At 39.0% G+C, this 142899-nt stretch overlaps 11 protein-coding genes, 1 long non-coding RNA gene and 4 pseudogenes across 17 annotated transcripts in view; 14 read left to right on the forward strand and 2 right to left on the reverse strand.

Moving 5' to 3' along the window:
- Nucleotides 1–23647: 23647 nt before the first annotated feature.
- Nucleotides 23648–29995, forward strand: trib3 (tribbles pseudokinase 3). The gene is made up of 4 exons (XM_004547425.4): nt 23648–24208; nt 26769–27047; nt 27243–27535; nt 27985–29995. The coding sequence occupies exons 2-4, from the start codon at nt 26769–26771 to the stop codon at nt 28472–28474; spliced, it is 1062 nt and encodes a 353-aa protein (XP_004547482.1). The 5' UTR covers nt 23648–24208; the 3' UTR covers nt 28475–29995.
- Nucleotides 29996–30078: 83 nt separating this feature from the next.
- Nucleotides 30079–48957, reverse strand: atrip (ATR interacting protein). 2 transcript variants are annotated; one of them, XM_012918193.4, is made up of 18 exons: nt 48640–48957; nt 47926–48266; nt 43865–43947; nt 43313–43483; nt 43112–43224; nt 42027–42151; nt 41808–41894; nt 40911–41016; nt 40271–40432; nt 38638–38905; nt 37794–37847; nt 37502–37668; nt 36188–36324; nt 35805–35896; nt 34689–34775; nt 34527–34605; nt 33599–33820; nt 30079–30984 (listed from the first exon to the last, which is right to left on the reverse strand). In XM_012918193.4, the coding sequence occupies exons 2-18, from the start codon at nt 48263–48265 to the stop codon at nt 30911–30913; spliced, it is 2367 nt and encodes a 788-aa protein (XP_012773647.1). In that variant the 5' UTR covers nt 48266; nt 48640–48957; the 3' UTR covers nt 30079–30910. The 2 variants fall into 2 exon arrangements, with proteins under 2 accessions (XP_012773647.1, XP_012773646.1); XM_012918192.4 differs by having other exon boundaries at nt 41808–41897.
- On the forward strand, nt 36710–37621 carry LOC143418657 (uncharacterized). Its single transcript, XR_013098681.1, has 3 exons — nt 36710–36895; nt 37266–37320; nt 37538–37621. It is a non-coding gene; the product is annotated as an uncharacterized LOC143418657 (long non-coding RNA).
- Nucleotides 48958–55626: 6669 nt separating the features above from the next.
- On the forward strand, nt 55627–68219 carry LOC101479795 (uncharacterized). Its single transcript, XM_004547426.3, has 6 exons — nt 55627–55982; nt 57944–58167; nt 59802–59904; nt 60428–60523; nt 61283–61797; nt 62177–68219. The coding sequence occupies exons 1-6, from the start codon at nt 55941–55943 to the stop codon at nt 63630–63632; spliced, it is 2436 nt and encodes an 811-aa protein (XP_004547483.1). The 5' UTR covers nt 55627–55940; the 3' UTR covers nt 63633–68219.
- A 4658-nt stretch (nt 68220–72877) lies between these two features.
- On the forward strand, nt 72878–73431 carry LOC101487732 (transcription factor HES-5-like; annotated as a pseudogene).
- A 3254-nt stretch (nt 73432–76685) lies between these two features.
- Nucleotides 76686–78314, forward strand: LOC143418658 (uncharacterized). The gene is given in 5 exon segments (XM_076884228.1): nt 76686–76737; nt 76740–76750; nt 76853–77002; nt 77004–77222; nt 77224–78314. Coding segments are annotated over 5 exon segments (489 nt in total). The 3' UTR covers nt 77281–78314.
- Nucleotides 78315–80725: 2411 nt separating this feature from the next.
- On the forward strand, nt 80726–82063 carry LOC105940441 (transcription factor HES-5-like; annotated as a pseudogene). Its single transcript, XR_013098682.1, has 2 exons — nt 80726–80795; nt 80909–82063. The product of XR_013098682.1 is annotated as a transcription factor HES-5-like (transcript).
- A 3489-nt stretch (nt 82064–85552) lies between these two features.
- On the forward strand, nt 85553–87088 carry LOC101480359 (transcription factor HES-5-like; annotated as a pseudogene). The gene is made up of 2 exons (XR_013098780.1): nt 85553–85622; nt 85736–87088. The product of XR_013098780.1 is annotated as a transcription factor HES-5-like (transcript).
- Nucleotides 87089–95989: 8901 nt separating this feature from the next.
- On the forward strand, nt 95990–97453 carry LOC106676497 (protein hairy-like). Its single transcript, XM_014413230.3, has 2 exons — nt 95990–96082; nt 96194–97453. Exons 1-2 carry the CDS (start codon nt 96020–96022, stop codon nt 96515–96517), a joined length of 387 nt encoding a protein of 128 aa, XP_014268716.1. The 5' UTR covers nt 95990–96019; the 3' UTR covers nt 96518–97453.
- Nucleotides 97454–100430: 2977 nt separating this feature from the next.
- Nucleotides 100431–102113, forward strand: LOC101480649 (transcription factor HES-5-like). The gene is made up of 2 exons (XM_004547427.5): nt 100431–100528; nt 100644–102113. The coding sequence occupies exons 1-2, from the start codon at nt 100466–100468 to the stop codon at nt 100968–100970; spliced, it is 390 nt and encodes a 129-aa protein (XP_004547484.3). The 5' UTR covers nt 100431–100465; the 3' UTR covers nt 100971–102113.
- Nucleotides 102114–104949: 2836 nt separating this feature from the next.
- Nucleotides 104950–106193, forward strand: LOC101481130 (enhancer of split m3 protein-like). Its single transcript, XM_004547429.4, has 2 exons — nt 104950–105019; nt 105135–106193. The coding sequence occupies exons 1-2, from the start codon at nt 104984–104986 to the stop codon at nt 105459–105461; spliced, it is 363 nt and encodes a 120-aa protein (XP_004547486.3). The 5' UTR covers nt 104950–104983; the 3' UTR covers nt 105462–106193.
- Nucleotides 106194–115681: 9488 nt separating this feature from the next.
- Nucleotides 115682–116997, forward strand: LOC101481725 (transcription factor HES-5-like). The gene is made up of 2 exons (XM_004547430.5): nt 115682–116039; nt 116166–116997. Exons 1-2 carry the CDS (start codon nt 115977–115979, stop codon nt 116484–116486), a joined length of 384 nt encoding a protein of 127 aa, XP_004547487.3. The 5' UTR covers nt 115682–115976; the 3' UTR covers nt 116487–116997.
- Nucleotides 116998–120083: 3086 nt separating this feature from the next.
- Nucleotides 120084–121192, forward strand: LOC143418763 (uncharacterized). Its single transcript, XM_076884469.1, has 2 exons — nt 120084–120193; nt 120300–121192. The coding sequence occupies exons 1-2, from the start codon at nt 120138–120140 to the stop codon at nt 120532–120534; spliced, it is 291 nt and encodes a 96-aa protein (XP_076740584.1). The 5' UTR covers nt 120084–120137; the 3' UTR covers nt 120535–121192.
- A 1326-nt stretch (nt 121193–122518) lies between these two features.
- On the reverse strand, nt 122519–123737 carry LOC101482299 (transcription factor HES-5-like). Its single transcript, XM_004547431.4, has 2 exons — nt 123615–123737; nt 122519–123500 (listed from the first exon to the last, which is right to left on the reverse strand). Exons 1-2 carry the CDS (start codon nt 123720–123722, stop codon nt 123084–123086), a joined length of 525 nt encoding a protein of 174 aa, XP_004547488.4. The 5' UTR covers nt 123723–123737; the 3' UTR covers nt 122519–123083.
- Nucleotides 123738–127748: 4011 nt separating this feature from the next.
- LOC101482590 (transcription factor HES-5-like) lies at nt 127749–129311 on the forward strand (annotated as a pseudogene). The gene is made up of 2 exons (XR_013098683.1): nt 127749–127927; nt 128036–129311. The product of XR_013098683.1 is annotated as a transcription factor HES-5-like (transcript).
- A 2431-nt stretch (nt 129312–131742) lies between these two features.
- Nucleotides 131743–142899, forward strand: part of pank4 (pantothenate kinase 4 (inactive)) — a 17262-nt gene continuing 6105 nt past the window's right edge. The window contains exons 1-10 of one of the 2 annotated variants that reach the window (XM_004547433.4): nt 131743–131895; nt 132343–132425; nt 133133–133341; nt 133951–134134; nt 134528–134620; nt 134731–134884; nt 137771–137952; nt 138087–138168; nt 141426–141526; nt 142587–142742. In XM_004547433.4, the coding sequence (XP_004547490.3) occupies nt 131775–131895; nt 132343–132425; nt 133133–133341; nt 133951–134134; nt 134528–134620; nt 134731–134884; nt 137771–137952; nt 138087–138168; nt 141426–141526; nt 142587–142742 (1365 nt within the window). In that variant the 5' untranslated portion in view covers nt 131743–131774. The remainder of the gene's footprint in view (nt 131896–132342; nt 132426–133132; nt 133342–133950; nt 134135–134527; nt 134621–134730; nt 134885–137770; nt 137953–138086; nt 138169–141425; nt 141527–142586; nt 142743–142899) is intronic. The other variant, XM_076884229.1, reaches the window with a different exon arrangement.

Here is a 142899-nt window from a genome sequence, read left to right on the forward strand (position 1 = left end):
CCTTTCTATGGTAATTGGATGAATTTTAACTGCATTTGTATGTATATAGAGATATACTTGAGTTTTTCTTAGATCTTGTTTTATTTTTGTAAATCCCTTTTTGCAAACAGGGTTTCTTTATCAATTATATGTGGATAAGGTTTTTTTTTCCTGACTTTGGTATGTAGTTTTTTAAACGTCTTACTGATCCCCCTCCCAATGTCTCTAAAAAAAGTCCTGGCCTGATGTGAAGGTCTTGCATATCATCTCGGCCTTCCAAGGTGCAAAAGTTGGTCGAGCAGTACTGCTCAGCCTCGTTCTTTGACTTCACCTGGCATCAGCGTGCTTCAGTGTTTCAGCTTTGTTAGTTTATGTTTACATAATTATCTTGTACTTAAGTGAACCTCTTGCATGGACTCGCTCCTTGTTACATAGCTAGAGGCAGTTGGTGGCACACCACCTCTTAGCTTAATGTGTTTGAGTGTGTCTGTACGTTCTATTTTTTAATGACTGTCTCCGTCAATGGGTGTGAGGATCATTAATGTTAAAGAGACAAATATGTTTTATAGAGAGATAATTTTGTATAATATTTTCAAACTATCAGTATTATTGAATTCATACCTGAACAAGGCTTTACATATGTATTAATAAAAAAAAGTGTAGAATGCACAAGTGTACACTATAACATAAGAAATAACCACATATGCCTACTGGTTGAATATTTTTCTTATTACAGCACTTAGGTGTCATTGGCTAATGAGCTTCCAACATCTTGTGTATAAATTAACATGTAACAGATTTTTTTGTTATATGCTTTCACATTGCAGCACGATTAGAAACACGTTTAAACTGTTTAAGTTAAATCTTGTCCACCTGAAGTCCATCAAGTCAAGACTCAAGAGATGTGGGAGTTTAACGAGCAGCAGCTCGTCAGTCACTTCCCTTTTAATTGAAGCTCCACGTCCAGTCTCATGACTGCTAACATACCTCACATGCTCCCTCGCTGCTGCCCTGATCAGCTAATGCTAATGAGGCTCATGTGGGTTTGATGAAGGGGTACCAGAGCTGGACTGCAACCGGAGGAACCAAGCCTGCGGTCAGATCTGATACCACCTATTAACTGCTTTGTTAAAGAAAAACGCTTATGGCAGCTGATTTATGTGTGCACTACAATTCATAAACATGCCTCTGATGATTGGATTATTGAATAAAATTATTCCCATCTGTTTTCTTCTGCTTTACCACTTCAGGGTCACAGAAACTGGAGCCTATAATCATTAATACATAAAAACATATTTTGTATATATATATTTACTCCTTGCAATCCTAGCTTGAAATGTGTGCATTGTCATTATCCTGCCCTGGATACTGAGAAAATACAATCATTTAAACTTTCTAAATCCACCATAAATCAATTAATACAAGACAGTTGTTGTTATCATTGTTGTTTTATTAAGAGTAGGTCAAAATAAAATCATGCATTGTTTAAATGCTGCCGTTAGCTCTGGGGCAAACCACAGCCTGTTACTATTTCTGCATGGAGTAAGTGGGTCGCATTCATGAATGACCTTCAAATATGTTGCCTTTTAGCAAAAGCCTGAGGCACATGTGTATCTGTAAGGTCTTTATTACGGTGGTGGGTAATTCACAATCACATATACAAGTAAAATTCTGGATTTAGGTAAGAAATCAAGTTCAACACAACAAATGAATGCTTTTGTTTCTGTTAAGGTCTCCAGAAATAAAGGCATTCGTTTTAGCATCCTGTGACTTTAAATGCAACTTTCACATTGAATTCACTCCTGTGTTTTTGTTTTCCTACGCTGCTCTCTGTTCTGACTCTGCTGCATCTGTACGTTTAATGCTCAGCTGAACGTTCAGCATTACTGCATTCCTTCACAACCGGCAAAATGTGAAAAATGTGACAGCGTCCATTTAAATGTCAGATATCTGGGATTCTTCTACGTACAAGCAGCCGAACCTGCTCATTTCATTCCTGCTGCTTCAGCCCTGAGGCCTGGAAATGTCTAAAAGGTTAATTGTGTTCATGTGCACAGACGAGACAAAAACGTGACAATTGTGAAACCACACACAGGAAATAAATTCCTTTTTCGTGACCGGACTGGATGAGAACAGGACACAATGTCTCTAAGCACTAACAACCTCTAATGTCTTTAGATTTCTTCAACATCTCATGTAAGATCAAAATGCATCAGCTCAAAACTGACTTTTCACACACGCTGAAGCAGAGTAGAGGCTTCCCACAGTACATGCAGTAAAACAGGAAGTCTGAACAAGTCACAATTTTAGTAACACTTAAGCAGTGTTGGGAAGGTTACTTTTAAAATGTATTCCATTACAGAGTACAGAATACATGCCCCAAAATGTATTGTGTAACGTATTCCGTTACGTTACTCAATGACAGTAACGTATTCTGAATACTTTAGATTACTTAATATATTATCATGCTTTTTACAACAACGTGAATGTACTATTGCTGTGTGATTTATTACTATTACTGAAGGTCCGCGACTCCGAACTGTAGTAAAGGGACCTCTGACTAATACGGCGGGGTCCCTGTCGGCTCGTAGCCGAAAAATAGCTTTACTTTGTTGTGTGGGTCAACTTTTCTTGCTAGAGACAGAGAGAGGCGTTGAAAGGCTGCTCCAACGGAACTTATTGTTTTCGGAGGAAAACACGAACACGGTGTACAGTCGAGTCTTAATAGCTTACTTACAACTGGGCTCGTCAGGCACTCTTCTTGGCTGCAGTGGTTATTATTATATTTACATGCTTCCAGCTCCCGTTTTTCCTCGATGGCAACTCGTACCTTTCCACTCCCCTTTTTCTCCCTCCTCGCGCTCACAGACACATAACGTGTATGGCAGTCCATTCTCCCTGCAACACGGACTACACTGCCCATGATGCTACATTCTTTAGAGCTATGCTTGTAGCATTCTGTCTGTTAGCTTAGCACAACAACAACAACAACGAAAAGGCGCTCTCTCACCCAGGAAACACACAGTCGCAGAGAGAGAGAGAGCGTCGCCCTGTAACCATGGCAACCGTAACGCTGCCGCCTGGAACGACAGAACGTAGCTGTCAAACAAAACCCAAACAGTCCTGACCCGCGACAAAATGAAACAGGAAAGTACCGCAGTGTAATCCATTTATTTCAACAAAGTAACTGTATTCTGAATACCACCTTTTTAAACGGTAACTGTAACGGAATACAGTTACTCATATTTTGTATTTTAAATACGTAACGGCGGTACATGTATTCCGTTACTCCCCAACACTGCACTTAAGGTATAGAGAACAATGTTATCGTTAGCCCAATGTGCAGCCATTATCTGGGTCATCCTGCTGTTAAACAAGTTGCATCATTAATATACCAGCGTCCTGAAGTTATTTAACAGTTTTACTACAATGCAATTTTCTCATTTTAGCTTGTTAATAGACAACATTTAATCTGGAGAAATGTCAAGCTTAGATCCTAAAACCTGAAATCATTTCTTTGTCTCATGTAATGCCGTAAAAACCAGCATCTGGTTTATAGCTGAGGAGGGTGATTTCAAGTGACCTCTGTCGACGGCTACTGGTTGATTACCATGAAATTTGTAAACAGATAGTTATGATTAATATTTAGTACCATTGTCACCATCATTAGGTGAAATTTCAACATTGTGTTAAATATTATGTTGTACAACAGCGTGGCAAATTTGTTTTAGTTCATAGGTCACATAACACTTGCCTTAGCAACCCTGTGTGTTTATACAAGGACATAATCAGTAATACTTCATACAGCAATTGATTAAAAAAAATGTGTTTGTCTCCAAAATCTGTTCTCAGTCCCTTATGCATGCTAATATCAGGGTTATGGTTATAATGGATGAGTCTAATATATTCATGCAATTCTTATGCATCAGTTTCAATTAGTTTTTTCTAGCCGTGGCCCTGTCTGATGTCTTAGAGAGAGAATATCCTCGATATGATCTTCCCACACACCTGCTGTTCAAACCTTCTGTTTGCAAGGGGTATCCACTCGGAGGAAAGTTCGGTTAATAGGAAAAGGCACTAAATTGGCTTGATTCAGACAGATGAAAAACTGAAGGGCTGCACCAAGGCTAAATATAAGATCAATCAAGATCATTGTTAGAGGTATCATGGTGAAGTGCAAGAATAAAAATACTGTGATGAAAGTGTCCATGATATGCCCACTTCAAGTACAGTGTACTTATTATTATCATGCTAACACATAACACTGAGGTGGTAACTGTTTTAAAAATTTTGAGTGATCTGGAGACTGTTTCATAATAGAAAGCCTCATAAATAAAATCTCTTGGGCCACTTCTGCTCCCCAACATGGATCTCACAATCTCAACAGTAAAATAAAGGATTTTACTTTCAAACCTGCATTTTTATCCAGGCCAGACTTTCTGCAGTAAGGCCATATCTAGATTTCCCTTTAGACAAATATATAAATCACTTCAGCATGAACAATAGCTCATTCATTCAAACCTGATTCATTCATAAGTGATATAGGGCTTTTTTTAGACTTCATATTTTATCCTGGTTTAAACTGTGTTAGTAATTTAATTTATTTGACCCATTTAAAGCTGTATGTTATTGTTTTCTGTCTCTTGGTAAGTAGGACAAACTGTCGAATTCCTCGCAGACTGACGGGTTTCTCTAAAAACAAACGTGTGTGTGTAAAATCCTGAAAACGTCAGAGAATATCTCGGATTCTCCAGGAGCTGACTCAGATCATCTCCTGATGGAAGAACGTCTTATTTTGTTTCCGACTCTCAGTGAAAATGAAATTTGCTCGTGTCGTATGCTAAGTGCTTTTTCTGTCAGTGTGACGTCTGAGTGAAGCAGGAGGAACTGAGAGAGTTGAGATCAAAATGCCCGAAATAAGAGGGCCTTATTATCCTATTGTTAAAAACTTATTTTTTCTTTCATTGCAGAGATTAATCCTTCAGCAGGAGCAAAGGCACATGCCCTGTGTTAAGTATTTGGTTTCTCTTTATGATTGTTTTCATTCCTCACATGACTTTTCTCAATGCAACTGCATAGCCTGTGATTTGATTTTGAAGATCTCAGAAATTAACAGAAAAAATGTTCTGCTCATGACATAAAAAATTAATTCAAATTACACAACTGGGATCATGTGTGTGTCCGTGCAGGGGTGAAAGATGTAGGCTGAGCTTGATAAAATGGATGGATCAGAGTGTGATGTGTCATGTGGACAGTCACGATAATCAGAGGGATGGTGCTGTGGAGGAGGTCAGGCTGCTATCACTGGGTATTTTATAAGTGTACTGCCATTATTGTGTATGAATTATGTCAGTTATGTTTTGTGTAAACACTATGTCAAAGCAATTAGGTGGCAGTTTACTGCTTTTATAAACATATACCATGTGACTACAGTCATGCTAAGAAAGAATATTCCCTCTTTATCAACTCCGTATCTGGTTTTATATAGTAAGGTTATATTAAGGTCTCGTAATTAGCTAAATATCACCTGAGCTCAAGAACAACACATGACCTAATGACAGAATGCAGAAGCAGTATGTGAAAAAGTCAGAATTCATCAGTCTCTCATATGTTATGGAGGAATTTTTGGCCCATTCTTCACACTGCTGCCTCGGTTTGTTGAGGTCTCACTACTTAATTTGGTTAAGGTCTGGACAGACATTATTATCCTGTTGCATGATCCAATTTTGGCCAAGCTTTAGCTCTCTCACATTTGACTCTATAAATTTAATTTTTTTGGCCATTTTACAGCTTTATTTGAAAGGGTACAATGAAGAGTGACAGGAAAGCAGAGGGAGCAAGAGAGGTGAAGACATGCGTCTCCATTTTCCCAAAAGGTTGATTCTGTTCATTTGGACATAGTGTTTTCAGAACATCACATCAAGAAGGCTCTGAGTAAATGTGATTATCCCAGCTGGACATTTGTCAAAGCTGGGAAGGCACCTAAAGACTGCTCCAGCCGGACAGAAGGATAACTGCTGCCTAAGCAAAAACCCGTAGTGATCCCGTATATGTCAGGAGTATCGGAAGAGTCTCCGTGGCTTTTAAACCTCAAAAACACACTGCGCCAAAAACTGGTCCACCCCAAGGATCGGGTCCCCCGACACAAACAGAGTAACATAGTGTACGCTGTCAAGTGCCAGGATTTATACATCGAGGAAACCAAACAACCTCCGGCGAAGCGGATGACACAACACAGAAGAGCTACCTCGTCAGGCCAGGACTCTGCAGTCTATTTACACCTACAGGCCAGTGGACACTCTTTCAATGATGAGGATGTACACATCCTGGACAGGGAGGAATGTTGGTTTGAGCGCGGAGTCAAGGAGGCCTTTTATGTGAAAAGGGAAAGACCATCTCTGAATCAAGGAGGGGGTCTAAGGGTACATCTTTCGCCATCTTACAATGCTGTGATTGCAGCCATTCCCCAACTCTCTGTGAATGGTACTCATGGCCATTGATCAATGTTCATGAGAATTTGTATATTAATGATCAAGGAACTGACCTCCCAGCCCATTGTTCATTCAGTAGTGCTAGTTTCAGTTATTATGGGGAAACCTGCAGTCAGCTGAGACTGAAGAAGTCACCTGAATGAGTGATGAAATGTTTCTCCCACTGAAAACGCTACGGAACAGGATCAACTTTTTGGGATTTGCTTACCTGGATGATTGAGCATGCATCAAGACATCTCCATTTTGTTTTTATCTGTCCAAAGGACATTGGTCCAGAATACTTGTGATTCTTCCAGATGCAGCTTTGCAAACTTAAGCTGTGCCACTAATATGTTTTCATTTGAAATCTTTTTCTCTCCATTTCGGCCCTCCGTCCACACTTAGGGCAAGGAAAAGCTTAGTTTCCCTTGCCCTTTTTGGGCACAATCAAGGTTCAAGGTTCAAGGTTCTTTATTTGTCACATGCATAGTTATACAAGTATAACACACAGTGAAATGTAGCCTGACACGCTCCTCGACATGTGCAAAAAAAAAATGTGTATGAATGTAGTTAGGAAGCACTCAGTTTAGAGCAAGTGTGTGAATTTGGCATGTTGTATAGAGCATTTTGAGTAATCTGGGAGAGTGAAAAAAAAAAAAAGTCCAATCACTCTCTGAACAGAGTTTCGTCATGTTACTTTTGCACTAATATGCTTCGGCACATGTTGTTATTACATGGCTTGATCAAGGCACACATTAGGCTGACATCTGGGGCCAGAGCTGAAACTGTTTTGGGCCAGCAAAGGACCACCAGTGTGTCTGCAACTGGCCTTGTGCTGGCCCATGTGTGGGCCACCTCTGGCAAATCAGATCTGGGCCACCATCACTCTTTGCGGTATGTGGGCCATGTGTAATCACATTGTGTGGGCCAGATCCGGGCCATACCAATGTTGCTATGTGGGTATTGGTAGCTGGCTTAAATGTTTTCTATTTGTTAATAATCATTCTCAATGTAGAATGATGAGCTTTTGATTGTTTTTAAATGCCCTAATAACCCTTCCCAGATTGATGTGTTTCTAAGATTATTGCTCATTTCCTGATTGGCATTGTGTTAGCATACACCTGAATGTTCTAAACCAGCAAACTGTCCAGCAAATGTCTGCTCCCACGGATCAAGTGCATTTGATTAAAGGCATCTCTTGCTACTCACCTGTTATTCCCTAATTCCTGTACGCACTACTTTAGCATCTTGATTTAGGTTTTTGATCAATTCTGTATCAGTTGCATGAAGCTTTTTCATTTTTGACTGCACCCCCCCCCCCCCCCCAAGAAAAACCCCACCTCTCGTGCTCACTAAAATTAAACCCCCTGCACTCCTCATGCTTGCAGATGCCTGCAGCTTCTTACTAAACTCACATAGAGAATTGTAGCTGCAGATGACTTGTGACCATCAGTTCCAAGTCACAAGTTTGGATGCCAGCTTGTGTGTGACTTCACTAACGTAAAAAGCACAAGATTTTTAGTTTGTATTTGATTTGAGATTTTTCTTTTTTACAGTCATTGAATCCAACAACGCAAGTGCTTGAAAATGAGTTTATTTGACGAGTCAAAGAGGAAGAGTGGGCATTCTTTTACAATGAAAACATTTTCTAAAATTCTTTTCTTGATAAAATGTTATGAATATGGATATATCAGAGAGTAAAAAATATTGCTTTTTTTAACCATAGGCATTCTTTTAAAGTAAAAACACTTTTGTTAAGTACAGAATTCTTCCAAAGCGAGAATGCTTGTATGCATAAAGGTTTACAAAAGCAACATTTGAAGAGAGTAGCAAACATTTATTTCATGTAGTTAATCGAGAAATTGCTTTCAGGTTTTTATTATTACATTGTTGAATTTTGCTATGATCCTATTCATCTATTAACTCTGATGTTGGTCACTTAACACCGAAATACAACCTGAGGACTCCTGTTACATTAAATCAAACTTCTACGTGTGTAAAATAGTTTATTACGAGTGTTTGTAAAATTTGAGTGGGAGCCATGAAATTATATTTGCTGTTATCAACAAACATACTAAGCAATCAAGGAGAAAAAGAGAGAAGGCTTTTCTCACTTCTCTGTTGTGAACCTCGTCGGCTCTTTCCTCCTTCCTGTGAGCCTGAAATTTACCTTAAGGTGACATGTTGATAGATGTCTCGGTTCCTAAAACGAAGAAGAGCAATGAGAAAAGAGGAGGCTCGCTGGAAGAGCTCTTCACTCGTGACGTATCAAAGAGGCATGACACACAGCTGGAAAACACATGCTAGGAGAAGACCGCATAAATAAGTGATGCTTTTGTATTCATGACCTTTACCATTTGTGTGATAAAAAAAAATTATAATAGAGAAAAATGGATCATATTCAAATCCTTCCTTCCTTTAAAATGAAACCTGTGAGCAAGGATGTCTCATTTCGTTAATTTCCTAGTACCTCATGTTCTCTGTTTGAATGAAGGTATGAGATATGAGGGCAGAAGTGAGTAAATGAGGATGTAAACTTACACATGAAGCAAAGGTGGAGAGAATAAGAGTAAACTAACAGAGTAGGGGTTTGTCTCCCTCTGGTGACTGGAAGGCACACTTCTCTGCATCTAGTGACAGAAACAAATCCTGACTGTGAACACTAATCAAACAGCTGCCTCCTTATTATCAGAGTTGATGAAAAATAGACCAGCTTGGTTTTTACATCACAGTGGAAGCTGAGAAACAGAGTTTTGAGTGAGTTAACAGTCTCTGAGATCCCACTGAAGTTCACTGTCTGAGTGTCAGAATCAGGAATTCTCCACTGATCCATCACCGCTTTGGTGATTGTGTGTGTGTTGCATCATGCCTACGTTCTTTGCAGATCCCAGTGGTGCAAACGCACACATGTTCACGCACACACGATCAAGCAGGTGTGAGAAAACTGGGCTGCTTTTATTGTTGTTCAAAGTGTTTGCATCAATGATCAGACGATCCATATTTATTGCAACAGCCAATCAAACCACTGCTTTTGTTTGTGCTTTTGCTCATGCCTTTTATTGTTCACTGTGATCAGTAGTTTGTAGACTAGACTAGAGCAGTGCCCACTTGGAGAAAGTGTACCCCATGCTTTTTTTCAGATTTCCCTTAAATGCTTTACAATCATAAGGTGACTGTTTTAACTCTTTCCCCCATAAAGATGACATTTGAAGACCTCCCTGTACCATTAATGATGAGTTTTCATACCTCAGTTTATATAGATAAAGATGCGGTTTGACAGCCATTTGAGAAGTTTCCAGGTTTTTCCAAGGGTGGCTGCATAGGCAGAGCTCCCCCTCACTAACTTCTGATGCAAACCAAGTGATTTTGTTTTGTAAGCAAGCCTAAACTACAATACAAACCATTCAGTTCAAAAAGGAACTTGTAGGGTTACTCCTAGGCTTTCCAGAGGAAAAGAGTTAACAGAAACAACACAGCTGCAAGGATACACTCGCTGAAAAAAGTGTGTGACCGTGTTTCTACAAAACAGGCAGATCATAATAAATTAAATAAAACATTAAAAAATGCGTTGTGTACCTGTCCAGTTACCTTTGAAACCAGTGAGTAACGACATTTTTTGAAAAGAAATGTTAAGTACTTTTTGTTCAGCTCTCATATGTTTTCACATCCCTTTAAAAGCCTGTTTCAAGGTAAAGACTGTTTGAGAGTTAAAGCTAGAAATAGCTTTTGGTTAGGGTTAGGTATGCTCGAGCCCTCTCTGGAACCATAAATCAGTTCCAGAGAGGGCTGGAATCTTTTTTTTTTTTTTTTTTTTGGTTGGTTTTTTTGGTTCCTTATTCACAACTCTGTGAATCTGCATCACTCAGTGTTTATTGGCCTTTTTTTTTTTTGCATAAATGTTAAAAGCTCTAAAGTGTTTGGAAGTGAGGACTGCTGCCACTGTTGTTAGTGCAACTGTTATAGATGTGACATCATGGCAGTATGAGGTCAACACACATACAGGAACAAGTCAACACTCTGTAACTCTTCTGCAATCAGAGGCTGACTTCATCCTTCAACCAGCCTCTGTGTGTGTGTGTGTGTGTGTGTGTGTGTGTGTGTGTGTGTGTGTGTGTGTGTGTGTGTGTGTGTGTGTGCGTGCGTGCGTTGGTCAGCGTTGCGTGTTGATTGCACCTCGTTACGGCAGAAAGCAGCTGGATGGTGATGGTGGGAGTGTGTGTGTGTTTGTTTGTTTTGTTTGTTTCAGTCGGAGGCGGATGGGTGAGTGAGTGTGTGTGTGTGTTTATAGGGTATTGCCTCAAGTTGCATTTGATGGTTGCACTGGAGAGCAATGAAACCACAGAGACACACACACACACACACAACACACACACACACACGCACACACACACACTTGAGATATAACATAGGCGTTAATGTAAATACAGAAGAAACATAAATATTGTTTAGGTTTATATAAACTGATGTCAAAAACTTTTCTCTTTGACTCTGAAAATTCAAACATTCTTTCTTTTTGTCTTTTTTTTTATACATTTAAGAAGCTTTCATTTATTTTCTTAATTAAAATGAAACATCAGGAAGTCAGAGTATCTGTTCAGCTGCATGCAGCTTTAATACGAGTCAGTGAGGACAAACTGCTCGTCAGTCTAACTGAGCAGTCACAGCTTCTCCGGTGAATCATTTGTGTCATGTTGCAGTTTTGTTTTTGTTTTTTTTCACAGAGCATTTGGTGTTTTGAATTATTTTGTGGTACAGTTTCTCGGGTATCCTGTCAGCCAAACTTTTGCACTTACATTTACACCATTGGACTGTCCAGAATCACCATCAGGCTGATTCTAAACTGTCCAATGATGCAAATACAGAGGCAAGCTTTAGATGGTCTGGACATGTGCAGAGGAATGCAGTTTCCAGGTAGAAGGAAAAGAAGAAGACCACAGAGACATGGTAACCCCTAAAGGGAGCAGCCGAAACAACATTCACACAGAATGTTGGAAGACGGGATAAGAAAAAGATCCGTTATTGTGATTGAGGAGTAATCACTGAGCATTTATGCCTTTTTCTTATTGGGATAGTTGCCCAAAGTTCTGAACCTCATTTTTAAATAGAACACTGCAAGCTAAATGGACTGTATTCCTCTTTTTTTTTCACCATATGAGGGAAACTGTCACTGTTAAATATTCAATCTCCAAGACTGAGCATGAAAGGAGGAACTGGGGTGGTTGCCAAGTGGCTTGCAGATGTAGATTATATGATATTTGCCAGTAGGGTGTGTAGAAAGGCCGCAGCTGATTTGGGCTAGCACAGAAATCAGCAGATTTCACTTTCTGGCTTCTGTGAACTAATGTGACCGCACAATTACATCAGATTGCAGACAGTTAACATTTAGATGGCTTTTTAATGGTGCTTTCAATTCATAAATTTCATGACAAAAACACCTAGTGACTGTCATATACAATCCTAGATCCCAGCAGCGGTCATAGAGCAAGACACAAAGTACAGACGGAACAGGTTGCCATTCTTACCCACAGTCATTTTAGAGTCACCAGTTAACCAAAGCCCATGCATGTCTTTGGTACCTGGAGAGAATCCAGGGAGAACATGCAAACTCCACAAAAACCCCAGACTGGATCTGAACCCAGGACCTTCTTGCTGTGAGGTCACAGTGCTAACATGTGCTACACTGTTCAAGGACACACGGTTGCTTCTGAAATGTAAATCACTGTTTTTAATGCCCACAAATTCTCTCTATGTAAAACGATTCATAATTAATAAATAATAAATCCTTTTATTTATTTAAAAAAATCTGACTTTCACCAAACAAACTCTCTAAAGAAGCAACAAATAAAACAGCCGAGCTCCGTCAGCTTTCAGCTAAAAACATCAGAACCTGAATCATTAAAATAACCCTCACGTCTGCTTCTCTGCTGCTATTTATACTGTAACAGGGTTATGTTTGGGTAAATGAGGGGAAGATCTGAGGGTCCCATGAGAGGAAGAGTCTGACTGTTAATTAGCTGCTGATGTAACACACCTGGGGAGGCGCGTGCTGAGAGGAGCTGAGTTTTATGATTGGACTGGATGAATGGCCGAGTTGGTTTCACTTTGAGTCCCGCTTAGGTTGATGTTAGGTGGAGCTTTTCTGACTTCATGCAACAATAACGTAAATCATAAAGGTGCAACCACATCCGAGAGAGATCATCTTCTAGGAAGAAAAAAAACTGCCACATTTCTTAAGTTTAAATTGTCCTCTGTATATTTCAAAAGGAATATTGTACTTTTTCTTTTTTATGACTATATCTTTGTACAAAAATGACAGGTAAACCCCTGATTTCAATTTTTTGGCCAACATTCCTGATTAAAAATTATAATAATAAAACAAAATTGTGTTTGGTTAAAGTTTTTTGTCACATTTCAGTTTCTATGGAATTCAGCAAGGTGAAAATTGATGTTGTGTTATCTTAACTAACAGATAAGGTAACGACTGAATGGTTCACAGAGCGACAGCAGAATTAGAGAAAAGCCCAAAAATGAAATCAGCTTTTAAGGTAAAAAGCACAAACCCAACTTCAAGCAGCACAAATCAAATTGTTCAGCTAAGCTGTCGATTTGCATTTCATAGGTCTTCCTGAAAAGTACTGAGAGAGTTTGTTAATACGTTAGTTACAGGCAGGAGTGGACAGCCTGTAACTTTATGGCTAAAGTGCACGGTGACCTGCAAATATAAAGAAAAGAAAACAAACAAATGAATAATAACAAAAAGACATGGCAACATCTGTCGTACAGATGTCCAACACACCTTATAACATTTTAAACTAGAACATTATAAGACTCTCAATCTTGAAGCACAATGTGAACAAGAACTGAGTCCCTGCATCCAGAAGCATATATCGATCACATTATTTTGGACAATGGAAAGACAATTTCTCCTGATATTTTTTCCTGTGTCGATGTAATATATATTTGTTGACAATGTGATGCTAAATTTCCATTTTTACTCTGTGTCATATTGGTAAAAAAACCCAAACAAACAAAAAACCCCAATACCATAAAAGATCCTTGAAGTTGGATTCTGACTTCTAATTCAAAAGTTAATCAAGTCTACAAGTCTCAGCTCTTTGAAATGTTTTCAGTGCAAATTGTCCATAATTTTTAAGATAGCAAGCAAACAAACAGCGACAGACAACCCACGCCATTCAAAATAATTTCACGATGAGTTAAAAAAAAGGTTTAACTTGTCCAGCCAAAAGTAAATCCACTGAACACTGATTACCTGTTGTAGTCAAACGGCTACATACAGTGAAGATTGCTTCAGTCAAACACACACATGCATATAAAGTGTTACTGAATCAGAAATGGAAGATAGAAACCATCATGTAAAAATGTTATTGTTATAACAGCTAAAATCATTTGATATCTTAGTTCTTTAGTGAGATCTACTCCCTTTCTACACACAGCGTGGAGGTCAAAGTTCAGATACCTTCTTAAAACACAACTTCACATGTGCATACACAGTCATGTCACAGAGGATGGAGTCGTCATGCCAACAGCAGACATTACCGCTGGTTTCATCACAGAGACAATCCCAGGCTGGCCTCTGTGTGTGTGTGTGTGTGTGAGAGACTGTTTATACAGAACTACACCCCCAACACACACACACATGCATCCATACAGTATTTAAGTGTCTTCTTATCTCAGTTTTGCATCATCCCTGGTGACCTCTGTGTGTGTATGTGTGTGTGGGGATTACAAAGGAGGCTGAGACAAGATCAGGTTTCACTCTACAAAAAGAATCAAAGGAAAAGCACAACAATTATAACTGATAGGAATAATATGTACTGTAATGAGGCTATGGTGATTTTAATAATCTGAGGGATCATACTTTGAAGGCTTTAGTTGCTTTTCATTGCGAAGAGTACTTTGAAGTGATCGTCCCTTCTTGTGCAGCAACAATGGTTGTCTTTCATTTAGAGGTGCCAAAATCAGTTTCTAAATAACAGAAGAAGCACAGGGGTCTTGTGCTTGGATATGAACTCTTAAAGAAGTAACATATTTTAACGAGGGCTTATCAATGGCATATGATAGCATAAGAAAAATCTAAAATCCTGCTGTAAGTAATTTTCAATATGTGGAAATGTCTTTAATATTTATTCACTGTGTTCACTATTGAATAAATACGTAGGCTTTCATGGGTTTTGTAAACTTGTCCAGAATTGCTGATTTGCTATCAGATCAGCATTTCATAATGAAAGTTCAGCTCATGCCTATTAAATCTTTCATTTATTTTTATTTTTTCATTTTTAACTTTTTTTTTTCTGCTGCCATCCATGCAAATTCCATTCATTTAAAAAAAAATCCTGTTAATGTATTCTAATATGAAATCACACACGGATTAATTTTAGAAACAAGTCTATTAAAGTTTATGTAGCCTATTAGCACCTAAACAATATTTCATAAAGCAGGAAAACCCAAAACAGATCAGTCTGCAAATGTAATTCAGCTGTTTATAGGAACTTTTGTAATTGTTTCTCAATCATCAAGAAATCCATGAAACTGAATTTTTTATGCTCATCTGCTCATTAAAATACTTCTTCAGTCCTTTAAATAGACAAAGTTGATCGTGCCATACTGTTGTTTACAGTACATTTTATAGTGAAGTGCCCGGACTTCACAGCTCTGAGTCACGGTCACAGTGCTGTTCATTTCTGGATGAATCATTTTCTTTATTGCAAAGTCTAAAAATTACTTATTGCGTTCATGGAGTGCTAACTTTGCACTCTCCAGCTGTGGTATAGAGTCAGGGGAGTCCAGAAACTAGCTCCCTGCAGCTTTTTAATAAATGTTTACAGTCTGATCAAATGGCCATTTCTATAACATAACACAGAAGAAAAAAGGCAGGACCATCCTGTGGTGAACAGTGTAAGAGAAAAGTTTTGCTAAAAAGAATGGGACTTGTAAGACCTGTGCTTAGATGAAAGTAGCAACTATGTAACCACAACTATGAACTATGAACTCTGCAAACTTAACTGGAAGAAAAAGCATCGCTTGGGTGACCAAAGGCTCAACTTTCCACAAAGCCAGTAAAAATTGTTAAAAAAGGACGAAAAAGCTTTCATGTGCTTGAAAATCTGATTTGCTGCCACCTCTCCAGCACCAGCATGCACTAAATGGAAAACCATCTACTATCTGTACTAAATGGAGAACGCATTTAAAATCACTCTGTACAGAAGGACATCCTAGACCTCCACTCACTAAAATGGATTCTGCTTTTACTTTGAGACAGATTCACAGTCAAAATTATTTATACAGAAATCCATTTTTATTTGTTTGTTTATTTGTGAACTGCAGGGGATTGCAGTTTTGTCTTCCATAGACTGTATATAAATGATGGCCATGGCAAGGGACTCCTCTGGTTGCAAAAAAACAAACTTGTGAGCTTGCTAAACACTTTTTTGTTTCAGATAGTAGTTTCAATTCAAACCTTGAATGTAGGATGAGGTTAATTTGCTGGTAACTTGATGCTTTTAGAGTCAAAAAAAGTGCATAAAGCAGCGTATGCTTTATGTTTTAATAAGTTGTTACTTTATGGTCATCAGTTGTCAAGAGCAACATTCAAAGCACTCAACTGGAGGCATTACAAAGCCTGATGATGTCATGGTGGCTACATCCATCTTTCAAATACAGTCTATAGATCTCATAGACATTTGCCTAAATGTAGGTGGAGAGTATAATACAGACACAATAGCAACATTAATTGGAAAAAACAAAACAAAACATCAGGCCTACAGTGATATACAGTCCCTAAAAAGAAAGGTTATATACTGTTTATTGCTGTGAGTTTTAAAAGTGAGAGACCATAAATGCATGTAAACAGTTGATTATGTAATGAACAAAACCTGTTATATTGCACTTAGATGTGGTGGCACCAAGTGGCCTAGTTGTAATACATGAAAGTACACCTATAATATTCATGTAGCTCTTAAATATAGCCAATAGGAAACACTACTGTGGAAAAAAAATCAGCTATCAATTGATTTATGCAGCACTTAGCACAGACCACAGAGCGAACAGGTCCCAGGCGAAGAATACGCTCAAGGGTGTTTTATTGTCTAACCACCTCAGGGCTTTAACGGTCTTTAAAAGCTCCCACTGTTAGCCAAATTTTAAACTCAGTGTGTTTCCCTGAGGCTCAACAGATCAGGATGCCCTGAAGCGAAACACAGAGAGGGAGAGACAGACACAGAGAGAGAGAGAGAGACCACCAGAACAGAGCAGAGACCAGCAGCGGGTCCAAATACAGGAAGTCGATTGAAAGCTATAATACACAGACAGCTTGACTGCAGCTTTAGTCAGCTGGAGATCAAAATATCAGTGTCACAGCAGCACAGGTGTTAGACAGGTGGTAATCCAGAGACTAAGGACGGTGTGTGTCAGAAAAGAGAACAAATGTGTGTGTTTTAAATGAGTGTGTGTCTCTGCGTGTGCGAGTTTGTGCATGCTGTGGAGTGTTGTTCTCGGTCTGTGTGTGTTCTTGTGGCAGGCCGTAGTTGAGTCAGACACTTGGCCTCTGATTTCATCACGTCGGTTATGAAAGAGACAGTAAAGTTTAACACACACACATCAGACACACACATTCCTCTGTTTCTTCAATATTTCATCATGTGGCATAAAAACACGCTAACCATGTGGAGATAACCTGCTATGTGTGTGTGTGTGTGTGTGTGTGTGTGTGTGTGTGTGTGTGTGTGTGTGCGCATGTGTATATAACCAGGTCACTCATTCTCTTTACCTGTCACTTGAAATCTGTCCAATCAGAGCAGAGCTGCATATACTCAGAGGTGACAGGTCACCACACATGGGAAATCTACTTAACAAGGATGGGACCTCATTTCCTGTGGAGCAGCTGGTGTCTGTTTGTGATTACTGTGAGGATTAAAGGACAAGTTTGCCCACAGGTCCATACACACATGCTGCTCCTTCTGTTCTTCCTATCTGAGATGCTGTATAATACCCACAGCCCTCATTATGTGTAAAAATGACTCCTAAAGTTCAACTGAACATAATATAAAGCTCAGGCACTCTAAGTCAAACAAATCAGGAGCAGAGTTTCCGCATTTCTATTCTGTGCTGAGATACATATTACCTGTGCTGAGTAACGACATTCATTCGAGTAGACGCTGTTTTATTTTTCTCCTAAAGTGAAATAAAAATGTATATATTTGTAAACAAAAAAGAAAAGATTTTACACATAAATATGATTTTTTTTTTAAATAAAATTATTTTAAATCATAAACTTCTTTTTGACTTTTTCCATTTAACTTTAATTTTGTTTGCTGGAGTGATAGTTTGTTTGTCCACGCTTACTTTTGTCCCTTTATTAGGTACACCCGTTCAGCTGCTTATTTAGGCATGTGGACATGGTCAATACAACCAAGCATGTGAATTAGGAAGAAAGGTGATTTTTAGTCACACTGAACGTTGCATGGTTGATGATGCCAATGTTTTAGAAACTGCTGATCTTCTAAAGCAGATGAGCTTCAGCAGCGTGTGACAAATGCCACAGATGCAACTCCTGTCTGCTAAGAATGGGAAACTGAAACTATAATTTGTATAGGCTCACTAAAATTGGACAACTGAAGGTTGGAAAAATGTTGTGCAGTGTGAGAAATCTGGATTTCTGCTGCAGCATTTGCATGGCAGAGTCAAAATTTGGCGTAAACATGATGAAACACCACTGCCTCCGTGTGTTGTGAATCGGAGATTTAGGTCATGGCTGGGGCTGACAAATCTGCAGTAACTGAAGAAAAAAAAGAATACAAAGAAAATATGAGCTTGAGTACATTCATGTATAGGGTGCAATCATTGTTTAATGTGTAAAAGTGAAGGGATTCACATTACATTTTTGTAATTCAATGGATTCTGTTACTAATAAAGAAAAATGTCATTTACTGCATATACTGCATTAACCTGTGTGCAGATCTGGGCGAGGCGGGGAGGGGCTGAGGCATGTCAGCTGAAATCAAACAGGAGAACGTCACTGGAAACAAAACAAAAATTTAATTAAAGCCAAACGATACGTAAACAAAGCTGAATTCACGTGTTTAAACTGTGTTGGATTGTTAGAACACTGAATGATAATTTGTCATCTCAGACAGGTTGTTTATGGATCTAAATATACCCGAAAATGTCAGAGAGCTGCAATAATACACACATGTGCAGTGCAGTGCTGGTGAGAGGTGTGTTTCATAGGTTTTAATGCCTGAAAAAACAATCAGACTCAGACAAACCGACACAAACAAGTGCAACTGCTGAGTGTCTGATTGCTCCAGGCTGAAAGGAGATTAAGGTGAGGGGTCAACAGGTGTCTGAAGCTGTGCAGGTCAGCAGTCTGTCTGAATGACTCCAGATTACAGACAATATTGCGATTAGTCTGTGAGTGCCAGAGGAAAACCTCCTAGCTAGTTGATGGTGTTAATCAGAATCAGAATGAATTGTTTTCATATGTAAACAATGGGATTGTGTTTGTAACAATCTAAACATTGTACATGAATGTTGGATTGTCTATAATTTAGCAGCAATATAGAAAGTTTAATAACTTTCTTCAAGCAGCAAATGATGAGTTTTCCATCCTGACAAATTTACTGATTCTTTTTTTTTACTGTTAAGACTTAGCGTAAATTTTCAAAATATTTCCAAAGACATAAAACTTACGTGAATAGGTTATCAAAACAGCTGGATTCTTCTCATTCTTTTAGCTTTGCGGAACCAGGAGGGGGTGGGGAGTCTTCAGGTTCCCTTTTCTGTGAAACTGTGTTCAGCGCAGCTGCCATTAACTTGGGATAAACTGGTGCATTTTTATAGACAAAGGAGGCCTGTCAAAACCCTGGAAATCATTAATAACCTTCCTTTCTGTGGTCTTCATCAGAAGTTTACATACACTTATGGGCATAAATCTCATGGAAATGTTTTTTAGCTGTTCTGTTGGTTCCGGACAGGATTTAAATTGGTTAATATTTGACCGCTCTTCCTTTGTAAACAACAAGCTGGGAATTTCTCCTTGGCGGATCTTCACTGAGTTCTTTGAATTTTCCCATTGCTCTGAGTATTGGCCGATTTCACGAGTGCTATCAAACAAGAACTTTTTATGCTGGCAAAGAGAAACTACCAGTTCTCATCACTCATGTCATATTTGAACCAACATGTTTTTAACCATGTGTAGACTAGAGAAAATACAAAATAAACTAACTTATACATGGAATTCTTATCTTTAAGGTTCTACAGTGATTCTACTCTGGAAAAAGAACATTTCAACCATTAAAAGCCCCAAATTACTATGATATTCAAGCCTATGATGATTGTGTGTAAACTTCTGATCACAACTGTACATCACTAGTGAAAAGACTGTGTTCACTCAGTCTGACACACATGTTGCATTTCTGCTTTCCTAAAAAATGTTCATTTTATTCACGTTTTTTGTCCTCTTTTTGTCTCAGTTTTAGTAACTGCTTCTCGCCTGTGGAAGAAACTTCCAGGTGACTTAAGAACAGACACAAACTTAAAGAGTTCCTACAAAACCTTTCACTGTTTTTGTGATGAGTCATATTTTGCACCTAACGATAATACTCTGTTTGGATTAAATGTGAAAAAAAGACATTAAGCCACAGATTTCACAAGCAGTGAAATTTTTTTATAGTCTTACATGATAAGAGTAGCCACTTCCTGTTAATTCATAGACAATGAGCATTTATTTAAGGAAACACAAAATAATGAAATATGAAGTAGCTGCTCTTTTATTGGTAAACAGTCATAATATAAAGCAGCTTCACTCCCCCGTTTAATAAAAGTTTAAATCATTTTTACTTTTTATCAGGAGTTTCTGTATGAAATTGCATTCTTTCCTTTCGTAACTAGCTTTGTGCAACTTATTCAACAACGTGATACATTTTTTGTTGAATCATACATTTCACAAGTTATCTTCAGTGTTTATGACACAAGCGGCTCTTTTGTGAAATCTGACTATTGCAGCTTCTGACGTCACATCAGTGCTGTTACAATATTTTCAAAATAGTTTGTTAACACCTGCTTTTTCAGAGAGCTGCCTCCCTTTCACATTAGTTGGAAAATGTCTTGTTCTCTTCAGGATAAGACCAAAGAGGTTTGACACAAAATGATCTGCAAATATCACGCCCCCAGATACTTTCTACTTTGGCATAAAAAGGAGCTTTTGGTAAAAGGCATTTAGAAACTGTGACTCAAACTATGAAAGTAGACACTAATGATGTAACTTGCGTTATAAAAAAGAAAGCTCTGAAATGACTGACTATGTTGCTATTTTCTTTTTCATTAAAGCCATTCAAGGACATCTTGTGATCCTTCCTGCTGGAAGAAGTCACTTTCATTAGGACTGAAATGTCTCAGGATTAAAAGTTATAATCAGAATAACTTTGTTTTGATTAGCAGAGACCAATATAGCAATACAGAAGTTGGCCAGGTGGGTGTCACAAATAATAAACAACCCACAGCACAACAAAATAGTTTAGGAACAATAAAGGTAACATGTAATATACTCCCCTTTGACTTTTTAGCTACACCTGTTCGAGTACCTGTTAACACAAATCAGACACAAGGCAGCAGCTCAATGAATTAAGGCACGTAGACGTGATCCAGAGGACCTGATGAAGTTCAAACTGAGCAAAAGAATTGGGACGAAATGTGATTTTAGTGACTTTGAACAAGGCGTGTTTGGTGGTGGTGCCAGATGAGCTGGTCTGGGATTCCCCTACACGGCCATTTCTAGGGCTTCAGGGGTGAATGACCAGACTGCTTTGAACTGACAGGAAGATAAGAGTAAATTAAAAAACACAACAAAAAACACACACAGAAGTAGAATAAGTAAAAGATTAAAAAAATGTTTTCTGGCCTGATGAGTCTTTTTGCTGCAACATACAGATAGTAGGCTCAAATATTTGGCAATAATACGAAAGCACGGATCTGCTGGTGGTGGTGTAAAGGACATTTTCTTGGAGCCCCTTATTATGACCCGAGCATCATTTAACACCATGGCCTACCTGAGTACTGTTGCTGAACATGTCCATCCTTTAATGCCTATAGGGTCTGATGGCTGCATCCAGCAGGATGACGCGTCATGTCACAAATCTCAAAACTTGTCAGACTGATTTCTTGAACATGATAATGTGTTCATTGTACACATGGAAATACACCTGACTAATGTTTGCAACTGTGTGATGCTATGAATACGGACATACCTAAATGTCGAAGGAATGGTTCCAGCACCTTGTTGAATCTTTGCCATGAAGAATTAAGACAGTTCTGAGAGCACAAGGGGGTTCAAAGCTGTACTGGCAAGATGTACCTAATTTTCCAGTGAGTGTATTAATGGAAAACTGATACTTAATTAAATTCTGGTTATTAATAATTTAATGTTAACAAACAATTAACTGATAACAATGTTTAGTGATTGGTTTACATCTGTTTGCAGGGGTCACTGTAAAGTTGTAAATTATATTTACCTCTGTAAATGGTTAACACTGTGTAGCTCATTTATAAGCATTGCTTGAATGGAAACTGATATTTATAGTACTTGATTGAAAGAACGGATATTTAGGGAAGTGCAATGATAGCGTCGCAAAACAAGCTTGTGAGCTTGGAGTCCTCTTTTATTCACTCTTTAGTTTTGGTTTCACTTTTTTGGTGACCTCGAGTTACTCTCCCTGTCTGAATAGGTTTAGGGAAAGACTATGGCGTGGGTTAAAACCTGATGAGTTAGTAGTGAAACCTGTATCACTATTGCCACCACAAATGAGTCACAGGAAAAATGCTAAAGGAAACCCCGTGGGTGTCTCTGAAATGACAGCAGGGTTCAGTAAATGGCAGTATCTGATGCCCTTGGGATAAGAACAGGTTCACTGATCACCAATAACCCTCACTATAGTACGCTTTATCTGCTGTAAAATACTACACACTAATATCTTACTCATAAAGTAATTATTTGATGTGTATGAAGATTTTTAAACATTGTTTTATGTAAACTAATAAAGTTTTAATGATTGATCAGTTGGCCATTTACAAGCAATAGTTATCCAACTTAAGGGTTTCCAGGGAGTGCTAGAGCCTATCCCAGCTGCTATAGGGTGTGAAGCAGAGTAGCAGTTCATCACAGGACAAACACACAGAGAGACAATTGTTCAGACAGTGGGAGAAAGCTGAATCATTCTGAAGAAACCCACACAGGGAGAACATACATCCTCACAATGAGTGGTGTGACAGAAGTGTTAACCACCTTACCCCAAAAAGTCAAACAAATACAACAATTGGTTGAAAATGAAGATTTGTTAGAAGCATTTGGGGGATTTTTTGGACTCTTTAAGCTGAAAACTCCTCTTTACTTTCAGATTTTTAGAATTTTAGCAGTTTAAATCAGGGGTGTCAAACTCAAATACACAGTGGGCCAAAATTCAAAACTGGAACAAAGTCGCGGGCTAACGTTAATATTTATTGAAATATATTTATTCCTCCAGATATAAGAATGAATCTTTTCTTATGGACTCAAACACGTTTTGCTGAAAAACTGAATATGGAACAAGCAAAACTTAATACTAAACAATATATATATTAGCTGTATAATACCAGTAGGCCAGCTCTAATAGTAATTTGGTATGGCTCCGCGGGCCAAAGTTTGACACCTATGGTTTAGATTATCTCACTGCGTTTGTCCTGCTCCATATAATCTCATATGGAGACGGTGCCCCACATGTTGACTTACTTTAGTGAAGTCATGTGAGCCTCACAGGAATGTGTGGTTCATAAAGAGGCATCACTGAACCCCAAAATGCTTACCAGCTGCTGATATGAAGCAGATTAAACATTTCATGCAACAGAAGAACTGAATGCACGAGTGCACATTTATTATAAATAAAATAAACTATTTGTTCTTCATATGATCCATTTCAAACCGGTTTATTAAAGTTAAGTATACCCAAATTTCACTCTGCGCCTTCCATATTGTACTACTCAAAAACATTTCCCCACCTCTAGTTTGTTGGGATCTCATTTAGCTGCTCTAATGGGTCAAACTTTGTCGAGGTCTTTCCTTTAATCAGTCACCGCTCTGCCATGCCAACCGTCTATTTTCTGACGACTGCTCGATACAGGATTGCAACATCGAAACCCCGCCCCCGCTAGATGACGACACCGGGGGAAGAAATATCGAAACCAAACAGAGCCGAAGTCCCTCTGAGTCCGCTCAGCAGTCCGGCTGAAAGTTCTGAACTGCAGCAGGATCCGTGGAGACCGGAGGGGATCTTATCCGGACCGGGGTCGTTTTAATGAGACCCGCCGATAGACGGATAAACGGACAGACAGGAGGACCCGAGGACTCGCTTTGTTCACTTTATCTCCGGATATTCACACAGAGAAGGACTCAAAACTTTCTCTTCTCTATTTCTTTTTCACACATAAGTTTTGCCGATTTGCTTTCTTTCTGCTGCTTTTTCATTGAAACCAAAGAAGTCGCTCAGAAACCGCCAGCTGACTGACGACAGGTTGCGCAACCTAGACAATAAGAAGCAAACAAAGACGTCACCACCAGTTCTCCCAGTTGCTGGTCCCAGTTGTTTTTATGTCTACACCGATTTCTGCTGCAAAGACAGACAGAAGCCAGCACCTAAACGCCGACTCTACTGGATTTCTACTAAATCTACTGGCTTCCTGTTGACCTGCAGTCCGGACCAGTCTGCCTCAAGGTAAAAAAAACCCCAACCTGGCTACTTAACAAAACTAACCAAACCATAAACGAATGCGCCTGTACAGACACATGTAAATAACATTCAAACTGTTACTTATAAAATGCAAAAGTATTATCTGTGAAGTGCATTTGAAGTATTACGTCATATTTACGTGTATTTCACTAAGCTTCGTGCATTGTCAGTTTATAAAACGATAATGCAGGTGTATGAGGCAGAGAAAAAGCGCTGTCCTATCAAATATGAACAATAAGAACAGCAAAGATCATTCCTAAACTTTAAAGTAGTTGCTTGGGAAAATCGAGCTGGAGTTTCGCTTTGTTTCCAGGTATGACGTGCTCATCATCATTTGGGTTTTGCGCTCTCGTTTCCGGTAGTAAAACCTGAAACTGAACTTTTAGACAGCTTCACCCTTATTTTCAGGCCTGCAGATCTGAGCTGATGAAAACTGAAGCTGTAAGTTTTATGACAATTTAGGACCTTGAATGATTTACGTTTAAATGCATGTTACAAACTGACTGGATTGTAGCAGTCTGAGTGTGCAGTGTGAACACTAATCATAAACAGACAGATGCATTAAAAACCTCCCAGAATGACACAGTAGACTCAACAGCAAAATACGGCATCAAATAAATTATGAAAACAGGAAGAAGAGAATAGCTGAAAAGCTCTGTAAAAAGTAAAAGTAAATTCTACAAATCAGATTTTCATTTAAGTTATTTAAGCAAAAATGCCAAAAGAAATTGGGATTTTATTGGAGTGACTGTTGAGTATATCTGCTGCATATCTGAGTTTCTGACCAAGTTAAAAAACAAAACAAAACACTACAGTGCCACACTGTTCCCGTGCGGTTCAAAAGGTTCGGTGGTGAAAACTGCTTCATCTCCTTTTACCTTTAAAGTACATTTGTGGACGGTCAAAACAGCGGTTCTGACTTATCATTCATATGGAGATAAAAGTAAAAATCACAAGTGAGGCTACGTTAAAGACTTAAGCAAACTCAGAAACAGGAATACACACAAAAAACCGAGATTAAACTACAGAATGAAGAAACCTTGTAACAAATACCAGTGGGATTTTTGATAACTGCATTTACTTAAACGCAGCCTTGTCACAGATCTGCTTTACCTTTTTAGATGATAAAGTTGGATTGTAATTAAGATTAAAAATAAATAAATAAATGTTAACAGTTGTGTAAACTCCCATTTCCCATGAGCTCTAGCCCCTCTCAGTTTGAAAAGTCAAAAGTTTATTCTGTTAGTCTATTTAATAACTGTTGTAATTTTACTGAGCTATCTAAACTATTCCAGCAAATGTTCACTTGTTTTTGAATATGAAGAATAAACAAAAGAAACGGGCATCATTAACAAAATGCTGAGTGCCACTACATTTCAGCACACACTGTTACACACCCCACGAACGTTTTCTTTTAGATTATTTTTAAGAACCGGATTTCTGATTATGAGCTGAACAGAACGTCATGGAGAAATCATTCATCTTAGATTCAGTGTTTGTGTATTTGGGGGTGGATGACGTTGCTGCTGTGACTCAGGGTGTTTCAGCAGAGTGAAAGCAGCATTGCCCCACAGCAGGCAACATAGCGTTACCACAGCGACCACAGGCTCTAAAAAAACTTTACATAAGTCTCACTCACTCACACACACACTCTCTCTCTCTTGCATGTGTGTGTGTGTGTGTGTGTGTGTAATTGTTGACTGTATTTAAAGCCTGTTTAAACTATAAACTGTTGTGCTCTGATGCAACTATCTGAAAGCTGAAGCACCCATCAGCTTACAGGAAGTTGCATCATGAAGCCTATAGACACACCGACTGTGTAACATGTGAGCAGCGGAGACGCAGAACACGGAGAGATATGATACAAATATAACTTCTCTTACTGTATGTGAAAGTGTTACTGACAAGTGTTCAGCGGACAGAAGGGGCCAAGTCAGAGTGTCACCTGCAGAGGGCGCTGCAGTGCGGTCACGGCCTCTAAAATTAAACAGCCAAATTACCAAACACTGAATGAAACATTACTTAATCATTAACAATAGTGCGCTCCTCTTCATAGTAACTGTTTAGGATTAAGGATTTCTGCAATTTTTAAGAGCTTTTTAATGCTGCATAAATTGAGACTCTTCACCCTTTTATCATACTGACCATATAATGACAAAATGCATTTATAAAGGTGCAATGCACAGATACACACGCCTGTTATTAGTGCTAAGTAAGATACTAATAAATTACCAGAATCTCAGAAAATCACGTTTAAAATGCTCCAGAAGTAACCAACAAGAAAAGCAAAGTAAAGAGGACAAGTTCAGTGATTGAATTAGTGGAGATGAGGCCACCCAGAGGTCAGATTGGGGAAAAAGTGTCTGAAAGTGAGGGTTTGGAGCACTCTGAATCCTGGCCTTTTGGCTCACAGGTATTACTTCTAGATATGGTGGCTTTATTCATTGAAATATTGGCTGTGTTTAATTGGGATAGTTTGGGACTGTACTTGCTGCAGCATATTACTTGGAAGTGTACATTAACCTGATGATGTCCCCAATCACAGATGAGCGCCAGCGTGTCTACAACCAGATCTCAGCTGTGTCTTAAGAGGCTTCTGGACCAGCCTCAAGTCGATTCACTGAAATGTAAACGAGCCCGTCTGGCTCCACCCCCTACCTCTACTGGGATATCACCCTGCCTGAGACCCACAAGCCCCGCCCCCACATCCAACTCGAGCCAGTCTTCATCAAGAGTTGGGTCATATTTCCTCTTTGAACGGTGTGAGAGGGAAGAGACCTACAGGGCTGTGCATGTGCACACACAGCAGCAGTACACCTGTCAGGTAACACTCAGAAAAACGTCACTGTTACTTTTAATAAGAATTGAATACATGTTAAAAACTGTACTGTCGATACTACAGAAGTAGTGTTAATGATAATATTAGGAAGAGATTACTGTAAAACACTTGTGAAAGTAGTGACTGTATTGTACATCATACTACGTTACCCATGACAGTCACTCCTTTTTTTCCCCACAGGTGCTCCCACTGCGTGGATACCAGGAGCGGTTGGCGGCCTATGACCGGATTGGTAAACATGAAAACATCTGCGCTCTGCAGGACGTTGTAATTGGCCAAAACAAGGTGTATGTCTTCCTGCCTGGTCACCACGGTGACATGCATGCGTATGTGCGCAACAGGAAACGCCTGAACGAGGAGGAGGCGGGGCTTTTGTTCGCCCAGATGCTGAATGCTGTCATGCACTGTCATGACCACGGAGTCGTTCTGAGAGACCTGAAGCTCCGCAGATTCGTCTTCATCGACAAATACAGGTGAGACTCCGAGACTGGTGCTTTGGTAATAGCACTATTACAGCAGTAATACCTGGGACTGTAAAAGACAGATGTAGGGCCCAGGTGGAAGTGCTGTGAAATATTAACTTTAATGGCCTGCAGGGGGAGACTCTTGTGGTTACAAAATACATTCACGAGGCATATCATAAATGGATACAGTCCATTCACGCTTACATTTGTAGTCACAAAGGTCCATTTTGAGGGAGTCTAAAAGAATGCATACTACTCCCAACAAATGGACAAGTATAAATATCGCTAGATTGATCTTACTAGCATGAAGGAGGCATATGGGGGGAAAAAAAAGTACCTCTATTAGTACTTTTACTGTATCTTACAGTCTTGGCTACTTAGCCAAGACTGTACAAATACTACAAATACTGCTGCTGATAAACTTCTGTCTGACTAGTGTTTTCTTTTTCTTTTCCCAGGACTCGTCTGGCACTACTCGGACTCGATGACTGCGTGCTCCTGCATGGTAACAACGACGATGACTCTCTAACAGACAGACATGGCTGTCCTGCCTACGTTGGCCCTGAGCTCCTGACCAATGGGAATGGGTCGTACTCAGGCCGTGCCGCAGACATCTGGAGCCTGGGCGTGTCTCTGTACACAATGCTGATTGGCCGATACCCTTTTCAGGACACGCAGCCTGCTGCGCTGTTTGCTAAGATACGCCGTGGAGCATTTAGCCTGCCCGATTGGATGTCGCCAGAGGCCAAGTGTCTGATTGGCTGCATGCTAAGGAAATCTCCCACTGAGAGACTGACGGCATCTGAGCTGCCGATGCACCCGTGGCTTACCAAACCTCGCATGCCACACAGCAACATGCACAAGATACATCACAGCTCCCACACAACACTACAGAATAAACAAGAGGACAATGACCAAGTGGTGCCAATATGGACTGAGACAAATTAAAAGACATCTCTATTTCCTTGTGAGGACCTGAACTGCTATACTGAATCCCTGCAGCCTAAACCTGATTCACACTTCAGGTGTAAAACCTAATCTGGACTATAAAAACAGCGTCTTCGGGATGTGTGGCTCCGTCCTCACACTCAAAACTCCAAAGAGGTCTTCACAGATATAGACACATTAAAAGCACAGCCGCACTACAGAGACAGTCTAATCCTGGATTACTTGACCCTTATGTGCCTTCTTTCTCTACCTGTGTCTCAGTTCAAGCCCGGCCTCTTTTAGGTGGCAGGGCCTCCAAAGGTGGTTTTCTTTCTCAAATTTTCCTTACAGTGGACTCCCAGCAGTCACTTGTTCCAGCAGTAACAGACACAAATGAGAACTAATGGTGTGTTCAGGTGCACATCCTCAACAAGTGCAGTGGAGAATATCCTACATCCCAATCTGCCCAACTAACATGTACTTGAGCAATATGATTAAGCAACTGTCATCTACTAGACTGCCCCTCATTAACTGAAGGTTTGAACAGCAGATGGGTGTGGCTTCTGTGCTCAGTGCTATCAAAGCTGTATATTAGGCATACCTCACTGACATCACATAGAGCCAAGTACTGCAATAAATTGCTAAAATAGTGTTTAAAGGAAGGTTATGTATACATATGTTGACCTTGTTATTTGAAAATGTTAAAGGTTTAGCATTATATTTTTATATATAACAATAAGGCATAATAGGTCCCCTTTAAGGGCAAAAAAATGTACTTGAGTGTGTTGAGAATTGCCCTGAACGCACCTTTATATTTAAAACTGTGGACTCAAAAGGAGGTGGAGCTTAAAATGGGACATAGCTTTTTTGTTTCAGTGTTTACAATGCTGATTTCCTTCTGTGATTGTGAGAAAGATCAAACACATCTTTCTGAAAAACATTAGGAACCAGATTATACGGTAATTGTTTTTAATATAAAAAATGGCATTGAAAAGGAATACAGCTTCAGCTATCAGTGTTCTCATCCATTTTTACACAAGCAGAGAGCAGCCATGGTTGATAAAATATTTTTCAGATCTTAGCAGACCTTAAAATCAAAATTTCATTGGGTAATTTAATATAATTGTTTTTTGTGGACTTATAAAAAAAATCCTGTATCTCATAATAATCTCCACAAATTATTTATATTTTGATACAAACTTATAAACTGTTTTCTCATGTTTGACATTTATTTGTGAATGAATAACAACTGTTTATTCTGGGACACATCTTATTCTCTCACAATGTCACTGAGCAATTTAATTTGGGAATAACAGGATAAAGGAGAAGCAACATTTGTTGACTCATTAAGAAAATAATGAAGTGATGATCTTGAGATAATGGAATACGATTAATCATCACTTACTGGTCTTGTGTGTCTATTGAGGATGATAATAATTAGAAACAAACCTCAACTCAGACAATAAGCTGCTTCCTGGTATGCTGTATGATTCTGGTCCAACTTACAGATGACGAGAAAAAAAATAAAGGTTTTGAAAAATGTTTTGGTGTCAAAGTTTTTTTTTGTTGAATTTTAATTAAATAAACTTGACGTGTTCTGAGCCTGCATATGGTCTCTTTTACATGTACACACACAATCCCCGTATTATCTTAAGACAACATTTTTTCAAGTCTGAAGTGTACCTGTACCAGCATTTTGGTATCATTGGCTTGCAATTTTACACCCTTAATTTTTAAACATAATAATAAAAATAATACATGTTTGTATATAACTGCAAACAAGTGAATGACCCTTAGAGGTGCTAGAAAGAGAGACTGCTGACCTGTCTGTGCAAGTGCAAAGTTTAGGGTAGCTCCATATTCAGAGAGGGTTTTGGGAAAAACTGATGAAATTTCCAAAAGTGGTGCAGAGTATCATCTGCTAATCATCCAGTAATAAAGAACTGGAGAGTTGCAGTAAGAGTAGTCTGAGTATAACTGGAACTGTTTCATAGTATTATAAATTATACAGCAGTTAAGAAATTCCACCCTTTTTTTTTTAAAATATCAGTAGTTGTACTGATATTTGATAGTTGTGGGGTGATACCCAGCTACATATTAGTTGAAAGCACAGAGAAATAAAAGAGTAGCCTTGACTTTAACAAAGAAAGTAGGAGAAGAGAAAGAAAAGAAAGATTACAAGTAAACATAAATACTGACAGGAGATTTTCCCCCCCTCACCTTCATGTTTTATTATGAAATCCCACCTGAAAGCAGAGTAAACACTCTGTGTTCATTACTTCAGTCAGACCTCTGACTCACCTCTATTCCATTTCTGTGAAACCTTCACTTCACTTAGAAGTCTGATAAGAACCACAGGCTGCTCTGTCCTTGTTCCAGTCTAAAACACATTGCATCAGCAGTCAGTAAACTGTCCCGCATGCGTCACTAAATCAAGAGGTCAGTGGGAGCAGCCATTTAGGAGCCGGCGTCAGTGTCCATGTCATCAGCTTCATCCCCCTCTGAGCGGCAGATCTCGTCCAATGCCAACTCTACAAGATGTGAAAGATGGCAAAAAAAAATGTGACAGTTTTAACGTATGAGAACACAAGAGCAATCGGGTAAGGTGTAGAGATGGCACGATACCACTTTTTTATGTCCGATACCGATATCATAAATTTGGCTATCGGCCGATACCGATATGAATCCGATATAGGGTGTTTTTTAATCAATAAAACTGTTTTTTTAATATCTTGCTGCTTTTTGTATAAGTTCATACTCAAGTTAAAAAACCCCAAAAAAATCCACTAAAGCTATTCCTGTTATACCTGTATGCCAAAAATGCACTGCACCCAAAATATTTCATAGTTCAGCAAAACCCATCAATCTAATAAACTTAAACCTACTCCATCCTCCCTATTCTGGTATTTTAAAGAGTAAGCAACCTAACTAATAGGGCTCTAAAACTCCCAGCAAAAAAATAAATAAATAAATAAATAAATAAATAAATAAATAAATAAAAAATAGGGAACCACCCCTCACGCTCCACCTCATGATGCTTAGTCGACGTAATCAACTTTAATTTGATGCAGTGTGGAAAAAAATGCCCAGAAATCAATTATTTTTCAAGAATAATTAAATAGATTCAACATCTTTCTTCAACAGAATTGCAGACTGCACAGATGGTATCTTCCCAAAGGAAAAAGTACTATAGCTTACTAGGGTATATTAGACTTAATAGTTACTATATACAGTAATGGACTTCTATTCATTTTACATCAGATTAAAACTTTGGGTGTAAGATTCAGATAATAATTTAATAAAAGCTAGACATTTTAAATGAGAATAAGAAAGAAAAGTATGTCTTTGTGCCCCCTTCTCCCTGTTCATGCCCTATCGGCCCCCCTGGCTAAACTTTGCTAGATCCACCCCTGCACAGTTACCAGCCATCAGCTGCGTAGAAAAGGATCCTGGTCTAGAAAGTAATATTAAATAAATTCTAACAACAGATTATCAAGCTTAAACGTGCTGCTGTTATTCAGCCGCTGGTTTCCTCTTTCTGGTGCAAAGTGGGAGATAAACAAGCAAGAGAGACGGACTCGCGACAGAAAAGCCGATCAGCTGATCACTGATCAGTTTCATGATTGAAGTAGCAGCAGGAGACGGAGAGAAGAGGCAGTCGCTCCATATATCGGTTGTTAAGCTTAACGCTGGAATGCTTTACAAACATTCAGAGATGAACTTACACACTTTCTTTACTTCTCTCGGGGATAACTTCCTCGGAGATGAAATGCTGGTTTGGTAGTGAGGCTACAAATACACACAGCCGCTCTATCACGTGAGCACACTGCGCTACTGTTATGAGGAGAGTTACGCCGTGTCGCAAGTTTTGTGAGGTGCTTTTTTTGATATTTAATGGATCGGATTACATTTTTTATTTCTCTCCGATATCCGATCCAGTAATCTACATCAGTATCGGACCGATACGTAATATTGGATCGGTCCATCTCTAGTAAGGTGTAAATACTGGATGATGTAGCTAGCAGTCATACTAAAATGGTCAAATTGATAATATCAATGACATTCAGACATGATTATGTTTTATTATGAGCAATGCACACTAAGTAGCTCTGACGTGGAAGACAGACAACAAAGAGAATTAGTTTAGATCACTCAAAGAGAAGCAGACCTATAAAGCTGCATCATGCATTAAATATGGAGAAAAAAAAAACAGAAAGCCATCCTGTCATGTTGGGCTGATGAGTATTTGTTTTCTTTTCTTTCTTTTCGTTTTGCACTACAGCAATACTAAAGTTACATTTAAACATCCAGTGATCCTGGTACATACAGCTAGATTTAAATACTGATGAACAAATAAAAAGCTGTTTAGGTTCGGAGATCTCATCAGGATGCCCCCCCAGAAACTGCCTTTGGATGTTATCTGGGCACGTTTAGCTTTGAGGAGACCCCAGGGAAGACCCACAACTTACGGGAGGTTATAAATATATGATGTGACCTGTGAGCACCCAGCAGCTGCAGCAATGGGAGGTGGAAAATGTTGCTGGACAGAAGGTGCTGTTTCTTTCCTTAAGTTTTATTTCTGGCTTTTCTGATATAATACAGGAATAACGGAAGGTGGGAGAGAGAGGCGGAATGACATGCAGTGAATAGTGCGGGGGCAGTTGAATATAGGAGTGCTGCACTAAGGATTTTAGAGTTAAATTTATGGAGCACATGCTCTACCAGGTGAAATCCAGAAGCACCCCAAACCTCAAGTTTAATACCAGCATAATCACAGAACATCAGGTGGAATTCTAGTATAAAAATGGTTTGACAACACGTACTACCAGAGATGCCTCATCACACAACTGAAGACAGACATGTTGTTATCTAACAGCTAAAATTATCTGCGTGATACATGTAAGATTCGAGGTGGTAATTAGTCATATCCAGGAGGGGGTGTGTGAGGAAAAACTCATCATGCTCTTAGCGGTTAAGAGAAAGGAAAGCCAAAGCGCTTCATACAAAATTCAGCTATGTTTGAGTTGGTGTATTCCGGTGTAAACAGTTATAGTGGAACTTAAACATCACATTAAATCTTCCTAAATAGTTTAAAAGATTAATTCAAGGCTTAGATTCAGCGTGCATGTTTCTGTGCGTCCATACCCTCGCTCTCGGTCAGATCCGGGATCTTCCTCAGCGTGTCTCGTACAGCAGGGATCACCTGGTCGTACATGTGCAGCAGCGGCCTGCAGCTCTCGGAGAAGCTGCCATGATGCAGAAGCAACCAATGCAACAGCAGCACAAACTCTCTGAGCAGAGATGCCGCTGAGTTGTGCCACCATGGCAAAGAGGAGCTACAGCATGGCTGCAGAGGTGAGGCAAACCCTGGAACAAGAAGCAATGCAAAGAAACCGTGTTTTTAGAGACAGACTGTCAGAATTATTATAGTTTTGTATTTATTATTGGGTTTGTATTGTTATTGTCATTTTGATTTTCAGTAGATTCAGTTTAGTTTTAAATTCAAATTCAAATTTTATTTGTCACACACACACAACCATACACAGTATGACATGGGGGTGAAATGCTTGTAGCTGTACAATGCCCGACCATTAAGTGACAGTTCATTTAAAGAGTGTATTTTCTTATTTCAGTTTTATTTTTATTGTTTGAAATGTTTAGTTTTAGTTTTTTATTAGTTTCAGTGTTTGTTTTAGTCTTTTTTATTATTATGGTAAGTAGATCAGAGGCAAGATTTCAAAATAAATGCAAGTATTACGATAAAAACCTTTCCAAAGCAAGTTGACTCAGATTGTTATAGACATCCAGAACTTCATCCATCAATGGCTCATCAGCCAAGTTGTAACAACATTTTATCAAAAACTAAGGATAATTCCGTTATATTTTTATTTTATTTATTTTTCCAAGTTCCAAACCTGCTATCCTTAGTTTTAAAAATTTCCAAGGTCTAGTTTACTTCTGTTAATTTAGTTAATTATTAAGTTAATTATTTTATAATAGTTTTTAACTATAGTAATCTTTCAGACCATTGTGTTACTGACATTTCATGCTTTCAACCTGAAATATGACCAACCTGTTGGGTCTGTTTGCTCCTGAGAACCACGCAGATCTAACCACTGACGATGGAAAACAATCACTGCTGTCTGAACCAGCTGTGAAGGAATCAAACACAAATGCATAAAGATGCAACACTCGTCACTCTTCACAGGGACACAACATTGTTTCACACAGTTACCTCAGTATAACACTGACAGCTGCTCCGCTGGTTGGTAGCCCAGCTCTCTGATCTCTGAGTCATCAGTCTGCTCAACAAACGAACCACCTGACACACACAAAAAACCCCACTGATTATTAACGCAGACATATCGTAAATTCTCAAATAAAAGCAGTTCATGTGTTCACAATAACAGCATTCCCAGAACGATTAAGCAGTGTATTAAATGCATTGCTTAAAGTTAACAACTAGAAGAGGGAAAAGATTGTTTAAATCAATGCAATTGATAATTAGTAATATTAATTAAATCAAACATTAATAAAATCAACAAAGCACTTTGGGAGAAATGTATTGTGCAAATGTAAAGTGCAAAAGAAAGAAACACGATGCAAAGAGGATAAACAGTCATAGAGAACAAAGAGGATGAGCACATTGGTGGGTTTTTTTTTTTTTTTTTAAATAAATGCATCCTTAGGGTTTAAACACTAAATTTCAAATAAACCATGAAATAATTAGTGACCGATATTTTTTCATATACATTTTGATGGCCTTTTTTAAGATTAAGAAGTATGACTCAGGGTGTATTTTAAACTTCAGGGCTTCGCGTGGCCTGTATATTCTCATCCTCCCATTCTAACTTCATCTGGCCTGATCATCATTTCAGCTGCCAACAACTACAGACATCTTACAGTTTGTTCTTAGCTGAAGGAAGCAACTGAATATCTAAAATATTTTCCACATTTCTCTGAACAGGAGACTCACATTTGTTACATTTTCTAGGACTGTTATAAAAAAGTAAAGAAAATATGTGAAGGTTAAGATCCTTAACACAACTACTTGTGTAACTTTTCATAACATTAGCATTCTTAGACAAGATCTTGTCTAAACATGTGGATCAAAGCATGGCTACCACTTATAGTTTAAATATATATATATATCTGATTCAGAGAGTTTAGACTACAAAGCCACAGAGTTGTTGGAGGGAGATAGAGGAGCCCAGACTAACACAAAAAGGATTTTTCTTCTTCCCAGTTTGGATATTCAGAGCACACACAAATCCTGGCTTCAGATGCAGCTGACACACATTAAACAGAATACTGTACAAGTCAGTACACCTTTACAGTGTGTGTGCACTACCTGAAGGTCTAGCTGAATCCAGTTTGTGTGCGCTGTGTGGTTGTCTGGTCTTGTCCTGATGAACTGAAACAACTTCAAGAAAACACAGGGATCTAAAAGAAAAAGAATAAAAACTGCAATTGATTTATTCTGCTTCACACAGAAACTTCAATAACTTTGTGATTTTTTGAGCTGAAATAAAGATACATAAAAGCATAACAGCACACAATAAATGTCATCATCAGAAACATAAGAGGTGGAAACATGGCACTGAAATCTATGGAAGGATTCAATTAGATATAAATAAATAGTTCTGAGACTTGCTTCTTGTAGGACTTTGGTCGAGCATATAAATGATATTAAACTTCAGACAAGGTAAAGTGCTGCAGAGGGGGCAGCCTCACCATGCTGAGAGCATAGCTTCTTCGCCAGTGCTTCATGGTCAGACATCGATGTGAGGATGGACACACACTGTGAAACTGTCTGGAACCGGCTGTCCACTGACACACACGTACACACCACCGGCATCACACACTCTAACCTGTGAGAGGGAGGAATGATGCACACATGACTAACAGAGATTCATACATTTCTAGGTTTACACATATTGAGGCCTATATAAAAATCTTGAACATGGTTACGCACATCTAAAAATGAAGAAATTCATCATAAGCATCTTTCACATAAAATGAATAAACTATAGAAAACAAACACAAACTAGAAATTGCAGCTCTGAATCTCTTTTTGATTAAACTATAATTTTGGACTCTTGGACCCCTGTTGGTTTGGATGTTTCACAGACAGGATTTTTGAAGTTAATATCACAATGAAAAACTGATATTACCAGTAAAATTCACATTGTTGAAACTGTCAGGAGTCATGTTGTTAAGAAATGCATTTAATGATTTATGCTGAATAATTATCATCATTACTTTCCAGCACCTTCATCCAGGTCTTGAATGAGTTGTTGTGATTTCAGACTTGGTATGAAATGATAAAAGGAAAATGAAATTCCTGACACCATCTGGAGTTTTCCAGTTTAAAAGCTGGCCCCTGTGCAGAATAACTGTGGGATGAGTTTCACCATTTTCCAGAAACGTCTACAACTGATGGTAATGAAGTTTATATTTACATTTCATCACATTTCTACTTTTAGTAAGATGACCGCATTGACCATGAATCACCGCAGGTAGTTTACACTAAGATGTTACACAAGTACTGTGAGCTAGTGGAAATTCAAACAACCCTATCACTCATCACTCCTCTGCCTGCAGCAGTATTCCACGCAACTGCAGCTGTATCATATTCATGTGTATGTATAATCCTGCAGACTTTGCACAATATATAGAAGCATTATCAAGCATTAAAATGGAGTTTCTGGTCACTTTCTCTCTTCTTTGCAGTACTGACAAACTTGAGAAACATAAACATAGTTTTTTCTTTGTTTCTTTTTCTCTTTATGTTTTCTTCAAAATCATGAAGAAGTCCTCTAAAACACAAAAGCAACCATCATGGGATCTGCGCATGTCTATACCAAGTAAGTAACAGGCGAAGTTTCACTTCCACATTACTTTTTAATATTATATTATTTAATGAATTGCTTACATTCTTATTCACAAAGTCTTTTGGTTTCCATATTGCTAAACTATACTAAACAAATGTGATGCCACAGAATAAGATCTCTTAACCATCAGATTTCAATTAAAAATTTTGTGTACCTGTCAACATGTTTGTCTGGCGTTCTCTCAATTAAGACACACAGAGTCTTCATGGCATTGAGGGAAATCGCCTCAATCTGTGGGCTGCTTCCACCGGGCCACGGATCACACAACCGCAGCAGTGACTGTAACAAAGTGTTCTGAGAGCAGAGGTCCACTCCATCCGCCTAAAACAAGAGCGAAGATGAAATTACATCATATAAATCTTATTCTCTGTTCTGGTCAAGACAATGAGGGAAAGTTAATAATGTTTAATATAGCACAACAAAGTGAATAGTAATTCCCTCAGTACCTTACGGTCGATGGCTCTGCTCTGACTCTCCTTTGACAACACAGCCTCCACCACCTGAGGACCACGTAAAATGTCATTACTGCACAACTGAACAGCATTACAATTCATTTGGATAACACTTTACTGATAAAGGTGTGCTATGTTTTTTTTAAAGTCTGAAAAAATATTGCAGCAGTCGTCTGAAACTTTATTATTTTTCTGGTATTGTTCTGTTATGCACATAATGTCACAATAATGCATCTAGTTCATGCTCATATTAAACAAGGACAAAGTTTCAAATTAAAATGTCAGCGTATGTAGATGTAACCCCTGTGACCCCAAAGTTCAGGCTTCAGACAGCTCTAAATACTCAGGTTCTGGAGCTTTTTTCTACTCTTTTTTTCTCATATTGTTAGATTCATGTAAAATAATACAGATGTTTTCTTTATATTATTGTAGGGTATTTACCTTACAATATAAAGTGCCTCGAGGCAACTGTTGTTGCGATTTGGCGCTATATAAATAAAACTGAACTGATTTGAGTATGATGTCAATAAGGCCAATAACAAGATCACTAATTATCCATGCCATTGCCAAAGGGCAAAAGGCAGGGTACCTAATGGTAACTAATTAATAAGCTGTTAATTAGTGAGTGCTAAACTCAGATTAATTTTTCAACCAAAAAAATATCCAATGAAGCCAAGGCTGTTTTAGACTAATAAAGAGTATTTAGAAATCTGAACCATGCAACGCTACTATTGTGAAAAACAATATGGAACTCCCGACATTCACCATGCAGTTTGCAATTTGTATATTTGAGCCACCATTACACATTGTTACTATACTGTTGTTCTTGTGTCATCACCTCATCACTGTGGACAAGCAGGAGACAAAGGAGCCTCAGAGCAGCTAGGCCAATGTCCTCCACTTTAAACCCACATAAACGAGCCTCCTCCAGTCTTCGCAGCCCAGCAGAAGCTGCAGCAGTGCGGCCTGCTGGAAGTGTATTGGCAGCTGAAGAGTCTAAACCACTGCTGCTAGCGGAGGAGGAGCGGAGCGAGTCCAGAGACTGGCATAGCTGAGACAGGTGAAGGTCCAACAGAGAGAGGAGGAGGACACCTCCAGGACACGACCTATTTACATACACAATTTTTATTTTATTTTTTTAGATTTTTCTATCCAAATCGTTTAACCTACAACCAGTGGGTTATTTTCCATGAAGATATTTTTCTCGTTCTGACTTAAACCATTCATCCTTAAAAAATGAATCTGCCCTGTATTCGCCTTTCTCAATAGCCATCTAATGACTGATATGTCTATCAGCAAGGCAGTAGCTGTCATGCTGTTTTCACTCCTTTAGCTGCCGTTGTTTTTAAAGAGTTTGTCTCCATAATTCTGTGTTAAAGAGGAGAGTACATGCAGGAAGAACAAAGCCAGAAATTAATCAGGTTTAATGATAAAATTTTCTTTCCAGTCATCTGTTTCAGACTGGAAAGTTAGGAAAATTTATTCCAGCCATCCTCTTCCACTTATCTTTATGAGGGGGGCTGGAGTCTATCCCAGCTGTCACAGGGCGAGTGGTGGGGTACACCCTGATCAGATCACCTGTCTATCGCAGGGCTAACACATAGAGACAGACAACCATTCACACTCACATTAAACCTATGGGCAATTTAGAATCACCAATTAACCCAACCACACTAAGTGCAAGTCTTCGGACTGTGGCAGGAAGCCGGAGTACCCAGGGAGAAACCACGCAAACACGGGGAAAACATGCAAACTCCACTTCTGTGAAAATGATTTTTTTTTATTATTATACTGGTGCTTTAAAACCAATTATAAAAACAACATAACACTCCATATAAATATATGGCCCTTGTAGCAATGCCCACAAAGTTTCTCACCAATGACAAAATAAGTTAACATAACCACCAGGACTAAAATGCTAAATATTTAGCTGGCCTACAACTCTATGTAGCTTTTATTGCTTTTAAAAAATTGTTAGTAGTTAATAAAAATGTATTTTTACACCGAGAAGTTAAAAGGTTAGCAATGTAAATGGACAATTACACTGCAGAAGTGATATGCCTCAACTCACTGACTTTGGAAGCTGCCATTTACTGATTCTGCATTTTATATAGATTCCATAAAATATTTTAAAGCAATAATGAATAAAAGTATCAGGTATTTCACCACATATCTTGAAAAAAACCTATCAAATTTGATTTAAAACAAATGAAACACTCTTTTGATGTGCTCAAAAAAATATCAAAGTAATCTATATACAGAGATCCTTCAGAGCCAAGGACAGAATTCATGTACGATATGGGGAGAATTTTCAGCATATTACATTAGACCATTTAATCTGCTTTTACACTGTTTATCCACAAGAGGACTCTGCTGTCTATAGATCAGAAAGTGTATGCTGTTCTTCTGCACTTTGCAAAGAGAGACTTTTTATTGTTTCAACTGAACGGCATCAGGGTCAGTCATCCTACCTGTTTTTGCTGCTGGCTGCAGATGCCGGTTGGCTCTGACTCAGCATGTTGAGTCCAGTTACAGCCAGACTCTGGACAGGATTAAGAGCAGCTCTGGGAGCTCCAGCTCCACTGACACCAGCTGCAGCATCAGAGTTGAGCAGAAAACCTGCTGACAGCCGACTGAACACATAAACAACACACAACATCAGCACATCAGTTAGTCTTACAACTTCATTTAGGTTTGAGAAGTATGACTAGTGATACAATCAATGCTACGGCTGTTTTTGAAACACTATTAGGGTAAAGTCAATGCTATAAAGTTTTGTATATTGTATGAAAAAGTTCTGTTTTTGAGGACTTGGCAACAGCATGTGATGACTGATTATCCAAATTTGAAGTCTGGTAGCTTGTTGAAGTCAGTTTCAACAAACAACAACATCAACAACAAAAGAAACCCACAATATGTTTGTTCCTAAAGTTGGATAAATTAATTTATTGATATACTTCATTTAAGCTGTTATTACATAAAATTTATTCTATCATCACAAATGTTAAACCTTTCTTTCTACTTTGCCAGTAACTATTACAGCACTGCTTTATACATATTACACTACATGTTACTGCTCAGGCTGTCAAGATTAAAGTGCAAGGTGTTTACCTGGATGTCAGGTGAATGTCAGTCAGACTCATACTCAGCAAATGAGAGAGCCCGAGGCTACTGGGAGAAAGAGGCTGCTGCAGCAATAGCCCCAGCAGGATGCCACCTGGTTGGAGGATGACACAGAATAACAGACACAGATTTTAATCAGATTAATACTCACTCATGTGATTGTTGGGGTTTTCTCTTATCTTTGTATTATTGTAAGGTAAAGCACCTTGAGGCAACCCTTGTTGTGATTTGGTGCAATATAGATAAAAGAAAATATAACTGAACATATACCAATAAACGTTTACATCGGTTCCTTTACAGATTCTGATAGTTGACGGCAGCTGATAACAGTCTGCATATGTGGTGGAACATTTATTGAAGCTGTTACTGTTTCTGACCCATTCCGTGTATATTCTGATGACCCTACATCAAGTGAGCATCAGAAAACAAATAGCTGGCAGAATGCTGCATAGATGATGGTGAACCTCACAGAAATGAAGGAACCGTTAGGAGGGTACAGAAATTTATACCTTCAACAGTACAAGAAAAATCGCATGGTAATGAGGTCCCAGATGCAGAGTCACTTTTGTGTATTATGTCATGCTTTATGAAATAAAACAACCTACATGTAACCTATTTCAAATTCTGATACATACATGAGCTGGATCACAATCAGGCAGACATTGTGTAGCCTGACTGTAGCATAAGGGTGTACAGGCTATTTTCTGACAGACTGTGTGTGGGAAACAGAACTAGCTACAAACAACTCAACTGTGTAAGGTCAGGAAGGTTTAATATTTCTTTCAGCTGTTCAGTAAAATCTCTAAAAATCCTAAAATTTCCTGGTAGCTTTAAAATATGAAATCTTTCAGGAACCCTTTGAAGGCACACTGCAGGGGGACTGACCTCTGTGCTGCAGATGAGACGGTCTGACAGACAGGAAGGGGTCTGGTCGAGACACATCACTAGATTTGCTGCTGGATGCTCCTCTCTCTGCTGCAACATATACATAGATATAGACAGGCAGAGTTTAACCACGAGCAGATAATTTTTGTCTTTGTAAATATATTGCTCCTACTACTGCCCCTATATTTTTCATGACATCAGCGTTGTCATACAACCCACCATCTCTCCGTGCCTTCACTGGTGTCACTCTGGATGATACCTGGGCTCCAAACATCTCCTTGGTGATGAAACCATTTCCTATTGGAGAGGATGAGCTGCTGCTTCCATGATTCAGGATTTTAGGACTGTGGGGAGAAAGAAAAAAAACAACAACAACCCAGTAATAATTGTGACCTCTAACTCTTCTGGCTGTATTAGAACTTGACTGAAGAGTGGAATTGACTCGGTTATCTGGACTCTACATGATAAAATGTGGCATTAAAACATTCAAAGCTATTATCTATCACGTTTTCCAGTTTTCCTGTCATATACAGTATACATTCTTACAACGGCAGCTTCCCGTTTTTTGTAGTCAAAGTTGTAAATAATGAAGTCTGAGTATGTATAAGTAATCCCTATGAGTTAAAAGCTGAGGATGACATTCCTGGTTCAGCAAGGCTTAAATCTGTTCTAGGAAGCACCCTGGACCCAGTGCAGGTGGTGGGAGACAGAATGACTCTGGCCAAAATAACATCTCTGATGGACAGAGTCTCCCACCCCATGCATGTAAATGTTGCTGAACTGTAGAGCTCCTTCAGTGACAGACTGCTGAATCCTAGATGCGTGAAGGAGTGTTTCTGCAGGTCCTTTCTCCCTGCAGCTGTCAGACTGTACAACCAAAACTGCTCCCAACAAACATAGATGTTTACATCAGCGCTGTAATTTGCACTAATCAACATAACTACTACTGTTACAACTTGCACATTACATACACACTATGTGTGTGTGTGTGTGTGTGTGTGTGTGTGTGTTTGTTTCTGTTCTGTTCTGTCCTGTTTGTATATGTGCTTTTATTCTGCTGCTGTTACAACCAGATTTCCCCTTGTGGGACAAGTAAAGGATTATTCTAAGGTATATTTATTCATGTTAAACTCTCCCTTTAAAGTAAAATAGTAAAAGCAGAAAGCTGACAGCAATAAACAGAATTTTGCAAAATGTTTACAAAAATAAAACAGTAAAAGATTAAAAATGTTAAGACAATCTAAACCCCTAAGTAACAAAGTATTTGATTATCAGCTCTGCTGATAATGTTGAGGATGGCTGACCTGTTCCTAGGCAGCGGAGAGGCTGTTTTGTTTTTGTCTGAAGTGTGCAGTTTGGTCTTCATCTCATTGATCTCTGCTTCTTTAAACTGCAGTTCAGACTGCAGAGACTGAACCTGTGCACAGAAAACATGCCAGTGTCACATTATTCCAAAGGATCATAACCACCATATGCTCTATGCTTATGTGTTTTTAGTGCCTCACCTTCCTGTTAAGCTCCTTTTCCCTTTCACTATACTCTTTCTGTCTCTGAGTGTCCAGTAGGGTCTGATTCTGTCTCTGAGCCTCCTTCTCCTGTTGAGCTGCTTTTAGAGAGTCCCTCAAGACCCGGATCTCCCCGCTCTTCAACACAATCTCCTCTTCCACCTCCTTCAGCTAATAACATACACAAAACACAATAACTTATCTAAATAAACAAAAAAATGCAGAAATCCTGCTTTGTAAGACATTTGCTACTGATGAAAATAGATACATACATCTAACGTTCTAGTACAGATATCCAAATTTGAACCAAGGCTTTATTGTATACTTCCATGTTATGGAGAGAAACTAGAAATGGCATAGAGTCTCAGGTTTGTTAAGGAGTATAGACATTATAAAGTTAAAATACTATAATAATTTTCACAAAATATTAAAGCTACGTGAGAGGAAAAAAATGAAGGAAGGAAAATTTGCAGCCTCCACTTTCTTAAAAAAGAAATCAGGACCTTTTGGATGTTGTACTTTTGGACAGTCTCCATTTTAAAAGAGCCTCACCTTCCTCTTCAGCTCTGCATGCTGAGCCTCCAGGAGACCGTAGGAGTCCTCTCTGTCTGACCCAAACTGCTGCTGCCTGTTACCTGAACAGCAACAGCTTTATCAATGTGTTCAGTACAAAAATCGACTGTATTAAAACTTTGATAATGATTTTTGCATTTGCATGTTAAAGGACTTTACAAAAACTTTTCAAATACAAACGATTAGCTACACACTAATTTTTTCAAAGGTCTTTTTCAAAATGTAAGGAAACACATGAGAAGATATTTTGTTTTCTTATCCTCCTGTTTACAAGCAAAGATCGATGATTTTACTCAATTTGAGCTCTTGATTGGATTAATTAGCAGGTCCATATCAAATGTTTTATTTACAACTTTTAGCCATTCATCTGTTTTTGATGGTTCTCCTGACTCCTTCACAAACATCACATTTTGTCATCTATTGTTATATCATCTTGTCTATCTATACACACGACTGTACTTGTGAATCCTGTCTCTGAAAGGACAAAACACCATAAACTGTGCCCACGTTTCAAATGCCCACTGGCTTTTGGTTACATAGAGGAGCAGATTCTGTCCCAGATGAAGGTCCAAAACACTTTTCTTAACGTGATAAAGAAAAAATAACAGGAACAGATGAGATGGAATTCACACCTTTTCAATTCTGGACTGGGAAGATAAAATTGCATGTGGTTTATTGTGTTAAATAACTGTTGTTAAAAAGAATACTACCCTCACAGGAACTGTGTAGACATAAGCATAATTCTTTTTTGAACACTGACAGTGATTTATTCAGTCTCCATCTCGTATATTAAATTAGTTTTTATGATATTTCAAGAAATACTACAACAGGTTAGGGGTTTTTTTTTTTTAGAAGGAAGACACTGAAAAGGTACTTTAATGTGCTGCTTGCATGAATATCAAAAAATAATTGAATTTGCTTCAGCTATTCCTAAAGGCAGCTCCTGAGTTTTAGATAAAAGAATGAAATATGACATTTAACACATGTAGGACGGTTATTACACTGGTTTCCACGTAATTTTAGAACAGATTTTAAAATCTGAATGCTTGCTCTTAAAGATCCTGCAAATCTTCATCTTCATGAACTATGAAACAGCTCCACCACTTGGGTTATTTTCCAGGTGTCTTCTACTACTACTACTGAAGACATAACCTTTATGCTACTGCAATAACCTACAAAATCCTAATAATGGTGTGCCACCATTATCAGTATGTGTTTAGCAGCGCCTTTCAGAAATCCAGGTACTTATCAATTAATTTCATTTTGCTTATTGCTCTACTTTCACTTTGGGAGTTTTATCATATTTCCAAGGCTACCATGATTTATATTTATTATTTCTACTTGTTTTGCTTAACTTATTATTTTTTTCATCTAATGCTTTTTTTATTGCCTTGTTGTTGAGTGCAATTTGTAAAGATTTTATTTATTCACCTGCTCAAGCCCATCTATGAACTAACCAAAATTGTATCAAATTACATTTTCCATATAGTTTTGTGGCTGCAAAACTGTAATATGGACTTTTTTATGCAGCTCATTTTGCTTCTACAATGAAAGTGCTACTTTTTTTTTTTCAGAGAGCTACATAAATAGTTTTTCTTGCTTGCAATTTTCAATGGTAGACTAGAAAGACAGAAATCAATCTATTCAATGATTAATGCACACGATGAAAAGGAATTAAGCATACTGGAATGTACAGTGGGGCAAAAAAGTATTTAGTCAGCCACCGATTGTGCAAGTTCCCCCACTTAAAATGATGACAGAGGTCAGTAATTTGCACCAGAGGTACACTTCAACTGTGAGAGACAGAATGTGAAAAAAAAAATCCATGAATCCACATGGTAGGATTTGTAAAGAATTTATTCGTAAATCAGGGTGGAAAATAAGTATTTGGTCAATAACAAAAATACAACTCAATACTTTGTAACATAACCTTTGTTGGCAATAACAGAGGTCAAACGTTTACTATAGGTCTTTACCAGGTTTGCACACACAGTAGCTGGTATTTTGGCCCATTCCTCCATGCAGATCTTCTTGAGAGCAGTGATGTTTTGGTGCTGTCGCCGAGCAACACGGACTTTCAACTCCCGCCACAGATTTTCTATGGGGTTGAGGTCTGGAGACTGGCTAGGCCACTCCAGGACTTTCAAATCCTTCTTACAGAGCCACTCCTTTGTTGCCCGGGCGGTGTGTTTTGGATCATTGTCATGTTGGAAGACCCAGCCTCGTTTCATCTTCAAAGTTCTCACTGATGGAAGGAGGTTTTGGCTCAAAATCTCACGATACATGGCCCCATTCATTCTGTCCTTAACACGGATCAGTCGTCCTGTCCCCTTGGCAGAAAAACAGCCCCATAGCATGATGTTTCCACCCCCATGCTTCACAGTAGGTATGGTGTTCTTGGGATGCAACTCAGTATTCTTCTTCCTCCAAACACGACGAGTTGAGTTTATACCAAAAAGTTCTACTTTGGTTTCATCTGACCACATGACATTCTCCCAATCCTCTGCTGTATCATCCATGTGCTCTCTGGCAAACTTCAGATGGGCCTGGACATGCACTGGCTTCAGCAGCGGAACACGTCTGGCACTGCGGGATTTGATTCCCTGCCGTTGTAGTGTGTTACTGATGGTGACCTTTGTTACTTTGGTCCCAGCTCTCTGCAGGTCATTCACCAGGTCCCCCCGTGTGGTTCTGGGATCTTTGCTCACCGTTCTCACGATCATTTTGACCCCACGGGATGAGATCTTGCATGGAGCCCCAGATCGAGGGAGATTATCAGTGGTCTTGTATGTCTTCCATTTTCTGATGATTGCTCCCACAGTTGATTTTTTCACACCAAGCTGCTTGCCTATTGTAGATTCACTCTTCCCAGTCTGGTGCAGGTCTACAATACTTTTCCTGGTGTCCTTCGAAAGCTCTTTGGTCTTGGCCATGGCGGAGTTTGGAGTCTGACTGTTTGAGGCTGTGGACAGGTGTCTTTTATACAGATGATGAGTTCAAACAGGTGCCATTCATACAGGTAACGAGTGGGGGACAGAAAAGCTTCTTACAGAAGACGTTACAGGTCTGTGAGAGCCAGAGATTTTCCTTGTTTGAGGTGACCAAATACTTATTTTCCACCCTAATTTACGAATAAATTCTTTACAAATCCTACCATGTGAATTCATGGATTTTTTTTTTCACATTCTGTCTCTCACAGTTGAAGTGTACCTCTGGTGCAAATTACTGACCTCTGTCATCATTTTAAGTGGGGGAACTTGCACAATCGGTGGCTGACTAAATACTTTTTTGCCCCACTGTAATTGCCGGTGGAATTAACATTCCACAGCGTATTTAAATGTTTAATAATTCTTCTTCTCCTCTTTGCTGCTTCCTTTAGAGTTTACCCTAACAGATAACTTGCTTCCATCTCAAACCATCTTTAGCATCCTCCTCTTTTACACCAGCCCTCTGCCCATCCTCCTTCACTATATCCACAAAACTTCTCTGTGGTCTCTCTCATTTCCCCTGCCTGGAAGACCCATCTTCAACATCCTTTGTCCAATATATCCACACTTCCTCCTCTGCACACATCCAAACCTTGTTAACCTTGCCTCTCTAACTTTGTCTCCAAACAACTCCACCTGAGCTGCACCTCTGATTTACTCATTTCCAACCTTGTCTATTTTTGTCACTCCCAATGAAAACCTCAACATCTTCCACTGACACCTCTAGCATCTCCTGTCTATTTATCGGTTTCCAAACCCTGCCATCTTGTAAACCTTCTATTTCACTCCCGTTCTGTTCCTTCTGTTACAAATCACATCTGAAACTCATGTCCGCTCACTCCACCTTTCCTGCACTCTCTACTTCACCTCTCTTGTGCACCTTCATTGTTTTGAATGACTGACACGAGTTATTTAAAATCACCCACCTTCACCTTTCCACCTGTCTTCCTTTAATTTACACACATAATGCTCTGGTGTTTAATTAAGGGCATATTTTTACATAAATAATGTTAATAATAGTGTAGATTAAAAAAATACAAAATAAATACTCACCCAATGGTTCTCTACTTGGTATCCCCGCATTCTCTCTGTGGCTACTGTTTAAAGAAAATGCATTTTCTCTGCTATGATTAGATGTGGTTTTGTTCACAGGTTTGTTCTGCCCAAAGGAGGATGGCCAGGATGACCCGCGGGCTGGCTGAGTCGTTTTGGATCCTGTCCCTGGCTCTACACCTTCCGAAGCCGACGTGATGGCTTGCGAGGCGATATCATCGATTTCATCTAAGACTTCCTGGGTGAATTCTTCATCATCTCCAAAAGGGTCATCAAAAGCCACTGCTGTCACTACATCCTTGTTCAGGCCACGGAGACGCTTTGTTGGGGGACAGTTCATGCTGCATGGGGGGAACATATCATTAGCATTTGTGAGTAATTCTCATGCATGCATATTCACAAACACTAAGAATAGGCGACTGTGTGGGTCTCTTAGGAATAACTAGTATAACTGAAGATAACTATTTTAATTAAACCCGTACTTTGCGATTAAAACTGATTCGTTTAATCGCTTCAAGACTAGCCCTGAAATAACTTAGTTAGGTACAGCATCAGCTAATAACTTATTAAGCAAAGTCACGTTCAGGAATTGAAAAAAAACTCAGGCTAATGTGACTGAAGCAAAAAGAAAAAAAACCCAAAACGCATGTTTCTTATTTTAGCTTAACTACATGCATGAACACGTACAAGTTTCTTCTGACTTTATTGCGTTACCTTGCCTCTGGCTTCTCTGGCTGTCGCTGCTGCCAGCTAAGCTAGCAAAAACTAGTCGTGATTTCCAATGGGAAGTTAGCCTGCTAAGCTACAAAACCTCATTCAGTCAAAACAATATTTGGATTTATTGATTAAAAAGACATAGAGAGTGTCTTAAATAGAACTCCTTTACACGGCGCCCATGAATTAAACTGTGAAATGCTGTATAATATGGTACAACAGCACATAAACAACACCAAACTAAAGTTGACAAGACAGAAGTGTGTCGTTCATCCCGCTCCGGTGTGCCTGATAACGTGACCAATCATAGTACTGCTTTCGCTGTTCGGCCAATCATTGACACCGAATTCCTAAAGTGGGTCTTTTACAGGTACCCGTTTGAGACAAACTATACTAAACGCGCAAATTGGTATCCTTAAAGGAGTAGCTACGCATAATAGTTACTGATCTTGTTAAGGGTGAACTCATGACTGAAGCTTTCCTTAAAACACTGTTTGGAAATAAGGGAAATACCTTTATTATATAGCCCAGAATGTTTTTTCTTCGCCCACGTGTGTGTGTGTGTGTGTGTGTGTGTGTGTGTGTGTGTGTGTGTGTGTGTGTGTGTGTGTGTGTGTGTGTGTGTGTGTGTGTGTGCGTGCGCGTCTGAATTGGGGCAGGGGCAGAGACTATTTGGGCTATTTCTTACGTGTAGTAACTTCTTGAAGTGTCTGGTGGTTGCATGGCAACCACATAGTGATTAAAAAAATCCGTTATCCTGTGTCCAATATCACTGCCTTATTCACCCTTCTCTACATAACATTAAACCAATATTCTTCATCCCCAGTGGAAATTAACATGGGTGTAGTAAGAAAATGAAATTTAATTCATTAAACTGTGCCCTTGTAACACCCACCACGTTGGCGTGTATAATCTGACATCAGCTGCCAGTTTTGTATCCACATCCTATGAATCCCTACATGTACGCTCTCTTCATATAGAAGCTTCTTGTGGCTTCTCAGCAACAGCAAGTGTGCTTTCCATTTTTAGACACAGACAGGTTTGCGTGTCGCAGCTGAGGCTCTACTGTGTGTGCGTGTATGTCTAACACTGACACATGCTCACTCTACCGCTGCCTCTCTTTCTTTTTCCGCCTCCGTACTTCAGTACAGAAATGGCAGAGCTCAACGACAGGCATCCAGATGCACCCTTCAGCCTTATGAGCAGCAGCACCATGACACGCGCGCGCGCGCGCGCACACACACGCGCAATCATCACCAACATCTGCACTAGCACAGTGATGCCAGTAACACCAGCATTCAGCACCACTGCAGGTCTCATCTGCACAGATTATTCTCTTCACGTTTTAAAAAGACAATTGAGTAAATTAAGAAAGCAACATAAATACACTCTCTCACACACAAACACATATATTTGGCAGGGAAGCTGGTTACCATAACAACCAAACAGTCAAAGCTCAGAGTGAATCAGATGAAATGAAGCCCACATACAGTACATGTACATGTGACTGCAGAGCAGAAGAGTAACCCTGTGTGTTTTCTTTCCTCTTTTACAAGATCCTCTCAAAATCCAGGTGTTTGTTCTGCTCACCTTATGGTGGTGTGTATATACATTCCTTGCAATGCACCCACCACATCTAAGGTATGAGTACCATCTTCCAAGAGTGAGACAATGCAATGCATTTAATTAAGCATTAAGTAAGGTAAACCCACCTTATTCACTGTCATGCCTGTCAGGTTTTCTGTTCTGCACTGCACACGTGCGATTCACTGTTTGCTTTGTGACATTCAGACGTGGGTGACATTTAAAGAAAGAGCTGAAGGTGCGTGTAAAATTGGGCACTTTGATGAAAGGGGAGGTAGAGAACATATAAGGAGAGACCAACAGTGCATGTTTTCATTCTCACTCATTCTGCATCACTAATGGATTTTACAACTTTGCCACTTAAGACATAATTGATGACGATCCTCGTGAGTGTGAGGGACACACTGTTGACTTCTCACAGATTCAGCTGCATCATTGAACTTTATTATAGCACACACTTTGAGTGACATGACAGTCAATTTGGGTTCTGTTTTATTCCTTCTTGTCACTTTCTGCATACAATGTGCTTTGCTAAATATTAATTTGTCCGTATGCAACTGTATGACTAGTTCCTTTAGGGTGTTCTCACCAGTTTCACGGTTTGTTAAAATTATTTTATTTTCATTGTGCATCAGAGATGAAGCCTGAGATAATAAACTAATACTCTGTAGAAAGGAGAACAACATATAAGCAACATATTATTCTGATATTTATTTTAATTAAAATTTTTAAGGTGTGTACTCCTGATTGCAGTAAAAGTGACTGAACACTGACATGTTAAGTTGCTATCAGATTAAAGGGGTTCATGTGTGAAAGGCACTATTACACAAAATACAGTAAACATAGAGAAAATCAATTTCTCAGTTGTCACTGTGTAACCATGTTTTAATAATTTGTGTTAAAGCAAGAGCTGAAAAGGGTTTTCTAATGGCTGCTGAGATCATATTAAGGTAAAAGACAGATGCTTGAGGTGCATGGATCATTAGGTGGTGAGGTTGCTGACTTCTAAAAAAGTCAGCAACCTCACCACCTAATGATCCAGTTAGATGACAGAAAAAAAAAAGCACCGGACTGTTTCCGTGCTGCAATGCAGAGATAGCTTGTTCCAGTATGATCATACAGTAATGGCACCATAATAAATTAATTTCTCAATATTTTGGATGGCATACTAATATTTACAGTTCATGTTTAAGCAAAGATGCATGCCTAAAAGCAAAGCAACAGTGCACTGTACTCTTGTTTTATATCTTTTAAAGTCAACTCACCACATTTTTTTATAAAGAGCGTTTTCAGATATATTCAATTTGTGAATGTAAATTCTTTCTGTGGTCTGTAAATTCAGATGGTTATAGATCTGTTGAATATTTTGTTCATTGATCTTTACAAGAAACAGAAGTACACAAACAAAGAAGTCCTGCCACTAATTATTGCTTCAATGTTAATTATGATCAACCTACATATAATAATTGGCCATGTACCACAGGCCTTCAACCTTCAGAATCCAAAACATTGCAGCAAGAGTACTGACAGGGACTAGAAATAAAGAGCATATTTCTCCTATATTGACTTCTCTTCAATGGCTCCCTGTGAAATCCAGGATCAAATTCAAAATCCTGCTCCTCACGTATAAGGTCTTGAATAATCAGGCCCCATCTTATCTTAATGACCTTATGGTACCGCATCAGAGCACTTCGCTCTCAGATTTCAGGCTTACTTATGGTTCCCAGAGTATTTAAAAGTAGAATGGGAGGCAGAGCCTTCAGCTTTTAGGCCCCTCTTCTGTGGAACCAGCTTCCAGTTTGGATTCAGGAGACAGACACCCTCGCTTTTTTTAAGATTAGGCTTAAAACTTTCGTTTTTCCAGATAAAGCATAAAGCCTATAGTTAGTTACACTGCAATAGGTTTATGCTACTAGGGTATTCCAATGATGCATGAACTGGTCATGGCAGATGGCCGCCCCTCCCTGAGTCTGGTTCTGCTGGAGGTGTCTTCCTGTTAAAAGGGAGTTTTTCCTTCCCACTGTCACCAAAGTGGTTGCTCATATGAGGTCATATCATTGCTGTTGTTTCTCTGTTTTCTTTGTATTATCATAGGGCACCTTAAAAAATGGAGCGCCTTGAGGCAACTGTTGTCATCATTTGGTGTTTTATAAATAAAATTGATTAAATTGATTGAATAAAGTTTGTTTCATGTGTCACATTCAACGTACATTGCTCGTAATTTAACAGTTACCACAATTTGTATCCGCAATGGAATTTTGTTGGACTAACCATTAAATATCAACTAAGATTTGAAAAACCACCATAGGGCAAAAGCCAAGATACACCCCGGACGGATCGCCAGCCTGTTGCAGGGCTAACACACAGAGACCATTCACACTCACCAACGAATTTAACCACACTGACTAGATATCTTTTAGGTGTGGAAGGAAGCCTGAGTACCTGCAGAAAACCCAAAAAGACACAGGGAGAACATGCAAACTCCACACAGACTGGCCTTGAGTAGATTAGACCCCAGGAGTGCCTTGCTGTGAGGCAACGGTGTTAAGCTAACCACCACACCAATGTGCTGCCTACACACTGATTTTCGCTTGTAGAAATATGCTTGGATTGAACAGATAAATTGTAGCAAATAATAGCAGGGCAATGCAAAACAAGAAGGCTGAGGCAAAGGACTTAACAAAAAAGGGCTAGAACTTTTTGTCAGTTTTGTTTTAGAAAATATCTTCCTCTGTTAGAATACACTTGGATCAGGATCTGTTCGAGACACTTCCAACACTCTGTCTGACCATTTCTGTAACTTCCTAAAAATTACAATTAACACTCACACCCACTTCACGACATGATTGGCTATTGTGTGAAGGTGGTGACTGTACGCTGGGTGTGAATCTCTCACTATTTTTTTCAATTCGTTACGCAACAACTTGTCGTGCTTTTCGTGAGTACAACTGAGTGTAGCACTATAGGTGTTTTTAATCAGAGAAAAGGCACTGTATTATTAGCTGCACTTACACAATAACTTAAAACTGCAGACATTTGGTACAGGATAGATGCCAGGCCTCACAGACTGGTTCTGATTATGCTCAGGTCCCTCTCTTTTAAAAATAATTATTAAAAATAAATTATTTATTCATTTTAAAATGAAAATCTGCAAATGAGCTCCAGCGCCGCTTCATCACACCTGCTGTCCTATTCCAAATGTATTAATTTGATACTATTTTTTTATTGCTTTGAATCATTTTCCAATTCATTTCACAATGAAATCAATCAATAGAGCTATTTGGCAAACTTTTTTATCTATTCCCATTAAATGCAGAATCTATACGTTTCAGCTATATTTCAGCCTCAATATTTAACCATTTTTCATTTATTCGATAACTTTCCTCTACTCCCTCTTCACCCACGACTGCAGACCTGCTGATGGTTCCAACACCATCATTAAGTTTGCAGATGACACCACGGTGATTGGCCTCATCAGTGACAACGATGAGGCCGCCTACAGGGAGGAGGTGGATCGTCTGGCTGAGTGGTGCGACAGAAACAACCTGCTGCTTAACACCGAGAAGACCAAGGAGCTCATCGTGGACTACAGGAGGAATGCTGACCCACATCCACCCATCCACATTAAGGGGACGGCTGTGGAGCGTGTGAGCAGCTTCAAGTTCCTGGGAGTCCACATCTCCGAGGATCTCACCTGGACGACCAACTGCTCCAAGCTGGTCAAGAAGGCTCACCAGCGCCTCTTCTTCTTGAGGCCTCTGAGGAAGAACCACCTGTCCTCAGACATCCTGGTGAACTTCTATCGCTGCACCATCGAGAGCATCCTGACCAACTGTATAACAGTCTGGTACGGGAACTGCTCTGCCTCGGACCGGAAGGCGTTGCAGAGGGTCGTGAAAACTGCCCAGCGCATCGCCGGAGCACCACTTCCTGCCATAAAAGACATCTACAGGAAGCGGTGTCTGAAAAGGGCTGGGAAAATCATCAAAGACCCCAGTCACCCATCACATGGACTCTTCACCCTCCTGCCCTCTGGGAGGCGCCACAGGAGCCTCCGGACTAAGACCACCAGGTACCGGAACAGCTTCTTCCCCACAGCTGTCAGACTCCTGAACTCTGCCTCCTGACATCTGACCCACGTTAACTCATGGACTGAACATACACACACCCACAATGGACAACTGTACCCTCAAACACAATAATAACATGGACTGAACCACCACTCACAACCACTAGCACTTTATATAGCCTCTGTAGAAACTATCTACACCCTCACTTATCTTAACTGCACTACTGTATAGCTCTGTGTAAATAATCATTCTGTACATTCGATAATCTTTAATCCTACAACTGTTTACAACTTGCATAGTTCCCATTTCTGTATAGCTGTATATCCCAGATTCTGTAAAGTTATTTATTTCATATTCTGTATAGTTTTTCATATTTATATCCTGTTCATATCCTGTACATAGCTTGTACTCACTACAGCCTGTACATACTTATAGTTATAGAATATTCACAACATACTTCATACCGTGTACATTATAACATACCATAATATACCCATTTCTGTAATATACTCACATATCTATATTATTGCTAATATATATTGTAATATATCTATATCACTAAAGCACTTCTGGATGGATGCAAACTGCATTTCGTTGCCCTGTACCTGTGCATGTGCAATGACAATAAAGTTGAATTCTATTCTATTCTATTCTATTCTATTATTCAACATTTTTTTTCTGCCTTCCTTTCAAATTTGTCACCCGCTGCTATTAAAGCTGGTTCTTTTTAATGTTATAATTCTAATAAATCTAGCCATTTATATTGATACTATGAACTGCTATTATTTTTTAACAGTTTACATTTAATTTCAGCTTCACCCATTTCTTTTTAGCTGATATATTTACAAACTACCACTACTACGACTTTTTTGCCATCTATGACTCTGGTGTGCTTTTTTAATTGTAAGATGTATAAACTCATAAAGCGAATGTATCCTATAGAGTAGGATGCGATTTATAGTACCGCAGGATACTGTAAACTATGCTCCCTTGTTATAAGCAATCAAGTATACTCTCTTGTACAGCATATACCACCTCGGTATACTTTGTATTCACTACACCTCCCAGCATGCATCAACTGGGGGATCCTGGATGAACAGCAAGAAGATGGATGTCTGGATGGTGTGTCTCCTCTGCCACTGTGGGTATATTGCTGCAGTAGAGGCTGCCTTATGCATGAGGCTTTGCTGAGGAGTTTCAGTCACAGAGGAAGACATCCACAGGGAAAATGCTGCCTCCGATTGGCTGATGATCCTTTAAAGACTACCAATCAGACACCATCCTCATAGTGTGACTGCGTGTTTCCCTCTCCATCTCTAAATGTACTGTGTCAGCCTGCGCATATTTTTATGTTTGCAGCGTTGCATGCAAGCGTGTCTGTGTGTGTGCAGGATGCCAAAATCAGAAGCCGTAAAGGAAGGGGAGGGGCAAGGATAGAAACGCTGAAGAAATAGATAGAGGGATACACAGAAGAGAAAAGAGGACAGTGGAGAGGGGACAGATGCCGAGAGACCAAGAGTGAAAGGCACACTGAGGAGAGACAGAAAGCGTGAGGAGGAGGAGGAGGAGGAGACGATCTGCTGAAGGAAGCAGCAGTGTCGTTGATTTTCATAGGAGTCAAGGCAGCTGTCCTCTGTCACCGTGACGATGGGCTGCTGGCTTTCTGGACCGTGGATGGGCGACCAAACGGTGAGCTGCCAAATACCTGCCTCACTGTTACAGATAATGCTGTAACAGTGTTTTATGATGTCTCATTAAAGTAGATGGAATTAAGCTTCATTCACATCCAGGTTTGAGTGCGTGCGTACGTGTGCATGTCTGTGTGTCTGTATGTGCAGATGCAAAAAGGCATCATCATTTCTGCAAGACTACATTTTTGTGTGAGTGCGCATGTTTATAAATGGATGATAAACCCAATTCTTCAGCATTAAATCTAAATACTTTTTGTACGCGTGTCAAATTTTTAATGTTGTGTGTATAACATCTTCATCATCTCCTGAAGACTACTGCCGTCCTCTGGCTACACACACAGGTGCCATTTTGTGCTTCTCAGCTCATGGTGTGTGCGCGTGTGCCTGTTTGCTAGTGTGTGTGTGAGTGTGCAGTTGAATGTAGAGGAGGGTGACTCATGGTTGTGATGTGCTGGAGTTAACAATACTATCCATGCGTCTAATTCGATAGCCACTGAGCTGCATGTGTGTGACAGTGTATGTGTGTGTTTGTGTGTGTGCATGAAGCAGGATGCTGCTTGAAGGTATTAACCCTTTAAAGCAGCCGTGGATACCATGTCACTATTTTTCATATTTCCTTTAAACTGCCATAATTCAGCTGTTTGGGTGTTGCATACCGGAAAAAAACTACCATCTTTCTGCAGGCGGAGGGTCTTCTGACCTAGTTGCGTAATATTGAAAAATTGAGTCCGTTTGTGGTCTGTAGTGTGTTCACACTGCAAAACAAACAAACAAACAAAAAAAAAAACCCTACATGAAGTGCATTTAAAATGGCAGCGGGCAAGCATAAATTTGATTGTGATGTTGATGAATGCAGTTTTCCCACAGCACATTACCAGATTATGTTTGTTTGTAGAACCTCATCATTCAATTAATTCTATCATGTCATTAGGGCAAGAAGCCACATCTTTAGTCCACACCACCCACTCAGTTTGTAACTCAGGTGTCCAATTTACACATTAGTGGTTTCTAAGCTTAAGGCCATGTATCTGCAATAAAATCACAAGGGTTTATTTTTCAGACTTGACAAAGTTCTTCCAGAGCCACATAAGGCCTGCCGTTTTCACAGGCTGTGAAGGATTAACCATAGCTACTGTTCTATGTAGCAGCTGTTACATGTATTATATTTAATCAGGAAAAAATAAATCCACAATAAGACACGTACTAACAGTACCAACTGTCTGCAGTGTGGAGTTCTGTTTTGTTCTACCTCACTACCATAGGGACTAAAAAAATTCTGTTGCTGGAGAAAATCTAGGAGTCAGAACCAATCCAAAAAGATGACGCACGAATTACACAAATATTTTATTTTGACCAACCCCTAGCTAAGAGTAATGCTAGTTATTCTTCAAGCTGTAGGCACTTTTTTCCCCTTGAGGCTGGTATTTATAATCAAAACCAACCACTACTCTGGTTATTATTTTTTTACCTGTAGCTGAGTATAGTTCTTTTGGAGCGCTTTGTTCTAACCCATTGGTGGCAGGACTTCACTATGCAGTTTGCATGTTGTCCCTGTGAATGTGAGTGGAAATAGTTGTTTTTCTTTTCCTGAGTCAGCCCTCTGATGACCCAGGGTGTATTCCTGCACTCTCAAAGTGTCACCTGAAATAGGCTCAAGCCCACCTGTGAGCTCTAAAGTTTAGAAAATATATAATTGAGATGGAAACCCTTTGTTATCAGAAGATTTCACATTTACAATCAGACAGTTTGACGTGTTAAAAATGAGACACTTACTCTGTTAAGTCTTAAGCATATACAAAGGTTATATTAGTTAATGAAGGCAGGATTATTAGAGTATCGAGCTAATGTTAATGTGTCCATTGGTGGCGATTGATGTGTCCTTCAATGAGCTTTGTGTCACATGAATTCAGCAGCAGGCAACTTTGCTAACATCACAACCCTTCTGTCTGTTTGCCTCAGATGAATGGGCGGAGTCTAGCACACCTGAGCCAAAGGGATGCTCTGCGAATCCTGGCAGCCAATCAGCGTCCAATCACCATGCAGATCAAGGGCCAGAGGAGGCGTGGCACAGAGGCAGATAGGGGATCCTGGGAGCCCCTTCCCCTTGACCTGAAGCACCTCAATCTGCCCCTCCCTCTGATGGGGGCGGGCCTTAACACTTCTAGTCCCTCTTACCAACACAGGTAATAAAACATATGATTTGTTATGTAATGTTAAGAGCTGTAAAACCACTTTGTCTCACAGTGATTTTAAGAAATGCCGGTATGCAGTTACATCGGATTTCTTATGACCACACTGTACTAAACAACTAAATAACAATGTCATTATACTGTGCAAACATCCTTGTATGCCCTGAAAAGTTAAAAGGAGCCAGTATCATAAATAAATTATAGTGTTTGCTGCATCCCTGTGCAGTGATGATTGGAAACTGTTTAATTGAACAAGAAAACTAAATGCTTTACTGATATTTGTAAAAATGTAAAAACTTTTTTAGTAAGAGGATGCTTCTTGGGTTTTTTTTTTTTAAAGCAAAAGCAGTAAATATTCAATCATTCCACTTTTAAAGACCACAGAAAATGACTTTTCTTAAAAGTAATGCAGTACATTACTTAATTATGCTAGAGAAAGTAATTTGTTTCACTACTCATTTCATTACTTTCTCATTACTCTGTAAAATGATCTAAAATACGCTGTCTCATAATTATCCATCAACAATATAAACCTGAGGCTACAGCTTCACATACCAACACAAACTCCTATCCTAAAGAGGATACACATGGGATCTTTCTTTAGTATTTAAACATAAACACAAAGCTGACAACACAATGCAAAGTTTAAAACCAGCCCAAAGAGACTTAAAAGCGATCGTCACAGTGATTCTCTTGTAAAAACATGAACAGGTAGAAACTGAGGCTGTAAACATGACTGCCCATCATTTACCTGTTGAAGTTCAGGCTCTGGCTGCTGGGTTGGGGTCAGCATACACTCAGCTCTATAGGTTTATTACTCTAGATTCTTGGCTAGCTTTGTGCTAGCATGCAAATAACACAGTTAAATTACTGCATTACTGAAAAATGTAATGGGATTACATTGTAATGTATACATATACGTGTGTGTGTTTGTGTGTTTGTGCATGTGTCTGAGTGACATAAATTTCATTATCACATGTTGAGTACAATGTAATGATTACAATGATTATGCATGCGCCCCAGGTGGCAGGCTTCAACTAGAAGCCTGTCAGAATCAAGGATTACATGAATGACTACTTAGCCGTTGTGTCTTTGGCTGTTAATCGACAACAGTACAGTCAAAGGATTTTCAAAGCCGCTATCATATATTGCGGTGTTCCTGAGATGCCGTCACATGTGGTTCCAAAACACCAAGATGGTGATGTAAACACACTCAGGATGAGGTGTCACAATAGACTTCATGACCAGTTGATCCCGTCATGGTGACTACACCCGTCTCTCATACTGTCGGCAGTCTCATCTTTAGTTTGTCTGTGAACTGTTGATTGTAAGAGTCAGTTGTTATTTTTTTAAATGTGTGAAATAAAAATAAATAAAATAAAAATTTAAGTAACTGGGACAAAGTTCAACTTAACAGACTATACAGTGAAACAGACACAAATGTATAACCATGTTATGCAGCCTGAAAGTTAAGGAACGTTACTTACGTCTTCCAAGGGGGATACCCACTTGTCCAATGAAACGTTATCCATGTTTGTTTTGAAGAACGTTAGTGTCTTCGGACCTGTATAATTCCAGGATTTTTGCTTTAAAATGTCTGAATTCTGTGTCCTTGTCATCTCTTTCAGACATTATTACAACCACCTGTCTCTGCCTCAAGATCACTGTGATGGCGGACGGTATAGCTACCTGTCTAGCTCCCCACGGGACACTGTGGACATTGGTCGCCAGGTGATATTAAGAGACAGACAGACAGACAGACAGACAGACAGACACACACACACACACACACACACACACACACACACACACACACACACACACACACACACACACACAGAAGTGCATCAGAACACTTGCATCCAGATTGTCGATGAGGCCATATAGCACAGCTTATTACTATTTTCGTATTTTCATAAAACACAGCTCAGAAGCTTCTCTCACGTGTTTTTTTGTTTTGTTCTGGCTGACATGGCTGAAAAAGCTCATGAAAGGAATATTAAATGGTCTACCAATTACACCTCTAATTTCTAATCACAGTTTGATTTCCAAAACAACCAACAACAAAAAAACAACCCTCATGCACACTCATCTGTGATTCTAGAGTTGCACTGCGGATGAATTTGTAAAAGTTCATTTGCAATATATGGGTACCTTCACACTGTAGTTTCTGATTTGACCAAGAATGAGTTTAATCAGTAACAAATTGTATTACACATTCTCATGTTCTTCTGTCACTTCCTACATTACTCAGGATCTAGAACTAGCTGGCCGTCGATCAAAGGGACAGAACTGCCTGATGGGATGCTGCAGTACTAACTTAGAAGAGCAAAACGCCTGCCACAGTCAGGTATGTAAAAATCTGCTTTTCCATAAAATTGTTAACGTTGTTGTTTTAAACATATATCTGGCGAGTATGCAAACCCTGTTTGTTAAATCAATTATGAATTGCTTATACTTGCTAGTACTCTCTGTGCAAGTAGTAATAAAGCTTACTCATTTCAGTCATGGAGTCATTGAGCCTCACAGCTGCACCGGCTGACACGTTCCTTCATTAACATAAATGCACCCACTATTATTTATTCTCAGTTCAACTTATACTATCTGGAAATATTTTCTGTTTTAGTAGTGTTTATTTTCAGTGACTAGCTAGTTTTTTAATAGTCATTAAGGGTTTTTTTCTATTTTTATTTTTTAATGAAACATAAAAGATCCACCTCTTTCATATTAGGCGATATGAGCTTGTGGTTCAATGCTAGACAGACTGGCAACACTATTTACAGGCATACACGATTAAATTTGTTTAGATTTGTTAAAATCAAAAAAGAATACTGGCACCCTTCCTCTTTGGCCATTGATGTTGATTTAACCGTCACTCAGGAACTTTTAAAAGCAGGAAACAACTGAACAAAAGGCAAGTGAATAAACTGAGAATTAGAGCAGATCTCAATGCTTACCTTTAGTATTTAACAGTTTTTCACTCTACAGACACAATCAGCCAGGTTTCACTTTTTACTGAGATTCTTCACACATTTAAAACATAAAACATGTTGTCATTTTTAGTGTTTGGTGTCATGATGCACTGGACTGACCCTGCCTGTTTTTATAGACAGATGATGAGGATTTTATGCTAGAGAAGCCAATGGGTTTCCTGCCCCTGCACCATGAGTTGGACAGTGGTCTGGGCTGGACAGATGGCTCCCTTCACCAGGGTGACCTCTCAGGTCTGGAGACCGAGGAGGGAGGTCTGGAGGACTGTCATTCACATGGGGCCCTCGCCCCAGGAGGGTGTGGGGGTTTTGGAGGTGGTGGCTCTCCTTCCTCAGAGTCCTTCATTTCCTCAGAGCTCAGCGACTCAGGCTTCTATAGTGTAAGCACCGGGGAGTTCAGGCACTTCCAGAGGCTGCTGGAGAAGCGAATGCGTCTCTACAATGCCAGGCTGCAACATCAGGGTGAACCATGCGAAAGGCAGGAACGGCGTGACAGCTGCCCCAAGAGCCACCGTGAGCTGCTGGAGGCCATCCCTGAGGCGCTGACAATGCAGCCTCAATGTCAGCATCTGCAGATTGGGATGGAGGATGGTGCTGGGCCTGTCATGGACCTGCCATCACGTGGCCTAGTCAGGTAATTAGAATATCAAATTTTTATCGTGGTGCTGGTTTCTCTAAGGTCTGTCAGATAGGTGTACATAGTTAAACCAGTCTTGTTTTTAATATTACTCACTTATATAATACCAGTTACAAATGATACCAATCTAAACGAAAGCCAACACACAAAACAACCATTGATTGCAATGTGATTTAAAACTTGTTAAAAAAAAATTTTAAAACACTTTTTTTTTTCAGAATAAAAAAGAGGTATGCTGCTTGGAACTCAAACATTTGTGTTAATTTACCAAAAAAACATATCTTTGTAAAATACAACCCATGGATTACAGGGACTACACATGACCTAAAACCTTTTCTTTGGTGCCTTTTTTTCATTAAACTCTTTGTATTTCCAGGGTTTCATCAGTCCAGTTCCACAAAGCTGATCGGCCCTGTCTGAACCGTCACAGCTCCAGCAGTGGCGCCCTCTTCAATCCCTCCCATACACACACTGCAGTGTCACGAATGACAGGCCCAGTCCTCTCAACCTGCAGCACTCCCTCTAGCCACCGGAGACCACTAGTGCCAGTGCAGCACCACCAGGGGTCAAGCTCAGTTGGGATGCTGAGGAGAAGCAGAACATTGCACCATCGGCCACCTCCACAAGAGTACCGTCGACGAGCCAGCCACCCAGCTTCCCCATCCTACTGCGCTGCAACCCTGCACCACTGTGGAGGCGTCGCACCATGTAACGTCTTGCCACCAGGCTTGCCAGAGGAAGCCGAGCTAGTGACAGGTGTGATGGCTTCCCACCCTGGAGGCATGGCCCTCTCACCCCAACAACATGCCACCACTCTGGGGCACATCAGAGGTGCCAACAACCATGAGCGTTGCTATGACAACAACTCCAACAGCCAGCTCGCGCACCATGACTGGTGGCACTCACAAGAAAGAAGCTTGATGCCTGAGCCAATGTTGGTAGAAAGGAACAGAGAGATAGAGAGGGAACTGGAGCAAAAAAGGCAAATTCAAAAAGAGAAAGAGCTTGAAAGGGAGAGGGAGACACAGATTCAGGAGGAGATGGAAAGGGAAAGGCAGAAGGAGATTGAGAGGAGCCGAGTCGGAGAGCAGCAGCACCTCCAGAGTCTTGTCTTGCCTCCTCAGGCCAGTGACGTCAATGACACATGGCCAAAACCCGCCAGCCGTCAGTCTCATGGAAGTGGAGGTGGCAGAGGCCTCTACAGCACTCTGGAAGGTCACACAGGAGCTTGTGCTACAGCTGGACAGGATGTAAACAAAGGACCAATTAATGCAGGTTCAAGTTTAAACCACAGTTCTGGTCTGCAGTCAAAATTTAATCCAAACTGTAAACCCAACACAACCACACGAGTCTCTAGGAGCCAGTTGCTTAGAGATCGAGCCTCTCAGCTAGCGGATGAGCGCAGCGGGATGAGCACCGACGAGGAGACCAGCACTGACATGCTGATGGGTCGATACTGGAGTCGAACGGAGAGGAGGGAACAATTTCTTTTGGCCCGTGAGCAGAGGCAGCAACAGCAGCTACAACAGCTGCAGGCCAGTAGAGGGACTGTACGAGATGTCGTTAGCAGGGGAGGACCCGTGGTAGGAGGAGGAGGAGGAGCCTCCGCTGATGATGGAGGTCTTCTGGACAGCAATGGAGTCAGAGGTTTTGCAGAAGGCAGGTGCAACACGGTCCTGGAGCTGAGTCAGAGGAAGCTGAGTCGTATGAGGAACAGAAAGCTGTTGGATGACTGGACGACAGTAGAGGAGCTCCTGACTCATGGGACCAGGCTGGACAACCAGGATGACATGCTGTGTCCCAGCTCCCTGCTGACAGTCACCACTGTCTAACTGCATGGACACAGTGTCTAACTGCAACTCTGCGTGTGAATGTGTGTGACATTAAGCTAACAATACAACATTTTAGCAATTGTTCTTGTGCTGTCTCTCCGAGGCCAGATGAGACGATGATATTAGTTTTAACTACATGTGTCACTTACAGAGAGGTCCAGGACATATTTAGCCTTGCTAAGCACAGACTAGCTGCAGCTTGCTTCCAGTCCTTGTGTTAAGCCAGGTTAAACACTGCAAAGCCATTCATGTATTTTTTAAAAATGATCCAGGGCAACATGAGGTATTTACAGCTAAATAATCCTTTTATGTCTCACCCAGTTCAGCTGGTTTTTGGTCAGTCCAGGATTTTCAGATTTGAGTTAATTTATGGTTGATAAACAGATGGCCATAAATTTCATGTCAAACCAAACCCAAATTATGAGCTGTGAATTTTCATAGTAACATATGGGTCCATATGACTGGCATTTGTCCCCGGTGCACATACAATGGAGCGTGCAATGTTTACCACACTCTGCTGTTCATACCTTTGTTGCAGCAGTAATGTGTAGTGACTTTGGATGAACAAGGTCCTCACCATCTCTGTATTTGAAGCATAATGATGAACCTAATACTCATTTTCTCAAGTCTCTGGGGAAGACAGAGAACAAGAAGACTGACAGAAAGTTGAATTGTTCCTTTAATGAATGTGTGAATGGGAGGGAACCTCACTGTCATTGCTGTACACCACCTCAACTGATAGCTTTATGTGTGGGTGTTTGACCACTGTATAGCACTCTGGACAAAACGTCTGTGTCAGTGCATGGCGCTTGTTATAACACACAAACGAACAAGGTCAGATGAGTGTGTTTGTTTGCATCATTTCTTTCATGCTCCATCTTATGCCCCATTTATTTCACCGAAGCTCTGATAGATTTACAGAGATTTAGGTTTTCACTTAGATCCTCAATCTAAGACGTTCGGGGAGCAATACTGTTCTACGTGATGCACCTGGCTGCGCACTAATGATGAATTACATGCTTTTTTATCAGCACTACAGAAACCATCAACTGTAGCAATTCAGACAATGTCAACTGAGATTTAATGCCAAATCCTAAAGGTTTCTTTTTTGTTTTTTAACAGAAACTGTTTACAATTCAAAGGTCAGTGGGAGCTTTTCTAACTGAAATGCTAAATAGTGTGACCTGATTGACTGGCTTGGGCAACATGAGTAAAAACATGCTGATCAAGGGGGTAAAGAGTTTGCCATGGAGGTTTTTCACAGGTGACCACAGCTTTAGTCTGTGAAATCAGTTGTAATAGTCTTTGGGAGTCAGTTTTATGCTACATTCACGTCACATTTTTAATGCCATGAATTACATGCAGCTGATTGGAATATTTGTCCCACTTGGTGAAAAGAGAACCAAGAAAGTGCCAGTATAAAAAAAACGATAAAACTAATGGGAAGCCATAAAATAAAAATAAAAGCCATTGCCACTGGCAGTTACATCTTAATGTAATTTAATAAGATGGATACAATTGATTCAGATAATTAAAAAGGAGCCAGAAGGAGCTGCACATATTTGTTACCTTCTGGTAAGCCAAACCTTGTATTTTATTTTTGATCGTTTAACTATAGGTCACTTCTATGATGAGACCAAATGATGGCAATGGACATTACTAGTTGTAGCTAGTGTTTAGCTAAAATACACCATTACTGCTGAGTGGCACATTCATATTGCAAAGATGTTATGACAACATTTCATTCCTTTCTTACTGACGTGATGAGAATGCAGCATCAGATTTCTGGCCCTTCCTGGCTCATGGGTCTCTGTTCTTGGTGTCTTTACTGTTGGCTGGATGTTTACAAATCTATCTGTGCACTTAATGTTTATGCATGTTTACTGAAATCTACATGCGTTGACTTTGGTGAGAGAATTTTCAAGAAAAAAGTTACACCTCAAGACAGCTTTAGATTAAGTTTGCAGACTGCTGCTGCATATGGTTACAGTCAGAAGGTTGCTTACACTCATCATAAATGTTATAGCAGTTTTGGGCTTGTAATGATTGCCTTGAACTGCTATTTTTTTCCAGACTGACATGATTGTAAAGCATATATCTTTATTGACCTCTAGAAACAAGAACTAGGTGCACAAGTTTGAATTTATTTAGGATTTCTCAAATCCACACAGGATCAAAAATAAACATACTTAGTCAGAAGCGCACATGCTCCCACACTAATGTTTGGTTACATCTCCACCAGACCCTTTTGGTAGCCATCAACAAGCTTCAGGCAAAATTCTGGCTGATTATTTAACCACTCTCCTTGAAAGAATTGGTAGAGTTCATTAAAATTGGTTGGTGTCCTGGCACGGACCCTGCTTTTAAGCATAGTTCACAGATCTTAATTAGCGTTTAGATCGAGGCCAACGAATTTAAAGGTCAGAAGTTTAATTTAAACTTGTGCACCCAATTCTTGCTTTTTAATGACCTATACTGTACAATCTTTCCCTCTGGAAGAAGTACAGTTCACAGAAACCATTGCAATCCCCAGAATTACCATGACATTAAGGCCAATGATGACTGTATGTAAATTTGTGAACACAACTGTATGTCTGCCCAGAACAGACAGAGCTAAAGTCAGCGTCGACATTCCACTAAAAGCTGGTATGAAGCGTGAGTAAATCTGAAAACTTACTGATTCCAGGTCCGCGGTTCAGGAAAATGTGCAATAATACCTCAAGCTAGTTTTAATATGACAATGACGGTGTTGTGTACGCTACCTGTCAGGGTTCCATCGAATGCAGTAACTTGTTTTCGATTCAACAGATGCACAAAGTGACAAGTCACCACAAGTGTACAGCAGTCGTAGAATTTACAACAGCAACAGCAAAGGTTATGTATATATTTACGTTATTTCTTTACATAGTTTTCCATGAGAGGGACCTAAGAAAACAACTTTTTGCACATCGTTTTTATACAAAAAGTTTTCCCTACTTTTCTGTACCAGGGACCGAGGCCAGTGGAACGACTGTAGATAGAATGACAGTGTGTGTTAATGTTTTCTTTATAAACTAACATAGTGATTTATGGAGGAAAAAATCGTTTATTGTGATTGTGTTGGACATATTTCAATATTTTCTTGTGATGGTTTCAAAACCAATGTGAACCGTTTTTATGATCTTTAAAATCTTTCCGAGCTACTTTAGTTAAAAAGCTGGTTAAACCTTGATTTACTGTTTTCAAGAAGTGAACACAAAATGTGAATATTATTGTCTCTTTAAATGGATCAATTGAATTTTACTGTTGTTTTGTGTCATTAAGACATGTAGATATTGATTTTGTCAGATGGTGCGTTTGAGGACTGAGTCGGTAACAGGACATGAAAATGCCATCAGACGCCTCCAGTGGTTTATGATGTGATTCTGTAGGTTTATAGCTGTGTTACGGAGGCTGTATATACAGCACAGAGATGAACACTGTAGTATTAGTATGCTTAAAACTCACATCCACATTATCAGCATTCATGGATAGTGGCTCATTTTGGTCTGAATGTTAAATGTGACTTCCATGAATTATGAGTAAGATAACAAACACTGTAATGCTTAAAAGTGACACAGACAATACAGACAAATGTTTTCTGTCTTCTTCAGAGTGAGATGTTTCAGATATATATCAGTTTTATCTGATAGTCAGTTCCAGACCCTTTTACTGTGAAGCTCCATGAAGCTTGAAACAAAGGTTGTATGACTTAAATCTCAATGTTATCAATCTGTGAATATGAAATGAAAAAAGGAGAAATTACAGTTTTGCTGTGTTTTAAAAGCGAAAGACTTAAAGGCAGGAAACTCATAGACTACTTATTTTAGAACTTGTTATTAAATTCCTCATGAAGCAAAACTAGATAGACGGTAACACGGAAAAAATAGCCCTGTGAAAAAGTAAAATGGAGACATAACAGCTGATTAATATCCTCTATCTTGTGAATTTTGAAACAAGCTTCTCCTGTTTCGTGATGCGATGTACTGTGCTGCATTTGCACACAGTTCAGTCATGGCTGGATTAGCAATTGGGCAAGTTTAGCAAATGCCCAGGGAATTCAGACAGCCAGGGTCCACAACAACCAGGTTTACTCTGTATTATTTGGGTCTGCTTCATTTCATTTATCTCAAATTAAATCAAAATCTGCAGATTGTGAGTACAGTGTAAACTTCTGCTAAATCAGAGTTTCAGTGTATAGGTTTAAATCATTGTACTTTGTTTCTTTTGCTGTAAAATCTGCTTCATTACATTATTATTATTATTATTTTCACATTTCCAGAAACTAACACAAAGAACACCCACAACAGGATTATCTTAATTCATTATCAAAGTGCTGTAAAAAAAAGAATTTTAAAATTAAATGATTTTTTTGGCGTTTAAAATATTAAAAATAGTATTCAACCTTATGCTAAGACACTAATAGCCATAAGTTGTATAAAAAGATGTCAGCTGAAGGTTCCAGTTTTTGTGCTAAACTAAGAGGATCCTGCACTTCACAGAAATTGCTGCTTTCTAATTAATTAATCTCACTCGGAAGAAGACAGACAAAATCTTTTTTTTTTTTTTTTTTAAAGAAAATTCAAACAGTTTGAAACCTGTTAAGCATTCAGTGAGGAAAGACATGAAATCAACCTTGCACCCTGTTTATTTCCCCGTTTTACCTCTTTCAGCTGTGACTCAAACACTCTGAATAATGGATGACGAAGAGAGAAATTTTCCTTCTCACCCACCCCCCTCATTCTCTTTGCTTACGTTACACAAGGACACAGAGGGCTGAAAATAGCGCTGCTGTCCTCATGTGATGTGAAATTAAAAGCACACTGGAGCGGAGATACTTGCTGCTGGGGGATCTCAATACTTGTTTTACTCCATCTGACAATACTTCCATCCAGCTTGCAACACCGCATCCATCTGTCTGTGCAAGGGTACTTTTCACTACGGCAAGCTTTTTGGAATATAATGATGTACATGTGATTGTAATAAAGAGATTTTAATTAGCTATGAAATTGTTGTTTTGTGCTTTTATTCAAGACTTAACTTTTGTTGCCAGTCAGACACAAGCAATAAACTTCTGTCTGTACACAGCTGTTTTGAACAGGTGAGGGTTTTTTGAGCCTAGCCATTTTCAACAGATTGCTGCAATTCAGTCTTATATCACCTTTATCACTACTACTCTAGAAAACTCGGCTTTCAATGTGTCTTTGACAATATTTGAATTAAAATAAATAAAGCCATTTCAGCTTCAGGTGTTTTAAAGGATAACTCAAGAGGTCCCACATTGCAACCAATCAGATCACCATTAGTTAATGCTGCATTAATCCATAAGTAAAAACAATGAAAAGTAAGGACTCTTAAACTAAGTAAGAGTCCAGCTGAGACAAAAGGTTAAGACATCTAAAATTTCTGAACCAAGGTTAAGATAGAATTGGATGTAAAAAGGAAATCCTGCCCATCTGTTTTAGAATAGTCTTACATTGGTGCGTGTTTATATTATAACGACACTGACTTAAACTTTATGTAAAAAACTGATGATGCTCGCTATTGTTGATAACTGTCCACTTTAAAAAGACTATAGGCATGTAGTCATTTATTACTGTATTGCTACACTTACTATAACATCATGTAAATAAGTTTCTTTTTTGTGATGTACATTAATTCAGTTTTTACCATCATGTACTTTGCTAAATGAAACATGTAAAATATCATAACCAGATAAAATGAAATAGTCTCTTTGGGACCAGTGCTTTGGCTGTATCAATCTAGGCTGACTTCTCTCTCCTGTAAGCTCCACAGCTCAGGCCAGCATCTCCAAAGACAAGAATCCGATCAACAGCTCCCTCTGGAGGACGTGGGCAACTGCTACAGGCTGGTTTTAATATCAGACAAAATGAGATGTTGTTTTTGGATATCACTAAAATCAAATCCTCTGACTTTTTTTCTTCTGTATGTATAGATAAGCATCGTTTTTGGATGTTTTTTTTTTCTGAATTAGTGTTCAAAGTAGTTTCTTAAGAAACAACAATTGGCAGATAATGTAGAGCAGTGTTTCCCAAACTTTTGAAGCCACAGCTCATATTTTACATTAGAAAATCACATGGCGCACCACCAAACAAAAATGTTACAAAGTGTATGTTGATAATTTTTCCGTTTACCGTTTTTGCTTTCTTTTGACCACTACACATGCTAGGGCCTTCATCTGGGTCGGAACTTTCTCCAGGACCCACGTCATATTGACTACTTTTTCTTTTCAAATATATTTATCTATTGTTATTACTCGCTGTGTTGTCTCACTTGCAGCATGACTATTATATAATTTCTACTTCGTCTTCTTCTGTTTTACTGGCAGCTGGCAACCCATTTAATGTAGTTGTACACGGTCACTTAGTAGTAATCAGGTGGAACCAGATAATCTTCCACGGCACACCTGATCATTTCTCACGGCACACCTATGTGGCGCGGCACAGTGGGTAGGAGACACTGGTGTAGAGCAGGGGTCTCAAACTCAAAGGAGCTGTGGGCCACTGCCGGCAATGTCATCTCATACGAGAGCCACTTTAGCCTTTAAGTACTACAAACAAACAAGAAAACACCCACAAATATTTCTGAAACTGCAAACGTGAACACATTTTTTTCCCTCACTTTTAACTAACTGAAGCTTTTAACTGAACAACCAAATAGATAAACTGGTACTCTCTTTCTGGCCAGACACGTGACATCGCAATTTTGTTTGTATTTAACAAAAAGAAATGCAGACATAAGTGTACACATTAGTGAAAACTGTTTTCTTTACAAATAACTCACTGAGCTACAACAGCCAATCCCTAACGTTTGTACTCTCTGCTCATATTGCCTTCATATTAAATAAGATTTTTCTTTTTAAAGAACTTATTTTAACATTGCACTCAACAACAAACAAATCTTCCCTAACAAAAAAAGTAACTTCAAGGGCCAAATTGCATTATATTTCTTCACGTCAATATACGTGAAGAAGTAGGGGTGATGTGGGCCACTAGTTTGAGACCCCTGGTGTAGAGGTTTGAGGTTGTGTTAGGCAATACGTTTCTCACAGGCAGTTATTCATCCAGGAATGAAGAACAAATGCTAGCCAATAGATCCCCCCCATGACCCCCCCAATAATCAGACCCAACCAATATACCCCCCCCCCCCCCAATAAAATTATGAATTATCCTGCATAAATAGGCTGTTGATTTTCTTTACTCACTCCAGGTATTACCAGCAAACTAGTTGCATGTTAAAGCATCTGGGAATTTACCCAGGTTTATTTATTTATTTAGACAGAGATCTTGACACCCCCCCCCCCCCCCAGTGTTCAGCACAAAGTTACGCCGATGATTAGTTTTCTCACTTCACTCAAAAATATCAGAGCAACTGTCATCTCTACATAAAGATTACGAGGTTCATCATCAGCGTTACTTAAACTGTTAAAAATGACATTATCTCCACTTTCTACCAAAGCTGCCATACTGATGTGATGTACCAACACATCCTACCTTCCCTGTTTGTGCAATTCCTTTGAATACACACAAACACATCTAGTCCTTTGCATTTAGGCTCACATGTCCTCTTTTAATTTGTTTTTGTTTTTTTTTGTTTTTTTTTTAAGAAAAGACTTATTAGAGGATGAAGATTGACTGTTGTGTGCACATAAAGAGATCTGATGAACTGACACAGTTCTTCTTGCTCTATTGTTAAAGTATTGAGGAGAAAGTTATGGAAATTTTAAGGAAACAAAAGGTGTTCCCAGATTAATGTGACACATAATGAGACACAAGGTAGTGATCCACCAGTAAAAGTGGTAAAGGGACAGACTGTGAGAAAGCACAGAAGAGTCCCGGTCAGATCCCCAGAGGGACAATACACGAGACCTTTGACCTTAATAGAAAGATTAAAATGAATATGATCACACTTAAGGAAAGCTATATTTGTCAAATCAGTGAGCTTGGTAGAAAATCTGGTGTAAATCAACGCTGCTAAACAAGAAAAATATTTACTTGCAAATTTAAGATGAGTTGAGTCATAATATGTCAGTTATGTAACAATGTAACATGCTAAACTCAATGTAGTGAGCATAGAAAGCTCTAAGGACAAAATTCAAGTTGATTTGCATCCTTAACCACTCCGGTGCCTGACTATTTTCCTGGGGGATTTGGCACACTTTCAAAAACAGCTGCCTCAACCTCCCCCTTCATGAAAACATATGACGTTCATCAGCATCCGACAGCATAAAGGTTTCATGATAATTAGATGTTCTAACTTCACCCAGTTGCAAAATGTAAACTGAAACGATGGATCCCAGAATGGTGGTGATGTCAATTTCTGCCTCTGTTAGAGCTCAGTAACCATTTAAAGACCTTTGTAGTGCACTGACATCATCATTTAACCCTACAACTGTTTACAACTTGCATAGTTCCCATTTCTGTATAGCTGTATATCTCAGATTTCTGTAAAGTTATTTATTTCATATTCTGTATAGTTTTTCATATTTATATCCTGTTCATATCCTGTACATAGCTTGTACTCACTACAGCCTGTACATACTTATAGTTATAGAATATTCACAACATACTTCATACCGTGTACATTATAACATACCATAATAGACCCATTTCTGTAATATACTCACATATCTATATTATTGCTAATATATATTGTAATATATCTATATCACTAAAGCACTTCTGGATGGATGCAAACTGCATTTCGTTGCCCTGTACCTGTGCATGTGCAATGACAATAAAGTTGAATTCTATTCTAATTCTATTCTATCATTCAATACTGTGGGAATCTGACAGCAACTTCCTGCTCACAAATTCATACAGAAAGTGTATCAAGATGATGAGTGTGTGCCCAGTCAAAGTCATTGATCTCAGCATCAAGGCAGTGTATTAGTATTCTCTACAAGGTCACAGTTTTCTATTATCTGCACACAGCTCTCTGAGTCTTTTACTCCATCTCCACTTCAGTCCACCACCGGTCACCTGAAATCAAACTATTGTCCCCTACTAATATGACCAGCGCACATGTGGGAGACCAGATTTCTTTCCTCTTATGTCCGGCACTCTACTTGGTCAAGACTGTGGGAAACTCCAGTCAGACCAAGGCCCACACATTCATATGGTGATGTGTGAGTATAAATAGGAGGGATGAAGGCAGCAGAGATCAGAGTCTCTCTACAGAGACCTCTACAGCACAGAGATCCAGCCATGGCAGCTACAGTCTCTCCAGTAATGACTAATTCTCAGGACCATGTGACTCTGAATCATAAGGTAAATTGGATATTATCAGAATGTCATTCATTATTCATTAAAGATGATGTTTAATAACACTAAACCTATGCACCAGAACTGTTTTATTAATGACTTTGTTCTTCTTCTTGCAGCTCAGAAAGCCTCTGGTGGAGAAGATCCACAGAAAGAGAATCAACAGCAGTATTGAACAACTCAAGTCTCTCCTGGGTTCTGAGCTCCTCAAACAGCAGCCAGACTCAAAACTGGAGAAGGCAGACATCCTGGCTTCCTGCAAAGACTGCAGCAGAAGTGTCAACCTGTGGACTCAGCAGCTGTTAAGGGCTACTCAAGATGTATTCAAGAGCTGGTGCATGTTCTGTTAAAACAGGAGGTGAAGACTCAGTCTGAACCACATCAACCAGCTGCACATTTCCTCTGAAGGAAACCTGAGTGAGGCGGACTTCTCTCCTCTGATTGTCACAGCCAAAGACAAGAGTCCAGTCTACAGCTCCCTCTGCTGGCCATGGTAGAAGCTCACAGACTGGAGTCACTACTAGATCAGCTATACTGATGATATTGACTGAATTCTATGAAATTTCAATGACTTAACATTTCCTGAAGAAACAGTGATATTGCTATCTTTCAAGTAAAGAGAGAAAACACAGATAAGCTGAAGGACCAAGGCTTGGTCAGCTGGTTGGTTAAATATTTGAAAAATAAATTCTTTTTTGGGGAGTTTGACGTTTAAATTTTAAACTAAGTGTACTTCACACTTCCTTGTCAAACATATTTCCCATGGAAGTAATTAAATCAAACATATCTTTTGTTTTAAGAAAGAACGTTTGACATTCTTGGTGTTCCAATCAAATCATAAGCTGACCAAACAAGCATATCCAGCTACTGCTCACTAGTATTTAAAGTAACACTGTACATTACATTGTGGTGATATGTGTTGAAACTATTGCTTATTGTTCTGACACTGATATGAGGATTTATGTCACAATGTTTTTGTCTTTTGTAAAGACAGTTGATCTTTCACTCTTCATGTCCTGCTGATGTTACCAAGTTACAGCTGCGATGCATCATCGCCATTATCTGTTTTCAACCGCAGCCTGAGTTTATGCTAAAAAATGTATAATTGAAATCAAATGATTTTGTGTGACATGTTATTTTTATTTTACAAATCATCCCGTATTTTTTTGTGTTCTTCTTTTGTATGGACAACATGTCATGAGTTGTCCATACAAACCTAAAGAACATCTATGCTGAAATAAAGAGTTTTGCTCCAAGTTTTCTCAAAAATGCAATAACAAATTAGGCAATCACCTGCACAGTTATTTAAGATCAAATCAAGGAAAAGGACACTTTCAAATTAATCTGAAAAAATCTTTAATCTGACAAAATCTTTTATCTGTGTTGCAGTTTATAAATGAAGGTAAGTGATTTACGCCAAATGTAAGTGATTTCATAATGTCTCTACTTAAGTGCAAAAACTAATGAGTGATTCATCACTTTGGTGCCGTTCTCCTTCCCAGGTGGAAAAATGGTAAAACTTTAAAGATAACTAGTGTCTCCTGATGTGTTGGTTATGAGACACACTTCTATTTTTCTTCTTGTGAAAGCACCAAAACGACAGAGTGTGGGAAAAAAGAGGAGCCTTGCTCACAGACCCCCAACAAATGCTGACCTAACCCTAAGGTTAAGAGGGTATACTCGAAAGCCTACTCTTTCAAGTTAGAACTCTTTTAATTATATATATATTATTGGCTAATATCAACCAAGTTATAAAGCTATGAAAAAATGAACCATGTATAACAGAGTGGTGTCCGGGTACATAATAAAGATAAAGATTTCAGTGTTATGTATCGTTATAAACAGGACAAAAAGGTGCAGGTTTTACAGACAACTACAGTATGATGCTGAAACTCCATAAAATACCAGTACCAAATACCAAAGGAGATTAGTTTACTGTAAATATCAGAAGATGATTCTAAAGAGTAAATATACAGTTCTTAATAGATTTATTAGACCACCACCAAGGTTTATGGTACAGCTGCCCTTAATGAACAGCATTGTCAATTACCAAAATATTTTTTCTTGCTTTGTTAATGGTTAACCCATTATTATGCAGAAGTGTTTTATTTGAAAAATTTTAATACTAAAATGTATTTTTTTTGTTATCCTTTAAATTATAAATTTACTGTTGAAAACAAAGCTGAAAAAACAGTAAAGCACAACATTATTTTTCACTTACTTGCATTATTGAACAAAAAAAAGTTTAGTGGTTGAATGTTGTGCTTGATTATTTTCTGACTTCTTAGACGGTGTATTCTCATTGCCAACGTGTAACATACTGAAGATTTGTCACATCCTGAGGTGTCTCATAGCTACGCGAAAGGTACCCTTCCGCATCCTTATGAGACGTAACATACCAACACGGTATGTTGCGTGTTGGAGTGAGAATAAACGTGCTGTCTCGGAGAAGTGTGATGACTGAAATTTGGGTGTAAAAAGGCAATTGGTGGATTTGTTACTGTTAGAACAATAAATAATTAAATTTTTAGTTTTGATGGATTTCTAAAATACTTGTGTTTTCTTGTTTTTTATGAGAGGTGGTCTAATAAATTTGTAAAGCAATGTATTTATTGTTAATCTCAGTGTATGTTGATGTTGATATTTCATTGATGTTGCATGAATCCTTTAGTAAACACTGTACTTCAAGAACTGGTAACGCACCTGAGTGTACAGTGGTATTGTGGATTTCTTTTGGAAGAAACCGGATTTCTTAACGGACACTATATTTGCTACTGATAAATTTCCCAAAGATAATCTTTTTTCAGTTTTATTCTTTCAGTAGGCAGAATGTGTGAAAACTTTGTTTAAATTGAGTTCGAAACCAACATAGACTATTGTCCAGTGGGATTTGGCGCACTTCAGAAGTAGCTGTCTCAATCCCTCACCCTCATTTGCAAAATGTTAAGGCTTGAAGAGATGATGATGTTCACTTTTCTACATTTTAAGAAATGACAAAAAAAATAATGATCCAGCTCATAGACAGAAGCAATCAGATCATTTCCCTCCAGATGGTTGGTGACGTCTGGCTCTGTCTCTGTTGGAGCACACGACCACCAAGGATCACAAAAGCTCCTTTGAAAGTCTTTTGTAGTGCACTGACCACATCCCTCAATACTAAGTGTGGGAACCTGGGAGAAACTTTCTGCTTACACCATCTACAAACCACAAGACAGAGGTCACACCTGCCCCATCTGGACATGCCTTTTTTCTAAATAGCTTCAAAAAGGTTTTAAACAAGCTATGAAAATTTTAAGTTCTACTTTTGCACCCACAGAGCATTGAGTTAGTGCTTTATCCGTATTAATTTCCTGAACAATACCCATAACAAACAGAATCACTGACAGATATATACTATGGGTTTGTAGGCTGTATTTGCATGTAGTGGTCAATTGATCTCAGCATCAGGCAGCAGATCTACTTTCTTTAACAACCACTTTCCCAGATTCACACAGAGCTTTCTGACTCTCTTACGCCATCTCTGCGTCAGCCCACCACCTGTTCTCTTGAGATGTAACTATTGTTCCCAACTACTGAGCAGCTGGCATTTCCTTTCTCTTATGTCAGGCACTCTGACTGGTCAAGACTGTGAGAAATTTGAGTAAGACCGAGACCCACACATTCATATGGAAATGCAGGACTATAAATATGTGGGATGAAGCCACCAGAGATCAGTCTCTCTACAGAGACCCTTGCCATGCTGCAGAGGCCCATGGCACCTACAGTCACTCCAGCAATGATTTGATATTCTCAGGATCAGATCTCAAGAATCACAAGGTAAATTGGAGACTCTCAGAATGCCAATTTATGAATTACTGCTTCATAATGATAGACCTATGCACATGAACTAATTTCTTAATGATTTTGTTCTTCTTGCAGATCAGAAAGCCTCTGGTGGAGAAATAATGCAGATAGCAGATCGACCGGTGACCTGAGCAACTCGTGTCTCTCCTGGATCCAGAGATCATTAAACAGCAGCCAGACTCCAAACTGGAGAAAGCAGACATCCTAGAGACGACATTATGGCTTGAACTTGAGAAGACTTCAGCAGAAGCACCAAGTTGTGGACTCAGCAGCTATTGATTAGAGCTACTTCGGATGTGTCCATCTGTACCTCCTGTTGCAGGAGGACTTGAAGATTCAGTCCCAGAAAAATTAGCTGAACTATACAAACACCTTGCAGACAGATGTTCTTTAAAGGAGAGAGGCTGACTTCTCTCCTCTGAGCTGCACAATCCTCACTACCTCCACTAAGGAGGACTAAGGACATGAGCTGGGTCAACACTGCCCTCTGGAGGTCATGGTAGACTCCTACAGACTGGAGTTGCAACTTCATGAGTTGACCATACTGGTCAAAGATTACTGGACTGAATTCCTGAAATTTGAATACCTTGTTATTCTGGATTAACAGAAGTGTTAATATCTCCACACACTGTGTGTGTTTTGTATTTTTAAAAAGATATTTCCTGAAGAAATGCAAGCAATAATATCTTTCTGGTTAAGAAGAAAAAGAAATGTCATGCATGTTGCATGAGTGAAGTCTGATTGCATTGGCAATTATTACTTTTATATTGTACTATATTGTACTTAAAAATCTGATAATGTTATAGTAACATTATTTTTTGATCACTTTGCTCAAAACCTCGAGTGTCCTTTTTTATGGACAAATTCTGATACTGAAACTGCGTTTACTCAAACAGATTTGTTGTAAGATCCAACAAATCACCTTTATATTAATGCTTTTTAAAAAGTTTTTTAAAAAAAATATTATTTTGTGTGATTATAGAAAAATGATCCGTTTTAGGATTAGTACATTTATCCTTTAACTGTAAAAGCTTTTTTGTGTAACAATATCACTGTTTTTAGTGACAATGTGATTGCTAACCATTAATAAGGTTTAATATCATTTGATCTGTTTAAAGGTCAGACTTACTCTATTTGTTTTGTTCATTAAAACCTTTTGTCCATTTGCTAAATAATGTTAAAGAACCCTGTACTGTGCACTGTTTTTGGTTCATAAAGACAGCTGTTCCTTCACACTCCCTGAGTACAGTGTAACTCGCAGACATGAGCTACAGATGTGATGTCTCATCACCTCCTCTTGTAGCTGTTATACTTCATGTGGCGCCGTGTGCCTTGTTAAATAAACAAACACTGCCAGCTGACAATTTTGCGTTCTCACATGAGTCTGTAGTTTTACTATATACAAATGACTTCCTTACAAATGACATCATTATCTATAATTACCATAAAGCTTTGAAGCCATTTAGCAAGGTTGTTTGATGAACAGTTTCAGTTCATACCTGAATAGATAAAGCCACCAAACCCATTGGAAAAACATTTAAAATGATGCAGCTGTCAGTTGTGGGTGTTATCAATCAAGAAGCGTTAACAGTTTACCCATTAGTGATGTCACACAATGTATTTAATGCGATGTATAATGAGGGACACTGCTATTGTTGTTACAGTCAAAGCAGTGAAAGGACAGAGTGGGAAACCAGGGAAACTCACTGACGAGCTCCAGTGGGACTCTAGACCTTTGCCCTGAAGAGATAGAATATGCATTTATAATCCCTCTTATTACTCAACATTTATCTGTTAGAGGATCACCAAAAAGTTTTGGTTGTTAATCTGTTACTGTGGAAAAGCAATGGATAGCTCAACTGTTTTAAAGTCTTAGTTTAACTGATTATTAATCTAATCTTGACTCTGTGATTATCTTAACTTCCATATATGAGTAAACTGTTGTAGATATAACCAAGTTATATCTACAACACATGTACCTACAAATATAGACACGTTGAAATAAAAGAAAAAACTAATCAGCTACGTGCATTTATTGTTTAAACGGGAAGTTTAATGTACTGCTGACTCCTTAAGTGTGAATTCATGTCTTGTACTGATTTGATATAATGTTTTGTCATCACTCTGCGATTCCAAACAGTGGAATAATTTTATATCATCCATGAACATTTTCAGCGTAACTTCTATATGGCTTAATGAAGAGCTAGCAGGTATTGTCACAACTAGGGACATTATCTTTTAGTGTCTGACTGACATGGTTAGCATGGTAATTAAAACTGAAGCGAAACAAGCAACTCGGCTCTGTAAAGTAACTGAAACTCAACCAAGCGGAAATAAAGGAGATTTAAAGAAACAAACTTAAAACTAATTAAAAATAAAGCTGGCCAGTGTGCTCAGGTTGACATGTTAGAATTCAAAAACTACCTGTGTGATATCTTTTAAATTTGATGGTTACTTGAAAGAATTTACAGTGAGTGATCAGTACTGTAATAATATAGCAAATGGTGATGATGAGGAATTATTAGATGGGTTAAACATAATCCTAACCTATAGATATACGAACTAAAAGGTTTAAAATGAAGGCTATGAAAACTAAAACGTTAAAATGAGTGAACATTTGTAATAATTTTCTGTACAGCTATAAAAATAAAAAAGATTTTGCTGTGAAAAGCATTCCAAAAATGTGTTATTGCGCTTTGAGAGTGCAACATTACATATCTATATCTATTATCTATATCTAAAAAAAGAATGGAAAAGAAATTCATTAAAGTAAGATGACTATGTGTGCCAGCTTCTTAGATGAAACGGCAAACTTTGATGAATGGAGAGATTGTGGGAAACCTCTGAGGCAAAGAGTCACACTTCGAGATAATTTGCATCCTAAACCGCACCAGCATGCGCCTATTGTCCAGAGGGGATTGGCACACTTCGGGAAACAGCTGCCGGAAAAACCCTTTTCATGCAAAGTCTGACCGTCGAGTTCACTAGATGTTAAAAAATAATATCACTCAAAAGTTAAAAAGTGGAACTAAGATTCTGTGATTTTGTTGAAAATAACTTCAGTTACTGTAGAGTATATTTTCAAATGTAATTAAATATTTGAGGCAACCAATCATGTTGTTTCCCTCCAGATGGTTGGTGACGTCGGCCTCTGTCTCCGTTAGAAACACGGCGAGCAACCATCACAAAAGCTCCTTTCAAAGACCTTTGTAGCGCACCGACCACATCATTCAATACTGAGTGTGGGAAAGTGAGAAATCTTCCTGCTCACACTAACTACAGACCACAAGACAGGGGACACACTTACTAGATATGGATATCTGACACCTGAGTCAGAGAAAAACTGCATACTTATCCAGACCTTTCCTGGTAGAGTTGTAGTTGATAATGGAAAAGTCTTCATCAGTTGGATCAGCTTCTTAGTACAAAGAACATGCAATTTCTGACTGAGGACACAGTGTCCCGAGCACAGTTTAGCTCACAGCAAATGTGAGAAGAGTGAAGACATCAGAAGCAGAGAAACAGTAGGAGTGAAATTGAATTTTTCACTGATACATGGTCTGTATATGCACTTGTACAGCTGTAACTGGTTGATAAGCGTGTGCCCAGTCAAAGTCACTGGCACCAGGCATCAGATCAATAGTCTCTACAGGGTCACCACTTTCCCAGATCCACACAGAGCTTTCTCAGTCTTTTATTCCATCTCCACTTCAGTCCACCACCTGTTCCCCTGGGATGTAACAATTGTGCCCTACTAATATGACCACAGAGCATCTGGCAGGCAAGATTTCTTTTCTCTTATGTCAGGCACTCTGATTGGTCAACACCGTGAGAAGCTCCAGTCAGACCAAGACCCACACATTCATATGGAGATGTGGGAGTATAAATAGGAGGGATGAAGGCAGCAGTGATCAGAGTCTCTCTACAGAGACCTCTACAGCACAGAGATCCAGCCATGGCAGCTACAGTCTCTCCAGTAATGACTAATTCTCAGGATCATGTGACTCTGAATCATAAGGTAAATTGGATATTATCAGAATGTCATCCATTATTCTTTAAAGATTGTGTTTGATAAAGCTAAACCTGTTCATCTGAATTATTTTATTAATGACTTTGTTCTTCTTCTTGTAGCTCAGAAAGCCTCTGGTGGAGAAGATCCACAGAGTGAATCAACAGCAGTACTGAACAGCTCAAGTCTCTCCTGGGTCCTGAGTTCCTCAAACAGCAGCCAGACTCCAAACTGGAGAAGCCAGACATCCTCGAGATGACCGTTTGCTACCTGAGAAGACTGCAGCAATAGTGTCATCCAGTGGACTCAGCAGCTGTTGATAAGAGCTATTCCAGGTGTGCCCAAGAGATGGTCAACTTCCTGCCAAAGGTGGACCTGAAGACTCAGTCCCAGAGAAACCTGCTGAACCACATCAAGCAGCTGCACACTTCCTCTGTTAAACCCCGAGTGAGGCTGACTTCTCTCCTCCGAGCTACACAGTCCAGACCAGCATCACCAAAGACAACACACTCACCAGCTCCCTCTGGAGGCCGTGGTAGAAACCTGCAGACTGGAGTCAAACTCATTAAGTGCAATGATCGTATTGGTCAGAAATTACAGGATTCTTCTTTCTTTTTTTAAAAAAAGACTTGTTCTTCTGTATGTACAGAAGGTTTTACTTTGTGTGTATTTGTTCTTGGTCACAGATGATATTTCCTGCGGAAATGACACCAACCATCTTTGTAATAGAGAGAGAAAACATTTTGTCATGCAATAGACAAGCTTAAAGACCATGTTGGTCAGTCTTTTTCTTCTGTGTTTACAGAAGGTTTTATTTTAAACTAAATGCATTGTATTTAAGTATATATGTTTTAATTACTCAGGATGGACTTGTGAAATTATTTTTATCCTTTTGTATAAGAGGGTATAGAAGCATGTCTAGACTGTAAAGCATGTGAACTTTATATATATATATGTATGTATATCGACTTTACTTTGTATTAAGTAATAATGTCAAATTGTGATCATTGTGATATGATGCGCTTTAGCGTTATTTTCTTCACGCTTGTTATAAAGTGTGGTTTATGCTCATTTTGGAGCACATTATATGAAGATTTGTGTTATAATGTTTAAGTCTTTTGTAAAGACGACTGATCCTAAACTCATTTTGGGTTCAGTGTCCTGCTGATAAAGCTGTTCTTGTGATGTATCATCACCTCTATCGTCCTCCAATAGGAGCTTTTATATATAAAACAGATAATACTGAGTTTAACTTAATAAACATTGAAATCAAAATATTTTTTCTGTTCCTGTGTCATTATGTGTATATATATATATATATATTTATTTATTTTGCAGTGAGTATGCATCATTCCTTTAAAAATCCCATACAGTATTTTATATAGCATAATATTGTAATATAATATTGTAATATGGTAATGTTATACAGTAGTATAAAGTATGATATTTGAAGAAGTTCTTATTAATGTATTACAATTGTAAATTATTTAGAGCTTTCAAAATATCAAAGTTATATAATACATGTCTCGCAGGAGCTCTGTGTATGTGATCAAGGTAAATTATCAAGTGACCACTTTGGAGCAGTTCTCAGTTCCAGAAGATAAAACTTGCAGTGAAAAGACAGAGTGTGGGAACTCAGAGAAAACTTACTCACTGTGTCTCAGGGGGGCAATACATGCCAACCTTTTTTCTGAGGAGACAAAGCAGGAAAGGTGATATGGTTGAATAAAAAGTGGAACCTGATCATACATAACAGACAGGTTTAAAATACTGAATAGCTAGTCATAGTACATGACAACACCAATAGAACAACACTGCAAAGGTCTTAGAACTATAGTGTTATAAGACTGCACGTTTTTTAAATCTCGGTGAGTGAGGGTGGATGCAAGTTAAAATATTTAAAAGGCACAAACACATACACACAAAAAATGAAATGAAAATACTGATCTCTGTGTTCCCAAAGTAAATTAAAAAAAAAATAGTAATCTAAACCATTTCAGCATTTGTGAACTGTTGTCTATTTAGCACACATCAGAAACAGATTCTAAGTCTCTCAGCCCTGTTTCTGAAACTGTAATGTTTAACAGCTTGATGACTTTGCACATCATTTTCTACCAATATTTTGCAGCCCCACCCCCAAAAACCAGAGCTTATTTCTTAATTTGTATTCTAATATCTGTAGGTAGCTAGTATATTTTCCTATTGTTATTTATATTAATATTTTTAAAGAGATGTATATAGTTTCTATCTATCTATCTATCTATCTATCTATCTATCTATCTATCTATCTATCTATATATCTATATATATATATATATATATATATATATATATATATATCCTATCCTATATCAAGGGCTCAGCGAAGAGCTCGAGAGGATGCGGTTGTGAAGGTAACAGTGGTCCCCGTGGTAATCGGAGCACTAGGTGCGGTGACTCCCAAGCTAGGCGAGTGGCTCCAGCAGATCCCGGGAACAACATCGGAGATCTCTGTCCAGAAGAGCGCAGTCCTGGGAACAGCTAAGATACTGCGCAGGACCCTTAAGTTCCCAGGCCTCTGATAGAGGACTCGAGCTTGAAGGAAAAACCGCCCGCAGGGGCGTGCTGGGTGTTTATATATGTATAATATATATATATATACATATATAAACACCCAGCACACACACACACACACACACACACACACACACACACACACACACGCACACACACACACACATACTTTAAATAACATTTATTCAGTTTCTGTACCATTAACACCAAGATAAATTTGTGTAAAAACGTAACATTTTCAACAAATATAACTTGAATAGGCAAGTGCATATTATTATGAGAAACAGCTGATGTGGTTTTGACTTTAGTTTGGGATTTTATCACATGGTTGAAAACACCAATCATGTTGTTTCCCTCCAGAAAGGTTGGTGACATCAGACTCTGTCTCTGTCTGAGCACACAACCACAAACCATGACAAAAGCTGTTTTCAAAGACCTTTGTGGTGCACTTACCACCTCATTCAACACTGAGTGTGGGAATGTGGAGCAACTGTCTGCTCACACCAACTACAATCCACAAGACAGATGGTACATCTGTTACAGCTGGATAGGATGACTTCATAAAAAAATATTAGCATTTTCCTTTTAACCAATTTGATTGTTAAATGCAATATTGCACGTTTTTGAAATGATACAAACTTTGTATATGATCTCAGTTTCCATATAGTTTTCACCATACACATCTTGAATGAGTGTTTTGATTTACTGTGTAGCCTATGGTTTAACACGTCTGGTGGAACAATGAGAATATTCCTGATTAAAAACATTTATGACAGACTGAGTTGTCACTTTTTTTTGTTTGCAATGGGTCATAAGTTAAGTTAAACTCCACAAGGAAGTTTCCTTTGTGTAGTTATTTAGGTGGGAAAATGTGGCCAGTTTGATCTGCTGGAATTTGAAAACTTTTAAATGAAGCATTCAGACAAAACTGTATTGATCCACCAGAAAAAGCAGTAAAAAGATAGAAAATAGAGGGAAAATAGACAAGACTCACTCTCAGAGACCCAGTGGGAAAAACTTTAACGAAGTAAGGGTGGGAAACCTCAGACAGAGATGGTCACAGTACAAGTTGATTTGCATCCTAACCATGCACGAGTGCCGGACTATTGTCCAGAGGAATTTGGCACACTTCAGGAAACAGCTGTGTCGACCGCCTCATTTATAATCTGCAGCAGGTGTTTGTGATAAAATTGGAATTAAGTGAATTTAACCAAACTGCAAACTGAAAAACAGAAAACCAAGTTTTGTATTATCAGAGAATCTAAATGTATTTGCATTATATATTCAAATTTTAGCATATCTGGAGGAAACCAATCATGTTGTTTCCCTCCAGATGGTTGTTGACGTCAGGCTCTGTCTCTGTTGGAGCACACGACCACCGACCATCACAAAAGCTCCTTTCAAAGACCTTTGTAGTGCACTGACCACATCATTCAGCACTGAGTGTGGGAAAGTGAGAGCAGGTATCTGCTCACACCAACCACAAACTGAAAAGCAAAAAACACACCTGCTACATCTGGATATCAGAAAAAATGAGAAAAATCCATACTATATGTTATAATGAAACAGTACTGTTCATTATTATGAATGATATTGTTTTCTAGTGTCCTTCATCACTTGGGAAATGAATTTGGTCACTTTGCCACATGAGTTGAACTTCATGTCAGAAGGAAAAGATCAGATCTGACATTAAATGATTTTTCCATAGAAAAACACACAGACCATCTGATGTCTGATTGAGTTTGTGTGAGAACCAAAAATGTTACTTTCAGGATAATCAATGACACTAAGTGGGTGTCAGGTGAGACATGAGAAGTATCTTAATCAGAGAAACAGTTTGATTTGAAAAGCGTGTGCCGAGTCAAAGTCACTGATCTCAGCATCAGGCAGCAGATGTATCCTCTACAGGGTCACCACTTTCTCAGATTCACACAGAGCTTTCGGAGTCTTTTACGCTGACACACACACCCACCCAAAAGTGCTCCATCTGTTCCCTTGGAATGTATCAATTGTCCCCTACTAATATGACCACTGAGCATGTGGCAGGCAAGATTTCTTTTCTCTAATGGACAGCTCTCTGATTGGTCAAAACTGTGAGAAACTCCAGTCAGACCAAGACCCACACATTCATATGGAGATGTGGGAGTATAAATAGGAGGGATGAAGGCAGCAGTGATCAGAGTCTCTCTACAGAGACCTCTACAGCACAGAGATCCAGCCATGGCAGCTACAGTCTCTCCAGTAATGACTAATTCTCAGGATCATGTGACTCTGAATCATAAGGTAAATTGGATATTATCAGAATGTCATCCATTATTCTTTAAAGATTGTGTTTGATAACACTAAAAATATGCACCAAAACTGTTTTATTAATGACTTTGTTCTTCTTCTTGCAGCTCAGAAAGCCTCTGGTGGAGAAGATCTGCAGAGAGAGAATCATATTGAACAGCTCAAGTCTCTTCTGGGTCATGAGCCCCTCAAACAGCAGCCAAACTCCAAACTGGAGAAGGCAGACATCCTGGAGATGACTGTTTGCTTCTTGAGAAGACTGCAGCAGCAGCGTCAAACCGTAGAATCAGTTCTTGAACAGGGCTATTCCAGGTGTGTCCAAGAGATGGTCAACTTCCTGTCAAAGGTGGAGGTGAAGACTCAGTCCCAGAAAAACCTGCTGAACCACATCAACCAGCTGCACACTTCCTCTGTTAAACCCTGAGTGAGGCTGACTTCTCTCCTCTGAGCTACACAGTCCAGACCAGCATCACCAAAGACAACACACTCACCAGCTCCCTCTGGAGGCCGTGGTGGAAACCTGCAGACTGGAATCACTACTAAATAATCTACACTGATCATATTGGTCAACGATTGCAGGGAAAGAAAATTCAAAGACTTGTTCTTCTGTATGTACAGAAGGTTTTTCTTTGTTTTGTTCTTCATGCAAGATGATATTTCCTGAGCAAATGACACCAACAACATCTTTCAAGTCAAGAGAGAAAGCCTCTTGTCATACCACAGAGATGTTTGGAGACCACGTTGGTCAAAGATTTAAGGAACTTTTTCTTCTGTATGTACAGAAGGTGTTTGTAAAACCAGGCATAATTCACATGTTCATGTAACAAATATTTCCTATGGAAAGAATGAAACAAGCTCCTCTTTCATGTTAAGAAAGAACATTTGACATTCTTGTTCCAATTTGCATTTACTGCTGATATTTACTAGCAGTGTATGTAAAAATGTGCATCACATTGTGGTGACTTATGTTGAAATGAAGTTTATTACTTCTTGAATTTTATCATGTTGATAACACACGATTGCTCAAATGTTGCTGAGATGTTTCTTCTAAACTAATTTTAATCTTTGTGATTATTCTGCATTGTTCTGTGTCAGAGCCAGATTTATTTTTGTCCTTTGTTTAAGAGGATTATATACCTGACACTGTAAAGTCAGTGGATTTGGTTCATCTACTCATATCACTTTGTGATTGTTTTAATGTGATTTGTTGTAGAATCCCTTTGTTCTTTGTCTTTGTTATAAAGTGCAGTTTGTGCTTATTCCAAAGTGTATTTTATGAAAATGTGACATGCAGATTCATGTCATAATGTTTGTGTCTTTTGTAAAGATGATTGGTCCCCCACTCATTTTGAGTGCAGTGTTTTGGTGATGTTACCAAGTTATTGTTGTGATGCATCATCATTTATCTTACTCTCATATATAAACTTGACGCTCTGTTTATCTTAATAAACAACCACTGAAAGGACATCAAAGTGTTTCTGTTATCATTTCATTCTATGTTACGCATATATGTCTTGTAGTGATAGTGGATCACTCATCTAGGCATCCTATACATTTATTGGGCCAATATCACTATATATTGTAAAAACAGCAAAGCTCACACCAGGACTATGGTGTAGTAGGGTGACAGGTGAGGGCTTCATGATCATATCTGGAGCCTTATTCTAATCCAAATGTCACAGAAATTAAAATGACAATAATATTCAAATCAAATTAAAATATCTGATGAGTTATAACTCATATGGGACTTTTTGTATATGCAATAGCTTGATTGAAATAGTCCGATAAGTAATGATATGTGTGTCATGTTTTCCTTAAGCAGTCACCATTTTTGGAGCAGTCGTTACTTGGAGGCTAAAACTTTCATGATAACTATTGTCTCTTCACATGATGGGTAAGGGGACACACTCCTATTGTTGTTCCAGTGACACTGTGAAAGGACAGAGTGTGGGAAACCAGAAGAAACTCACTCACAGAGCCCCAGCGGGACAACAGATGCTGACCTCTGTCCTGAGGAGAAACATGTCGAAAGGTAGTATGATGGAATGAAAACTGATGATGGAAAACAACAACACATTTGTATGGGATTAGTTACTTTTAACATACCATGAAATAAAATAACATGAAAATATTTGCTGATCTCCAAAGTTTTGTAGCACTTAAGAAATAATGTAGTTGTAATTTAATGGACGAATTTATGAGATTACAATATCTATAAACATTTTTATGATCATAACTTTAAAGTGTTTGTGATTTTTTTTTACCCCCAAACTGTGACCTGCTGTTTTAATCTATAATACATATATTTACCAGAATTCACACAGATCCATACATATTGTACATGTAGATAAAATTACATCTTGAGGAGCCTTTTTCTTCTCCAGGACCAAAGAGAAGGAGGGTCACAGTTCAAGTTGATTTGCATTCTTCACCACACGGGTTTCTGACTATTGTCCAGAGGGATTTGGCACACTTCAGGAAACAGCTGCCTTGACCTTCTCCTGCATTTCAGAACATGAGATTTGGAGCTTGTGAAAACATGAAAGTTTCATGATGGGCAATTTTCAAACTTTGTCCAACTGTAAACTGAAATAGTGGATCATGGATTGTATATTATTACAGAAAACAAAAATATTCAGCTTTTGAAATTTGAGTAAATTTTGAGTCAACCAATCATGTTGTTTCCCTCCAGATGGTTGTTGACGTCAGGCTCTGTCTCTGTTGGAAGACACGACCACCGACCATCACAAAAGCTCCTTTCAAAGACCTTTGTAGTGCACTGACCACATCATTCAGCACTGAGTGTGGGAAAGTGAGGACAACTATCTGCTCACACCAACCACAAACTGAAAAGCAAAAAACACACCTGCTACATCTGGACATCAGAAAAAAAAAAGATAAATCCATTCTATATGTTATAATGAAACAATATTTTTTGTTATTATCACTGCTATTATTTTGTAGTTTCCTCGCAGAACTATCTCAGTGATTTTTTTATTTAATCTTTAAACATTCTCTACAACACTTCAGAAATTTGGTAACTTTGCCACATGAGTTGAACTTCATGTCAGAAGGAAAAGATCAGATCTGACATTAAATGATTTTTCCATAGAAAAACACAGAGACCATCTGATGTCTGATTGAGTTTGTGTGAGAACCAAAAATGTTACTTTCAGGATAATCAATGACACTAAGTGGGTGTCAGGTGAGACATGAGAAGTATCTTAATCAGAGAAACAGTTTGATTTGAAAAGCGTGTGCCGAGTCAAAGTCACTGATCTCAGCATCAGGCAGCAGATGTATCCTCTACAGGGTCACCACTTTCTCAGATTCACACAGAGCTTTTCTTTTACACTGACACACCCACCCAAAAGTGCTCCACTCGTTCCCCTGGGATGTATCAATGTGGTGGGCAAGATTTCTTTTCTCTAATTGACAGCTCTGTGATTGGTCAAAACTGTGAGAAACTCCAGTCAGACCAAGACCCACACATTCATATGGAGATGTGGGAGTATAAATAGGAGGGATGAAGGCAGCAGTGATCAGAGTCTCTCTACAGAGACCACTACAGCACAGAGATCCAGCCATGGCAGCTACAGTCTCTCCAGTAATGACTAATTCTCAGGACCATGTGATGTGATCATCTCTCTTTGAATCATGAGGTAAATTGGAGATCAGATCAGAATGTCATTCATTATTCATGAAAGATTTTGTTTGATAACAATAAAACTATGCACCAGAACTGTTTTATTAATGACTTTGTTCTTCTTCTTGCAGCTCAGAAAGCCTCTGGTGGAGAAGATCTGCAGAGAGAGAATCAACAGCAGTATTGAACAGCTCAAGTCTCTTCTGGGTCCTGAGCCCCTCAAACAGCACCCAGACTCCAAACTGGAGAAGCCAGACGTCCTGGAGATGACCGTTTGCTACCTGAGAAGACTGCAGCAGCAGCGTCAAACCACAGAATCAGGAGTTCTTGAACAGAGCTATTCCAGGTGTGCCCAAGAGACGGTCAACTTCCTGTCAAAGGTGGAGGTGAAGACTCAGTCCCAGAGAAACCTGCTGAACCACATCAAGCAGCTGCACACTTCCTCTGTTAAACCCTGAGTGAGGCTGACTTCTCTCCTCTGAGCTACACAGTCCAGACCAGCATCACCAAAGACAACACACTCACCAGCTCCCTCTGGAGGCCGTGGTAGAAACCTACAGTCTTCAGTCAGCCTTACTAACTTCAATGATCATATTGGTCAAAGAATTCAGAGCCGCATTCTTCTGTAATTCAGAGATTTTTAAGATTTTTCCTCTTGTTCATACAGAACAATTTACTTTTTTTGGTTTTTAGTGGAAGATTTTTTTTTTCCTGAGGAAATCAAAGAAACAAAGTATTTGGTTTTTTGAAACAACATATCTTGTCATGCACATTGCATGAATGAAATCTGATTGCATCTGAAATTATTAATATTACCTACTCTTCAGGTACTGATGATGTTATATTAACATTTGTTATCTTTAGTTTGTTATTGACCCAAACAATAACTTTTGACTAAAGACAGAAAGCATCATGTCAACATGAAAACTTTCTTCTGTATGTACAGATGTTTTCATAACCTGTTATTCTGCTTTTTCATGTAAAAAAAAAAGAACTAGAAAAAATAATCCCTATGGGAATGACACAATGTCAGATTATTTTTCATTTTTAGAATCATTGGTGTATCAATTAAATGCATTTAAGTTGATAAATACACTGTATAGACAGTGGATTGACTTATTTGGATCACTTTGTGATTGTTTTAAGATAATGCCTTTTCGAGCATGTTTTATGAAAGTCTGATATGAAGATTCACATCATACTGTTGGTGTCTTTTGTAAAGATGACTGATCCTCCACTCATTTTGAGTACGGTACCAGGCTGTTGTGATGTATCATCACCTCTATCTACCTCCCGTTGGAGCCTTTATAAAATGTTAATACTGAGTGTGTCTTAATAAAGAAATATTGTGATCATACAAGGTTTTGTTCATTTGTCAATCCATAATTCAATCAAAAAGTGGAAATTCACAACTGGAAGAGGACTTCATTTAAATATAAAAATTCAAATTTAAATGTTTTTTTTTCTTGAACTTCAAATATCAACAAATTATTGGCCACCACTTTGGAGCAGTCCCCAGGCCATGGGAGGGCCAAAACTTCAACGATAACTATTGTCTTTTAATGTTATGGGTAAGGAGACACGCTTCCATTGTTCTTCCTGTGAAAGCAGTGAAAGGACGCAGTGTGGGAAACCAGAAGAGACTCACTCACAGAGCCCCAGTGGGGACAATGAATGTTGATCTTTGTCCTCGGTAGACAGAGAGTGAAATGGAATATGGTGGCATAATGCTGAAAACCGATCACGTTAAACATACAGGTGTTAAGATACTTAACATGCAAATATTTATTCTTATTAATAAGCGTCCAAAATGAATGTACATAAAATATGTCACTAACATCCTTTCAGCGGTGGATTGTTGGCACACTTTAGAACCAAATTAGGCTGTGAGTCCTTAACTATCGATCACTAGTTGGTTATGTGCAATCCAAAATTTCTCCATTAAGTGTAATAGTTAGGTGCAGATTGTTTTAGTTATAAACAACTGATTTGGTTTTGACAGTAATTTGGGATTTTTATCAGGCCTGGTCATGCCAACCAATCATGTACTTTCCCTCCAGATGGTTAGTGACGTCACGCAGTTTCAGTCAAAGCACAGCCAAACCTTTATATAATGTCTTTTCAGGGTCCTTTTGTCGTGCACTGACCACATGATTCAATACTGAGTGTGGGAAACTGAGAGCAGCTATAACCAGAGACAGAGGACACACATGTGACATGGACAAGATGACTTTGTCCAGCACAAAAACTGTGTATTTTTCCTACTAGCAATTTTCAGCACTTACAGTCAATTCAAAGAGAGAGAAAAAGTTTAAAAATAACATACAGAGAAGTCCAATTCCAAAAAACATTTCATGATCACATAGTATTCTCATAGTTTGGCAGAATATATACGGTGTGAACTTGTCGCTACAAAGTCATGAATTGGTGCTCATAACTTTGTAAACATCTACCTTGCTTTATGTGAAACACAATCTGTTTGTGTCTTTTATAAAGACAGCTGTTTCTCTGTTCAGTACAGTGAGTAGACATGTTTTTTTTTGTTGACGTTTAACATAAATATTTTTAAAAAAAACATGCCAATTTATATAAATGTAATTCATCTTTAAACCAGGCTATCAGTTTTCAAGAAATTTAACAGACAATCAAACTACACATGTTTTATTTAACTAAATTATCAAAGTCTGGAGCAATATAATCGAAACTCATTTAATGAAGCTGAATTATTCGTTTTGTGTCACTGTATTTAATTGAACAACATTAAGCCATCAAACCAATTCATGTTTTTGTGCATTCGTGCATGTTTTCATTTTTTTTTTTAATGTAACTTTAAACACATCCCTTTGACGTCAGACAATGTATCTAATGTGTTGTATAATGAGGCACACTTCTATTGTTCTTCCAGTGAAAGCAGTGAAAGGGAATTGTGTGGGAAACCAGGCAAAACTCACTCACATAGCTGCTGTGGGACAATAGATCCAGACCTTTGCCCTGACAGATTAACAAGGAATCAGGAGTCTAAACCCTCCTCAAATTACAAAATCGCACGGGCCATCATACTTTTTCTTTTTCTAACTAAGAGAATAACAGCTGAAGTCCAAGTTACAGTATATTGCTTATGATATCTGGCTTTCCAAAAGGAAACAATTCCTTTATCATTACAAACAATAGTTTAAATAAACAATGCTTGATCAAACTCAAAATGTGTTATAGATGTATATCATGGGGTTCAAGAAATGCATTCAAGGCTTAATGGGCAATTATTTGCTGAGAAGCCCATCCACTGTGTAGCACCTGCACGTGTGCAGTCCATTAATGAAAGTCTATTTGTAGGCAGGCACCTGCTAATTTTGGAGGACTGTGGCAAAAGCACCAGCAGCTTTTTATTACTGCAAAGGGATTTGGCACACTTCAGCAATCCCCATGAACATCTCATCACAGTGATTGCAACCTGAAAATATGATGTGAAACTACTCTGATTATGGCAGATTTTCACCACAATTTCAAATTTTACTACCACTCAGAGCCAGCCAATGGGATCCTTTCCTCCAGATGGTTGGTGATGCAATGCTTTCTTTCTACTGCAACACACAGGCAGCATCTGCCACTAAAGTCTCTTTGTGGCTCACTGACAACAGCACAGGGAGTGAGTGTGGGAAACCCAGATCAACGTGTTACTCTCATTGACTAAAAGGCACATGTCACTGACACAAGAGCAACAGCACAATTATTGCCTTGAGTACTTGAGTAATGCAATAAACTACAGCAAACCAATCAGAAAACTAAAACAGCCCACAATACCAATCTGATAAACTGTCAACATGTTAGTAAACATAACTTGTTATCCTGCATAAAAATTAAGCATTTCATTAAAACTGAATGATGTTCAGTTGACTATTTATTTAAAAAAAGATGCATTAAAGGTTTGGGTTTAGAAATTATCAAACAAATTGAGACCAAAAAATCGAAGTAAGTTTTACTTTATATGTGGTTCATTAATTAGATCGTTAATAGATCATTAAGCTGGGATGAGGAGTCATATTAGTTTTCTTTACAGGGTTTCTATTTTCTGAGATTCAATTTGAGTTCTGAGAGTACTTCTCTCCCAGAGTCCATCACCTGTTCCCCTGATCTCTAGCCACTGTTTCCTGGGCAATAACAGGAGCACGATTGGCTCAGACTGGGAAAACTCAAGCAGGGAAAGACCCAAACATTCATATAGAGATGGTGAAGTATAAATGGGAGGGATATCAGGTTCTGTCCACTGAGACCTTTACAGCACAGAGATCCACCTACATCCCTACTGCAATGATCGCTTATCAGGAGAAAGTGATCCCAACTCATTAGGTAAATCACAAATTGACGCAATTGTCAAAAACTTGTAATAAATTAGATACATTTTTACTAAAACAAAATTCTTGAATTTTTTAAAAATGTATTTTCTACTTTCTGCAGCTGGGAAAGCCTCTTGTGGAGAAGTTGTGCAAAGACAGAATTAAGTCCTGCGTTGAGCAGCTGAAGTTTATCCTGGATCCAGAGCTCCTCAAACAGCAGCCAGACTCCAAACTGGAGAAAGCAGAAATCCTGGAGATGACTGTTTGCTTCCTGACAAAGCTACAGCAGAGCAAATAGCAGAGCTGATAGCAGAGAAGCCTGCTGACCCACTGCTGAACCAGCTGCTCTGGTGCTCTGACAAGAACCTGACAGAGGCTGACTTTCTCCTCTGAGCTCCACCAGCATCACCAAAAACTAATGTTCAAACAACAGCGCCCTCTGGCGGTCAATGATAAAAGCAGCGAATAGTCAACAACCAGAATAAACTTGTCTGCAGAGCCCTTCTGGACCATCAGATACAGACCTTTGCCCTGAAAGAACAGAGCTTAAACGTCTGTTATTTTACAACAATCAGTTTAACATCAAGCCTTTGATTAAAACTGTTACTCTAGTTTTTTATATATCACACCACTATTTTGTTCAGTAAACTGTTTCATTTGCAGAGTTTGAGATAGATCTTTATTTTTGGGGTCAAACTAACTAAAATAATTTAGCAATACATTACAGTAATTTAAAAATTCAGTTACAACATTTTTTTAATGGCACAGCTGTAGTGGACCCGTTGTTGTTAAATTTGTTTTAACTACAAAGGTTCACGAGCTCATAGTAAGCACAGCGGGTTAGAGTAAAGTTGAAGTGAGGTTAAGCATTACAAGATGAAGCTGTATCCTGTTACATTTAAGACTATGTGAGGTTTAAGTTAAGGGGAAACAACTTCAGTTTCTAAATAATCTAATTCCACCCACAGGCTGCAGCTGTACATATTTTTTTTCAGCTGCTGCAAAATCTGACCTTCTTGTTTTTCATGTAAACTCTGAGTGACAAAAGTTGAAGGCCATCCAATACTGTTAATATTTTTGCTTAAGTTATTTATGTCAATTATGACAGGGCATGACATTCAGTTTTATTTTTACATAGGTAAATATTTTTAAAGATGATTCTATGGGAGAATTTTCAACCTGCAACAGGGCACAAGAGTTATTTTTTATTATTATTATTATTATTATTATTATTATTATTATTATTATTATTATTTATTTATTTATGGTTAAGTGAATACTCTGGAGAAAAGAGTAGGACACATTCACCCCACCAGTTGTGAATTATCCACCAGAAGCACTGGACACACTTCATGAAACTGCCACCACCATCCCCCACCCCCAGGACCCTAAGAGGTGAGATTTTGATGTAGTTGATGGTCAGTAATCAGTAATCATGATTAGCATTAGAGGTATAAAATGTGTAGCTGATTGCAAACTGAAAATAATACTTTCCAAATTGTGGTACCCTAATTTGATTACTTTAAGAATGTTTTTTTTATTATAAATTTTAATTGTAACATCTGTCCAAGGCAGCCAATGGGATTCTTTCCCTCCAGGTGGTTGGTGATGTAACCTCATGTTTCTATAACAACCCACAGCATCTGCAACAGAAGTTCTTTTGTGGTTCATTGACAATAACACGGGTGTGGGAAACTGAAATTAAATTGCTACTCATGCTCACTATATGGCACGTGTCAAAAGACATGACTGCATCTGGTCGGCTACATGATTATTTTCTAGAGACATTATGATTTAATTAATTGGTACAACACCAAAATATATTCTTGCATTTGTAAAATATATATATAAAACAAAATTTGTAACTCTTTATACAATAGTATAAAAGAAATTATCAGTTAAAATCAAATTGATGTTTACAGTTTCCCTTAATATTAATCTCATTATAAACAACACATGCGAAATAAACCATTAATCCCATTATTTTATTTTTACCCATAATTTTTACATTAAAACATGAATGTTTTTCCCTGACATGTGATGGGATAATCAGCGTGTGCTCGGTCAAAACCATTGATCCCAGTATCAGGCAGCAGATCTCCTTTCCCTACAGGGTCACCACTTTCCCATAATCACACAGAGATCTGTTACACTCCCTTCGTTTACCCACAGTCTTCCACCTGTTCCCCTGAGACCTCACTATTATCCCCCAGGCATTAACGGCAGCATGCTGCTGGCTCCACATGGCTTATTGTCTCGCAGAGCACTCTGATTGGCTCAGACTGTGGGAAACCTCAACCAGACTAAGACCCACACATTCATATGGAGATGCTGGAGTATAAATGGGAGGGATGAAACCAGTAGAGATCAGATTCTCTCTACAGAGATCTCCACAGCACAGAGATCCAGGCATGGCACCTAAAATCCCTGCAGCAATTAACAGTTCTGAGGAGCATCTGACTCTGACTCACAAGGTAAATCAAAAATTAATGGAATTTGTTTTCTATAAAATTGTATCAATTATATTTTCTTGCTAACACAAAACTCCCGAACAAATTTATTAATTGCATTATTCTTCTTTGCAGCTCAGAAAGCCTCTGGTGGAGAAGTTACGCAGAGAGCGAATCAACACCTGCATTGAGCAGCTCAAGTCTCTCCTGGGTCCAGAGTTCCTCAAACAGCAGCCAGACTCCAAACTGGAGAAAGCAGACATCCTGGAGATGACCGTTTGCTTCCTGACACAGCTACAGCAGCAGAGAAACCTGCTGACGCACTGCAACAAGCTGCAGACTGCCTCTGATAAGAAGCTGAAAGAGGCTGACTTCTCTCCTCTGAGCTCCACAGTCCAGAACATGATCACCAAAAAAAACAAATGTCCGATCAACAGCGCTCTCTGGAGGCCATGGTAGACACGACAAACTGGAGTTAATACCAAGAAAAAAAGAGACCATATTGGTCAAACGTGACAGGACTGAATTATTTGAACTTTCTGTGTTCTTCTGTGTGTGCAAGACGACATTTCCTGAGGAAATGACAGCAATAGAGCCTTTCGTGTTAAGGAAGAAAATATCTTGTCATGCATGTAGCATGAATGAAATCTGATTGCATCAGCGATTATTATCAATGCCTAATGTACGTGTTATGGTAACATAGTTGTATATATAGTACTATAGTTTTTGTCTGTTTTTTTTCTGTGCAAGATGACATTTCCTGAGGAAATGACATCTTGCACATTAAGAAAGAAAACCTCATGTCATGCATGTTGCATGAACCAAATGTAGTATTTTGTTTGTTGGTTTTTGACCCTTGTGATCTAAGATTGAAATGTCCTTTTTCTGGACTGATTGTAAAATTAAACTTGACCCCCATTTAATATCAAAACAGATCTGTTCTAAGATCCAGTTGTTTATCCTTTTAATTATAAAAGGCTTGATATGACCATTTTAACCCCCACTTCACTGAGGATTAAACAGTATATTATTTGTACCTTTTGACAAACACTGATCACTTTGTGATTACTGAAAACCAATCTGTTTTAAGATTAATATTTTATGTTTCACACTGTCAGCTTTTTTGTGATAGGTGTTTCTTTTTTTCCTTTGGGAACGTAAATGTGATCTGTTTGAAGGTCGATATTAATAGTTTTCATATTGATTAATGTGTTCTTAAATGCTGTAAATATTTTATCTTTCACAAAGATGGTGTCCCTTCACTCTCTCTGAGCACAGTGTGCCTTGTAGAAATCTACAAGTTGTCGTTGTGATGTGTCATCACTTCCTGTTTAAAACATTTATGTTTTATGTGGCTCTTGTTAAATAAACAAACACTGCCAAGTGAAAACTGTATTTCCATGTTGTTTGTTGTGGTTTTCATAAGTAATGGCAAAGATGTACTCCATTCACTTCCAATTTAGGTCAATTTAAGGGGTGTTTATCACAGATCTTTGTTTAATTTACATATCCAATTAAAAATGCTGCAGTCTAAAAACTATTTAGGTTAGAGCATACAAAAGAAAAACAAGGTTCAATTCTTTTTTTAATGAGGGGAACTTTCTGGATATTTGGGTTTTTAAAACAAAAATAAAAGACACTTTTTAGACACTGCTACTTTGATAAAATTAAGTGTTTCTGTTGTAGCTCTCACTTCCATGAAACCGTCACAAATGAAATCTAATGACATGCAGACTAAGACACACTTCTATTGTTCCTGTAGTGAAAGCACTGAAAGGACGGACTGTGGGAAACCAGAAGAAACTCACTCACAGAGCCTCAGAGGAACAATAGATCCAGACCTTTGCCCTGAAGTGACAGGGGATAAAAGGGAGCCTGACTCCCTATTTCTAATCGTTTTGTTGTTGTCTTTTTGGCCATGATTTTGTCCATTCCTTACATAAAACAGTAACACCATTTTTTTTAATTGTCATTTCTTATTGTTAATCTCTATTTTAACAAGAGATCTTCGAAAGTGTCTTGTGTGGATTTAAATTAAAGACACGAATGAAAGAATAATTTTGTTATTGACAGTGCAAACTGCTCAACGTGTCACACATTCAATCGTTGTTAATTTTTTGGGGTCTAAAAATCTATTCGTCATAACGCCTATTGTAAGTTCAAGCCCAAATGAAGAAGCTCCCTGTCACAGATGGTTTCATAAGTATTTGTGGATCCAAGTTAAACTGAACAAACTAGAGGTCTTTAATTAAAAGTGCCCATGCAAACTCTTTAAGTAGGCATATAAAGGTTATTCAAAATGAACTGCAAGAAGCCTGAAGTTTACTTCAGCATTTCTTCTCATTCATTCACTTGACCCTTTGCCAAGTCTGTAGACAGTCTTTCTCTCTCTTGTCATGTTTATGTCTTGTTGGCGCTCAAATCAAAGTCGTTTCTTTCTCAGGAATATATTTTCCAAGATAATATGAAACAGAGAAACCAGATGAACATGTAACAGCTTGCCTCCATGCCCCTGACAGAAGGGAATCTTGCTCAACAAGACATACTGTTTCTAGAAACATGCTATAGATACAGCTTTACATTGGATGGATATCACTAATTCTTAGGTTCTGCAAGTTATCCGGTTAACATAGTCGATTTTATTAGTACCCCACTTTTCTGAGAGAAAACACAAGCTAATATTTAAAACTCACAAATCACCACTTTAAAAAACAATGAAAGTCACTGGGGATTTCTAGAAAACAGCTGTCTAATTAGATAGCTAGCTGGAAATTTATTGCAAAACACTGATGTTGTCTCAGTCTGCACAGGAGAAAATAAAGCTAGAGGATACAGAAAAGTTAAATTAATAGGGGTAGTGATGGCATCCATTCATAACATCCTAATAGAGGGGACTACATACAAATTCTGTACATAAAGGTCTCATGTTGGATTCAAACCACTGACCTTGTTAATATCAAGTATCAGTGCTGACCACCACACCAGTGAGCTGCCCTGCAGTCTTAACATATACAGCATAAGGTTTACAAAAGATTTAGCATCTCAGCAAAAGGCCAGAGGATGAAGAAATACTCAAACATTACCCATTATTAGCTGAGGTTAACCTACTGTAGTTGAATTCACTTATTACAGATCTTGAACCTCTGTATGCTTCTTCGTATGCTGCAGTATCTGGCCTCCCCATTCCTGATGTAAAGCATTCTAAGTCCCTTTCCAGTTTGTTGGAGTGATAATAATTTCAACTTTCACAAATTGAACTATGGGTAAATAATCTTCAAGATGAAAATTAACTTGTAAATTGGGGCATGCTTATTTAGGCAAATGATAGAAGTGTGGGAAAACCCATGAGACAAGAGTTCAGTGGCAATCACTCCACCAGCAGCCTGTGAATTCTCCAAAGGGATTTGACACACTTCATGAAAATTGTGTCACCCAGGAAGGCTCCCACCATCACAATCCCAAAATTTCAATCCAGCTCTCAGTCAGTTATCAGTCACAGATACGAACCGAGGATCAAAATGTGTCAAAGATTAAAAAAGTAGAAATTATTTTGATATAATCTTTTCAAATGTTATTATCCCAGCCAACCAATGGGATCCATTCCCACCAGATGGTTTGTGATGTAATTCACTGTCTCTATAACAACACACAACCAGCATCTGTGACAAAAATCCCCTTGTGGCTCAATGGCCACAGCACGGGGGTAAGTGTGGGAAACTGAGATCGACCTGCTACTCACAGTGGTTACAAGGCACGTGTCACAAGACACAGGAGCATCTGGATTGAGTTTGTTTTGAGTATTTTAATGTATTATATTGAGAAATTCAAATTAAATTAGATACAGCATTCAAAAATCTTATGGAGTTTTCAAAATGTATTTTTTTGAATAAATTTTAAAAAAAAAGATGTTTAAGCTCTATGATAGGAAATACAAATTACAAAATTTTCCATTAAAATCAACAGAAGCAGACAATGCAGAGAAATTCACCTAGTCTATCACTTTTTTTGCTTACTTGAAATTCATACATTACAGCTTTGTTATTCCCGCACACGTGCACTGGGTGCTCAGTCAGAATCATTGATCTCAGCATCTGGCAGCAGATCTTCTACAGGGTCACCACTTTCCCAGCTTCATACAGAGATCTGTGGGCATGTCTCAGTCTCCCCCCAGTCCTCCAGCTGTTCCCCTGAGACCTAACCATTATCCCCCAGGCATACAGGAGCATGTTGCTGCTCCACATGCCTTATTGTCTCACAGAGCTCTCTGATTGGTTCAGACTGTGGGAAACCTCAACCAGAGTAAGACCCACACATTGATATGGAAATGTGGGACTATAAGTAGGAGCCAGGAAGCCAGCAGAGATCAGATTCTTTCTACAGAGACTTCTGCAACACAGAGATCCAACCATGGCACCTACAATTGCTGCACCAATGACCACTTCAACAGATCATTTGACTCTGACCCACAAGGTAAATTGAACACTGCCTGGATTTAAATTATTATTAAGTTGATAGTCTTTCTTTTCTTTTTCTAACAAAAAACAAACAAACAAGGTTATTTATGACTTTGTTCTTTTTTCTGCAGCTCAGAAAGCCTCTGGTGGAGAAGTTACGCAGAGAGCGAATCAACACCTGCATTGAGCAGCTCAAGTCTCTCCTGGGTCCAGAGTTCCTCAAACAGCAGCCAGACTCCAGACTGGAGAAAGCAGACATCCTGGAGATGACCGTTTGCTTACTGACGCAGCTACAGCAGCAGAGAAACCTGCTAACGCACTCCAACAAGCTGCAGACTGCCTCTGATGAGAAGCTGAGGGAAGTTGACCTTTGTCTTCTGAGCTCCACAGTTCAGACCAGCATCACCCAATGCTCTCTGGAGAGAAAACACAACAGCGTCCTCTGGAGGCCGTGGTAGACCACTCACACTGGACTCCATACCAGACAAGCTAAACAGACCATATTGGTCAGACATGACTGGACTGAATTGTTTAAAATTCTGTGGACTTTTTCTTCTGTATGTACAGAAGGTTTTACTTTGTGTGTTCTTGTGTGTGTGTGTGTGTGTGTGTGTGTGTGTGTGTGTGTGTGTGTGTGTGTGTCAGATGATATTTCCTAAGGAAAGTGTAGTAACAATATCTTTCATGTTGAGAAAGAAAATTTCATGTCATGCATGTTGCATGAATTGAATCTGATTGCATCAGCAATTTTAATTGTTTCTTTCTGTACTTCATGTACTGATGATGTTATAGTAATGCTTTTTACTATTATTGATTTTCTTCAATTGACATTGACGTTACCTTTTATTGGTTTTCGATTTTTTGGATCGAAATTTTAAGTGTCCATTTTAAGGATTTATTGTGATTGTAGATATTAATCACACAAAATTGATCTGTTATAAGATCCAAATGTTTAGTATTTCTTTCATGAAGATTTTCTAACTATACGACTCAATGTGGGCAAGTCGTGTAATTGTGATGTTTGTACCTCTTGACTGTTTCTGATCAGTTTAACATTAATCTAAATTCAAGGTTGAATTTGTTATAAGATCTAAGTGTTTACAGCTTCTTTCTAAAAGGTTTTCTTAATATCACAGTAAAAACTTGACAGTGATATTGGTACTTCATGATCATTATTGATCAGTTTAATATCTTAATTGTTCTATGCGGACATTTAGATGACGTGTATCTCAATGTATGTCATTACTAAAACTGATCTGTTTTAAGATCAATATGTTTATTGTTTTACTGAAAACATTACTCTTTTTGTTAATGTCAGGTTTGAGAAGACAAAGTAATATTTACTTTGTGAGAAAAAATTGAATTTAGCAGTTAATAACAATGTATTTTAAGGTCATTTGCTGTTTAGTGAAAGTGGAAAAAGAAATCAAATGTCACTGAGTACTGGGTTTTTGAATATTGTAAATTCATTGTCTTTCATAAAGACAGCTTTTCCTCTACTCTTTCTGAGTACAGTGTGTCTTGTAGAAATCTACAAGTTGTTGTTGTGATGTATCATCACCACCTGTTTGAGCTTTCGTCCTTGTTGAATAAATAAACACTGCCAGTGTAAAACATTGTGCTTGCATATAATTTTTATGCAGTTGATCTGTTATCTTTTTACATTGATGCTAGTCAGACAGTGACTAACAAATTTATTAGAACACCACCCAGTGTAAGTGCATTGACGCATGCTCAATCATCAAGCTAATGAAATCCCAAAAAGCCGATTCTGTTTATCTGGACGTAGCGTTTTCAGAATGAAGAAGTCCATGTAACGTCTTTTTGGGGCACCCAAGGTTTACATTTGGTGGAACAGCTGCTATAAATGAACAGAATTGGTAATTGTGTTATTGTTAATCCACCAGTATGCTCAAACTCATTATTTAAAATTATATTTTTAATGCTAAAATATAATTGTTATCAATACATTTTTTGTTTTGTTTTTTACAAAAAAAGTAAAAAAAAAAAGTAAAGCACATTATTATTTTTGCTTATGATACTAAATTACAATTACTTACTTGGATTCCAGAACAGAAAAAAAAAGTTTTAGTGATTGATTGTAATGCTCAATTAACTTCTGACTTCTCAGAGGCACCCAGTGCGCCGGCTCATATTTATAATGTAATTTCTAGTTTCTAACAAGTTTTTGACAGATTTCTAAGATGTCTGTTTTATTGTTTTATAACAGGCGGTTCAATAAATTTGTTGAGCACTGTATGTTCTTCATTTTCTGTCATGTGTCTCTATCTTTGTCTCCATTTGTTGTAGACAAATACTTCAAACCTTTAGAACCTTATTATAATTGTTTATCCAAAAAATGCACATTCAGTGAAAAGCCAACATTTGTAATGAGAAGGGCCATCGATGTTATTTCAATTTGTTCAGTTGGAAGTCAAATCTTTAAACTTAAAGATCAAATATGCAGTGTTTTAACTTTTCTGGTAAAATCATCAGATTCACATGTTTTAATAATTGTTTCAAAGTTAATCATTTAAATCTTAAAAGATGATGTATATTTTAGCTTATGTGGTGCTCAATAAGGCACACTTCTATTGTTTCTCAAGTGACAGCACTGAAAGGACTAAGTGTTGGAAAGCAGAAGAAACTCATTTACAGAGCCCCAGTGGAACAATAGATCCAGACCTTTGCCCTGAAGGGACAGAGGATAAAAGGGAGCGAGACTCCACAAGCAGAAAGATGTTTTAAATCATCATGATGGCTGCGCTTCCTTTGAAAAAAACAGCAGTACCATTTCCATCAGAAAACTGTTATATGATCTTCTTAAACTAGAAGCACTATTTAAACACAAGGTGTTTGAGAACGATTCAGCTGTGGACTAGAATCAAAGAGGTGATGTGGAAAATCATTGTACAAACCTTGAAAAAGAGTCATTCAGAAAAAGCTAAAGTTTTTTGAATAACAGGAAGTCTACAGGAACTACAGGTCACAGTAATTTTTTAATCTCTCTTCTTATTTTATATTTTTTAAGCATCCACCACCTGAAACCTGTGTTTTGCAGGTTGGGGATTCAGTGAAAAAGTTTTGCTATAACAATAAAGTAAAGCAAACATCAGAGGATGCTATATGCCGTGTGTACCAGTTTAGCTTAAGTAGCACACATGCAACTCTTATTTAAAACTAATTATCAGAAATCTGTTTTGTTTTTTTGTTTTTTGTTGTAAGATTATTGAATTTTAATTTTTCTCAAAAAGGTTTGAACAACCAGTTTTTTTTAAAAAAAATAAACTGGCAAGATTTTTCAGAAGATTTCACACACCTTTGCAATAAAAAAATATGTTGACTTACATACTGGCACATGTCAATTTTTTTTACTAAAGTGTGGGAAAACTCTGGAGAACAGAGCTGAGAGTGAATAACGATCAGCCGACCAGCAGCCGGCTAATTCTCCTGAGGGATTTGGCACACTTCAGGAAACCTCCCACTCTCACAGTTAAAATGTTGATTACTTTGATACTCAGTAGTGAGTGAGTGATTATCACCAAAGTTCAAAATGTATTATAGTGTTAGAAAACTTAAAATGTGACAGGTTTAAACATTCTGAGTTTAGTTTTGATAAACTTTTTAACAGCAGTTTTAAATTGAAACTGTCTGTCAGAGCCAACCAATGGGAACTTTTCCCTCCAGATGGTTGGTGATGTAATTCTTTCTTTGTATAACAACACACGGGCAGCATCTGTCACAGTAGTCCCTTTGTGGTTAATTGAACACAGCGCGGGGAGTCAGTGTGGGAAACTGAGATCAACTTGCTACTCACACTGGATATACGGCACGTGTCAAAGGATGACTGCATGTGGTCAGCAGCATGATAATCGTGTTGAGTAATTTCAGTGAGAAAATCACAGGCTCTTGCACTCAACCATGTTATTACAGGAAAAATTGGATTTTTTTTATTGAAAAAAGGTTTGATAAAAGTTTAAATAAAGTATCAAATGAAATATCTTGATAAATTACAAATTAAATATAACAATACATTCAATACACAATTCACTCTTCAGTTTTTTTGGTAAACAAGCAAAGAGCTAATGTCATCTACCTATCAGTTAGAGCTATAATTCATTAATTAGATCAAGTAAACTTGCACGTATTTGATAGGATGTTAAGGGTGTGCTGAGATATCAGATCTGCTCCCTTTCACAGATTCACAAAGCGCCCTCTTGCACTCTCTTTATCTCCTCCACCTGCTCCCCTGGGAGCTAACTATTATACTCCCGGTGGTAATGACAGAATGTCGCTGCCTCACATGCCTTATTGTCTCAAGCAGCTCTCTGTTTGGCTCAGACTGTGGGAAACCTCAACAAGACCAAGACTCACACATTCATATGGAGATGATGGAGTATAAATAGGAGGGATGAAATCAGAAGGGATCAGATTCTCTCTACAGAGACGTCTACAGCATAGCGATCCAGCCATGACCAGTTCTCGGGATCTGACTCTGAACCACAAGGTAAACTGAAGGTTTCGTTCATGTAAACTGTCAAATTGTAGAAAATATATTTTGTTGCTAACAAAAACAAAACTCCTGAACAAGTTTATTAATGACTTTGTTCTTTTTTCTGCAGCTCAGAAAGCCTCTGGTGGAGAAGTTACGCAGAGAGCGAATCAACACCTGCATTGAGCAGCTCAAGTCTCTCCTGGTTCCAGAGTTCCTCAAACAGCAGCCAGACTCCAACCTGGAGAAGGCAGACATCCTGGAGATGACCGTTTGCTTTCTGACGCAGCTACAGCAGCAGAGAAACCTGCTAACACACTCCAACAAGCTGCAGACTGCCTCTGATGACAAGCTGAAAGAGGCTGACTTCTCTATTCTGAGCTCGAAAGACCAGACCAGCATCACCCAATGCTCTCTGGAGAGAAAAGACAACAGCGACCTCTGGAGGCCGTGGTAGACCACTCACACTGGACTCCATACCAGACAAGCTAAACAGACCATATCGGTCAGACATGACTGGACTGAATTGTTTAAAATTCTGTGGACTTTTTCTTCTGTATGTACAGAAGGTTTTACTTTGTGTGTTCTTGTGTATGTGCAAGATGACGTTTCCTAAGGAAATGACATTGACAGTATCCTGCATGTTAGGAAAGAAAAACATCATAAGATGCATATTGCATGAATGAAAACTGATTGAATCTGCAATCATTATTATATCTGAGAGGTACTTCTTGTACTGATTATGTTATAGTAATACTTTTTACCATTATTGATTTTTTAATCTAAAATTAAAATGTCCTCTTTCTGACCAGAAAGTAATAATGAACTTTACCTGAACTGGACTCACTAGAACCCATTGTGGGTTGAGTTGTGTAATTGGGTTATTTATAGCTTTTTATCATCAGTGAGAGTTTTTATTTGTATCCTTTGTGGATAAAACTTTTTTTTCATCAAGTTTACTTTAATGTAAGTGATTAATGAAAAGGGATCTGTTTTAAGATCAAATTAAATGTTTTGCAGAAAAGTCATTCTCAGATTTGAAGAGACAATGCAGTTTATTTTAATGGTTTTACCTGACCTGTTTTAAGGTCAATTTTTGTAAATTTTTTGCTTTGTTTGAGGAAAACATTGCTGTGGCTTCCTAAATACTGCAAATCCATTGTCTTTCATAAAGACAGCTTTCCCTCTACTCTTTATGAGTACAGTGTCTCTTGTAGAAACTATGAGTTGTTGTTGTGATGGATCATCACCTTCTGTTTAAGCTTTCATTCATGCTAAATAAACAAACACTGTACGATGAAAACACTGTGCTCTAATATTATTTTATGGCATAACTGACCTATCTGCTGAAAGATATGCATTCTTCATTTTCCTTCATTTTAAGTCTCCACTTTTTATAAATACCTAGAAGGTCCAGCACTCATTATAATTGTTTCTCAAAAAGACATGTTCACAGGAAAATAAAGCACAAAATTCTGTGATGAAGAGTGTTATTTAATTTAGTTTAGGTCATATTGAACCGAATAACAACTGGGGAACTGTGGGAAACCAAAATAAAATCACTTACAGAGCCCCAGTGAAACAATAGATCCAGAACGATCAGATTATAAATGGGAGCGTGGCTCAAAGTGAAACTTGTTTCTTATAAATTGTGTTTTTTGGCTCTTCCTCTGTTTAAAAAAAGCAGTGTCAACAGTACTTTTAAAACATTATAATTTAATATTGTTAAACAAAACAACCATTTCAAGCATTAGCTTCTGGAGAACTTTTTTTAGGTGGACCAGAGTTGAAAACATGTATTAAACTCGATTCTTTGATCCCCATGATAGAACAGAGAAAACCCGACTCAGGAGTGGTCAAAACATTTATAATTCTTTATTCAATCATCTTCCGGAAGAGAGAGCCCTGCACAGCCCAAAGCCAGTTGCAGAATCTCCAACATTAGAAGCTAAAAATGTGTCTCATATAGGTGTTATTTTGGTACTTTACACGTCACACATCGTTTCGATACAAACAACTCCTTATATGTTACTAGTTCCTCTTTTTCTGCCTGGTTTCCTGTATTTATTTATATGCTTGTACAGCTCTACACTAACTTCCTGTTTTCCAGTCTGGCTGAGCACTTGGTTTAGGAGTCAAAAGTGGCCTTGCTTTACAAGCCTTTATTATTAAAATACATAAAACAATATAATCAGAACATAAGCACTAAGAACACATATTGATCTTGTAACACATGGTCTGAAAGTATTTGTAAAGATGGTGATCAATGCTGTTTTATATGATTCACTACAAAGTCAAGTGCCACCATAAACCTCACTACCCCAAATGTGTTAGCTGCCGGTTTGTGAGTCCTGATGAAGTTCTTTGAGATTAGTTTTTCTGGGGCTATAGCAACTCATCTAGTCAATGATAATGTTTGTCAACGGATATTTTCACAGCGACACACTGAAAATTAAGGATTTAGCTCTAGCTGTGTATAGTCTAATTCACAGAATGAAAAGCTCATTTCAACTCAAGCCTTCAGGAGTAGACAGAAACCTACCACACAGGACTCAGGCGCAAAGATGTTATTTAAAACAGAAATACCTCAGCATAAAAACCACCAGGCCAAAGATTAGTGAAAGTATTCTTGTAGTATTGGTGACTTACTTAAGAAACCCTGTACAAGCATACTTTGGGGAAAAAAATACAAACTCCATGGTGTTAGAAACACAGTCCTAGCTTGTTAGCCAGTTAGCTACACAACTGAATTCATTGGTGACATTCTTACAACTGCATACAATCAAATGTTGCAAAGCTTACTTCTGCAGCACAGCAAGGAAGAGCTTGTGGTAAAACAAAACGCTTTAGTCAACATAAACGTAAAAACTTGAGGGGACTGTTCTGAAACTTCTCCGAATAATTACCTCTTGTGAATTATGAATAGTTTGATATTAAATCTGCTCTCTTCTACTGGTTTTGCAAATAAACAGAATAAAGTTAAGGTTAATGACAACCAGACTTGTTCTGGAAATTACCCATTATGCCTTGTGGGCTTTTTGAAATTATGCAGAAACACATTATTGTTAGATTCAGCACTGAAAACAAACCTTTGAGTTATATGACAGAGGCTCACAAGGCTCTCCTCCTTTACAATCTCTGATGGTTTCCTGGTTGAATTCAAAAATAGTTTTCTTGATAACGACTTCCATCAAAGACGATCAAATAATATAGTCTAATTGTTACACTTTTAGATTTTATTTGTTAGCTGAATGTCTGTATGTTCATGCTGTGTAATAAAGTGTTCACCTAAATGTTGTGACCCAGATTTAGAAAGCAAACACAAAGACTTGTCATACTATATTTTCCTGTATAAAGAGCACATATACAGCTGTTTAACAGAAGGGATACTGTCCTGGGTCAGATACATATTTTAAGAGGCTTGTCACACTTTGGCCCAAAGAAAAACAATCCTCAAACTAATTTAGAAATGGGCACATGCCAATTTTCTGTTAAAGGAGGAAGTGTGGGAAAAATCCAGAATATCTAGTTATCTTTCCACCAGCAGTTTGCTGTTTCTCCAGAGGGAAATGGCACACTTGAGGAAACTGCTTGCTCACAGGAAACCTTCTACCCTCCCATCCATTTGGTGGCTGGTAATTATCAGTCATATTTATGCCTTAAAGTAGAAAATGTAGTGAACTGAAAGTAGGACCTGCAAAAATTTTTACTTTGCTTCTTATAGAGTTTTCAAACTAATTTTAAAAATTTCAAGCTGTCAGAGCCATCCAATGGGATCTTTTCCCTCCAGATGGCTGATGATGTAATGCTGTCTTTCTTCAACAACACACAGGCAGCATCTGTCACTGAAATCCCTTTGTGGTTCATTGAACACAACACAGAGAGTCCGTGTGGGAAACTTAGATCAACTTGCTACTCACACTGGATATATGGCATGTGTGAAAAGACACAAAGGACACCAGTAAGTTTATTGCACTGAGTAATTTAAACTAAAACAATGGGAACAACACTCAGCTTACTAATGGTGCAGTTGCAAAAAATATGTTTAGTAATACTATAAACCAGCCCAGGTCTAAGCACTTTGGCCTTCCTTTAATATTCATTACATAAATGTGTACGATAGACGTTCTATACACTTGGAAGCCTATGTGAACTTATAATGATGGAGCCAAGTCTAATTATCTTTTCTTTCTCTGTTCAAGCATGAGTTTTAAAAGGAGTTTATGGGAGTGTGCCATTTTTCTGTACTTACAGGGTAAGAAGAGGAAATATTGTTTGTTTTTCAAAAAGATTAGAGAAAGAAATTTTGCACTTAAAATTACTAATTCTGTACTAAACATTTTACAGCATAATCTGAGTTACCTTGCCTGCAAAACACACAGAATTTAGGCACTATTTAAATTGGCTTGAAATATAATTACTACTTCTTTCCTCTAAAACAAAATTACTTATGCACCACCTAAAATTACTTCTACATATTTCAAATTACATACAGACTACTTAAATTTACTTAAAGCATAATTAATTCCTTATTTCCTGTAAAAACGTGGCTCGTTACCCTCTTATTCTAGTGTACGTCCTCTACCTATTTGCAGGTAAATATAATTACTTTGTAATTTGACATAAAATATGCTAAAATTTCACTTAATTACAAGTACACCCTTAGTTGTGGGACATGTTAAAAAGTGCCACCAACTCATACATTAAAAGTTTGTCATTCCCCACTCATGCAATGGGATCATGAGTGTTAGCTTAGTCAAAGTTATTGATCCGAGCATCAGGCAGCAGATCTGCTCACTGTAAGGTCACCACTTTCCCTGATTCACATAATAAGTACCTCTCCATCTCCCTCCAGGTCTCCTCCTCTGGGACTTAATATCACCCAGGCACACAGGACTAAGATGCTGGCTCCACATGCTTTATTGTGTCAGAGAGCCCGCTGATTGGTTCAGACTGTGGGAAATCTCAGCCAGACTTAAACCCACACATTCATATGGAGATGGTGAAGTATAAATAAGAGGGATGAAGCCAGCAGAGATCAGAACACAGATCTCCACAGAGATCTCTGCAGGACATAAAACCAGGAATGGCGCCTAGAATCACTGCAGCAATGACCAATCCCCAGGAACATCAGACTCTGGCTCACAAGGTAAACTGAGGATTTTATTTGAACCAGTTTTGATATTGATTATAGGCACTTGCATTTTTTAAATTTTAACAAGTTTATTAACAACTTTGTTCTTCATTCTGCAGCTCAGAAAACCTCAGATGATTACGCATAGAGCAAATCAATAGCTGCAACGAGTCCAAGTCTCTCCTTGGTCCAGAGTTCCTCAAACAGCAATGTGAGAAGGCAAACATCCTGGAAATGAGAGTTTGTTTCCTGATGCAGCTATAGCAGCAGAGAGACCTACTGACTGGCTTCAAGAAGATGCAGTTTTCCTCTGAGAAGAACTCTCAAGAGGTTGAGTTCCCTCATCTGAACTCCACAGTCCAGACAAGTGTCCAGTCAACAGCGCCCTCTGGGGGTGTGGTAGACACCTACAGACTGGAGTTAATAGATGAGCTAAAAAGGCCACATTGATCAAACATGATAGGACTGAATTCTTTGAAATTCAATGAACTTCTTCTTCTGTATGCTCAGAAGGCTTTACTTTGTGTGTTCTTGTGTGTGTGCAAGATGACATTTCCAGGGGAAATGACGGCAACAGTACCTTTCGTGTTAAGGAAGAAAACATCTTGTCATGTATGTAACATGAATGAAATCTGAAATATTCTTTATCCTTACTGTACATGTTATAGTAGCTTTCATTACCTTTTGGTTATGATATTTGTGACTTAAGTGTCCTCTTTAAGGACAGATTGTAACAAAAATGTAATAATGATTCAAAGCTGATCTGTTATAGGATCCACATGTTTACGAGGTTTTTTTTCTAAAAGGTTTTCTTACTGTCACAATTTTCTTGATCCTTATTGTGGGTTAAAAATGTGATTGTGATATTTGCACCTCTTGATCAATATTGACCTGTAAGGTCAGTTTTTGTTTAGTGAGTTTTTAATTAATATTTTTGTGTTATTTCAAATTAATTTGTCAAAGACACTGAGTACTGTAACTGCTGTAAACTTTGTCTTTCATAAAGACAGCTCTTTCTGATTACAGCTTTTCTTGTCGAAATCCACAAGTTGCTGTTGTGATGTATCATCACTTCCTGTTGGAGCTTTTATCATTGTTGAATAAACGGACTGCCTGCTGAAAACAATGTCTACTCATTATTTTATGTCATCACTAACATCTTTATAAAGATCAAAGACAAATGTTCTTCTATTTCTTAACTGTTAAGTTGACTGTAAATGCCTGTAAAATGTTGCTGTTGTAGCCAAACATACATGTTTAGTGCAAAACAAAGCACTTTTATGTGATTATTAGGAGTGTTATTAATATAATTTTACTCTGTTTGATTATAGTAAGTCATGTCATCAAACCAAATAAAATTCAAACACATGTTGTGCATATCTATTTATATCACCTTTAGGTGAATAAGAAGTTTAACGTTTTTGGAGTCTGGATTCACGTGACACTCTGATGTGACACTCAATAAGGCACACTTCTATTGCTCTTCCATGGAAAGCAGTCAAAGGACAGAGTGTGGGAAACCAGAAGAAGCTGACTCACAGACCCCCAGGGCAACAATAGATCAAGACCATTGCCCTGAAGGGACAGAGGATAAATGGGAGCATGACTTCAAAAACTGATGTTTTTAACTGTTATATTGGCTATTCCTCTTTTACCCAAAGTAGGATCACCATATCACTGTCTTGCACTACAACTACAAATTTTATAATAAGGTGTAAAACCTATTTCATATGTAAAGTAGGAACAATGATGTGATGTAAAACAAAATTTGAAGACAAAACATCTTTAAAGTGTATGCAATTTTTAACAGAAGGGACAATTCAAGAATATTTGTATATTTTAAGAGATTTACCAATCATGGACAAAAAAAGAATCAAGAATAAAGGAGGAAGCGTGGGAAAATTTTGGAGAACAGTGTTGACTGTAAATGACTATCACTCCACTAGCAGCTTGATAATTCTCCAGAGGGATTTGGCACACTTCGGGAAATTTTTCCCTCCCGGAAAGCTTCCCACCCTCACAGCTGAAACTACAGTCAATTATCAATCGTGATTGTAAATTTAAGTAGGACAGGCCAAAATATTTTGATCTTACTCTTGGTGGATTTTACAGTGTAATTGTAAGTTTAACTATCTGTCACAGCCATCCAATGGGATCTTTTCCCTCCAGATGGTTGGTGATGTAATGCTGTCTTTCTTTGACAACACACAGGCAGCATCTGTCACAGACGTCCCTTTGTAGCTCATTGAACACAGCACAGAGAGTCAGTGTGGGATACTGAAATCAACTTGCTACTCCCACTGACTTTACAGCATGTGTCAAAAGGACAGCAGAATGGTTCAGCAGTAATTTTAATAAAATCAATAGGCACAACACTTATAATGGTTTATTAAAAGATTAGGTTGTAATAAATTGAATATTTGATTAAATTTTCCATTAAAATTACACCAATTTATATATATGTGTGTGTGTGTGTGTGTGTGTGTGTGTGTGTGTGTGTGTGTGTGTGTGTTCGATACAGTGCTTTCGGGGTTCGGTACCCATATGTATCGAACAATACAAAATAAATTTTTAATCTATTTTATCAACTTTCCTTCTGACTATGCTGTCTGTGTTGAGCGCTCAGTGGATCTGCGCTTGACAGTGCAGCCTAGGCGGAGTAGTCGAATGCAGATTCACTGAGCGCAGGGCAAGCTACCGAGACAGAAGTTAAGCTCTCCTTGCAACATGGCAAATTGAACCTCCCCCACCCTCATTCAGATCTGGTGTTTGGAACTATTTTGGTTTTCATGTGACGTATTACCCTGAAGGTAAGCGCGTCATGGACTAAAGTAAAACAGTATGTTGGATGTGCCACGCAATGCTCAATTACATTGGTGGGAGCTAGTGTGTTAGCGCAGTTAGCTCGTTAATGTGTTGGCCGTCCAGCCCCATGCACAGGCCATCCGCATAGCTCATTAACGGAGATTTGCCGTGTTGTGGCGTTAACGTCATTTCAATGAGATTTACGCTGACAGCACTAGTGGGAACACAACAAATATGACTGCACATTTACACCGACATCATCCTAGTGCAAAGACAAGTGGAAGCAGACAAAAATAACAAGCACGCATGCTACTAACTTTACCCGAGTCATTTAGACAGCCGTTAGCACATGATTCTCCTCATGGGGACCTGATATGTTTAATATGCTGCTGAGAATATAGCCCAGAAGAAGCATATAGTATAGCTTTTATTTTGGAAAGAGACATTTCTCTGTAATAAACTCTCTTTTCCAAAGATGAGTGATTCCTCAATCAGATACAGGGCTCGCAAAATCGCCTGCCCGACTTCCCGGGGCTAGCGATTTTTCCAGTCGGGCTACCAAAATCTATCTCTTCCCTGCCCGTCAGGCTATCGTAGGAAGGAAAAATATATGTCAATGCTTTTGCATTCTTTCGGAAATGTAGCTGGGTAATTATGTCTTTGGCATCGGTGAGCCACTGTCAATATGTGACATATTGAAATCGCGTTTGAATTTGCGCTTGTTTTTTGCTTTCACTTTGCAATCGCGAACTGTGTATAGAGAGCGACAGTACTGATTGGTGAGTGATGATAATTTGCGCACCAATTCCTCTGACATCGTCTTATCAATTGTTAGCTTACTATGCAAACATGACAAGTGAAATCTCCCGCAGCAAGCTTAAACATGTGAGAGGTTGATCGTGCAGAGAATCGCTGAGCGTTATGTGAGTGCGTGTGTAAAAGCAGCAGGATATATATTGTAGCAGGTCAGGGCTGTTCGGGGTTCTGTTTGTACAGTTATGTTTTGTTTATGTTGCCATAGTGACGGGTGTCTTGCTTCCCGTGAGCTAGCCAGGGAGCACAGCCGTTTATTGACATCTGCAGAAGAACACTGCCGCTAGCTAACTGCTCAGTGCAGCAACAGCACAGCAGCAGCAACAACAACAACAACACACAGGGCGCCCTCTGACCCCGGAAGGACACACCGTCGCAGTGAGAGGGCGTCACCCGTCACTATGGCAACATAAACAAAACATAACTGTACAAACAGAACCCCGAACAGCCCTGACCTGCTACAATATATATCCCGCTGCTTTTACACACGCACTCACATAACGCTCAGCGATTCTCTGCGCGATCAACCTCTCACATGTTTAAGCTTGCTGCAGGAGATTTCACTTGTCATGTTTGCATAGTAAGCTAATGATTGATAAGACGATGTCAGAGGAATTGGTGCGCAAATTATCATCACTCACCAATCAGTGCTGTCGCTCTCTATACACAGTTCGTGCAATTGCAAAGTGAAAGCAAAAAACAAGGCAAATTCAAACGCGATTTCAATATGTCACATATTGGCAGTGGCTCACCGATGCCAAAGACATAATTACCCAGCTACATTTCCGAAAGAATGCAAAAGCATTGACATATATTTTTCCTTCCTACGATAGCCCGACGGGCAGGGCAGAGATAGATTTTGGTAGCCCGACTGGAAAAATCGCTAGCCCCGGGACGTCGGGCAGGCGATTTTGCGAGCCCTGTATCTGATTGAGGAATCACTCATCTTTGGAAAAGAGAGTTTATTACAGAGAAATGGCTTTTTCCAAAATAAAAGCTATACTATACGCTTCTTCTGGGCTATATTCTCAGCAGCATATTAAACATATCAGGTCCCCATGAGGAGAATCATGTGCTAACGGCTGTCTAAATGACTCGGGTAAAGTTAGTAGCATGCTTGTTATTTTTGTCTGTTTTCACTTGTCTTTGCACTAGGATGATGTCGGTGTAAATGTGCAGTCATATTTGTTGTGTTCCCACTAGTGCTGTCAGCGTAAATCTCGTTGAAATGACGTTAACGCCACAACACGGCAAATCTCCGTTAATGAGCTACGCGGATGGCCTGTGCATGGGGCTGGACGGCCAACACGTTAACGAGCTAACTGTGCTAGCACACTAGCTCCCACCCATGTAATTGAGCATTGCGTGGCACATCCAACATACTGTTTTACTTTAGTCCATGACGCGCTTACCTTCAGGGTAATACGTCACATGAAAACCAAAATAGTTCCAAACGCCAGATCTGAATGAGGGTGGGGGAGGTTCAATTTGCCATGTTGCAAGGAGAGCTTAACTTCTGTCTCGCTAGCTTGCCCTGCGCTCAGTGAATCTGCGTTCGACTACTCCGCCTAGGCTGCACTGTGGAGCGCAGATCCACTGAGCGCTCAACACAGACAGCATCGTCAGAAGGAAAGTTGATAAAATAAATTAAAAATTCATTTTGTATTGTTCGATACATATGGGTACCGAACCGAAAGCACTGTATCGAACGGTTCAATATCGATACGAGTATCGTTGCACCCCTAATATACACACACACACATATATATATATATATATATATATATATATATATATATATATATATATATATATATATATATATATATATATATGTATAAAATTCCCCCATAGGTGAAAATTCCCCAACGGGATGATAAGCGTGCGCTTAGTCAAAGTTATCGATCCCAGCATCAGGCCTCCCTGGGAGGTCACCACTTTCCCTGATTCACATAGAACTCTGAACCTATCTCTCCCTCTCCCTCCAGTCCTCCAGCTGTTTCCCTGAAACCTATTATCCCCTGGGCATACTGGAGCATGTTGCTGGCTCCACATGCCTTATTGTTTGACAGAGCCCGCTGATTGGTTTAGACTGTGGGAAACCTGAATCAGAGTAAGACTCACACATTCATATGGAGATGCTGTAGTATAAATAGGAGGGATGAAGCCAGCAGAGATCGGTGCTATCTACAGAGACTTCTAGAGCACAGAAATCCAAGCATGGCACCTAAAGTCACTGCAGCAATGACCAGTACCCCAGAGCATCTGACAATGACTCACAAGGTAAGTGGAACATAGAATTTACATAATATTCACAGCATGCCAGTAATCATGAAAGCTTGTGTTCTGTTAAGGCTAACTTCATCCTCCCAAATGATGTTATTAATGACTTTGTTCTTTTTTCTGCAGCTCAGAAAGCCTCTGGTGGAGAAGTTACGCAGAGAGCGAATCAACACCTGCATTGAGCAGCTCAAGTCTCTCCTGGGTCCAGAGTTCCTCAAACAGCAGCCAGACTCCAACCTGGAGAAGGCAGACATCCTGGAGATGACCGTTTGCTTCCTGACACAGCTACAGCTGCAGAACCAGCAGCAGAGAAACCTGCTGAACAGCGTCAGCAAGCTGCAGACAGCTTCTGATGAAAATCTGAGAGAGGATGACCTCTTTCCTCTGAGTTCCACAGTCCAGACAAGCACCACGAAAGACAACAGCGCCCTGTGGAGGCCGTGGTAGAGACTCACATAAAGTAGTCCCTAATACAATGGTTTAAAAGACCATATTGGTCAAAGATTACTGGACTGAATTCCTTGAAATTCTTTGTACTTTTTCTTCTGTAGTTACAGAAGTCTTTACTTTGTGTGCTTAATGTGTAATTTCCTGGTAAATGACACCAGTACTGTTTTTCATGTTAAGAAAGAAAACATCTTGCCATGTATGTTGCATGAATCAAATTGATTGCATCAGCAATGATTATTATTTCTTTATTATTATTATTATTTACATTTTTATGTAGATGTTATTATTACATTGTGATTAGAACCTTTGATCTGTTTTAAGGTCACTTTTTATTTTGTTTAGTAATTTGGCGTTTTGTCTTTCATAAAGACAGCTGTTCCTTTACTCGCTTTGAGTACAGTGTTTCTTGTAGTCATTTACAAGTTATTGCTGTGATGTATCATCACCTGCTGTTTGAAGATTTATACTTTATGCGCCTCACTTTGTCTCATTGAATAAACAAACACTGCCAGATGGAAACGATGTCTCCTGATATCTTTGGGTATTTTTTAAGGGCATTTGATCATTTTTGAGTAGAAGCTGAAGTTTCACTCTGCACGTTTAATCTAACTCTCTGCTTTCAAGACGCTTTATGGTCAACCTTTCAAAGAGAAGAAGCAGTTTCTGATAGGTTACAGCTTTTGGAACTTTTGAATTCATTTTCAGATCTCTTTTACTTATTTGTAGTTTATATTTTTTATTTAAACGAGATACAGTTAACATGACAATTCAAAAGTCTACATCAAGAAACACCATCATTCCTATGGAGTATTATCTATGCAAGGTTTTATGCTTGTACCAAAGAAAAGTTAAGATAAAAAGCTGGTTTACAGTGTTTTGTTTTTTCAAAAAAGCTAAACTTTTGTTGTCCATGTGTCCATGTGAACTGTAGACTCAGGGTCTTGGTCTTAACTGAGAGGTGGGGCCCTCAGTCCGACAGGTGTGGTCTTCTGCTGCTGTAGCTCATTTTTTTTTCAAGGTTTAACAAAGATGCTCTTCTGCATAACTTGGTAGTTATAATAATTGGTTTCCCCTCCTCTCAGCTCCTCTGAGGAACACAGATTAACACACAAGGGATCTGAGAGGTGCACAGAAGTGAGCTACACAATTTGCAGAAGGGGCAATTTGAGATAGGAGACTTAAAGGTACAGTAGTGGCAGAGGAGAATGTAGCATCTGATGGTATCCTGTAGGATGGCTTTGGAAGTGATGCTACATAAAACAGCGCTCACTTCAAGAAAAATAAGTGATGATAGAGGCAAAAATTAAACAGTGTAAGTTGAAGAACATTGTCCATAGTTTTTGTGGAATGAGTAAGTACAGGAAAGTATTCAAAGGTTAAGGCGATTAGGGACATAAATAGACATGGGAAGAACAAGTGAAGAGCGTGTGTTGACAAAATAGAAGGAGCACTTTGAGGAGCGGATGAATGAAGTAAATGAGAGAAAGAGAGAGGCAGAGAGATGGAGAATAGTTAGTGAAGAGGAAAGTTCAGAGAATTAATAAGGAGGAAATGAAGGCAGCTAAAAAAAGTATGGAGATTGAAAAGCCGGTTGGTCCAGATGACTGGATGCCTGGAGAATGGAGAAGAAGTGTACTGGTACAAATTTTCAAGGACAAAGTGAAAAAAAGGTTAAAACGAAGATTAAACCAAGGTTAAAAGCAAAGGAGAGCAGCAGAGATGATTCATGTGGATTCATTCATGTAGAGAAAGAGCACCGCAGATACAGTATAATGCTTGCTTTGTGAGTGCTGGGGTTGCACTGTCTTTGTGGATCTAGAGAAAGCATATGATAGGGAGCCAAGAGAGGAACTACAAATGAGAAAGTAGTTGTAGCATATATTTGAGGCTGGTGATGGACATTTATGAGGACAGGAAGACAGACATGTAGTATGCAGCAGGTGAGAGAAAAAGGTTCAAGATGGGGATGGGATTACATCAGGGATCAGCTCTGAACCCCTTCTTGTTTGCAGTGGTGATGGACAGGTTGACAGACAAGGTCAGGCAGGAGTCTCCCAAGTGGCCACATGAGAAACTGGGACTGTTTTGGAGGCTCCCACCAATATGTTTATAAAGAGATTAAATTAATATTGAGCAGAGCTGAGTTCATCTTATTGGGGTGGCCCTCCAGAGTCCTATTAGACAAAGTATAAAAGTTTAACTTTTATACTTTGTCTAACTTTACCTTCACACAACCAATATATAAATGCCATGAAATGTGGAGGGACCCATTCGGTAGTTCTGTCAACTGGGCTCCTTCTGTCTTTCAGGTACTGGGGTACTGCATGTCTACTTTTTGGTACTTTTTCTTTTTTTGATAAATAGCAAGCGTATTATTCTGTCAGTATTGAGCAAAATCACTTCCAGCACTTTGTTGAAATAACATGTAAATAGATAGATAGTTACCCTGAGAAGGTATACCTAGTAAAGTATCTGGCGAGAGTATCCACGTGGGCACACCAACTAGTTAAAAATCAGTAGCCACTTTCAGTCTTACAATACTACTATTGTAGTCTGTCAAAAGAACATTTTACTATAAAACCTTTGAGAAATGTCTGTTTTCTGTTTCTGTAATGACTGATGTAATGTCTTTTTATCTTTATGTTGTGCTTTTAAATACAGTGAGCACCCTAAAAAAAATGCAAAACTGACATATAACCAGGCTCAAGTGGGTATACATTCTCTGCTTATCTCCTCTCCATCTGTCTGTGCTGTCTGTGTAGGGGCTCAGGTTTCTCATTTCCCTGCCTCTGAGCCCCCCACAGCTCCATGCACAAGGCCGAACGTGCCCCAGTCACACGCCCTCCTCTTTCTCTGCTGCTGGGAGCCACAGCGACACACGGCTTCCCACACTTCTGTATGCAGCCTGCTCAGCAGCACACACAATAGAAGTGTGTCTGCTCTAACAAAGCCTCGGGACCGTTCTCAGGCAGGGAAAGCACAGAGGCCCACTTCACAACCATCTGGTTTTGCTATAACTGGCTGCTGAGAAAAAGAGACTGAGAAAATATTAAACATTAAAAATATTAATAATGCTTTTACCTCATTTTGAAAGTTATTTAATATTATTCATTTGAGTTGTCTTTTTTATCATTAGAAATAATTAAAGACAGAAACAGTGGTGCTATTTGAGAATAAAAAGCCACGTATTTAAAAAATGTTGTAGTGAGTATTTGCTGTTGCAGTTGAGATGTTAATAATATGTTAGTAATGAGTTTTATCATCCACACAGCACATTTTACAGTCTTTTTAGTGTCGATTAGATTTGTGTCGTTGAAGTGTCTGTCCTATGTCCCATCATGGTCCATGTGCATAGTCTAAGCTTCACAGAAGGAAACAAAATTTTCCCGTGTCCACTTCAGGAAGAGCATTTTCCCACTGATCTCTCTTATGTATGGCATACAGATAAAGCATCCCACCTGTTCTCTATGACAGCCATTAAATGTGCTCTATTGTCCTGAGCTCTGAGGCCCCTGATTGGCCAGAAAGCAGTGAAAGCGCAAGATGAGCAGCATAAATAAGGAGCAGGCACACAGAAGTAAACAGAGACGTCGTCTGAACCTTTGCAAGCAAGACCAGAACTTCCCACAAGAAAAAACAGACCTCGTCATGGCTCTCTACGCAGATCTCACTCTTCAAGACACCATGAAGGAGCAACTGTTTAGGTGAGCTGAAGTTCTGTTTCTCTATTCCTAGTACGAGCTGTTCACCAGAAATGTACTTTTCACCAAAAGGACAAATATGTTAACATTGTTGTGACTTTTCTTTCAGATGTAAACTTCACATGCTGGAGAAGAAATGCAGCACCGGAGTGGAGAAGCTGAAGGCTCTGATTGCAGAACATCTGCAGAATGGTCTCCCTCTCTCAGACTTACTGGAGAAAACAAAGTCATTGCTCACGTTAAGAAAAGCCCTGCTGACACACAACGGCTACTCCAAATATTCAAGGGACATTTTACGCCTGTTTCCCGATGCAGAGGATGACGTGGCTCCACTGTGCTTTTAAGAACAAAACACGAACTACAAAAAGTCATCGAAACTGGATTCAAACCACCGCATTTTTAATGGCAGTGATGCAAGCTGGATTTCTGTGTTAAAAATCTACTGACTGTTAAAAGATGCATTATTTGCATTACGACAAGGAGACTCTCAAGGGCACCTGCGGCACATTTCAACCATTTTACTGAGTATTTCTTTTTTTAAAAGGAAACATTTATTTTAGCTCATACGATATGATTTCAGTCGAGCTTTAACAGGAGCCTGTGAAAGATAACTGAATTCAGGGTCAAAAGTGGTTGTTGACTGTGCAGAAGATGTGTTTTGCTGCTATTTGTGGGATTTATGTTTCTTGTGGTTGTCAGATTTTTATGTGAAGGCCACAGAAGAAAAATCCAGCCTCGAAACTATGCAACAATTAGTTGTTGTTTGTGTAATTACTATTTTTTTTTCACCAGAATTTTAGCGGTATAATTTTTACATTTTATACCAACAGTAACACTGTGTGATTATATTTTTGCATATGTATTTTGCTGCCTTGTTTCAAGGTATATTTGATAAAATCCTTTAATACAAACCTTTCTTTTGAAAGGAGATTCATCTCTGTTTATGCTGTGTATGCATATTTTGTTTATTCATCAGTTTTGTTTTTATTCATCCAAAGTGGATTTTAATTTGTTTTTATGTTGTTGTTTTTTTGCATATTTCAAGAAAATAAATATGTGAAGATCAAATTCTTGTCATGTGACTTTATTTGAATTAATTTGGGAGAATCAAACTATTTAAATATATTGTGTTGATTCAAGAAACTTTATTATAATTTTATTAAATGTATTATATTTTCACACTCCCTTGAGTGGAAATTTTAAACACCATGTTTCATGAGAAAGGCTTGATCAGTGTGAAAAGATGCTAATCGTAGACTATGATAATGTCTGAATTTGATGACATAGAGCAAGGGTTCCAATGGCAGCCCTTGACAACCATTCGTGTGTGACTGACAGGCACATCCAGAAAGGAATGTAGTGCTATGCATTGCCTTTATCCACTTTATTTCATGCTATGATATAGCAGCTTGGAATGAGACAAAAAGAGATTTTCATTCATTTCTTCGATTTTAGCTCCTCTGTCCTGGTCATTATAGCAGACCTCACCTTCTTAGCACTGACAAATATTGTGGTTATCATGGGAAAAAAAACACAAGCCAGCACAACAACTTGTGTGCAGTTTTCTTGTGCAATTCTCAGTAACATGCTGACTCCCTAAATAGACACTCAGTCATCAGAGCACTGGGAGCATCTGATCTACAGTATCATATTTTAACAGGAGGACAGGACTTTAACACTGCTGTTAAGCCATCATTCAAACACTAAATTTGCTTGTGAAAAAGTGCTGCTAATCCCATCAGCATATGCAGTAGCTATATGTCATGCTGTTTTATATAACACCACATTTTAGAATGATGAAATATGGTGTAAGCCAGGGGTGCCCAATCCCGGTCCTCGAGAGCTACCGTCCTGCAGCTTTTAGATGCATCCCTACTCCAACACAGCTGCATCAAATGGTTTGATTACCTCTTCAGCATGCCATCATGTTTGGCAAAGGCCTGATAACAAGCCATTCATTTGATTCAGCTGTGTTGGAGTAGGGATGCATCTAAAAGCTGCAGGACGGTAGCTCTCGAGGACCGGGATTGGGCAGCCCTGGTGTAAGCTATTAGCTCAAAAGAGAAGAGTTTTACCAGCATCTGTCTGTCTGTTCTACGGTCCATCACATTTTTATGTGAACCTAACAAAAACAGTCATAGTCAAGTGAGAAATAAGCAGTTTTGCCAAAAGATGTTAAAACATTTTTCTCAGTAAACAGCAGGTAAAGTTACCCTGTTGTTTCAGATAACATTGCCTATTAAAAAACACGTTGCTAAACATGCAGAGCAGATTTTCAGTTTTATATAATTTCCATGATTAAATAATCAAAATAAGTCAAGCAAAATGTGTTGTTTTTTCTGATTGCTTTATTGCGCATCACTTGGCTTGAAGAGATACATTCATTTTGAGATGTTTTACAAATAACAGCGCCTTCATTGAAGGTATGTGTGCTGTCACTCACAGAGTCAATAAGCAACACGTTTGTCTTGAAGGTTATCTGCTAAAAATGCAGACAGTTAACACATTTAAAGACCAGAAAGGACATTTCAATCAGTAAAGTATGTGGATATCACATAAAATTTTACACATGTTCAACATGCATACATACATCACTGTCAGTGTAACCAACATTATGTAGGAATTCAAACTGGGAATAATAACGTCTACTTTACAATGAATCGGAATGCGACTACTTTTGAAACACAAAATAACAGCCAACCCGTTGTCTGCAAATATTGCAGAAACACAGAATCTGACCTTTACAAAAGGCAATAATATAGATTAAAGGAAAATGCTGCACAGGCACCCTTCAAAATAAGACAATCCCAGAAACAAGTACAATTACAGGTACTTCTACGAAGATAGAGTTTTTACTTCCAAGCACACTTTTACACAAGTCCTTCCAAGGCTTCTACCAAGGTCTCCATAAAGCAGTGCTGACTGGACTTTTGTCTTTGATGATGCTCGTCTGGACTGTGGAGCTAGATAAGTTGGCCTCTCTCAGGTTCTTATTAGAAGAAGCATGCAGGTTGTTGACATGGTTCAGCAGTCTTCTCTGGGACTGAGTCTTCACCTCATCTTTGGACAGGAAATGGACCATTTCTTGGACACACCTGGAGTAGCCCTGATCGACTGTTGCAGAGTTCACAGCTTGACGCTGCTGCTGCAGTCGTCTCAGGAAGCAAACTGTCATCTCCAGGATGTCCGCCTTCTCCAGTTTGGAGTCTGGCTGCTGTTTCAGGAACTCTGGACCCAGCAGAGACTTGAGCTGCTCAATGCTGGTGTTAATTCGCTCTCTGCGTAACTTCTCCACCAGAGGCTTTCTGAGCTGCAGAAAGAAGAACAATAATATTACTAAACTTGTTCAGTGGCACAGTTTTTAGCACAAAAAAAATCAGTTGGCTGTATGTGATATTAAAATATCTATGAGTCTCCAGTTTACCTTGTGGGTCAGAGTTGGATGCTCCTGAGAACCGGTCATTGTCGCAGTGACAGGTGCCATGGCTGGATCTCTCTGCTGTAGCGAGAATCTGATCTCTGCTGGCTTCATCCCTCCTATTTATACTCCCACATCTCCATATGAATGTGTGGGTCTTGGTCTGACTGGAGTTTCTCACAGTCTGAGCCAATCAGAGAGCTCAGCAAGACAATAAAGGATGCAAGACACTGAATGGTGTTATTGCCTTAAGGATAATGGTTAGATCTCAGGGGAACAGCTGGCGGGCTGGGGGGAGGTTGATGGAGAGAGACTCACACAGCTCTGTGTGGATCTGGGAAAGTGGTGACCCTGTAGAGAAAGCTGATCTGCTGCCTGATGCTGAGATCAATGACTTTGACTGAGCACAGGCTCATCATAACAACAGAAAACACATCTGAAACGGTCATGAAAATATGTTAAGCTTAGACAACCACATATTTCTGCCTTATTTACAACAAACGTGTCACAATTAGGTGTCATTTTAACTTGACTAGAATGCATCAAAGTAATACTCTTGAGATATTTTTGTTGATACTGTTATCGCACAAAATACTATCGCAGATACAACAGAAACTTTCCTCAACACATCTCCCTATCAACAGCTGGATTAATGAGATTTTTAATAAAGTTTGATTATTGATACAACCTAAACTCATCAGACCACAACCAGCACACGATCAATTCATGAGTGAACACCCTTTATCCTATCAAAATCATTATCATCATCATCATCAAAAAAAAAAAAAAAACTTAAGGAAAAAGAAATTAAGAAAAAAAGCCTGGAATGCAGAGAGACAATCTGAGTTCGAAGAAGGAGAAAAGGAGCCTTTGAATTTTCATTAATCCAAAAATGTCTGCATTCCTTATAGCAGTTTTACAAAAGCCTGGTAATGACGAGTCTTGATGGCTGGAATTTCCATTCACAGGCAATGAGACAAAACTCGTAAACTGACTCCATAATTAATGTGATGTGCAACCAGACACACTTCTTTTGTTCTTGAAAGCAGTAAATGGGGAGAGTGTGGGAAACCAGAGAAAACCCACTCACAGAGCCCCTGAGGGACAATAGAGGCAGGCCAGACAAAGATGTCTGTGAAGGGGGAGGAATTCTTTACCACTGAATTTAAACTTTTTACATAATTTACTCACTCAAGATGAGAAAATGTTAATTTAGAGTTCTTAATAATTATATTTTTTGTACAGATATTAAATATATTCTTTGAAAACTTTTGTTATGATTTGTGGTTTTGTTTAAATAAAATCTAAATTATTTTTTTGAATAAATTTTATTTTTAAATACAATTTAAATTAAAGAAAAGTGCCAAATTATCACACTGTTTTTAAATTACATTTTTATTTGTAGTTCTACATTGTTACCAATGACCAATTTTAAACTCCCGACAGCTACATCATTATAACAATGTGTATTACCTGGATACATTTTCATGACAAAAGAAAAAGTAAGTAGAATAGTAACAGCTATAATAATGTACAATTAAAAAAAAAAAAAAAAAGACAAGGCATACTTTATCTAGTCCAAAAATAGCAGCCAATACATTAAATAGTTCAATAAAATACAATATGACAAATCAAAAAAGTTTAATAAAGTTAAAAAAGAGCCTAATTAACCTGAAAATAAAGTAGAATAAAATAAATGAAATATTTTAAAGTAAAAATATAAAATAAAAAAAGGAGAATGTCATATTTATTACATATTTTTCTTAATAAATACTTATAATGACCTTATATCATCTACCTGCTCAATCGTGTCTACACCCATCTGGACCAGCCGGCGAGCACTGTGAGGGTCATGTTTTTTGACTTTTCCAGTGCTTTCAACACCATCAGGCCGACCCTCCTGGGTGATAAGTTAGCAGCGATGCAGGTGGATGCTTCTCTGGTGTCCTGGATTGTTGATTACCTGACAGGAAGACCACAATATGTACGTCTCCCACAGTGTGTGTCTGACAAGGTGATCAGCAACACAGGGGCACCACAGGGGACTGTCCTCTCCCCCTTCCTCTTCACCCTCTACACCACAGACTTCAGCCACTGCACAGAGACATGCCATCTTCAGAAGTTTTCTGATGACTCTGCGGTGGTTGGATGCATCAGCAGGGATGATGAGACAGAGTACCGGGCTGTGGTCGACTCCTTTGTCACGTGGTGTGAGCAGAATCATCTGCAGCTCAACGTGGCAAAGACCAAGGAACTGATCGTGGACTTCAGGAAGACCAGGAAACACTTGACCCCTGTTTCAATTCAGGGGGTCAGTGTTGACATTGTGGAGGACTATAAATACCTTGGAGTACACATTGACAATAAACTGGACTGGGCTAAAAACACCACAGCACTTTATAGGAAGGGCCAGAGATTTTCTATGAGTCTGTTGTGGCCAGTGCGATCCTCTATGCTGTTGCATGCTGGGGGAGCAGGCTGAGGGTTGCAGATGCCAACAGACTTAATAAACTGATCCATAAGGCCAGCAATGTTGTGGGGATGGAGCTGGACTCCCTCAAGGTGGTGTCGGAGAGGCGGATGCTGTCCAAGATAAAGACAATGTTGGATAACACCTCCCACCCACTCCATGACATGCTGGTCAGTCACAGGAGCACGTTCAGTGAGAGACTGAGATTACCGAAAAGCACCACTGAACGACACAGGAAATCATTCCTGCCTGTGGCCATCTCCCTGTACAACGCATCCACTTAACACACTGGTTACTGCTACAACTACACATGTTTCTTTTCCAACTATTTATCTATGAGTGACTTATGTATGTATGTATGTATATATATGTATATATTGTACTATTCTTAGTTAGTGTATTGTCTGTCTTGTCTTAATGTTGGTTTAAAATGGAGCACTGTAACAAAAAATAATTTCCCCCAGGGATCAATAAAGTATTCTGATTCTGATTCTGATATGTCTGTGCAGGTATAGAAAGTAAATGCTCATACATAAAATTTAAATATAAAATACACATCCAAATATACTTTGTTGACTAACAGTTAGGTCACATCCCTAACCAAAATATTTGTGTTTATACTCACTCTCCTAGCTTAATTACTGACAGTGTCTACACAACAAACTCTGCCCTCATGGGAGAGCCGGGAGCTGCTGGTGTGTAGATGAATTAGCATTTAACAAGGCACATGCCCATTGTTGAGTGAGAGCTCAGTCAATGAACAGAGTGTGGGAAAACTGTGAGAGAGCGAGTCACAGTTCAGTGTGATTAGCATCTTCAACCTCACCAGCACCTGACTATTCTCCAAAGGGGAATTGGCACACTTCAGAGGAAGATTTTCTTCACTGTTTATTCTCTTTTTCCTTGTATTTCTTTCTCTGCTGGTCTCTCTTTGGTGCCAATTCTGTAACTTTTGCCAGCTTCATTTCCACTCTGTGTCGTGGGTCATTATTTCAATCTAAACCTCTTTACTTTTTCCACTGATGGATACTAAAATACCATGGCAATGTGGTCCTTTTTAAACAGGTTATAAAGGCTTTTTCCGCAAAGTACATTTTGACAAAGACTTTTTTTTAAATCAATGCCACAATATATAATTTGACTAACGATGGTGGGTAATAAATACAGAAAGGGACTCTAATAGCTAATATCTCAGGTGATATCTTATTTCCTGACTGAGAAAGTTAAACTAAACTTACATTATGTAAGTTTGGTTTAACTAATGCACTCTATTAAAACAAAAAAGGTAATAATCAAACTTCAGCATATGGCCTTGTGCTATGTCTCAGATTATTGCTTAATCTTAAAACACAAATCTGCCTTTCAATCCTGCTATTTTATTTTAACATCATGGGATTTTTAATGTGAAAGGTGCATATGGCGTGTTCTCACATGTGTGATGGGATGATCAGCGTGTGCTCAGTCAAAGTTATTGATCAAAGCATCAGGGGGAAGATCTCCTCTCTACAGGGTCACAACTTTCCCAGATTCATACAAGCCCCACCCATTACCCCCACCCCCAGTCCTCCACCTGTTCCCCTGAGACCTAGCTATTGTTCCTCCAGCAATAAAACAACATTCAGCATGTTGCTTCATCCATATTGTCTTGCTGAGCTCCCTGATTGGTCAAAATGGTGAGAAACTTCAGCCAGGCCAGAACCCACATATTCATATGGAGATGTGAGATTATAAATAGTGAGATGAAGATGATAGAGAGATGAGATTTCTACAGCACAGATATCCAGGCATGGCACCTACAATCACTGCAGCAATGAGTAATTCTCAGAAGCATTCAACTCTGAATCACAAGGTAAATTGCCCACCAATACCTAAACATATCTTTACAAATTGTCTCATATAATGCTTAAGTTACACTCTGGATAAAGTTTATTTACTATTTTCTTTCCTCTTTTTGCAGATTAGAAAGCCTCTGGTGTAGAAGTTACGCAGAGAGCGAATTAACAGCAGCATTGAGCAGCTCAAGTCTTTCCTGGGTCCAGAGTTCCTCAAACAGCAGACCGTTTGCTTCCTGAGACGACTGCAGCAGCAGCATCAAGCTGTGGCTTCAGCAGCTGTTGATAAGGGCTACTCCAGATGTGTCCAAGAGGTGGCACATGTTCTGTCCAAAGAGGAGGCGAACACTCTGTCTCAGAGAAGACTGCTGAACCACATCAACAAACTGCAAAACTCCTCTGACAACCTGAGAGAGGCTCATATCTCTCGTCTGAGCTACACAGTCCAGACTACCATGACCAAAGATAAGACTCGAGTCAACAGCTCCCTCTGGAGGCCGTGGTAGACACCAACTGACAGAAGATGTTAACAATGTGACCATGTTGGTTAAATATAAATAAGATTTTCAATGTTAAATGAGAAATCTGTGACAGATTTTGAGCACAAAGTTCTGTTGCACTGATAGTTTCTTTCTTTTTTAGAAACACAATATTGTTTTCTATGATAACATACTTTCTCTCATTGATGCATGATATGATAACTACCATAAAAACTGACCAAGCTTGGTTAGGAATGATCATACTTAACTTATATTCCTGTTGACAGGAGTTGTGAATTTTCTACCTACTTTTTTGTTTTAATATCACCCTTTCTGATGCACTTTTATGCATTGCTTTCTTATCTGGAAGATTTGTTGACCCATATTGGGTACTGGAATTATGTGTTCTATTATTAACATATTTTGCAGTGCAAAAAAGCATAAATGTGTGCATAACTCAAAATGTATTTTCTCTGATTGAGATTTGGGTCACTTTCTTTAGTTTATATTAAATTATCCTGCTGTGCCTTTTTTTAAACATACTGGAGCTGTTCATTCTACTCTGATTAAGGGCATTGACTAGAAATACAAGTTTTTGCTGCCATGCATCATCACCACTCATGCCTCAGTGAAAGTACGTAAACATGATGTGACCTCTTTATTCTTCACGATCAAAAATAAATAAATAAATAACTGAATATTGAGTTGTGTCACCTCATCCCTTCTACTGACAAAAGATCAGTGTTGGTCAAGCTTTTAGTGGAGCAGAGTTGTCATTGTTTACTGGAGCATTACATTGTTGAGATACATGAACCACATCTTTCAGTAAGGACACTTTCTGTTATGGCTGCCAAATATCTTGTAGCTGCTGCTGAAACACAGAAATCGATTCATTTCTTAAAACATATGATGACTTGTAAAATAAAACTGACAATTTGATCATTCCCATCTGTTGTTGTGCCTTTATTAGTCTTAAGGTTGGCAAGCTCCTCTTATTTCACAGTCTAGGATCACACTTCAAACATGTGGCCCTTGAGCCAGAACAGGCCATTTAAATGGTTGAATAAAGCCCTGAGAATGGCTTTTCAAAGCTGATAAATGCAGAGCAGAAGGTTTTCATGTTTAGACTACATGCTGCATTTGTAACAGGACTCTATTACTGAAAAACTGCAACATGACAGTTCTGACTAAACTCCCAATTCTGTCCAAGCTAGAAGTCAAGCTAATCATCAGTTTGACAGATTTCTGACTTCTTAAGGAGTTAACTCAACATGTTTTTTTTCATTTACTAAAGTAGTGTTGATTTTTAATGACAGTGGACTGGATGTGAAAAAAAGAAAGATCATTAGTTCTTGTACTTTGTAACATATACATTAGTACAAGTTATGCATCATATACGAGTGGGAGTGCATGTATTTGAGCCTGTATGTCTACTTTCGATCGTGCGCAGACAGGGACAATTACATTCAAACTTTTAGAAGGCTCAGCTTCCAATCGTCTCATAAATGCAGCGCTCCATAATTAATATTTATGGAATATGCTGTTTACAAATCTAATCAACGTAAATAATCAGAGATTCCAATCTAATCCACCCATTTTAGGGTGGAGCCTTTAGGTATCAAACCCGAGGCAAAGACTCAGTAATTAGAAGTGAAAGAAATGTGGCAAAGCAGATAAGATGACAAACAAGCACAACATTATTTCAGTCTCTTAACCACAGCAGTCCACCGAATCATCAAGCACTTATCCAGTACAGACACTGGAACATCACCTTGTCACTCCATAGACCTGTAAACAAACCAAACTGGTAATACAGTTGTTTTATATTAAAGTTTTTGAATTCATACAGTGCAAACCCTCTATTTAATATGCAGTCACAGCACAGAGCATCATGTACTCCAATTTCATGAGTGGAGAATAGATTTGTAGTCCCTTACATGGCAGCCGTCCTGTTCAAGACAAGTTTAGAGTGGTATGAATCCTGTAAAATGCGACCATTCATATCAATATGGGATCAATATGATGTGAGTCAACAACAGTACAAAACACTGCTTAGTTATGAGAAATCATCAATGTATGTGAGAAAACAGAAGCTACAGCTTCATCATTTCTGGTGAATTTGACTACATGTCTACTCTTTATTGTTTCTTTTTGCTCGCTCTCTCTCTCTTTGCTGTCTCCATCCAGCCCTCTTTATCTTCGTCTCTCAGTCTTGGTGCCGGCACAAAGTTAAATATTACTGGTAACAAAAAGCACTAACAGATTCATATCTATTTACAGCAACATTCAAACTGAATGCAGGTTGCAGACGGTTATTAACAGTCAACATCCTTTTGACTTGCTGTCACCTGGATCTGGAGCTGTACACTAAACAAACACTGAAGCCCAATTCAATAAGAACAGGAACAGACAATTTTTAAGAACTAAAATAAAAAAAATCATCTCCTTGGCTCGCAACTTGTGACATACCAGCAGACTACTGGCTCAGACAGTTAAAATTAACTAATAATCTCTAGTGATTTAAGATAGATTAGATAAAGTTTTTAACGCTATTTATAGGACAAATAAAAAAGCAGACATTTTATAAGTCACAGCAATGTCCCCTCAGTTTGAACTTTTGCTATATGTCAGTTAAAGTGTGTTTTAAATCTGCGTCACTGATTTGTGTCATGAAATTACATCTTCATCTTCTTGCTGCAGCCAAAGTCTTATTCAGTCTATTAAAATCAAACCAGCAACGCCTCTGTGTGAGCACACTGTAACATCATGATATCATCAACACTAGACATTAAACCTGTTTTCATTCTATCCTGTACTGGCGTCAGTTGACAAGTTGGGAAAATAAAACATTTGAAGATAATTTTAGAAAATAATACCAAAATGCGCTGTTATTACTACTATTACTACTATTAGTTATTTTTAGGGGTGCTCTGATGAAATTTTGAGTTGCCAAAGGGTTTCAGTCTCACTTGCCTATGTGCCTGGATTACAAAAAAATCCAAAATAAATTCAAACTTGTGCGCTCAGTTCTTAGTTTAATTCTTTCACCCTGGAAAAAGAATACTTCAAATAAGTCATCAAAAGCCCCCCAAATATCATACCATTCACGTCTGTGACGAGTATAAGTAAACTTCTGACGTCAACTGTACGTCCACGAATTCTAAAATTATCCGTTTTTTTAATTAGTTAATACGTTTTTTACATAATAAAATAATTATTAGTGTGGAATGGGGGAAAAAACCCGCGTTACTACCTGTTAACGTTCACGTCGCTCCAGAACTTGTTTACCAGATGACGTGCACGCTCTGCACTGGGCGTGGATGCTGATTGGACGTCGCGGGGCACGCACGTACAGCACGCACACAGCGTCACGTAATTACCGACCATGGCGGAATGTGGTCGAGTTGACAGCAACACAAGTCACACCATGGATAAAAGCATTACTCTTCCTCCCGATGAAATCTTCCGCAATTTGGAAAACGCAAAGCGCTTCGCCATAGATATCGGTACTTGGAAATATGAGCGCTTTCTTTCATTTTGCGGCAACTTTTGTACACACTGAGCTAATCTTCGTGTTTGTAGACCAGCTCTGCCGCATCCTTAATACTCTGACAAACACTAGACTTTAGGTGAAAGAAGACAAAGCTAATGGTAGCGGCTTAACTTTACACGCGATGTTAATTTGTTTGACAGCCAGTCAGTTTATTCTAAAGATGGAAGTCTGATGAGCTTTCGGGATTATCGTTTTACCTTTAAGCGGATGTGTGCCTAAACACAACCTGGCCAACTTTGACAAGTGCACGAGCCTGCACGTTAGCTGTTAGCTACTCCGTTATAAGAACTTATCTCTTTCAAGACAACATCAGAGTTTGTCACTTCATTGCTCGTTTTAAATGTCGATTCGCCCTGCTGTTTTCTTATCGGACATTATCGATGTTGTTTTGCTTTAACAGGTGGCTCTTTGACAAAGCTGGCTTACTACTCAACCGTCCAGCACAAGGTGGCCAAAGTGCGATCATTCGACCACACTGCAAAGGTACGGATGAAAAATACACTGTTTATGCTTTAAAATGCAACCACCCAAAAATATGAATCAGCACACTTGTAGGATGTTCATTCAGCCTTGTTTTGTTTTTGTTTGTTACTTAGAATAACAAAAACAAACAAACAAACAAAAACATAGCAAAATCAGATCAAGTATTGGGAGAAGTGTGCTGACCCATCCTTACATCATCAGCTAGTACTCTGTACTTTTCACGAAGTACATGTCAGTACTTTCTTGCACCTCCTCTGGGTGTTATGATGTGCAGGATTTTTTGAGGTATATGCTCCACTATAAAAACCAAAGCTCTCCATCAATCTCCTTCTAATAATTTTAACTATAATTTTCAATTAGATTAGTATCTGGGTTGTTTGCTGACCATGTCACGGGGATGAGGAAAAGCTTTAACTGTAGCTTTGGGACGTCCGTAAAAATCACTTAATCATAATGATTGTCATCTCCCTTGGTCCTTTACATTAGATGCATTCCTACATCTTGAAGTCAAACTATTCAGCTACTAAATATATTTCTGAGTTGTTGTTTTTTTTTATTTGATTTGCTACAGAGTTTAAAAATAAGTGCTGGCTGTGCATCCTTCAAGTGTAGCAATTCCACATTTTTTGTCAGGGCTTGTATCAGAAGCCAACATCTGGACTGCTTGAAGTACTCAGACATTTCTCTTCCGTATGTCTGTTTTCTAGGCGGCTGCTGGTGACAAGCTGTATGAAATATCAATGCAGGAGGAGGTGACGGCACGCCTGCACTTTATCAAGTTTGAAAATGCTTACATCGAAACATGCTTGGACTTCATTAAAGACCATCTAGTTAACACTGAAACCAAAGTTATCAAAGCCACAGGTGGAGGGGCACACAAGTTCAAAGAGCTAATCGAGAGGAAACTGGGACTCAAGTCAGTATATACAAATCAATGTTAGCTATCACCAAAAAAAACCCTTTACCTGTGCTGTATCATTCAGCATTTGTGGCAGTGTGCTAAAGTGTAGAAACTGTAGGTATAAATGGAAACAAAGGGAGCTACATTTCTAGCATATTCTGGGTGACCAGCCTTGAATTAACAATAGTCCTCCGTTCTTGTTGTAACCAGTGCACAAAGCAATATCCTGTCCTCTTCCTGTAAAACAGGAAATTGCACGACAAATTGTATGGTTTTTTTTACAGAGACCTTTGGAAGACCTTATAAAGACTCCTCTGGAAAATATTTAATATTTGATGGCTTCCCAAGTTTGGCAGCCTTCTTTTTTTGTATCGGCTAATTAAACAGACGACAAAAAAATCATTAATGTGATCGAGAGCGAGATACAGTTTCAGTTTTCCCAGTTTGTTACTCTAGTCATTTAATACAAAAAAGTAACGTATTTGCATCAGCTGGTGCTTGTTTGTAATTATTACCTGTGTAGCCAGTGTAGCTTGAAGAGTGTAAATTTGTAGTCACATTGAATTAGATCGTTTGTTATTGTTGGTGATGATGCTCACCTGTTTTTGTGCTGTACTGTGGCAGAGTGGACAAAGAGGATGAGATGACATGCCTCATCAAGGGCTGTAATTTTGTACTGAAGAACATACCACACGAGGCTTTCGTGTACGCCAAGCATGCCGACTCAGAATTCCGCTTTCAGACGACTAATCCAGACATCTTTCCTTACCTGCTGGTAAACATCGGCTCCGGGGTGTCCATAGTTAAGGTAATACAATAAATAAGTAAGAGAATAAAGAATGCTCCTTCTTGTGCTGCATCTGCATTCATTACATTGGAACATGTTTCCATTTCTTCCCATCCTTTGCATTTGCACAGATTTTAAGAGTATACTTTGTTATACTTTCCAAATACCCTGTTTTTCCCACATGTCTTTGTGTCCTCTTAAAAAGCTCAATTATAGAAACAACAGACAAATACTGGCTTTTTAAAAGGACTTAAGATGCAGTGTTTTTTGTTAAATAGAACATACTATCACTTCTCTCAATGATGCAGTAAAAATATAATATTAAGAGGTTATATGATCACTTTCATTTGATTTACTAGGTTCTTTTGTGATTAACGCACTACGCTGTATCACTTTTTTTCTCACTTTCTCCAGGTTGAATCAGAGGACAAATTTGAGAGAATAGGAGGAAGCTCAATAGGTGGAGGGACATTCTGGGGACTTGGAGCCCTTCTCACCAAAACAAAGGTATCCTGAGTAATGTGGACTGGTTTTATTACAAGTCATTTATCAGCAACTACTTAAATCGTGTATTTAAGGTTGTCTTGACTTTTTTTTTTAATTTATTTAAACCATAGAGATTTGACGAGCTGCTACAGTTGGCCTCGAAAGGTCAGCATGCAAGTGTTGATATGCTTGTTAAAGATATCTATGGAGGATCATACGGGTATTTGGGCTTGACTGGAGATCTTATAGCGAGCAGTTTTGGGAAGTCTGCTACTGCCGACAAAGGTGAGTCATGGACGAACAGGTTTCATTTAGCTAACCTGTAGTGTTATGTAAGTGTTGAGTCACTCCTCATTTCATTACATTTTGCTAAAAAATAATGGGAAAACGTGCAATAATTTATGTATTATTATTTATTTATTTATTGTAATTTCTGTAAGTAGTATTAAAGAGGACTTTTCCAGGCTTCTAGAAGGACATTCAAAGCTCTTCTTTGGATGTTGGCTGTGTTTTTGTTCTCACACTGCTTCAATGGGAAGGCCAATTAATGGCTGATAATGAATCATTATATCTTGGTTTGTTTTCACTGCATTGTCAGTGTGTTTGGGTTCACACCCATGCTGGACAATTAAGTTGTTGCCAGTCAGATACTTTACATATTGCACTGGATGATGGATCAAAATCTTTCTGTGATCTCCAACACCACTGGCTGAAACACAGCCGCAAACCATTACAGAGCCTCCTCTGTGTTTCAGAGATGGCTATAGACACTGACTGCTGTATTTCTACTCTGAACTCATCTGTACATATTAAAAATGAATTTAAACAAAAAAATAAATAAAATCATATCCGTCACTCCATGTGACCTGTTGCCACTAATTTTCAGTTCAGTTCTAGTGTAATTTGGCATACCTCAGCCTTTTTGCCCCGTTTCCCCTCCTGAAGAGTGTCTTCTTGACAGCCACCCTTCCACTGAGACCGTTTCTAATGAGGCTTCAGTGAACTGTAGATGGATCAACTGAAGGGCCATATTTATCTTTGGATTTTTTCCTTTTTCTTAAGGCAGTGAGTTTCATATACTGTTCATCTGCTGTAGATATTTGGCATGCCACTTCTTCTTTTATCCTCCAGCTTCCTCAAATATTTCTAATGGGTACACTGCACAGCATGCTGCAGTATGCCAAGCCAGCTAATAGCTCTTTGGGAATCACCTGGTCGTTGCAAAAAAATATTATCTTATGCCTGTTAACTGTTATCTTTAGCATTTTTTTGTGGATTCAACTAAAGAAATGGGAGCAAATTATATGTTAAGTGGCAGGCTGCTAATAAGAAAGTGCCTAAAGGGTCAATTTAAAATTGTTTCTTTTTTAAGTTGTCTGTTATGTGTGGACACAACACTGGTTCATCCCTTTAGTTATATTGCGCTTTTGTTTAATTGCGAAAATAGTACAAAAACTGGGCTGAAAATGAGCATAAAGCAGTTAATGTCCAAAGAAAACTCTCAAAGACCTTCAAAAAGCTCAAAGAACGTTTTCCCAAGAAAAAATTAGAAACTTGCAAGAATGTGCATCTCATGGAAGCAAATTATAAAGAAATTGTGGGTGGTTAAAGACAGTACTGTGCATCCTTGTAATGTCAGACTCTAACAGCTTGGTTATATATTGTGTTTTGTATTTGCAGCTTATTCATTTATCATGACAAAAAAAACACCTCACATCCTTTTAGTATGTTTTTAGTCCTAAAATGAAAGAGGCTTGCTCTGAAGATCAACAGCTGCAGGGCAACAGCTGCAGTAAGCTCAGATTATTCATGGTAAAATGTATTTCAGTGATGGCCTAGTTTCAAAGCGTAATATATCTGAATTTGCATTTAAACTCAAACCACACTAGTCCACCTCAGATTATTACATTTGAGTAGTTTCTTCCTCAGTATGTGGAAAAATGGCTTCTTCCTTTTTAACTGTCATATAATGGTGATTTTTAAGTGTAGCTACTGCAGTTTAAAGACGTAATTGATTTAAATAAATTGATTATAACCAGATACTTTTATTTCTCTAACAAGGCAGGATCCCTGTTCTTTTTTTACCTTGTTAACTACTTCATGTGATGTTTTTGCTCAAAGACATATGAGCATGGCTGTCATGGCTGAGCATTTCTATTGGAATTGCAGCCCAGTTTAATGCCTAACAATCCTCTCACATGCCATATCTTTTAGGGAGGGTTTAACTTGTCAGAACTTGCAATTACAAACGAGTTTGAGCTAACATTAGTGACACCCTATATATTAGGTAATGTCAGGAAAAAAATATCCTATATAGAGCTTTTCTACTTAGTTTTCTACACATGCTTTCTATCTAACATCAACAGCAACTTGGGGTTTAGGATCTTGCCCAAAGATACTTTGGCAGACTGAAGACTGGAGACACCAACCTTCCAGTTAGTGAATGACCTGCTCTACCTCATGAACCAGGGCTGGTTTATTCATATATTACATATTGACTATACATATTAAAGGAGGAAATCGTGTTGAGTTGCTTCTAAGCCATACTTGGCCCTGTTGCCTCACAGCAAAAAGTTCTCACCCTGTCAGGTTTTCTTTGTGTGCTCCTGCTTCCTTCCATAGTCCAAAGACATGCACTTCCTGGGGTTAGGGGTTAAGTGATGATTCAAATTGCCCATAGGTGTGAATGTTACCATAAATTGGAAAAGTAGAAGAGGATGGATGGGTGAAAGCCAAACTCTATCATGATAAATTGAATTTTGTTGTCTCCAGGAAAAAAAAGCATCTAATATTTTTCAGTTTTATTACAGCTGCAGAATCAAATTGATGCCTCTTCATCCGGTGTTGTATTGGTGAATATTATGGAATAAAGGGATGGTGTTATCCCAGAAAATTCAACATCTTTTATAATTTATTGAAGTGAAGTCTGTAACTGTTCAGCTGCTACTGTTGAGCAATTATTGTAGGTAAGTAGTAATTCTAGGTTATAGTTCCAGTTTGAAAATTAAGGAAGTGTTTTAATATGTTGTTTTTTTTGGTTTGTTTTTTTTTTGTTGTTGTTTTTTGTTTTATGGAGGCTATCACAGTGCCATCCCGGTGCTATTTATATACTAATATAAAGTCTTACCTCTTTTATGCCTTTATGTTCATATAACCTGCTCTGAATTTTAGACTTTTCTAAAGAAGACATGGCCAAGAGTTTACTCCATATGATCAGCAATGACATCGGGCAGCTGGCCTGTCTTTATGCCAAGCTTCACAACCTGTCCAGAGTGTATTTTGGAGGCTTCTTTATTAGAGGACACCCTGTTACCATGCACACAATCACCTATAGCATCAACTTCTTTACCAAGGCAAGCAAAACTTTGTGCTCTGACACAGAAACAACTTTACAAAAGGCAGTCGTCTATTTGTTTCATGTCAGTATAGCTGTGAACTGTACAATATTTAAACCACAGCCTTTTGACCTCCTCTTGCTTTGTTGTAGGGTGAAGTTCAGGCCTTGTTTTTGAGGCATGAAGGTTATTTGGGAACCATTGGAGCCTTTCTTAAAGGAGCAGAGGAAGACAGTAAGAAAGAAACAGCTAATGCCTGTTGTGGTTTTCAAACAACGATGATTGCACTTGACTGTTCTGCTTTGGTTTAGACAACAACCTGATCTAGTTGGTCTTTGACAGGGCTCTTGTTCTTATCTTATAATTTCTGCTGCTAACTATCCATCCATCCATCCATCTTCATCCGCTTTGTCCGGGGCCGGGTCGCGGGGGCAGCAGCCTAAGCAAAGAGGCCCAGACCTCCCTCTCCCCAGCCACCTCCTCCAGCTTATCCGGGGGAATACCAAGGCGTTCCCAGGCCAGCCGAGAGATATAATCTCTCCAGCGTGTCCTGGGTCTGCCCCGGGGCCTCCTCCCGGTGGGACATGCCTGGAACACCTCACCCAGGAGGCGCCCAGGGGGCATCCTTGTCAGATGCCCGAACCACCTCAGCTGGCTCCTTTCGATGTGGAGCAGCAGCTGCTCTACTCTGAGCCCCTCCCGGATGGCCGAACTTCTCACCCTATCTCTAAGGGAGAGGCCAGCCACCCTTCGGAGGAAGCTCATTTCTGCCGCTTGTATCCGCGATCTCGTTCTTTCGGTCACTACCCACAGCTCGTGGCCATAGGTGAGGGTAGGGACGTAGATCGACCGGTAAATTGAGAGCTTCGCTTTTACACTCAGCTCCCTCTTCACCACGACGGACCGGTGCAGCATCCGCATTACTGCAGCTGCAGCCCCAATCCGTCTGTCGATCTCCGGCTCCCTTCTCCCATCACTCGCGAACAAGACCCCGAGATACTTGAACTCCTCCACTTGGGGCAGGAACTCATCCCCGACCCGGAGTGGGCACTCCACCCTTTTCCGGCTGAGAACCATGGCCTCAGATTTGGAGGTGCTGATCCTCATTCCCGCTGCTTCACACTCGGCTGCGAACCGCTCCAGTGCGAGCTGGAGGCCCTCACCCGATGAAGCCAACAGAACCACATCATCTGCAAAAATCAGAGATGAGATTCTGAGGCCACCAAAGCGAAAGCCCTCCGCCACTTGGCTGCGCCTAGAAATCCTGTCCATAAAAATTATGAACAGAACCGGAGACAAAGGGCAGCCCTGGCGGAGCCCATCACCCACCGGGAACGAGTCCGACTTATTGCCGGCAATGCGAACCAAGCTCTTGCAACGGTTGTATAGGGATCGAATGGCCCGTAGCAATGGGCCAGACACCCCATATTCCCGCAACACCTCCCACAGGACACCCCGAGGGACACGATCGAATGCCTTCTCCAAGTCCACAAAACACATGTAGACTGGTTGGGCAAACTCCCATGCACCCTCAAGTATCCTGGAGAGGATAAAGAGCTGGTCCAGTGTTCCGCGACCAGGACGAAAACCGCATTGTTCCTCCTGTATCCGAGGTTCGACTAACGGACGAACTCTCCTTTCCAGCACCCTGGCATAGGCTTTCCCAGGGAGGCTGAGGAGTGTGACCCCCCTGTAGTTGGAACACACCCTCCGGTCCCCTTTCTTGAAGATGGGGACCACCACCCCGGTCTGCCAGTCCACAGGTACTGCCCCTGATCTCCACGCAACATTGCAGAGGCGTGTCAACCAGGACAGCCCTACAACGTCCAGAGCCTTCAGGAACTCGGGGCGGACCTCATCAACACCAGGGGCTCTGCCACCAAGGAGTTGTTTAACTGCCTCAGTGACCTCGCCCCCGGAAATTGGCGAGTCATTCCCCTCATCCCCAGACTCTGCTTCCTCCTCGGAAGACGTGTCAGTGGGATTAAGGAGGTCCTCGAAGTATTCCTTCCACCGCCTGACAATTTTCTCAGTCGACGTCAGCAGCGCTCCGCCAGCACTATACACAGTGCAGGTAGAGCACCGCTTTCCCCTCCTGAGACGTCTGACGGTTTGTCAGAATCTCTTCGAGGCAGCCCGAAAGTCTTTTTCCATGGCCTCTCCGAACTCCTCCCACACCTGAGTTTTTGCTTCAGCCACTGCCCGAGCCGCATTCCGCTTGGCCTGTCGATACCTGTCGGCTGCCTCCGGAGTCCCACAGGCTAACCAAGCCCGATAGGACTCCTTCTTCAGCCTGGTGGCTCCCTTCACCTCTGGTGTCCACCATTTGGTTCGGGGATTACCACCACGGCAGGCACCAACCACCTTGCGGCCGCAGCTCAATGCAGCAGCTTCGGCAATGGAGACGCTGAACATGGTCCATTCGGACTCAATGTCCCCAGTCTCCCTCGGAATGCTGTTGAAGCTCTGCCGGAGGTGTGCGTTGAAGATCTCGCGGACTGGGGCCTCTGCTAGACGTTCCCAGCACACCCTCACTACGCGTTTAGGTGCACCAGGTCTGTCCAGCGTCTTCCCCCGCCACCTGATCCAACTCACCACCAGGTGGTGATCAGTTGACAGCTCAGCCCCTCTCTTTACCCGAGTGTCCAGAACATATGGTCGCAGGTCTGCTGATACGATTACAAAATCGATCATCGACCTACGGCCTAGAGCATCCTGGTGCCACGTGCACTTATGGACACTCTTATGTTCGAACAGGGTGTTCGTTATGGCCAAACTGTGATTAGCACAGAAGTCCAATAACAGAGCACCGCTCGGGTTCAGATCAGGGAGGCCGTTCCTCCCAATCACGCCCCTCCAGGTCTCGCTGTCGTTACCCACGTGAGCTAACTAGTAGCTGCTAAATCCTTTATATCAAGTAGCTTTCTAGATTCAACCTGTGGTTGGACAGACTCTCTACTCCCCCGTCACGGACTGCAGCTGGACAAAAGTAGTCTTTTTTTTTTTCCTGCTCTTGAGATCCATTGCACGTTGAAGGCCCAATCTAACCAGAACCTGCAGCACTAGTGCTCCTTCACTAAGCTCTTCAAGACTGCACAACAGGGACTACCTTTGCTAGTTGGAGTCCAAGATGGTGAAGTTAAAGTCCATCCACAGTGACCACTGGAACAGTTATGGGTATTCTGTGGGAAACATTAAAAGGATCACTGAAAACTTAACAGTATTATGAGAATTTTTTTGGAAGCAGTTTTTAGTGAGATTAAGTATAAATAAAATCTGTGGAGGTGGTCCTTGACAAAAACACATTTCATAAACTGCCATAATAGTATATTAAAGGAATGGTGTATCATCAAAGACCAATAACGGTAACGTTTAAATACGTTAACTTTGCAAAAGACTTGTTTAAATATTAACTGTAATGATATTAAAATTCTCTGTAATCCAAACAGTGTTTGGTAAATATATTAACGTTTACATTTTTTCTCCTCTAGATCCAAACCAGTATAGCTGGGGTGAGAATTACGCAGGTAGCTCAGGTCTGATGAGCGTTTCTCCTGACATGAATCCTATGCAACGTGCTCGTAGTGGAACGGTGAGTCCACAGTGAGTTAGAGATTTGTGGTATCTGAAGACCTGAGGCTGGGCCACGTAGCACAACATGGCACATCAGCCCTCATTTGCTAATGTTTTTTTTCTTTACATCCTTTTCCATCTAATTATTGATAAGTTTGTCTATAAACTTCAATTAATGTTTTCGTTTTTGATGGAGATGCCATCATTATTGTTCTCGCTGAATACAAAGTCATAAAAAATTCATTCCGTTCATCTTTGTATTCTAATTTTTTTCCCATTTTCTGTCCACACACTCTTCTAACTCTCTCCTTCAGTTTCCTGTAAGTACCTCTGCCTGCTTTGCTTGTTTGGTGGTTTGATGGCACATTGGTTGTGTTCAACACGTCGTGTAACTGCAAACACTTAAACAGTTGTTGTGACAGGCATTCATTTGTGTGTTCACATTAGATGAACAATAGAAAATAATAGGTTGTTTGATGGTTTTAAAAGATGTGAAGTGTTTCAGGTGTGCACTTTGCTTTTTTTGTAATACCTTGAGCTTCTAGGCCACTGTAGTAGCAGGAGCAGCTATGTGCCCTCCCCACTCCCAGTCTCCCTCCCTCAGCCCACAATCACTGAAATACCCTTGTGCCCAACTCGCATTCACTAGTTTTCATTACTGCAGACTTCTTTGCTTTTCTTTCCTCTCGAGAAACCATCAGCAGATGTACTAAGTTCTTTAAAAGGAAAGGACTTCCTCTAATGGACTATTGATTGTGTCCATTTAATGAATCTGTTGGCTTTCATTGGCTTTTAGAGTTAAATTCTGGTTTAACCTCTCCTCTTTACTACATCTCACGCTCATCGTTTTTGTTGACACACTGAAGAAAAAATACTGACATGAGTGCCACAAAGAAGGGGAAATATTTTAAAATACATCCTGGAATGATGGTGTTTAAGAAGGGTAGTGGGAATAGGCTTGTACAATTTAACAGCTGGAATAAACGTCAAGTTATCTGAGTGGTTAGGCTTTTATCCATAAAAGCCTTTTATGGGCAAGGCGTGATAGTGTGAATGTTTTCTGTGTCTTTGTTGTACAGTTTGACATGTTGGAGATGGACCGTCTGGAGAGGCAACTGGTGAACCTGCCTCTGCTGCAAGACCCTTCCTCTTACATCCCTGACACTGTGGACCTCACAGAGGATGCTCTGGCCCGTGAATACTGGCTATACTGCTTCGAAGAGGCCCTAGATGGGGTAGGATGGCATCATAGTTGTAATAGCAAGACAAATGTGGTAAATATCTGCAAAATTATTCTTAAAAAATGGGGGAAAAAACACAATGACAAAAATCAAGTCGGAGCCCAGCATTCGGCTTTGAAATCGAAGGTATGAATTCTAAGGTGTCTGTTTC

The sequence above is a fragment of the Maylandia zebra genome, linkage group LG5 (assembly GCF_041146795.1).
Source record: "Maylandia zebra isolate NMK-2024a linkage group LG5, Mzebra_GT3a, whole genome shotgun sequence".
Lineage (NCBI taxonomy): Eukaryota > Metazoa > Chordata > Actinopteri > Cichliformes > Cichlidae > Maylandia > Maylandia zebra.

What these genes read in the sequence shown, in the direction of transcription:
- trib3 (XM_004547425.4), top strand. Translation starts at nt 26,769, where the DNA reads ATGAGCGCCAGCGTGTCTACAACCAGATCTCAGCTGTGTCTTAAGAGG. An exon ending in AGCAGCAGTACACCTGTCAG is followed by an intron (nt 27,048 to 27,242) that starts GTAACACTCAGA and finishes TTTTCCCCACAG; the next exon opens with GTGCTCCCACTGCGTGGATA. An exon ending in GTCTTCATCGACAAATACAG is followed by an intron (nt 27,536 to 27,984) that starts GTGAGACTCCGA and finishes TTCTTTTCCCAG; the next exon opens with GACTCGTCTGGCACTACTCG.
- atrip (XM_012918192.4), bottom strand. Translation starts at nt 48,265, where the DNA reads ATGAACTGTCCCCCAACAAAGCGTCTCCGTGGCCTGAACAAGGATGTA. An exon ending in GTCTCATCTGCAGCACAGAG is followed by an intron (nt 41,017 to 41,807) that starts GTCAGTCCCCCT and finishes TCCTCCAACCAG; the next exon opens with GTGGCATCCTGCTGGGGCTA. An exon ending in GGATCTGACCGAGAGCGAGG is followed by an intron (nt 30,985 to 33,598) that starts GTATGGACGCAC and finishes CACATCTTGTAG; the next exon opens with AGTTGGCATTGGACGAGATC.
- LOC101479795 (XM_004547426.3), top strand. Translation starts at nt 55,941, where the DNA reads ATGGGCTGCTGGCTTTCTGGACCGTGGATGGGCGACCAAACG. An exon ending in CTGTGGACATTGGTCGCCAG is followed by an intron (nt 59,905 to 60,427) that starts GTGATATTAAGA and finishes TACATTACTCAG; the next exon opens with GATCTAGAACTAGCTGGCCG. An exon ending in CCATCACGTGGCCTAGTCAG is followed by an intron (nt 61,798 to 62,176) that starts GTAATTAGAATA and finishes TTGTATTTCCAG; the next exon opens with GGTTTCATCAGTCCAGTTCC.
- LOC106676497 (XM_014413230.3), top strand. Translation starts at nt 96,020, where the DNA reads ATGGCACCTAAAATCCCTGCAGCAATTAACAGTTCTGAGGAGCATCTG. An exon ending in ATCTGACTCTGACTCACAAG is followed by an intron (nt 96,083 to 96,193) that starts GTAAATCAAAAA and finishes TCTTCTTTGCAG; the next exon opens with CTCAGAAAGCCTCTGGTGGA.
- LOC101480649 (XM_004547427.5), top strand. Translation starts at nt 100,466, where the DNA reads ATGGCACCTACAATTGCTGCACCAATGACCACTTCAACAGATCATTTG. An exon ending in ATTTGACTCTGACCCACAAG is followed by an intron (nt 100,529 to 100,643) that starts GTAAATTGAACA and finishes TTTTTTCTGCAG; the next exon opens with CTCAGAAAGCCTCTGGTGGA.
- LOC101481130 (XM_004547429.4), top strand. Translation starts at nt 104,984, where the DNA reads ATGACCAGTTCTCGGGATCTGACTCTGAACCACAAG. An exon ending in ATCTGACTCTGAACCACAAG is followed by an intron (nt 105,020 to 105,134) that starts GTAAACTGAAGG and finishes TTTTTTCTGCAG; the next exon opens with CTCAGAAAGCCTCTGGTGGA.
- LOC101481725 (XM_004547430.5), top strand. Translation starts at nt 115,977, where the DNA reads ATGGCACCTAAAGTCACTGCAGCAATGACCAGTACCCCAGAGCATCTG. An exon ending in ATCTGACAATGACTCACAAG is followed by an intron (nt 116,040 to 116,165) that starts GTAAGTGGAACA and finishes TTTTTTCTGCAG; the next exon opens with CTCAGAAAGCCTCTGGTGGA.
- LOC143418763 (XM_076884469.1), top strand. Translation starts at nt 120,138, where the DNA reads ATGGCTCTCTACGCAGATCTCACTCTTCAAGACACCATGAAGGAGCAA. An exon ending in ATGAAGGAGCAACTGTTTAG is followed by an intron (nt 120,194 to 120,299) that starts GTGAGCTGAAGT and finishes CTTTTCTTTCAG; the next exon opens with ATGTAAACTTCACATGCTGG.
- LOC101482299 (XM_004547431.4), bottom strand. Translation starts at nt 123,722, where the DNA reads ATGAAGCCAGCAGAGATCAGATTCTCGCTACAGCAGAGAGATCCAGCC. An exon ending in ATCCAACTCTGACCCACAAG is followed by an intron (nt 123,501 to 123,614) that starts GTAAACTGGAGA and finishes TTCTTTCTGCAG; the next exon opens with CTCAGAAAGCCTCTGGTGGA.